At 43.8% G+C, this 144179-nt stretch overlaps 2 protein-coding genes across 2 annotated transcripts; one reads left to right on the top strand and one right to left on the bottom strand.

Annotated features, from left to right (window-relative positions):
- Positions 1-32323: 32323 nt before the first annotated feature.
- Positions 32324-54689, bottom strand: CUNHXorf58 (chromosome unknown CXorf58 homolog). Its single transcript, XM_051178997.1, has 9 exons — positions 54536-54689; positions 51415-51420; positions 50600-50690; positions 48063-48157; positions 47616-47727; positions 41066-41197; positions 36330-36559; positions 33211-33367; positions 32324-32575 (listed from the first exon to the last, which is right to left on the bottom strand). The coding sequence occupies exons 1-9, from the start codon at positions 54649-54651 to the stop codon at positions 32402-32404; spliced, it is 1113 nt and encodes a 370-aa protein (XP_051034954.1). The 5' UTR covers positions 54652-54689; the 3' UTR covers positions 32324-32401.
- Positions 54690-56959: 2270 nt separating this feature from the next.
- Apoo (apolipoprotein O) lies at positions 56960-126029 on the top strand. Its single transcript, XM_051178987.1, has 9 exons — positions 56960-57124; positions 62189-62296; positions 64628-64747; positions 69001-69055; positions 97776-97871; positions 101674-101765; positions 105849-105929; positions 122328-122393; positions 125776-126029. Exons 1-8 carry the CDS (start codon positions 57116-57118, stop codon positions 122361-122363), a joined length of 597 nt encoding a protein of 198 aa, XP_051034944.1. The 5' UTR covers positions 56960-57115; the 3' UTR covers positions 122364-122393; positions 125776-126029.
- The last annotated feature ends 18150 nt before the right edge of the window (positions 126030-144179 follow it).

The raw sequence follows: 144179 nt of genomic DNA, 5'->3' as shown, positions 1-144179 counted from the left end.
CATTTTAAAATGACTACAGGAAAGGAATGGAGTCTGTAAGTATATCATCAAGCATTATCTTCTGGGGACAACTGGATTTAGTCCTCCCTCCCTGGAAACTGGAAGTCAATGTAGAACATACCTTAGCATCATCCCATCAGAGAGAGTAGGAAACTGGTGTGTTTTTCCTCCAACTCTCATGAGTCATCAGCTTAGGGTGCTTCCAAGGGACTATAATTCCCCAGCACTTCAGGCCAGGGCTTTGGGCTGAGGCAATCCTCAAGTGGACAGTTGCAGGTAGGGCCAGGTGGATGGAGGTATTGAAGGGCTCTCTAACAGATCCCTGCATGGCAAACATGGTGCTGACAGTTTTTACCTTTTACCATTTTCTAACTTGCTAAACTGTTAGATTACATTCCTAAAGCTAGTCCTCAAGGTCTGTTCCCTTATTTGGCCAATGACTCATTCCTGAGACAAAACATTAAATTCCAACAATCAAAATTCATTATTTGGCTAACATGCCCAATCAGAATTTACCAAGTCACCATAGCACAGAAACAAACCCCCACTGTTCTTAAAAATCCACTATGCAAAACACGTGTGTGCTGCTGGCTTGCTTGCTTGATTGATTGTATGCATGCAGCAGCAGCTGCTGCTTTCTGTCTCTACCTTTGCATCAGCAACCCATTGCTTGTCCTTGTGGGGTTGAGAATTTGGTGTCTGGGTGTGTGCTGTACCCACTCTGAGTGGGCCACCTCCCTTACAGGGATGGTAGCACCATTACTGTTTGTTCCATTTTCTCAAGAGTCACTCACATCCTGACAAAATTTAGGCTGAAAAGATTTTTTCAAATACAGAAAATTAAAGACAGCAAATTAGCTCAATAATATATAAGAAGTTTAACAATTAGCTAAAAATAAAATAGCCGGGTTGTGGTGGCACAAGCCTTTAATCCCACCACTCAGGAAGCAGAGGCAGGCAGATCTCTGTGAGTTCCAGGACAGCCTGGTCTACAGAGGGAGTTCCAGAACAGCCAGAGCAACATAGAGAGGGAAAGTGAGAGAGAGACAGAGGCAGACACACACACACACACACACACACACACACACACACGAGGGAGGGGGGAGACGGGGAAGGGGTGACCCTCTCTCAAGTAAAATTAAAAAAAAAAAACTAAAGTATTTGGGCTACTTCTTTTGACTTTATTTTTAAGACAGGGTTCCTCTGTGTGGCCCTGGCTGTCCTGGAAATCTGCTTGGCTCTACTGAGATTCAAGGCATACACTACCACCCCCAGCTCAATCTGGGTAAGTTTTCAGACTCATCTGGAACAGGAATTTTACAGTCACAGCAATTTTAGTAAAATTTTCAAATGATACAAAAATACCAGAAACAATTTATTAGCCCTGTATAGACGAAAATTGATAACTGATAATTAAGTAGACTTGAGTTTGTGAGAAGCACATTGTTTTGTTTGTTTTTAATTTTGTTTTTTTGAGACAAGGTCTCACTATGTATGTAGCTGTGGCTGCACTAGAAACTTGCTATGTAGATCAGACTTACCTCCAACTCACAGAGATCTGTCTGCCTCTGCCTCTCAAGTGCTGATATTAAAGGTGTACCCCCAGGCCCTTCAAGAGAAATATATTCTTTATAAAATTCCATACATAGTGGAGCTTAGTATGGTGGTGCATATCTGTAGTACTACCATTTAAGAATTAGAGGCAGGAGGATTGCCACTTTGAGGCTAGCCTGAGATACACAGCAAGACCCTGTGCCAAAAATAAATGTATAATCACATTATTACATTGAGGTTAACTTAGTTGTACTAAAAAATGGAGTCAGGATGGGTGTGATGGAATATACCCTTTAATCCCAGCACTCTGGCAGCAGAGGCAATCAGATCTCTGTGAGTTCAGGGTCAGCATGATCTACATAGAAAATTCTTCCCTAGTCAGGGTAACAGAATAAAACTTTGTCTCAAAAAATGAAGTCAGTGTCCTGGGGCTTGAGTCAAGGCCATGTGGTTGAAACATTGTGTTCTTGAATTGCTAAAGGCCAGATATGAAGAGAATATGTGCCAGAGGGAACTGCATTGGGTAAATGTGAGTGGAGAAGCATGTGGATTGCTCTGGGACTGGTAGATTCCTCACCAGAAGAGCTATGGGATCAGATGACAAACAACAACAACACATTCATGAATATTCTGTGGAGCTACATATGGCTTTGTTAAAAGAGGATATGAAGAAAATTGGCTTTTATACACCCCCCAGTAAAACACTTCATAACTTTCACTAAAATATTCCATGACCTTAGAGGAAAAGATTAAAAACCCATCAAAATAGTGCGATTGACAGAAAACAATGTGAAATCCTGAGCAGCCTTGAAATGAATCTGAAGGCAAATGGATTTAGTGAGGCAGAAAAAAAAAATCCATACTTCACGTTATAGAATAGGTCATAAAAGGAAAGAGTGGAGGGTAGGCTTTGTAAAGTGTATCATTCTTGCTCCAACAACTGTGTTCTGTTTCATACTTGGGCCTTCCCTGGGTAGAGGACTGGACATTTAAACTGAACATTCCAGAAGCCACACTATGAGATGTGTCTCTCGTTGCATCTAGACCGGTTTCTTTCTTTTTCTTAGTTTGGTTGGATTTTATTCATTTTATGTGTCAGTGTTTTCTCTGCACATATGTGTATGCTAGGTGTCTGCAGAGGTCAGAAAGGGGCATTAGTTTCCCTGAAACTGGAGTTACAGATGGTTGTGAACCACCATGTGGATGCTGGGACCTGAACCCAAGGTTCTCTACAAGAGCAGCAGATGCTCTTAACTGATGAGCCATCTGTGCAGCTCTACCCACTATCTTTTGGATCATCCCAATGATGAGCTAGGTGGGAAGTGAAAGTCTAGACTGCAGGATGAAGTAGACTCTCTCATAACTCACTGAGAGGTACTCTCCCACCACTGGACTAGAGAAGAAAATGAAAAGTGCATGTTATCACCAGACCCTGAAGAGTTACAATTAAGGGATAGTGTGTTAGCAACAAAAATGTAGGCTGGAAGTGGTGTCCAACAGTGTGGAACTTGGAACAACTTGGAAGACTCAGAAAAAAATCCTGAAAAGTATTTACTTTTAAAGCTAGAAAAAAGTCAAAACTACTTCATAGTTTTAAAAGATTTCTGGGGATGGACATGGTAATGCACACCTTTCATCTTCACACTAGAAAGAGGCAGGCAGATCTCTGTGAGTTCAAGGTCAGCCTGGTCTACATAGCCAGTTCCAGAGCTACAGAGTGAAATCCTATCTTAAAGATAGCTGGGGCTGAGAGTAGCTCAGCTGGTGGAGTATTTTCCTAGCATGCTCGAGGCCCTGGCCTTGATCTCTAGCACCACGTAAACCATGCCTGTAATCCTAGCACTCAAAGTTGAAGCAGGGGCATCAGAAGCTCAAAGTTATATTCTACTACATAAGTGTTTTAGTTTGTATCTGGAATATTTTCCCAAGGTAAAGTTTGCTCCATATCCTGGTGCCCTTGGGAGCTGATGGACCCTTTTAGAAGTGGGGTCTGGTGAGAGGTTAGGTTATTGGGGGGCTCCCCTCAACGGGACTTGTGGAACTCTGCTCTCTTTTCCCTTGTTTAGCTCCTGGCTCCAATCTGCTTTCCTGGCGTGGTGCACTGTCTACCCATGGGCCCTAAAGCAGCAGAACTTCATGGTCACAGACAGCTGCCTGAAGCAACATATTTTTTTTCCCTAAGTGGATTATCCAAGTGTTTGTGTCAGGAAAAGAAAGGGGAGTAACACAGTAGACAAATAGTGTAACATCTCCCCATTACCCATCATGCTACAAATGATTTTTCTTTTGCTGTAAAAATAGTACTCTCCTAGACCAGTCAGTTGTGATACACGCTTTTAATCCTAGCATTCAGGAGGCAAAGGCAGGTGGATCTAATTGAGTTTGAGGCCAGCCTGGTCTACAGAGTGAGTTCCAAGATAGCCAGGCTACACAAAGAAACCCTGTCTAAAAAAAAAAAAAATGACAACAAAAAATAGTATTCTACTAAAAAGAAAGATCTCATTAGTCCAATCTGAGTTTTGTCATCTGCTAAGTGGAAATCTTGGAACCTGCCTCAGGGAATCATGGTATGTTTAGATGAGATCAGTCAGGCAGATGCTTAGCAGTGACCAGTGTTAGTCGTGAATACTTCTTGTTGGGTGATATTGACCACATACTGAAGAAGAAAAGTAGGCCAGGCTTAGCCAGTAGGAACAAAGTGTCTGTGTCTTAAATCTGGGAAGATATTCAAATTTTTAGTTCTCATGTATAGAACAAACAGAAGCCACTCAGAGCTGTATCAAGTTTGGGAATCCTTATGAATGTGGGGCAAGTCCTGGATGTTACTCAAAAAGAGGCAGAATTCCAATGAAGTCTGAGTTGTGCATACAAGACTCCTAGATGCTTGGCAACTGAGCAGTTCTTGATAGTACCATTATGTTAGGGGGAATTTCTCATGAAAACCGAGAGAGAGAGAGACAGAGAGAGAGAGAGAGAGAGAGAGAGACAGAGAGAGAGAGAGAGAGAGCAGTCCATGATTCCATCTGCCCAGGCACTTGGAGATTTTACTGGGAGATAACTGGCTGGGTAGAAAAACAAGGATTAGGAACAGAAAGTCAGGCGGAGCCAGTGCTCTGGAGCAGAGCATCGTACACTTCGATGCTCACACAGTAGTGGGCCTCTGTGGACACACTTCTCTGAATGCAGAAGGTCCGGGTCTGGGGCTGAGGGTGGGTCTGCCCTCGTAGCCAGCTCCCACAAAGAGCACCCCCTCCCCCGTTTGCTGCTGCTCTGAGCTGCAAGGGGTTCTGGGATCCTTCAGTGTTTGGCTTGGACTTAGCATGGAGTCTTGTCACTGTTGAGTCACACAATGCAATTACCTGCCAGAGGCTGCTGCTACAGGGACAATGGGGGCCAGGAAAAGGCCAGAACCCTTCTGCCTCAGGTAGCCTGGGGCGGCTCGGCTTCCTTCCCCCCCCCCCCACATGCTACAGAGGTCCAGGAATGTTGGGCTCAGCACAAGGAGTCCACCACCCTTGTGATGAATGCTTTTGCACAAGGCCAAGCCCGGAGGAGCTGCAGCCTTCAGAGGTAGAGAAGAGATGATTATGAAAGAGATGAGTGAGCAGGCACCAGCGGAGATGAGGGCACTTGCTGTTGCAGCTCAGAGCAGGAACGATGGCAGTTTACAAAGGAAGAGATGGTATCTCCAGAATGAAAGAATTGACACTCCAGGGCAACCCGACTGCCTACATGCAGCTACGTTTTGCTACCATTAAAAAAAAATTTTTTTTATGGACTAGTGGGGTGGCTCAGTGCTTGCAATCAAGTCTGCCAACCTGAGTTCAATCCCCAGGACATACATGGCAGAAGAAGCGACTCCTATAAGTTTTCCTCTGGCCTACACACCTTTTAAATTTTATTTATGTATATGCGTGTATGGATGCATACACCATGGCACACATGAGGTGGTCAAAGGCCAACCTGGGGAAGTTGGTTCTCACCTTTCACTATGTAGGATCCAGGGATGACAGTCATGATAAGAAAGGACCAACATCTCCTCTAATGGCTAGTGAGTCAGGGAGCTAGCATGCAAACGAAGACAGGTGGGCTCTCTAACACACCAAGTACTCTACTTGCAAGTCACAGAGACAGTCGCTTTCATGTACTTCTGTGCAGCAGAAGTTTCCAGAAGAGAATGGAGTCACATCTTTAGGGAGAAAGATATTGTCTGGTGCTGATTTGTAAGTTCTGTCAAATTAGCTTTCACAATTTCCTAATAGCTAGCCTGTTTTAGACACATGTGTATGACACACACTGATGCCAAGTGTTTGTACATGTACTGAGTCACCTACTCTCAACTCAAACCCTAGTGGACAGGAATTCTTACTATTCACATCCTACTGATGAGAAGCCAAAGGCTGGGGAGGTGACATGACTAACTTAACTCAGAGCTTAGACAGCTGGATTTTCTGAGCCCTTTGCTTGTCCCTGTTGCCAGGGTTAAAAAAAAAAACAACATTGGTTCACTTGTCTTGAAAAGAATCCAGCAAAAATAAGCAAATAAGCTACAATAATGAAGGATCAAAAAAAAAAAAAAGGTCAAAACTTGGGGAAATCATGTGAAAATTACAAAGGCAGTTTTGAGTCCAAATAATTCATCCATATCTAAATCTAAAACTTTATTAACAAAGAGAAAGAGAAGAAAATATGAAGTCAACTTGGCTGAATAGCAAAGAACTATTTCAATTTTTAAATGCTGACAAGCAGGCAATATAGGCTGGGGGATGCTTTTAAAAATTAATTATTGTTGCTCAAGGCTGGGGTATAGTGCTATGGTAGAATTTGTGCTTCAGCATGTGAGACCCTAGGTTCAATTGCCAGCATCAAAAATACTGTTGTTCTGATTAAATATTGTATTTAACAGTGCCATAAACCTCTCTAAAAGAAAATAATGGCATTGGGTTTTAAAAGTAAACAATAAAGGTTCCTTTTTTTGGTAATATTATCAACTCACAGATTCCAACTTGGTTGTGTCTTGGCCCACTCCATTTATGTCCACTAATGTTCCTGTTGCTGCAGCTGTAACTGCTGGCCACTTCTTTATGTTGGCTCCTGAGATCTTTTGCCATGATGTAGTAGGTTTTTATAGCTTTTTTGCTATTGGAGTACTTTAATTGGAGTGGTGCCATATCTCTATAATCACAGCACTGAAGGAGGCTGAGGCAGAAGGATTGCAAGACAAAGGGAAATACACAGCAATGGTGTTTTTAAAAACCAGTCAACTGGAGCTGTAGAGGTGCCTTTGTGAATGGAGCACTTGCTATGAAAGTATAAGGACCTGAATTCAAAATCCCCAGAACACATAAAGCCAGATGCATATGGAGTGACAAACACAAGATTCGGCTTCTGCAGAAGCTGTTTGGCTTGCACTCTTGGCCTTGTTCTACTATCTGTGGACATTGGCCTCTTCTGCATACATGCTACTCTAGACTATCAGTTGGATCAAGAAATATCGGAGCTTGATTCCCATATTTGTATTTGTTAGAGTTGGAGGCACTGGAGCAGCACGATATGGCATTGTTCAATCCAGATGTCAGTTGGGATAAGAATAAGACCCCTGGAACAAACTGTGTCCCCATGAGCAATATAAGTTCTGCTTGGTGAATGTAGACAATAGCAAACTAAAAAAGGTCCCAACTTCCAAATACAGATTTCACCGCAAAACTGATGTAACTAAGGGATTTCAGAAGCCCACTTAACCAAGAAATAATTCTCATCTGAATGCATATCATGTTGATTCTTTGGAGTTTGTTGTATTGAGCAGTAAGTCTTTGAAAATTAAAGAGAGATTGAGAGAGAGACAGAGAAATAGATATGAAAGAGAGAGCAAGCGAGCAAGGATCACTTGTCTCAAATAAGGTAGAAGGTGGGGATGAACACTTGAAATCATCCTTTAGCCTCCACTCAAATCATGGCACATGCACACCTGCCTTTACTCACAAGAACACACACACACAGAGACACACAGAGAGTCCATAAATCTTGTATATGTTCTTCCCAGACTCAATGCTTAATGGCCATATTTGCAAGCTCCAGAAGGAATTATCTATGGCCTCCCAAGTAATGAAGATGATTGATAAAAACAAGAAAAAAAACTAATAAGATAAAAAATCAAATGAAAGGGCAGTGAAATCATTTAAAGTAGTAAAGGGATAAACCATGGTGAACTCAATGTAGTAGTTTTAATGATAAATATAAATGCAATTTATATTAAAAATAAATTTAATGTATTAAAAATAAAACCTTACAGATTACATTAGAAAAGTCAATTCTGTGGTATTTGAAAGAATCATATTGTCACACAAAGGTCAATGTAAGAAAATGGGAAAATATACAAAACAGATGCAAATTATACAAAACCAAAGGTCAAAATATTTAAACTGGTAGAATTCGAGAGCAAAACAACCTGAATAAAATGGCACTGAAATGCACAAAGGCAATGTATGATGGGGATTCAGTTAATAACATGGTTTGTCTGTCTTATTTAATAACGTCCTTGAAAGAAACTTGTGTAGCAGACAATATGCCCTTTTTTTTCTTGGTGGCCAGCCATGCAGCTTTTACAGAACCAGAATCTGGCTGCTCCTGCACTGGTGCTTAAACAGACTTCAGGGCAGGGGTGTAGCTTGCAGACATAGCTTGTACTTAGGATACACAAGGCTTCAATCCTTGCACCAAAAAATCAGAATGATCCCCCCCCCAATCCCACGTTAACAACCCCTCAAATATCTATACAAAAAAAGGGCACATTGTGGTAAGAAAGTCAGGCTAGGAATCACAGCAAACAACTCCCAGCAAGGGGTCTGGAGGGGCCAGATGCTCTCGAGGGTCAGGTGGGTGGGGGATGGAGTGGGGGCCTCTTCCCAGGCTCTCTATCTGTAAAGGCCCTGCCAGATGTCTCTTGGATTTGGACACTCTGATATGTGGAGAGCATCATTTGGAAGTGGAAGATTCAAATGAAGGTTTTACGGAGGTTGTTTCTGTGTGTTGCTGGTCATATAGGCAGATTCCTGCTGTGGAACCAGCAGATTTCCATTTCTGAGGAAGGAGAGGCAAATCGGTGGTGGGGGTCGGAGTAGGGGGACAGTATTTCAAGCCCAGGTGCAACTCTTCAATCTCATTGTTATCAATAAACAATGCTGACAAGCTGGGTCAAACTGCCCTGAAACTCTCTGGGCTCCTGCTTGCACAGAGACACTATTAATCAATAGACTTCGCGCTTTTGACTAGGTGATAGTGTCAAGCAGGAGCTTTAGCTGATTAACTCTTACAGCACAAGACCAGAACACTGTATCTCAATCATTCCCCAAAGGCTGAAATTATTTCCATTTTTGAATCCCAACCAAAAGGAAGAAAAATACCTTGAATAAACATGATAAATAAAAAGTAATAAAAATGCAAATGAAAGCAAGGTCTTTTTTTTCTCCCCACAATATAAGACTGATGAAGAAAAATAGAGAGAGGCAATCCCTAGTGTCAAGAAGCATGTGGGGCAATTATTTACTGCTCTCAGGAATATAACTCTACAGAACCTCTCTCAGGTCCATTGTTGTCATCTCTATCAAAATCCCTTTTGAAAAACACATTTGCCACACCCAAAATGACATATTTAGCATTTCAATGTGCAGAGACATTATACTTAGGATGGTGAACTGATGATGATTTCACTACTGTACAGTATAGGGTATAGCCCGCTGTCCAGGAATATGGGGCTGTTTGAGTGTTATGTCTAGGTGCTGTTATTCAGAACACTTTTGGAAAAGTCGGTGTTGGATCAGAGCACTGCTCATGGCATATTGCACATCTGTCACTATTTTCTGCACTAATTCAGAGATTGTTCAAGGCAACAGTTTTTACTGCCCCAGGCACAAAATGATGACAATCTTCATTCCACTTTCCCAGCTTCCCTTGCGGGCAAAAGTGGCCACGGGGTCCTGTTCTAGTCAAGGAGACATATGAGGTCCCCGGGAGGCTGTCTGAGTTCTTTTTTTAAATAAGTGGGAGCCTTTTGCCTACCATGTTTATTAGATTTATTTTTATTTTTATTTTTTTGCTTTACTGTGTGTGTGTTTGTACACATGCTTCAGCATACATGTGTGTATTGAGATCAGAGGACAAATTACTGGAGTCAGTTTTTTTTTTCCTTTTACCACACTGGGTCTGGGCTTTGTACTCAGGTTGTCAGCCTTGGTGGCAGGCATGTTTACATAGTGAGCCATACCTAGCCAGAAAACTGTCTCTGTCTCTGTCTCTCTCTCTCTCTTTTTCTCCCTCTCTCATTAATGAAACTAGGAAGGATGGCTAAGTGGTTAAGAGCACTGAGAACCCAGGTTTGAGTCCCAGCATCTACATGGCATCTCACAGTCTTTTGGCCTCCTCAGACATCAGGCACACACATGGAGCACAAACATGCATACAGGTAAAACATTCATACATGCAAAATAAAGATAAACCTAAATTTTTTGAAAATTACATTTATTTAAGTATGTGTGTGTGAGAGTGTGTGTGTGTGCATGTGTACATGTGTGGACATATGTGTGCTTGTGTGTAGTTAGAGGAGACCTTGCAGGGCTTGGTTCTCTCTTTCTACTCTGAGGATGCCAGGGATCAGGGTTAGATATTTACCAGGGTTAGTTGGAAGTTCTTTTACTCATTGAGCATTGCCATGGACCCAGGATAGATGCATTGATGCCAGCAATCATCTACTGCAGATCTTATATTAAGTGAGAAAAAACTAACTATATGTTAAATACAACTTGATGTGATTTTGTATTGTTTGGAGCCCAAAATGTCCTGTCCTTCCAGCATAATTGTGTTGTTCTTTCTTTTGTTCATTGCTTCAGATTTTACCCTTGTGATGCTCCCCATCCCCATAAAATTAACAAAGCTTTCCTCTCCTCCCCTTGCTAATCAGCACTTGTATTAATTGGGTTTTGAGGTGCAGCCAAAGAGCTCCATAGTAACTCAAGAGGACAAAAGTAAACCCCATTGAGGACAAAAGTAAACCCCATTCCATCACATATGAAGGCAGGAAGCACAAAACACATCCTTGGAAAGTTCAACTAAAGAAACCCCATCCATGCCTAAGAAAAGCCAAACACCATGTGCCCTCTCCCATAGACAGATGGAAACCTCAGTCTCTGAAGGTCATCATGCCCCACCCCCATGCCAAAACAAGAGTAGTCCTTGGGCATGTCCACAGAAAACTGCCAGATTGGAAATAAACTCTTTGGAGATACATATTCTATCAAGTGTAAAAATTCTGGTGCTTGGAGGTGGAGGTAGAGGATCAGGAGTTCAAGGTCATCCTTGGCCATGTAGTGAATTTGAGGTTAGCTTGGGCTACATGAGAGCATGCCTTGGAAGAAAGCAAACAAGCAAAGGGAGGGAAGGAGGGAGGGAAAGAGAGAGGAAGGAATAAAGAAAGAACAAAAGGACACATATAAACAACAAACAAAGGTCACAAAATTTGGGAAACTATACTGAGTAGATTCTGGGAAAAGAAAGCATTATGGAAATTTTTCATAATAGACAAATAGAATTCAAAACAGCAAACATTTAATAAGACAAAGAATGGTATTTTATCATCATATAATGTATAATTCATGATTTTTATGTACTCTCAACAGTAGCAAAACAAAGACAGAGGATTAGACTGCTACATGGGGATAGGAAAAGTCAGGAAATGTCCTGTCACAGCATTTCCACTCTATCGCTCTTCAGCTACTCTTGCTCATTCATGCTCCAAGACATTCTCTTAAGGCTTTTATAGTGACAGGTAATTTACATTTTCCCAGAAATTTATGCACATCACTATGTCTACTGTTCTACTCTATATGTATTATATATAATTATACTTATATATGTGACTTTTCCTTTGCTGGGGATGGAAACCAGGGTCTCACCCATGCTAAGCAAGTGCTCTACCACTGAGCTACATCCCTTGCTTAAGTTTATATTTGAAGGATTTACAGTATTTTAGTGAAATATAAAGATTTGTTCTCTAACAGTTAAAGAGCTTGTATGCTTTTTCTCTCTCTCACTATGGTGACAAATTCATAGAATTAAAATTTTCTTTCCCTTGGAAGAAATCTTACAGGAAGTGTCAAAAAAAATTGCAAGTCACCCCATGTGCCATAATATAATATAAAATACCAGGAAATTGAAAATTACTGTAAAACAGTTAATTATTGTTAATTGTACTATAGACATTCACTTTTCACTATTGTTTTACTTTGTTTCCTTGAAACAGAATTAGATGTAGCCCTGGCAGGCCTTAAACAAGCCAAGGTTTGCTTTCAATTCCTGTTCTCCCTGCCTCCACCTCCACAATGTAGGAATCATACCCATGTGTCACCATACTTGGCTTAGTTTTCACCATTTTCAACCTGTATTTGTTTGTGTGATTTTGAGGGTACAGTTCATTATATGTGTAGAATTGTGTACTGATCATCACAATCAAGACACAGACATGTTCTGTCATCACTAAGGAATACTATCTCAGAATTTTACATTTGCATGTAGTTCCCTTCTGGCCTCCTGTTCTTGTTGCCTGGCAACCACTAATTTGTTCTTCTCTATGGTTTTGTTATTCTGAGCATATTATATGGATAGAATCATACAGTGTATAACCTTTTGAGGTTAACTTTTTTTACTGTGAATAATGAGCTTGAGGTCCATGCAAGTTGTTGCTAAAATATCAATAATTCATTCCCATTGATTTCAAAATACTATTCCATTCTACAGATGTACCGAAGTTTGTCCAGTCATTCACCCACTGAGATAAATTTAGGACATGGCTAGAATTTTGCTATAACAAGTAAAGCTGCTGTGAGCATTCACACACAGGGTTTTTTTAGGGGGGCAAAGTTTTCTTTGTAATAAATGTTTACCAGTGGGAATATTCAGTCATATTGTTAATGTATGTCTTAGTTTTGACTTTTCCAGAGTGGCTGGGCCAATTTCCATTTCTACTAGCAAGTAATGAAGTGATCCAATCCTCCTCATCCTTACCAATGTTTGGTATTATTTGATTTATTAAAAGTTCTCTTTCTATGTGTGGGGGGGTGGAGAGATGGCTCAGTGATTAAGAGCACTGACTGCTCTTCTAGGGTACCTGGGTTCATTTCCCAGCACCCACATAGCAGCTCACAACTGTCTGTAGCTCCAGTTCCAGAGGATCTGACACCTTCACACAGACATACATGCAGGAAAAACAGCAATGCACATAAAGTCAAAGTAAGTAAATTATTTTTTAAAAGACTTCTCTTTTTAAAAATTTATTTTATTTTTGGTTTGTGTATGCGTATCTATATGTGTGTGTGCCACATGTGTAGGTGCCAGAGGAGGCCAGATGAGGTTGTTGGATGCCCTGAAGCTGGAGTTACAAGCAGCTGTGAGCTACCCCATGTGGAAACAAACCCCAGCCCTCTGAAAAAGTAGCAGATGTTCTTAACCACTGACCTATCTCTTCAGGCCCTGAGAATGTTTTTCATACAATATATTTTGATCATGTTTTTTTCCTTTTTCAACTCCTCTCAGGTCCTCCCCACTTACTTACCCACCCAACTTCAAGTTCTGTCTCTCTCTTTCCCCCCCTAACAAAACAAAACAAAACCAAATAACCCCCCAAACCCAAACCAAAACAAACAAAAAACTAATAACACAATAAAGTAATAAATAAACAAAAAGCAACCCTCCCCACCCCACAGAACAAAAACCAAAACAACAATAAATTAAAAATCAAAACTCCATGGAGTTTTGTGTTGGCCCAATCCTCCTGGGCATGGGATCTGCCCTGGAATGTGCTTGATATACCCACCCAGTGACACTCTACTGGAGAAAACTGACTTCCCCTTTGCCAGTCATTACCAATTGCAAACAGCTTCTTGGTTAAGGGTGGGGGTCACATGTCTCCTTCCTCCTCTCATGCTGGGACCTTGTGTGGCTGAAACCTGTGCAGGTCTTTTGAATGCTACCAAAGTCTCTGTGAGTTCATATGTGTGTCTGTGCATCAGTCTTGCTGTACTGGAAAGACAGTTTCCTTAGAGTCACCCACCATCTCTGGCTCTTACAGTCTTTCAGCCTCCTCTTTCCCAGAGCCTTGAGGGGAGGGGTTTTAGGAAGATATCTGGCTTAGTACTGAGTGCTCCATCTCATCCCCTGCACATTGTCCAGCTGTGAGTCTCTGGGTTAATTCTCATCTGCTGCAAGAAGAAGCCTCTCTGATGAGGGTTGAGTGATGCACTGATGTATGGGTATAACAATATGTCATTAGGAACCATTTGATTGCTGTGTTTAGCAGAATGAAAGTAGTAGGCTGTCCCTTAAGCCCATGTCCTATCTAGTCTCATGCTCTTGGCCACATTAGCTGTGTCAGGTATGAGTTCTAGCTCATAGATTTTGTCTTAAATCCATTTAAAAGTGGCTATTAACGTCCATATTATTAGTGCTACTATTGCACCAGTATATCTTGCAGGAACACAGCTGTTTTAGGTCTCGGGGTTTGTAGTTGGGTGATATTGATGATTACCTTTCTCTTCTGGTAGCATGCAGACTACCTTTCATGAAGAATGGTGCCTTCAGAAATAGAGCTTTATCATCAGGTATTGAAGGGTAGCCAATAGTTGTAGCAATAGCCTGTGATGTTTGGAGGGGAGTGTCAAGAACCCCTTCAGCCAATCACTCAATAGGCTATAACCCATTCCTTGCACTCTAGGTTGTATTTCCTGGCATAAGATGTTTAGTTGGGCTATTGTTTCCCCCATTATATGGTGATTCCATTTAAATTCATTGCATGTATGTACATATTTTAGGAAGCTTCTTGAGCAGTAGGTTTCCATATAGCATCTCAGAAGGCTTTTAGTGTTGTTCCTCCCCACATTCCTTCTTTTACCCTACTCTCCCATCCTTTTACCATTTAATCTTCCTATTCTAGTTTCTCCCTTTATCTTTCTGTAATGCTATATTTTATTTCCCCTTCTTCTATTCTCTGTGGTTATTTGGATTGTAGCACACATAAGCATTTGGTGTTACCATTTTTTACTTTGTAATTCTGTTGGGTGAACAGTGAGCTCTTTTCCTGCCTCCTCCAGGCCCTCTTGTCTCTCCTCCTCTTTCTCACCCTTCCCTTCCCTTTCTCCTTCTTTTACACATTTAGGAAACAAGTCCTTTGTAGTGTTGTGGGGTATTCACAGCTCAGACAAGAGTTTAAGCCAATTGAAAGTCTTTATTAGGCAGCAGGTGACTACACTGGGTGTGCAGGATCCCACTGGAGCCTGAGCCTTTCTCCGGGTGAGCTTTTCAGCACAATACCCAGGTCCTGGGTTGACATACTTCAGTTAATAAGAACAGTTAGCCAGAAGTGGAAATACAGAAGCTAAAAAGCAAGATTAGTATATTTAGAGGCTTTACCAGACCTATGGATGTTGACAGATTAGGCCTTTGTTTTACTTTTGGCAGGTGGTGCTGTTTATGTGCTGAGTTTTATAGCCTGAATGACACTTCCACCGTGGAGTCAGTTGTACTAATGTCTGGGGACCTGTTACAGTAGAGCTTGTTATTTGCAGATATTTTGGTCTAGTATGTAGCTTGTGCTTCCATCCTTCTAGCAGGGTCTTTCATTGTACAAAAGCTAATTTTCTTAAAGTTCAATTTATTAACTTCTATGGATTATCCTTTTGGTGTCTTGTGTAAGAAACCATTGTAGTTCTAGTTCTTGATTTTTTTTTGAAATTTCCTCTAAAAGTTTTAGGTCTTTCATATGTCACATATTAAAATTCATGATCTATTTTTAATTTTTTTAACTATAGAATTTATCAAGTTAACAAAGTTCCCCTGTTTATTATGTATGGGTGTTCAAGTTTTTTTCAAGTAATTTTCCTGAGTCAATTATTTAGCCATATAGTCTAAAGGATTATATTGTTCGTTTCATAATTTTTTTTAGATTTAAAATTTTTTATGTGTATGTTTGGACTGCATGTATGTGTGTGTACCATGTGCCGGCTGTCTGAAGAGGGTGACAGATTGACATGGAACTGGAGTTACAGATGGTAGTGAGCCATGGGGGGTGCTAGGAATCCCAACTACATCTCTTCTGAGAGCACGGAGTACTGTTAAACCGCTGAGCCATCTCTCCAGCCCTAGTTGATTTCTGAATATTAAACACTTTTATTCTGAAATACACCTCCAGTTTGTTGTGGTGCACACAGTTCTTTATATTTCTGAATTTGATTTTTAACCTTTTCAGAGAATCTCCAAGCTTGTCCTGTAAAGTGTTTTTTTTAAAAAATGCCCTTTGTCTGCTTTTGCTATTAGGATGACGTTGTCTTCATAAAATGAATTGGGAAATAGTCCTTCCTCTTCAATTTTATGGGATAGCTTCTGTAGAGTTGGGGATAAAATTCATGGAACTTTAAAGCTAAATAACACCCTTGAAATCACTGACTGGAACCTGTGTTTGATTATAGCAACTCCAGAGACCCAATTTTTTCTCTCCAGGTTGCCAGAAAGCAATTGTACATTTGTTTATCTTGAGGGATTAGCCGAGGAATAAAATGACTGTTTTCTTACACCGAGTACAAAGAAGACAGATCCAGAAGTAGCCAGAAAGCCATTTCCTAACAAAATTGACATTTGCTCTGCTCACTGCACTGTAAGCCCAGGAAATGACAAATTCAAATGCAGGGAGAAGAACAAAGCAAAGCTGCACAGACAAGGAAGGCTTCTGGCCCCCAGAAGGTTCGAAGACACAGCAAAAACAAAATATACCTTCGTAGGAAAATGAGGATATCACCAGGGAAGGAAGTTGAGGCAAGGCAGAAAAGAAAGGGGGTGTGGTTATGTCAGGAACCACTGGGGGGGGGGCTGGAAAATTCTGACAACCAGCATGAAGCTCACATACGCTTCAGTCACGACACAAGATAGAAGGAGCTGGGATGTCTCTATACCAACTTCTCTCAGCCGCCAAGGGAGAGCAACTCAAGAGCCCAATTGACCTAACTTGTTTTTTTGCATGCTTGCATAAGCTCAGGGGCAGAAGACTGGCCTAAACAAAGATGCCTAGAGATTGGCAAGTCTGGTAAGCAGTAAAGGCGAGGAGATCCCGGTAGCCCATTTGCAGCATCTGCTGCAGTAGGGTTGGAAGTTACAATCTGGACACAGTGAGAGAAATTAGCTTTCCGAGACACATTTGCATGATATTAGAAGAAAAACATGAATATCATGATTTAATTTGTTGCAAAATTACTTGAACTATGGAAATGTATTCTACACAAGTGACTTTAAAATTTTTGTGAGAAATAATGTTCCCTCTAGGCGTAGAGACACGTGCCTCAAATCTTGGCTATTCTGGAGACTAGGACAGGAGAAGCCCTGCAGTGTGAGAGTTGGAGGGCAGTCTAGGCTACAGAATGGGACAGATCTCAAAAAATCCCTTTGATGGTGTGCCTTCATAAGTAGTTTGCGAAGACTGGCAAGGTACCATCATTGCACAGAGCATTTTAATTCGACTGAAAGGTATGCAAACTTAAATACTGCCATTTGACCTTATTCATTATTCGCTCTAGCATGCTACAAGAATAACATTTATTTGTACAAAGTGACAAAGCACCCTGAATCAGAAAAAACAACAACATGCTAAGAATAACTTATGGATTAATATTTAAAGTTTTTGAAGAGATGATGCCATAATAAAGTTCTTCAGACAGATAATATAATGACATTAGTCATAGATTTTCGGAAGTGCTGAGCCAACATTTTTTAACACTGAAAGCTTATTTATAGAAATCTGTAATAATTATTGATCCAAATTATGCTCAGATTGTATTTGAGTCTTTAAGAAAATTCCCTGATGGAGTGGTATGTTGTTCTTTTTTATTGTGGCTCATAACCATTATACCTTTTTATTTTCATTTTCAGAAGCTTCTTATATCTGTAAGTGTTGGAGAATTGGGGAGGGTACAATTTGACAGGCTAATTTAAATGCCAAAGATTGTCATAATTTAATATCGCCAGGGAGAAATGAATATTCACTTTTCCCAAAATACACAGGGAAATGATTTACTCTTCGAGAACTTAAAAAAAAAAGACACACTTGAATATTTTAAGCTTAATGTCATTTCTATGACTCATAGCTGAATATAATAATGTAAATTTATAGACTAGGCTCAGACAGTTTTGAATGTTGGGCCTATTCACTTTTTCTGCACCTTTCCTGGCCAAAGATATTGGGCCTGTCATGTTGCTTCTGAGCAAATATTTAGTAGTAGAATTGAAAAAATGTTGTCCTGTTACTAAAACTTGATTAATTTTGTATACCTACTATATTATATTCACCAGTTTGATGTGAAAATAAGCCATAAGATAATTTTAAATTAAGGGACATGTAAAATAACTTAACAACTACAGGTTACAAAATAGAAGCCTTGGAATTTGACTTGATGTGAATTCACATTTCTTCAAGTTGTCACTAATATTCTAGAGATGATTAGCATTATTTCAGGGAACTGTGCTGTTAGATCACCATAGGAATAGGTTATATATTATATGTCACTTACTCCATGTCCGTTTTTTACTGGTGTTGTGATTATTTAGAAATATCCATGATATTCCTTTTTGTCTTAAAAAAAATGCTTGGTTACCTGATTACCAAAAATTGCTCCTTGGGTGGACAGTGGTGGCACACAACTTTAATCCCAGCACTTGGGAGGCAGAGGCAGGAATTTGAGGCCAGCAAGGTCTAGGGAGCGAGTTCCAGGACAGCAATCCCCCACCCCCAAACTGCTCCTTGGAAATTTGCAGTCATTACCAGTGGTGCTTGGTCTATTTTTCAAGGTGGTTTCAATAATGATATACTGAGCAAGCACCACTTAGAATGACATGCAAGCAAAGCGGTCATACACATAAAAAGTACAAATGGTTTTCTAGCCCTGGCCCAGGAGAGGACTCCAGCAACACCTCCATACCAAACAGGAGCCCTCCTGGCACACTACTATGATCTCTTTATGATGAGGAAGTATGGTCCTACTTGGTGCCATGATGAACCGAGTGGGACAAGAAGACCCACATGAGAGCCTGGGCAAACACTCTGGGCTCCAAGGAGTGAACATGGACCCACTCAGCACCTTACAGCACTGGACATGTGGGCACTATTTTGGTGAGCAAATATATAGTGTGGTATGGGAGACAGACATACAGAGAGACAGAGACACAGAGAGAGACAGAATGGTTCATGTCCTGTGGACAGAGGTGTATCTGAAGATCCCAAAGGGTGAGGAGTGGGCTGAGGTGGGTGGTTTGACGGCCACCCAGGACCATGGGCCTGGGCTGCTGCTGGGACCCACGTCTGCGTTCCTGGCTTGACCCAGTCGCGGTCTCTATTGATGTCCCTGCCCCCTTATACCACCCAAAGCCGAGAGGACAGGGCTGTACAGAGTTGGTCCGGACACCACTGGTCCTGTCCCTCTCTGGCTCAAGCATGCAGGAGAGCAGGGCCTACACCAAACCCGGACAGCTCAACAGAGCGGACCCTGTGCACAGGGGCACGGGCGAGCATGGTAATGGGAGAGCCGGCTGGGCCCCTCTCGTATTCCATGTGGTGACATAGGTGAGGGAAAGTTGCCCTGCTCCCCTTGTGCCTCGCCACCAGCAGCAGGTGGTGGACCTGACCGAACCTTCCCCCTTGTCCCTCCCACCTGTGGCGAGTGAGGGAGCTGACCACCTTACCAGCTGTAGTACTTGGGAAAGAGGGCCCTGCCCCTCGCCTGGGCAGCATAGCAGAGCTGAACCTATTGACAGGGGTTCAGGTTAACTGCCCCAGAACATGGGCATGGAGGTTCTCTGCCATGTGATGGTGTGGGCTGAGAAGAGATGCCCTTCCTCTCCCAGCCCCTTGCCACCTGCAGCCCTGTGGCCCTGTGGCCATAAGAGCGAGAGGGCTGTCCTGTCCCTGCCCATCATCAGCTGCAGCATTCTGGAGAGTGGCTCCTGTACTTTTCCTGGGCAACAAAGTAGAGCTGGCTCTGATGGTCCAGGTGTGGAAAAGCTGACCCTAAGGGCATGAAAGCAGAACTGGCCCGCCCCTTTCTCATCACTGCAAGGGGTTAACTAGGCAGGTCAGTGCTGGAGAGCTTACCCTGGTGATGAGGACAGGAAAGTGCTGGCAGGCTGACCAACCCTGCACCAACCCAGGCCCAGAACCAGGGCTATGAATTGGCCCAACCCAACATCTACCCCGTTTATGATCTATGGGAGCATGTTAAGAGGCCGGTCCTGCAGACCAAAAGCTGCAGGATCTCCATGACACCGGACAACAACAGACTATCCAAGAGGAGTCCCAGTGAGGGCCCAGCATCGATAGTGTAGATAAAAACCAGAGGCCTCCTACCAGACCAAGACACTTTGCAACAAACACTTGCAGGTAAAGATGAATGGACTAAAGTGTTTACTGTGTGACTCACTGTGACACACTACAGTTTCCACGACGAGATTTTTTTTTCCTTTTTTATGTTTTTGTTCTTTTCTTTTTTTCTCTCAAAGTTTATTTTGTTTTGGGGGAGTTGCAGGGGTCGGGGGCAGATGTGAGAGGATGGGGAAATGAATGGGGTCAGGGTGCATGATGTAAAAGGCACAAAGAATAAATAAAAAGAGAAGTGAGAGTAAATAAATAAATACATTCTTTAAAAAGTGGCATTGAGACATGGATCAGTGGTTAAGAGCATTTGCTCGTTTTTTCCAGAGGACCCGGGTTTGGGTCCTAGTGCCCGGATGGCAGCATACAACTGTCTGTAACCCCAGGGGAATTGACCTCCTTTTCTGGCCTCCCCAGATGATACAGAGAAGTGCTGCTCATATGTAAATGGAGTCAAAACATTCAGACACATAAAAGAAAACCAAAAACTTGAAGAAAAAGCTGGGTGTGGTGGCATATGAATTCAGTCCCAGCACTTGGATGGTATGGATTCGGAGTTCCAGGTCAGCCTGGTCTACATAGTGACATTCAGACCATCCAGGGCTACACAGAGAAGAGAAACCTTGCCTTAAAAAACTATTAATTAAACAAATAATTAGATAAAGAAGAGGTAGGCAGAGAACCTCTAAAGAAAAAAGAAGTGAAGGCTGAATAAAAAGAAGGCGGGATGAAATGAGCATGTTTGTGGATGTGTGCTTAGGGAAAGACACTGTAAAGCAAGAAGGCAATTACCATAAAGCTAAGGAGCATGCTTACTCTAGTGGAGGTGAGTAGAGGGGTAGGAAGTTGCTGGACTGGTCAGTCAGGGTTCTTCTGACACAGTGGTAATTGTAGAGGTGTCTTCTCCAGTAGCCTGCTCCTGCCTCAAGGGTAGGAGGGAATGGCCCCTGAACACTGAATTCTGCACTTGCCAGATGGAACCCTTTGAGAGAGGTGGCAGGTGGGATGTGAGCCCTGGAAAAGGAGGGGTCAGGAAGAAAATCTAATGTAGCACAGTGTTGCCCAGGCCCTTGGTAGACAGGATTTATGACTAGGAAGCGCAGGTGTGAAGCTGTCCCCGTGGCTGCCATCGCCCATTAAAATAAATAACTTTTTCTCCAAAGAAGGGCTGGAGCTACTATACACAAGGCAGTGAGCTAAAGTCCTGAAAAGCCAACTATCAAAAAATTCATGAAAGAATAAGTTTCACAGCAAAAGTGGTTATAGCATTGAAGGATATCTTTAAACTGTATGTTTGTTTTAGATTGTTTTACACACACACACACACACACACACACACACACACACACAAACACACATTTCAGATAGGATTATCCTATCTTGAACTCACTCTGTAGAGCAGGGTGGTTTCAAATTCACAGAGGCCCACCTACCTCTGCTAGAATTAAAGACATGTGATGCCACGCCCAGCATACATATCTTTAAAATAAAAGTTTCTAACAATTGTTTATTATTCTACTTATGTGTATGAATGTTTTGCCTGCTTGCATGTCTATATCACAGGCACATAGTGCCTTCAGAAGGCAGAAGAGGGCATCAGACCCCTCCCAATTGGAGTTACATCTCTCCAGACCCTAAAATAAGTTTTAAAAAAATATGTATATAGGTCTAGAGAATGGCTCAGTGGTTAAGAATACTGGCTGCTCTTGCAGAGGACCCAAGTTCAATTCCCAGCGCCCATATGGTAGTTCACAACTGTCTGCAACTCCAATCTCAGAGGATTTGATGACCCCTTCCAGCTTCCAAGGGCACCAGGCACACAAATGGTGCATAGACATATGTGCAGGCAAAACACACACATAAAAATATGTGTGTGTGTGTGCACATAATTTCCAAGATGACATCAAACATAGTAAAGATCTGTCTTGTGGTTTGTCAATATACATCCCTACTGTCGCACACTGAAAACAGGTATTAATAGCATTAAGTGCAAAGACCATCATACACCCATGATCATTTTAAAGTTTATTTTTATTTTATGTGTATGGGTGTTTTGCCTGTACGTATGCTTGTGCCCCTTGTGTGTAGTGTTCTCAGAGGCCAGAATAAGGTATCAGATGCTCTGGAACTGGGATTATACATGATTGTTAAGTCAATACGTGGGTGTTAGAATTGAACCCTGGTCCTCTGCATGCATGACAAGCACTCTTAACTGCTGAGCTATCTTTCCAGCCACCGCCTCAAAGGCAACAATTGGAATAATGTGTTTCTCTTAAGGAACATAGACAGTAACTGTGATGGGGACTATGCTTAGTGTGGGCAAGGTTCTGGTTTTAGTTTCCATCACCAAAAACGCGATTTTTGAGCAGTGAAATGATTTTACTTATGTTTATTTTATGTGCATTGGTGTTTTACCTGCAGGTATGTATGTGTGAGGGTGTCAACTCACCTGGAGCTGGATTGCAGACAGTTGTGAGCTCCCACGTGGGTGCTGGGAATTGAATGTGGGTCATCTGCAAGAGCAGCCAGTGCTCTTAACCCCTGAACCATCTCTCCTACCCTGAAATCTGGTTTAGGATAGTTTGCTTGGTTGTGAGTTTTTGCAGTTTAGTCTTTTAATAATTTCTGTAGTTTATAACTAGCTCACAGAATTCCCGAAAATTTAACAACTACCTTGAGCAAACTAGACACTCCTATGTGCATGTTAACAGTACTAGCAATTCTACTTTCTTGTACTGTTTTTTAAAGACAGGTTTTCTCTGTGTAACAGTCCTGGTTGTCCTGGAACTAGCTCTGTAGACCAGCCTGGCCTCGAACTCACAGAGATCCCCCTGCCTCTGCCTCATGAGTGCTGGGATCAAACGCATGTGCCACCACCACCCAGCTTTTCTTATATTTGTTTAAATTTAGTATTTTAATTAAAATGCATACATATGCAGAAGTGGCTGGTGTGTGTGTGTGTGTGTGTGTGTGTGTGTGTGTGTGCAGAAGTGGCTGGAGTGTGTGTGTGTGTGTGTGTGTGTGCAGAAGTGGCTGGTGTGTGTGTGTGTGTGTGTGTGTGTGTGTGTGTGTGTGTAACTTTTGGCAGTTGGTTTTCTCCTTCCATCATGTGAGTCCTGGGGGCCAAACTCAGGCTGTCAGGCTTTTTGCTGCAAGTCTTTTTTTTTTTTTTTCTGTAGATCCACCTTGCTGGTTCAATATATAGAATTTTGAAAACCAAATTCTTCTGGGCCAGTGAGATGTCTCTGTGGTTAAGGGTGCTTGCTGCCAAGACTGGTGACCTAAGTTCAATCTCCAGAGCCCCCATGAGAATTCACTCCCCCAAGTTGTTCTCTGGCTTTCACATGTGCTCCTTGGTAAGAGCACACACACAATAAAATAAAGTAAAACAATCAGATACTTACACGATGATGTCATAAAGCACATAAGAGTGTGTCCTTCTTTCCTCCACTTTCTGATCTCCAGAAGCAATAGCTTCAAATATGGTTTTTACATAGGGCTCTGGCCTCCATTTGTGTACTGTGGCACCCGTGCCCATGTAACACACACACACACACACACACACACACACACACACACACACACACATGCACAGACACAGAGACACACACACAAATACACAATACAACCCCCTCATGCCCCGCCTCCACATGTCAATATTTTTTGTTTTCTTTTCTTTCTTTCTTTCTTTTTTTTTTTTTTTTTTTTTTTTTGAGAAAAGGGACTTCTGAGAGATCACGTGCCCCTTTCTGGTGCGTGAATACCAGAGAAAAGACATTTTTTGACGACAGGACACGGGTCCCCCTCCCAGACACTGAGTCTGTTGGTGCCTTGATCTCTGATTTGCAGTCTCCAGAATTACAAGAAGTAAGTTTCTGCTGCTTGAAAGCCACCTGGTTTCTGGTGTTCTGTTACAGCAGCCCAAACAAACCAAGCTAAAGGTCACTGGAATTTTCCCACTACGGGGGGATAAGGATCAAACACTTTTTCCTTCCCTACCTCCACAACTGTACAAGTTCACACTTGCCATCATCCATCCAGACCTCCCATGAGATCATATTCTAATTTCTGTTAGAGCCCTGTGTGGTTGTTATTTAGTGCAACTTGTTTTCCTAGGTTGGGCCCATAGCTCTGATTTGAGGTTTCTCCCATTATCTCAAGTATTTCTTTCACTCGTCTTGTGTTAGGTACCCAAGTTCATCTTTCTTTCTTTGCATTCTGCTGTTGGTGTTCTCCTTTCATTGTCTCTTAGCTTCCAGACTTTACAGGTAAGAAGCTTAGAGGGGAAGATAGAATAAGGGTGGGTTTTTTTCCAGTTGTGCAAATGAGGGTTCAACTTGCTTTGGAAATCTAGCTGAAACTCTTTTCCTGGGGAAAAGAGTTACAGGCGAGAAACCTGCCCAGATCCTTTGTATGGGATTACCTTCTCCTTTCTGGAGATTGTTCTTTTTAAAATCTATGTGTCACTGGATGGTGGCACCCACTTTTAATCCCAGCACTCAGGAGGCAGAGGCAGGTGGATTTCTGTGAGTTCAAGGCCAGCCTGGTCTACAGAGCTAGTTCCAAGACAGACTCCAAAGCCACAGAGAAACCCTGTCTCAAAAAACAAAACAAAACAAAAACAAGAAAGGAACCAGCTACCAGAAAACCAGACCTGAGGTTCTGTGTAGAGCATAACTCGCTGCTGTGTCCTCCCTGGCTGGGTGAGCCATTAAGTTGTAGGACTGTCTTCCCTATACCAGTGTTTTGAAGTCTTTTTCTTCTAGGCCAGACCCTCCAGAAAAGTCTCTTCGAAATTTCCTAGAGGGTTATTTGAACTACCAGAATTGTGTAGTGTCTGGTCAGAGTAGAGGGTGGGTTTTTAAACGTTCATTGAGTGGACATGTGTTTGATCCTCATCTGCTCATCTACTATGGTCCCCTCACTTTAGTTGTACCTTGTTTTCCAGCTTAGAAAACTTCCCTTCAGCCCTCTACAGGCAAAAAGTCTATCTTCATGCCCACAGGCAGGAGGGCCCATTGTCTGACTCAGGATAAATATATTAGTTTCCTAGAGATGATGTAACTGAGTACTCCAAACTAGATGGTTTGGAAAAGCAAAAATGAATCAAGCATGCTTTTCACTGTCTAAAATCCCAGCACCAGGAATTAACTTGATAGAGTCTAGAAATGGAAGATGGAGGTACCTGTGGGTCTAGTCCTCCCTCTGGTGGTGATGATGTGTGATTACAAGTCAACTTGTAATGGACAAGGGATTTGGTATTCTTAATTCCTCCTCCTCCTGCTGTTGCTTCTCCTCTTCAGCTTTGCTGCTGAGGATGAACCCAAGGGCTTCTAGGTAGTACTCTACTACTGAGATACAATCCCAGTCCTGTAACTCACTCTTTCTTGTTTGTATATTTTTAGATGTATTTATTTATTATGTATATTGTGTTTGGCCTGCATGCATGCCTGCAGGCCAGAAAAGAGCACCAGATTTTTACAGCAGATGGTTGTGAGCTACATGTGGTTGCTGGAAATTGAACTCAGGACCTTTGGAAGAGCAGCCGGTGCTTTCAACTGCGGAGCCATCTCTCCAGCCCCCCCCCCACCTTTTTTTTTTTTTTTTCTTTTTGAGACAGGTTCTCTCTATGTAGACCAGGCTGGCCTCAAACTCACAGAAATCCACCTGCCTTTGCTTCCCAAGTGCTGAGATTAAAGGCATTCACCACCACACCAGGCTCTTTCTTTTTATGTATAAAATTAGAAATTTGCCAGGCGTTAGTGGCACAGGACTTTAATCCAGGCACTTGGGAGGCAGAGGCAGGGGGATCTCTGAGAGTTTGAGGCCAGTCTGATCTACAGAGTGAGTTCCAGGACAGCCTCCAAAATAATACAGAGAAACCCTGTCTTGAAAAACCAAAAAAAAATTATAAATTTTGTTTTAGTTTTTAATGATTTCTTTTCACTCTTTCTTTTGCTCCTCATTTTTCATAACAGTGTTTCTCTGTGTAACAGCCCAAGCTGTCCTGAAACTCATTTTGTAGACAAGCTGGTTGTGAACTCACCTCTGCCTCTGGAGTGGGATTAAAGGCATGTGCCATCATTCCCAGCTTATTTGCTTATTATTTATTTGCTTATTTATTTATTTAGTTATTTTAATTTTTTAAATGTTACATATCGATCCCAGTTCCCTCTCCCTCTTTCCTTTTCTTCCATCTTCTCATGCCCCCTTGACCACTCTCCCCTCCGCCCCACTCCACATGTAGGGTGATGCCCTCCAGGAGGGGTCATCTAAATCTGTCAAGTCATTTGGAGTAGGGACTAGGATTTCTCTCCTTTCTCTAGGTTAAGGGCATATCCCTCCATGGGGATGTGTCCACAAGGTCCTTTTGTGCACCAGGGATACATCCTGGTTCCACTGTCAGAGGTCCCTTAGACTGCCCAGGCCTTCTAGCTGAGATCCATGTTCAGGACTGATTTTTTAAATTTTATTTTATGCATATGGGAATTTGTTTTGCCTCATGCATGTCTGTGCACCACATGCAAGCAGTACTCATGGAAGCCAGAATAGGGCCTCAGATCCCCTGGAACTCACAGACCTTGCTAAGCTGCCTGCTTAGCTGCTTGCTGGGAAGCAAACCAGGGTCCTTTACTTGCTGGACCATCTCTCCAGTTCCCAAATTACAACTTTAAAAGATGATTTATTTTAGTGCTGGGCAGGTGGCAAGCTTACCTCTGTGAGTTCAGACCAGCCTTGTCTACATAGTGAGCTCCAGGACAGCCAAGGTTACACAGAAACACCCTGTCTCAAGAAACCAAATAAAAAGTGATTGGTAAAATAATGTGTGTGGGGGGGGTATGTGTATGTGAGTGCAAGTGTGTGAGGAAGCCAGACAGTGGTGTCAGATCCACCTGGAGCTGGAGTCACAGGTGGTTGTGAGCCTGGCTGTTGACATGAGTGTGAACTCGGGTCGTTTGGAAGAGGGGTATAGGCTCGTAATCACTGAACCACCCCTCTAGCCCCTAAAATACAAGATGTTGAAAAATTAAAATTTACAGTTTGTATACCACGTCATGGGCATCAGTGTGACATTTTCTGGTTGACTTCTGCTTCCTTGTCACACAAATTTCATCACAAAAAATACATTTAAAAAATATGGGGGTGGAGCGATGACTCAGTGAGGGTAAAATTCTTGCTGTGCAAGCATAAGTACCAGAGTTTGGATTCCTAGCACAGTGTGTGTTGGTGGACGGAGGTCAGAAACAGGCAGATGCCTGGAGATTTTGGGCCAGCCAGTGCCACCAACATGATGAGCTCTAGGTTGAGTAGGAGACCCTCTCTCAAAAACTAAGGTGGAGAGTGACTGAGGAAGACTTCTGTCATGGACCTCTGGCCTCCACACACAGGCACTAAAGTGTACTGCCACACTTGGACTCCCACAGGAGCATATTTGCATGCATACTGAAAATCAGCACAGGACCCCCAAGAGCAAGTTCTCAGACCAAAGGAGATGTATTTGCCCTGGGGGGCGGGCAAACGGCAGGGAATGGGAGACAAAGGCAGGAAATAGGAGACTAGGGAGAAGGGGAAGGGAACAAGGGAAATGGGTAAGAGTATTTACCTAAGGGGACAAAGGGCAGGGAACAAGGGACAAAGGGAGGAGATAGAGGATGAGGGAGAAGGGGAAATAGGGTGAGGACTTTTGCCTTAGGAGACAAAGGACGAGAGGAGACAGATGTGGTCCATAGGTGAATGGCAGTTTACTTGTTTATTTTTAAATTTTTGTTATTCATTCATTTATTTATTGGCTTTACATCCTGACTGCATCCCCCCCACACTTTCTCTCTTTTCAGTCCCTCTCCTCTCCCCTGCTCTTTCCCTCCAACCTCATCCACTCCTGTCTTTCTCAACTGGCAGTTTTTAAAGGGAAAAGGAGAAACCGTGGGTTAGGATGAAGTATTTTGATTTGACATGTTAAGTGTAGCAGCGAAAGGGGGCTTTCGATGGCTGGACTTCAACACTTTGATAGCTGGACCTTGGTGGTCAGCCTCAGGAACAGGAAGAGGCCAAATAAGGGAATAGACCTTGGGGGCTAGCTTTAGGGACATAATCTAATGGGTTTCAGCAAGGAGGAGAAGGGCAAAAGACAAAACCAGTTGGTGTCATGTTTGTTGTGCTTAGGCCTGCTAGAGCCCCTTCACATACACCATACACATACAGGAGTTTTATACACAGATATTATGTAATACATAATTATCCAAAGAAACGAGGATGGTGTAAAAGTGTGTACCATAACATTGATTACTTACAGCTGTGAAAAATTAGAGATTGAAATATCCTTGGCCAGTTGTGGATGTTCATGCCTGTCATCTCAGCACTTGGGAGGTTATGACAGTTGACTAAGGGATAATTAAAGGGTTTACCCTTGGGTACATAGTGAGTTTAAGGCCAGACTTCGGTACAAGAGAGTCTGTCACAAACAAATTTAAACTATCCAATGAATGCTTAGCATGGAGACATACGTCTGTGATCCCAGTGCATGAAGGGGCCGAAGCAGAAAGATCATGGCCTACTTCCAGGCCAGCCTGGGCTGCCTACTAGGATCCTGCTCAAAAGAAAAAAAAATACATCATTTGGATATGTTTAAGCCAATTGTATGACCTAATGAGCAGTCAGTCATGTGACCATTAAAATTATTAATTAAATGAACTATAATATTTTTGAGACAAGGTTTGTCTATGCAGCTTTGGCTATCTCGGCTATCACTATTACACCAGGCTGGTGTCTAACTTGCAGAAATCTGCCTGCCTCTTCCTCCTGAGTGCTGGGATTAAAGGTGTTCATCACCACCACTCAGCAAATGAACTATAATATTAAGTGCAAAGTTTAAACCTGTATGTTACCTATGATTACAACCACTTGAAAAATGTAAGAGCAATATCAAGGACATATAAATGAAAACTATATTGATTTCGTACGGCACCATACTCAGAACGGCATATAAAGAAAACAAACAAACAAGGTGGGTGAGATGGTTCAGTGGTTAAAAATACTTGCCCTACATATGGAATTGGGGCAGGGGAATGGGAAGGGAGGGTGGTCAGGGTGCATGTGAGAGGGCAGAGAGGGTAAAAGGGAGGGAGGGAGGGTGAGGGAACTTGGATCAACATGTAAAATAATAAATTAAATAAAAAATTAAATTAAAAAAATACTTGCCATGAAACCTGACAACCTGACTTTGATCCTCAGACCTACAGGGAATAAAAGAACCGAAGTCTAACAGGGTATCCTCTAACCTCCATCATGGTAAGTGTTTTGAGGCTCACAACTACCTGTGACTCCAGCTCCAGGTGGATCTGACACCACTGTCTGGCTTCCTCACACACCTGCACTCACATACACATACCCCCCATACAGACACACATACAAATTATTTTACACCAATCACTTTTTATTTGGTTTCTTGAGACAGGGTGTCTCTGTGTAACCCTGGCTGTCCTGGAGCTCACTATGTAGACAAGGTTTCTCTGTGTAGCTTTGGAGCCTGTCCTGGAACTCAATTTATAGACCAGGCTGGCCTCAAACTTAGAGAGATCCGCCTGCCTCTGCCTCCTGAGTGCTGGGATTAAAGGCATGCGCCACCACCACCTGGCAATAAATCACTTTTTAAAAGTTGTAGTTTGTTTCTATCCATTAACAACAAAAAAGGTTGTAATTTGGAGACTGGAGAGATGGTTCAGCAGGTAAAGGACCCTGGTTTGCTTCCCAGCACCCATAAAGCAGCTTAGCAAGGTCTGTAACTCCAGTCCCAGGGGATCTGATGCCTTCTTCTGGCTTGCATACACAATACACACACACACACACACACACACACACACACATACAGTACCCAATTCTCATAATAAATGGAACACAGAATAAAAACAAAACAAAACAAATGCTGGTGAGGCTATGGAGGGAAAGGAGTCCTTATACACTGTTGGTGAAAATGCAAATTCTGCCACTATGTACATCATTATGGAGGTTTTCCATAAAACTAAATGTAGGACTTGCATATGAGCCAAGTATACCACTTCTGTGTATAACACAAAACACAAAAGTCCATATACAATAGTGACACTGTACAGCCACATATTGTCACAGCTCTATTCACAATAACAATGCTAAAGAACCTGTTAAAGACAGGTAGTTTTGGCACTCAACTTTAATCCCAGCACTCGGGAAGCAGGGGTAGGCAGATCTCTGTGAGTTCGAAACCAGCCTGGTCTATAAGAGCTAGTTCCAGGCCAGAGCTGTTACACAGAGAAACCCTGTCTTGAAAAATAAAAATAAAAACAAAAACAAAAAACACAAACAAAAAGATCCTGTCTAGATGCCCATCCCTGGATAAAGAAATGTAGTATATACACACATTTGAGTTGTATTCCCCTATAAAGAACAAAGAAATTATGTTGTTTGCAGAAAAATGGATTGAACTGAGATCATCATGTTAAATATAATAAACTAGATTTAAAAAGATGTATATCCCTTGTGTTTTCTCTCATATGTAAAATAAAATAAACCAACCAAACATATACATGAAAGTAGAAGGGAGATCATTTGGGAAGAGGACCAGCAGGAGAGAGGATAAGAAGTTAAGAGGGTAAATATGTTCAAATATGCTATATATGTGCATGAAAACGTGCTAATTAAAGCTATACCTTATAAAATTAAACACCAATAAAATTAAAAATATACACAGATAAGAAAGCAGCTGTCACAGAGGCTGGATTAAGTGCAGTTCTGCCTTGTCAAGGATCTTCTATGATGTGGCTGCCATGTTTAGCACGTGCTATGAAATGGCAGAAATTATAGCTAATGAAATAGGAGAAATGAGCTCTTTGAGACATAAAGTGTGGGCTTCCTTTGTTCAGTTTCTTGCCTTTCTATGTGACAGCTTCCTTAGCTTTGCTATTACATGTACTGTGCCTAGATTGAATCTCGTATGTATTTGATCACGTGAGAGATGGCTTCTTAAATTAATGAATGAGACCATGTGTGATTCAGGAGGACAAATATCTGTTTTGTATTCAATCAGTCTTGGGGCAAATTTTAAAGAGAAGAGATTATGTTTCCTTTTATGGATATCAAATGAGGCTATATTAACATTAACAAGTGCATGTTTATGTTAACTATGCTCTAGTGGGAGTCATACACATTTCCTCCAATATTTATAATCTAAGAGAGTATTTTAGTAGAGAATGAGAACCTTGTCGTGCCTAAGTAGCTTTAACAATCAACCTGTGCATTTTAAATCCCAAGCAAAATAAAACATTCCATTTTAAAAGTTCCATAAACAACTTCATTTTGTTTAGCTATTGTAGTCTCTAGTAATATTTGATATGATTCAGTAGCTTGGATCACAGACGAAATCAATAATGTGTCAATTCAAAACAAAATGGAGAAATATTACTGAAAACAGTCTTTCTATTTGAAAAATATCCAAAGCTGATGCTACATTCTGTCCCAGGTGAATTACAGTGCTCAATAATAATTAGATATGGTGTGTCATGCCTACTGTCATAACAGATTTATTATCATTTTATTATAATTTAGAATAGGTCATTCCAAAACCATAAAAACAACATGCTGCTAAAAAATGGTAATGGAGACAGACTCAAGAATAGCCCTTTAGCAGGAGAGAGGGCCTGGACTCTACTCCAAATGACTTGACAGATTTTAATGATCCCCCCTGTGGATCCTACATGTGGAGTGGGGGGGGGAATGGGATGGGATGGGAGGTAGGGAGAGAAGGAGAGAGGGAGGGAGAGAAAGAGGGAGGGACAGAAGGAGGGAGGGAGACAGAACTGGGATCGATATGTAAAATAAGAAAAAATAATAAATACATATAATAATAATAATAAAGAATAGCCCTGTAGCCTGGTGTTGGTGGTGCATGCCTTTAATCCTAGCACTTGGGAGGCAGAGGCAGGCAGATCTCTGTGAGTTCAAGTCTAGCCTGATCTACAGAGAGAGTTCCAGAACAGGCTCCAAAGCTACACAGAGAAACCCTGTCTCAACAAAACAAAACAATATTAAAAAGAATAGCCCTTTATCCTGTTAATTCAATATTTATGCTAAGCATGGCCTTTCAAATATTTTTTAATGAAAAATATCAACATTGAATCAAACGCCTACGGATTAATTTGCTTCTCATTTCTTGAACAAAACTGTAATTTATTAGATCTAGGGCATCTAATGGAATTAATCCATTCAGGGTAAAAACCATTCCCACCTATGGTAATATAGAAGGGCTTACAAATACATCATGCATCTGGTTAAGAAAGCATAGCAAAGACTTATTTGTGCTTGTCTGATTTTTATTTATGGCCAGCAATATTGTTAAACAACTGTTGCTTTTTGTCAATTAGTGTTTCAAAACAATGAAGAATGTTTAACATATAGGTCTTGATACCAGGCAAATAATTCATTTTCTTCTTTTTCCAGTTTGTTGTCTGTTGGGGGTTCTTCAATTGCCAAAATTTCAAAAGATGGAGAGTAGAAGATGACCTTCGTCTCCTTTGTTTGTAATTTGTCTACTTGTGCTTCCTAGGTGGAATTACAAATAAAAACAGAGTATTTTGAGACCCCAGACTGATAGCTGGGTAACCAGCATAGGACGGACCCAGAACCCCTGAATGTGGGTGTTAGGAGGACTGGGCAGTCTATGGGGCCTCTGGTAGTGGGTCAGTATTTATCCCTAGTATACAAATGGACTTTGGGAGCCCATTCCACATAGAGGGATACTCTCTCAGCCTAGACACATGGGGGAGGGCCTGGGCCCTGCTCCAAATGATCTGACAGACTTTGAAGATTCCCCCATGGAAGGCCTCACCCTTCCTGGGGAGAAGAAAGAGGATGGGATGGGGAGATGGTGGGGAGCAGGGGAGGAGGGGAGGTAGAGGGAACTGGGATTGGCATGTAAAAATAAGCAGGTGGATCTCTGTGAAGACATCCTGCTTTTTACAGACTTCCAGATCACCCAGAGCTATATAGTGAAACAATAAATAAATAGAGAAAATGGGTGTTACCAGAAAGTAGCTTCACACTACCTAGTTATTGGTATGCCAATGGTGTTTCAGCCTTGAATGTGCATTTCTTTGTGTAAATAAAATTGCTTATAGGCAGTTTGAAAATTGTCCAAAATCACGAATGCATTTACTGCTAGTTAAACTTGCAGTTACCTTGGGGGAAGCCTTTCCTTCTTTAGCTGCCATATAGGCTTTTTTCATTTGTTCAACCTTCTTTTGTGCTTGCTTGGATCGACGACCCAGATGTTTCATTTTACCTTGCTGTTCCCAAGGCTGGTAATAAGGGCGGACAGTTGTAATGCATGGACACCTAGAAGACATTTGTGTCAGAGGCAGAAAAAAAATAAATAAAAGGACACAAAATAAGATTTAAATGTGAAGTAAATTCTAAACGGCAAGACATTCTCTAGCATACTGAGATACCTGAGTCAGTGGAGCAGCAATGCATGTCAGGTTTTAGGCTAAAGTCATCATTTCTATGACTTTACATAGCATTGTTCTCTTTTCTTTTCTTCCTTTCTTTTCTTTTCTTTTTTCTTTTTGGTTTTTCAAGACAGGGTTTCTCTGTATAGTCCTGGCCATTCTGGAACTTGCTCTGTAAACCAGCTGACTTCAAACTCAAAGATCCACAAGGCTTTGTCTCCAGAGAGCTGAGATTAAAAGCATGCGTCACCACACACAGGCATGGCAGCACACACTTTCCAGTACTGAGGAGGCATGCAGATCTTAAGTTCAAGGCATGCTGGATTAGATTACTGAGCTCGAAGCCAACCTGAGCTGTATAGCAAGACCATTTTTAAAAAGAAAAGAAGGCATAGCATTGTTCTTTACCTGATGCTTGTGGAGGTGCATACATGATGATGGTGTTGACAACTATGATGCCAAAAATGGGCAAAACCTGCTATCAATCCAAAATAGGCCTTCCTAGAAAACACTGTGGTGTAGTGGCCACTTGAATGTTTTTTTCTTTTTTCTTTTTGACAGGATCTCACTGTGTTCCCTGGACTGGCTTTAGTCTTACAGAGGTAAGGCTCCTATCCTGAATGCTGACATTATAGCGCCACCATACCCAGGATGAATTTTTAAAAGACCATAGCTAAAGCCAGAATTTACATTTCATAACAGCTGAAAAAGCAAGCTTCTTTTAAAAATTAATTTTAAGGTTAGCAATACAAGGGAATGGATTTCATTATGAAGCTATTTCTTTGTGTGGTTACATGTATGTGTGCATGTGTTCACATGTATGTGGGCTCACGTGTTTGTGTGTGTGCAAGTACTGTTTGTGTTGTGAAGGCCCACAGTTGATGTCAGGTGTCTTTCTCAATTGCTGTCCAGTTTTATTTATTGAGGATACATAAATCTCATCTGGATGCGGAGCTTACCTTTTCTGGCTATTCTAGCAATGAGCTTGTCTGTGTCCTGAGTGCTGAGATGACAAGTGGCTACCATACCTGCCTGGCTTTTTACATGGTCTCTGGGGAATTTGAACTCTGGTTCTCATGCTTGTGTAACAAGCTCTTTGTCTGCTGAGTCATCTCCAGCCTAGCGAAGGTATTTTATTCAATCAGTGTTGGGATCAGATCACTCACTCCCTTGGCTTTACTATCACAGGGGTATCTACCTGCCAGCACTTGCATCATTCATCTTTAGAACTGTCTTTCAGAACAAGAGTCCATGTGGGGAGAAGATTAAAAGCATCCAAGAATACTGCCCCTGCTGGCCAGCACTTAACCAGTGGCTATGGGGCATTACTGTGCCCAGTGGGATAACTGAGTTGCATGTTGTATATTGGCTCTGTCATTCCCAGGAGGGACGAAGCTCCAGGGAGCCCCAGTGGTAACTGGCTTGCTAACATACAGTTGGGGATGCTTTCCTTTCTATTTTACTGCCCTACCCCCTCGGTAGGTCCTGGGATTGCCTCCCAAATCAACTGCTCTAACCCAATTCCTGGTCTTGGGGTTTGTTTCTGGGAGATCCCAGACTAGGACTTTATCCAAAGATGTTCTTATGAAAATAATTTTCTTCTTCAGTTGATTTAAAATTTGGCTAGCTGTCTGGCTCCTAAATGACTCATTCTTGGATAATCAGTAGCGTGACTCCACATAGCTGGGAGCTCAAGGTTATATATGGCAATGAGGAAAACGACATCATTTATTTGACCTTGGTGGTAATAGGGTTAAGTTCTATATTCAATGCTCATATGTATGAGTTAGAGAAAATCTATTTCATGATGACAGACTGTCTTGGGCCAGGCTATCTGTCTGGGAAGTGCACAGCCTTGACTATAAAATAAGAGAGACAAATTATGTTGTTGGATCAACACCTTTCATCTCCACTCCTGAGAATCCCCAGTATGTTTGCTTGCCAGTGTATTCTTTGTAGTCTAAAGGAACATTTCTCATCAAAAATATATGCGTGAAAACATATATCAACACATTCTCTTCGGCCTTAGCACCACTTTCTTTTCCTTAGGAAAGCCTGATTAATTTATAAATAAGATGGGCTGGGTGATTCTTAGTGGAAATTAAAAGCAATCTAATTGGAATACTAACTCTCTGTGTCTGTTGTTTCAGACCCTAATACATATATTTTGCTACAACACTGTAGTCCAAAATACTAACTGGCTTGCTTGTTATTGGTAAAGAAGGGAATAATGCCACTGTAATTTATATACAAATGATCCCAGGCAACGGGGACCAGAGAGACTGCAATTATGGCTTTCAACAAGAAGGCAAAAGCCTTCAGCTCTGTGCTGCATGGGAGCCCTTTCGACTGTATTTATGAAAATAAAAATATTAACAGTTGCACAGAGGCCCCTCTCCCCAGAGAGGCACACTCGCCACCCTCTGACTCACTCTACCGTGTCCCAACACTTCCTGACCTAGGATGGCTCCCTGGTTGCCTCGTCTCTTATGTTCTCTTGAAAGGAAGCCATGCTGGCCTGAGGCTTCTCTTTCAGCAGCAGCATCTGTGTCTGTCTGCTCCAACGAAAGTCAGCAAAGTTCTTTACTACTTGCCCTGTTTTCACATTTGCCAGGGCAGCCTCTTGGCATCCTGAGGTGGCTGCCAGGGTGGAACAAGCTATAACCTCAGTACTAACTGGCCTTTTTGTTAGTATTCTGCTTACAAAGTTGCATATGTTTGGGACAATCTTCCCCAACTCAAATTTTCCCGTGCACCTCATGGTTATCTTTAGTGGACTATGTATCAGAAAGGGAACATTTTCAGGGATGCTTTTAGTGTTGTAACCCTTGGGGAAAATGGCCTTTTACCTAACTTTAGAAACCATCTCTAGCTGGTGCTGACGCATCGCTTCTGTTTGTGGCTTCTGTAACAAATACTTCATTTCTTTTTGTAAACGGGTTGAGATTACTCCAGACTCTGCATAATCAACTATGTCATACATCATCATTGTTTTGGGAATGCTTCTGAGGCTTAATCTTCGCCAGTGGTTATTCTTGCCACCAGATGATGCAGGGGTCTCATCCATAAGGCTGCAGTACTATATGGGAAAAATGCAGAGAACTCAGTTGCTGGTGCTCATCTCCAAACTCTATTGACATCTCCCTCCTGTGACTTTCATTCCAACTAGATGTTTCTGTTGTCTATATTCATCTTAACTCCCTTACTGAAAGGCATGACCCATGCCATGCAGTTTCAGTTACACAGCGCCACACTCACTAAATGTTTATCTAATGCATAAACACCAGCACACACTATTCTAAAAATGATGAGTTAATCTTTTGTGCTAAGTGGATAATTTCATTATCTTTATTTGCAATATTTGTACGGATCTCACTTGACTTTTTTCCAATTTAAAATGATATCAAGGAAACAATTTAAAAACACAATTCATGCCGGGAGGATTTGGTGGCACATACCTTAATCCCAGCACTCAGGAGGCAGAGGCAGGCAGATCTCTGTGAGTTTGAGTCCAGCCTGGTCTACAGAGCTAGTTCCAGGACTGGCTCCAAAGCAATACAGAGAAACCCGGAAAAAAAAAAAAAACAAACAAAAAACCCAACCCCAAAAACCCCAACCCCCCCAAAAAACAACAAACAAACAAAAAACCCACAATTCTTGTATTCAATTTAACATTTTAAAGGACGAGGAGCTGCAGTGCTAGGAGTAAGGCCTTTAGGGTCTACTACATACTCTTAAACTCTTGCGTGTGCCTACTTTCACATACATGCAAATTCACACATGTACCCATGTGACATGCAGAAGTGTCAGTTGCCACCATTTGTTGAGTAGTACCAGTCTCTCAACAAGAAGCAGCCAATTCCAATTCTCACACTAAAACCGCAAATCTTTGCATAAGGCACGGACTCTGCAGCTAGATCTTCAATTCACAGTCTACTACATCAGGGACGAGTGTGCAGTCATATTTAGTGACAAGTCATGTCCTGTCTCTAAAAATGTCAGTGTTTGGTCACTGTGAACCCATTAATGAGTTCACATACAGACAGCAAATATGTAGTCCTGTGACCTCATTGTTTCACAATGATAAGCCCATGTGACATTTGACAAAAATGGATAATCAAAAGAGGGAATTGGGAACTGGAGACTAGGCTCCGCAGTTAAGAGCATATGCTGCTCTTGGAAAGGACCCGAGTTAGGTTCCCAGCACTCATGTCAGTTGGCTCACAACCACTTGTAACTCCAGCTCTAGGGGATGCATCAACCTCTTCTGGCCTCTTAGCACACCCGAACATATGTGCACACAATCTTGCCTCATACACATGACTGAAAGAAAAGTGAATCATTTTTTTCAAAGACAGACTTGGCCAGCAAAGAAACCAAATGTGGTATCATTGGAAGTGAGACTGGGGTCCAATGTGAAGTGAGCTGTAGAAGAAATGGGTGGCTAGAAAAGGCTGCCACTGTTTAAGAACCTGGAAATGGACAGCTAGCAGGATTTGGTGAAGGTGAACGTGCCAGCATAAGTGGCCTTGACAAGAAGAATGAAGTGACATTGGCAGAAAAAGCTTCACATTTTAAGAAATCTAACATATTTTGCAACATATACAATATGGAGACTAAAATGTCAGCGCCTGATTCAAACTTAGGAGTGTGACAACTAACAGAGGCACAGAAAGACAGGTGGTCCCCATTGTAACTCACCTGAGAACAAGAAGGCTGGCATTCTTCCAAGGGCTATTTTGGTAGGGGATAGAGTGAGGGTGGGACACTTAGGGCCGTGTGCATTCTTGGTCAGTTCTCTATCCCTCAACCTTAATTTTTTTTTAAATTTGATACAATCTTGGTAAGTTACTTAAGTTGGCCTTGCACTTATTCTGTACCCCAGGCAGGCTATGAACTTGTGATCCTCCTGCATTAGTTTCCTAAACATCTAGGATTACAGGCCTGAGCCATAGGTTTCACATTATTCTTGACTATGCTTTTTTTCCCCATGACTTTTCTTTATTTTGCCGGTGGTAGGGAACGAACTCAAGGCACCATACCCTCGAGCCACACCCCCAACCTGTTACACTCATAACTTTATCGAGATTCACATATCATATATTTCACCCATTGGTTTTTAGTGTTTTCACAGATGTTTTTTTTTTTTTTTTCTTTTACAAAGAAATAAAACTCTCACTCTCAATGTACTAAATAATATTGTACTAAATGCTTTGGGTCTTTCATTTCTATTGTAAGAGAGCTTTATTTATTTATTTTGGTTTTTAGAGACAGGGTTTCTCTGTATTATTTTGGAACCTTTCCTAGAACTCGCTCTGTAGACCATGCTGGCCTCGAACTCACGGAGATCCACTTGTCTCTGCCTCCTGAGTGCTGGGGTTCAAAGTGTGTGCCACCTCTGCCTGGCTGTAAGAGAGCTTTTAATGTTTGGTTTTATTTTGGTTTTGAGACTGGATCTTGCTACGTAACTCCGTGCTGCTTTGGAGCTCACTATGCAGCCCAGGCCTGCCTCAAACTTCAAATTCTCTTTGCCTCAACTTTCTGAGTGCGGAGTTTACGGCCAAGCACCAGCATATGCAGCTGTTTTTAATGTGCCAATCAATTTTCTCTATTGATTACTAAGTTTGCTTTGCATGGGGCTGGGTCATAGCTTTGGGGTAGAATGCTTACCTATCTATCATGTGAGGGGCCTGGGTTCAAGCTCTGGTGCTGAAAACAAATCAGATCCACACATTGGAAAGCAAACAGCAAGGAGTGGTGGCACAAGCTTGTAGTCCCTGCACTTGGAATGTGGTGAATGGAAGATTAGGAGTTCAAGGTCATCCTGTGGCTAAATAGCAAATTTGAGGTCAGCCTGGGTTACAGGAGATCTTGTCTCAAAACAAACGAACACACAAAAAACTGTGAAATGTGCTTTGTATAGTTTCAGCTCATATCATCGGTTCTTTTAGTCCCACACTACCTGCATAGTGAGAATGTCTGTTACTTCATTTCCCAGGAGTGCAGTGATACAATCAGTAAATGTCTTGGACCTGTCACCGATCTCCTTACCCACTCATTCACTGTGTGACCTTGGGTGAGTTTTTGGACCTCATTAAAGCTTTCATTTTTCTCATCCATAAAAGAGAGTTGCAGGATTTACAAACTTAAAGATGAAAGGAAAGATATACTGGGAAAGATATTTTAAAATGTCATTTACTCCCACAAATAATCTTATCTCTCTTTCCCAGTGTAAATATTTGGAGCCTTTTCTTTGTGACCCCAATCCTTGACATATTCACAACCTATGATTTTGTGACTCATGTCCTCAGCAAAGATAATTGTCATCCCTAGCTTCATTTACTTTCTGATCTAATTCCCTAGTCTCATAGGTTAAGTCTCCAAAAGAAAGAAAACACATCCAAGAGTCTCTAAGGCTCTTTGTTAACTTCATATGTCAAAGTGAGGCACATACGCTATTATGAAGCAGCTAAGGTCATTATTATTACATTAGGAATCAGAATATTGGTAATTTTCATCAATGTTTGCCTCTTTGAATTGTTAGTAGAAAAATGGGAGGGACTGTTACACAGCATTTATCATTACTTATTATTATTATTATTATTATTATTATTATTATTATTATTCAGGTGTGCTGCTTAAGTGTCCCCATTCAGCAGTGTTCTGTCCAGCTATGCAAACCAGATATCCGGGAGTCATGCCAGACATACTCCTCTCTCCTGCATCTGTAGACGTACATCCTTAAACTGATCAACCACCATTTCCCCAGGAATATCAAGAGCCTTTGAACAGAACTCTTGCTGCTTTCTCCTTCTTTCTATATCCTGCAACTAGAGGCAGCTCTTCACTCATTAGCTTAAAAGAATTACATTTTGTTCTCTCTCTCTCTTTCTCTCTCTCTCTCTGTGTATGTGTGTGTGTGTGTGTGTGTGTGTGTGTGTGTGTGTGTGTGTGTGCTCGAGCATGTGTATGCATGTATATGATGTACCCTCAGAGGCCAGAAGACAGCACTGGATCCTCTGAGGCTGATGTTACAAGTAGTTGTGAACTGTGTGATGTGGGTGCTGGGAACTGAACTCAGGTCCTCTGGAAGCACACAAGCACTCTTAACCTTTGAGCTGTCTCTCTAGCCTGCTATTTTTAACATTTTTATTTTATGTGCATTGTTGTGAGGGTGTCAGATCCCCTGGAACTGGAGTTATAGACAGGTGTAAGAGCTGCCATGTGGGTACTGGGAATTAAACCTGGGTCCTCTAGAAGATCAGCCAGTGCTCTTAACCACTGAGCCATCTCTCCAGCCCCCCAAATAGTTAATTTTAATGTTGTGTGTATTTTACCACAACTAAAAAAAAAAATATGAGCTGGGTGGCACATGCCTTTAATCCAGCACTAGAAAGGCAGAGGCAGGCTGATCTCTGTGACTTTGAAGCTAGCTTTCTCTACAGAATGAGTTCCAGGACATCCAGGGCTACACAGAGAAACCCTACCTCAAAAAATCAAAATAAAAATTATTATCCTTTCTTGTTGGAGGATAGGGTCAGGAAAGCCCTTTTTATTTTTTAACATCTATATCTAAATTCCTTACTTGCATGTAATCTTGCACTGTGACAACATCCATGCGATCAGCTACTTTGAATTTCTGGAAAAAATGCTCATCTTCCATAATTTGTTGACAAAATTTTCTTTCCCCCATTATCTTGTAAGCATCAGCCACTGCCTATAAAGAAAGTAGATTTTCAAAATAATATATTTTTAATCACTGGTACACATTTTATATATATATTCTGATAAATACTGTTCCTGTTTTTCCTGAACTTGCTATTAATAGAAAGGTTACATTGACAAAAAGGAAATTATATAGCTATTTTGGGGAAAGATGGGAAGGAGTTAAATAAGGTATCACTGTGTAGTCCAAGCACTTACTAGTAAGCCTCCTGCCTCAGATCCCTAAATGCTGGTGCTATAGGCATGAGCCACCATGCCCAGCTATGTAGGGATTTGTTTTGAGACTCGGTCTCTTGTAACCCTGGGCTGGCCTTGAAATTGGGAAGTAGTCAAGGATGAGCTTAAACTTCCTCTTGTTTCCACCTCTCAAGTGCTGGGATTATAGGTGTGAATCTGCATGTCTGATAGGGATTTTTAAAACCATTTAAAATTAGTCCCTATAGACACTAATGCACAGTTCAAAAATAAAACTACAGGTATAGTGAGTCTACAGTACTTAAGGGTCCATAGTTTTTTTAATTTTTAAAAAGATTGTGCACCAGATCTCCTGGAGTTGAAGTCAATCAGTTGTAAACTGCCTGGCGTGCATGCTGGGAACTGAACTAGTGTCCTCCACAGGAACAGTTTGTTCTTATCCATTAAGCTTTCTTTCCAGCCTGTAGCGAGTGAGTTTCAGGACAGCTAAAGCTACACAGAGAAACCCTGCCTCAAAAAAAAAAAAAAAAAAAAAAAAAAAAACAACCCAAAAACAAACCAAAAAAAAAAAAAAAAACAACCAACCAACCAAACAAATAAACAAAAACCCACGTTCTTTTCATTTAAATGAAAACAAAAGAAAACCAAAATCTCACTTGTGCTGTTGTGCTGTCCATGAAAAGAAACTCACTTGGTTATTAAACGGGGTGCCTTAGTGACTAGAATAAAATGTGTTGTTGGAACTGACACTCTTTTCTGTTAGTTAACTCATTGCTTCCAAACAGAAATGTGGAGGACAGTCAGGTTGCTTACAGCTCCCTTTCCTTTAGATTTCATTCCCAGTAGCCAAAGAAAAGCAAATTAAGGATTTTTTCTTCTTTCTAAAATGTCAACAGTTTACATTCAAAGAAAATGTCTGAGAGACCAGTGAGAGAGAAATCATTATCCTGCTAACAGCTATACACACGGGGGTGGGGGGGGGGTGGGGGGGGGGGGGAAACTTAAATACTCCCATGCTGCCGTATGTGCTGAATCATCTAACACCATTTATAATACGGATCGGTGCTTCTGGCCACAAAGGGTCTGCTTATGTGACGGGAGGATGGCAGAGAAGCAAATCTAAATCTCTTTCTATTCCAGATCAATTGTTTCCTCTGTGCCCCAGAGTGTACTGGGGGGAGAGTACAGAGAAGGCTCAAAGTGAAAGCCCAGAGCTTTGTTTTTTTCATTTAAAGCACAACACCATAGCTTGCCTTCACATATTTCCCTCTCTGACCCTCCTGTTTTATTATCCAGAATAGTCCTTTTTATTTTGTTTTGAATCCCAAAGCTTTGATGGTGCATATGGAAAATGAAATGGGAAGAAAATAGAGCCAGGAGTTTCTCTGTGTAGCTCTGGCTGTCCTAGAACTCACTCTATATACCAGGCTGGAGATCTGCCTGCTTCTGCCTCCTGAGTGCAGGATTAAAGGCGTGTGCCACCATGTCTGGCTTCAAATTCTAGCTTTTCCCACAGACAAAGTTAGAATAGCATTTCTCACGGTATTGTATGGAAGGAGGGCCATGTGAGAGAACAAGTAGGGCATCATCCCTTACCTCAGGAATGGTTAAGAATATAGACTTTCTTTCACTCTCCAGTTATGAGGTTTTAAGCAAGTTACTTGGTCATTTATTTATTTATTTATTTATTTAATGTGTGATTTTATTGATTCCATTATTTTATACATATTTTATATTTTATACATATATTATATTATTCATAACCACAGCAAAATTGCAGTTATGAAGCAGCAGTGAAAATAATGTTATGGTTGGGGGTCACCACAGCACGAGGAACTGAATTAAAGGCTTGTAGCATTAGCAAGGTTGAGAACCACTGTTCTAGAACCATTTGACCTGCTTTGGCACCTTTGGAGAAAATACTGATTTTTCTACTTTTTCCCTGGTGGATTCTATGCCTGTCTTTATGCCATCATCTACTGTCTTAATTATAGTAGCTTTGTAAGTCTTGAAATTAGGTAGTATAAATTGTCTAACTTCCTTGTTTCCTCCACTTTCACTAGATTTGCTTTTTGTTTTTGGGAATACATGAGAGATACAGCTGGAAAATGACAAGGAAATGCAAAAAGAAATGAGAATATGGAGGGAAATAATGGAGCAAAAATATGTTAAATTCCTCTTCTTTTATAAGTGAATTTAGCAGGGCTGGAGAGATGGCTCAGTAGTTATGAGCACTGGATGCTTCTCCAGGGGACCTGGGTTCAATTCCCATCATCCACCTGGAGGCTCATGATTGTCTGTAACTCAGTTCCAGGGGATCTGATGCTCTTTTCTGGCCTCCTAGGACACCAGGCATGCATGTGGTGTACAGACACGCAGATAAAACATTCATACATGCAAAATAATAAAAATATTTTCAAAGATAAGTGAATTTAGACTAGATATCTTAACAAACTAAAACTGGCCCACTTCTATGAAGAAATTAATGAAGGCTTGGAAAGGTGTCTTAGCAGGTAAGAGCACTAATTTCTCTTACAGAGTATATGGGTTTGATTCCCAGCCCTCACATAGTGGCTCACAACCATTCCTAATTCCATTTCCAAGGGATCTTACATCCTTCTCTGACCTACTCTGGTGCCAGACTTGAATGTGGTACACTGACATACATGCAGGCAAAACACCCATATGCATAATAAAATAAAGGAATAAATGAGCTGGGCAGTGGTGGCGCATACTTTTAATCCCAGCACTTGGGAGGCAGAGGCAAGCCTCTGTGAGTTCAAGGATGTAGCTCATTTGGTACAGTGCTTACCTAGTATACATGAAGCCCAGGGTTCGATCCCCATCACTGCATAAACTAGGTGTGTTGGCATACCTGTAATCCTAGCACTCTGGAGGTAGAGGCATTGCAATCAGAAGTTCAAGATGTAAGAGTCAGGTGTGGTGATGAATGTCTTTGATCCTAGAGCTCTGGAGGGAGAAGCAGGCAGATCCCTGGGAGTTCAAGACCAGCCTGGCATATGTAGTGAGTTTCAGGACAGTCAGGGCTACATAGAGAGACCCTGTCTTAAACAAACAAACAAACAACAAACAAACAAACAAACAAGCAAACAAGCACCAAAAAGAAATAAGTAAGCAGAATAGTTGAATCAATTTGCTAACAAAACTTTTATTCAAAGAGCAAAAATGTAAACTTAGAATGAGAAAAATCCCACCATTGCATGCTTTCTTTCAACTGTGACTTTACATATTAGTCAAGTTTATTTTGAAAAGGAATGAAGGAACAAAGGCAGTCCAAACTGTTCTCTTCAAATTAGGTATGTTCTGTTCATTAAAATACCATTATAGTGTTCACTGAAAACATCAGGCTGAATAGCGCGATAACATCTTAATAATACGAACAAACAGAATTATAAAATCTCATTTCATAGGGAAAATGAAGGCAACATAACAAACTATTTTGGCTGATTACTCTAGGAGAGTGACAGCTGCAGCACATCAGGGACAGACATCACTGTGCATTTTTCTGTTTTCTTTGGCATAGTTTGTAGATCTTTATTAACACTGGAATGTATTTTTAAAACATATTTACAAGACATTAAAGAACATCTGTAAGTGCAAGAAAGCTTTCTTCACTATGACTTTCACTGACCTATTTGTTAGTTAAGAGCTCCCTTCTGAGGTCAGGATGACTATGTAGGCCCTAGAGATCATCCAGACCTCCTACTAGCACAGACATTTGGATGCTAATCTGGCTAAGTCTGGTTTTCTACTTACATGTGAATGAATGCATGTACATACCAACTCAAGTTTTTACAGACTTCATGTGAGACTCCTTAACATTTCACCCCAGTAAACTCCATTTGAAGTACAGTCTATGTAATCTGAATGGTGTCTATGTCTGTTGCTTGGCTGATGGTATTTGAGCAGTTCATATGCTTCAAAGACCCTAATCAATTGGCTCAATCAGCTTCCTGTGCTCTCTCCTCCATCCACAAGTCCTCAACAAAGCCCAATGAGGCTGGAGACAGAGTCATTTTCCATGTGTTCTTCTCATTTCTTCACCTCAAAGGAGGAGGGTGGACGGAACCTTATGATGATGCTCAGTGGGACCCTGGGATATGGTCCCTCAGACTGCTTCAGGGAGGGCGAGACCTTATCAGAAGATACTTTCTTTTCAGGAGGATGGGATGAGGCAGCTTCCACGATCCTGGAGCTCCAGCAATCATTTCTCAATCTAGTGAAGACCATTCGGAGGGGTTGGACTGGAATTTGGCTGGACAATGGGTGACGGGGCTCAGTGAAAGGCTGGGTGAAATTCAGGACAGCTCTGTTGTGTGGAGGATGTTGTTCAACACTGGTCACTTGAGGTATCCCTTTTGATTCAACTGGACTGGTACAAGAATTTGACACAACACGGAAAGCCTCCAACATAGGCTTGTCAGAGATCTTCTGAGGTTTCTGGTAGGAACTTAGGCGCCGTTTCTTTGGAGGATTTTGGATAATCTGGGTGAGGAGCTGGAGACTTCTATCACGGATTATCTTGAGGCTGATTTTTGGACGCTGGCTATCTGCATGTGCTGCAGAGTACAGGTTGGAGTGTTTATCTTCATCAGAATGCTGTGCTGGTGGCTGGGTGTCCAACATGTGGCCCATCTCCTGCACTTTGAAGGCATCCTGGGGAACCGGATGGAAGCAATGCTCTGTGCTTTGGTCTGTTGGATTCCCACTGAAAGTTGGGTGTGCAGCACTGTGCCCAGTGGCTGGTTTTGGCATGTTAGGGACCTCTGAGGTCTGAGGTTTATTTTCCTCAAGAGGTAAGATACTATTAGGCTTTTCTATGGAAGGTGATGTATGTTCCCCATCAGAGTTCTTGAGTGTTAGCAGACTAGTTTGAGTACACTTCAGGGGTAATTTCTTGTTTGTATGGATGAATGATGGTCTACTTGGACGCCTCAGATAGTCACCAGAATGTGTAGTATCCTTCCAACTCTGTGGCTTCCTCTCTGGGGGTTTCTTGGGAAATTTGAGCAGGAGAGCTTTCCTCTGCTGCTCTAATCTTTCTCTCTCTCTCTTCTCTTTCTCTGTCTCATACACTGGCTCAGTGCTCTGAAGATTCTTTGGCTTTCGTGGGTCATGGTTCTCTTTTTCCTTCTTTACGCCCAAGGGCAGTGGTACCTTGGCACCATCCCAGGACTTGATGGGGCATTTCTTGCTTCTTATGGTGTGTCCAAAAGCCCCACAGTTTTTGCATTTCATCCTGGGATTTTCCTCTAGTGGGGGAACTCTTTGCTCCCTTGGTTTTCTCTTATTATTTAAATTCTGAACTATAATGCCTTTGTGAAGTAAAGTTTCCGTGTCAGGGTCTTCCTTTTTACCCATCTTTTTGGAGTCTTGTCGGTATTCCTTGGGTGTTGTTTTGGGATTTCCTAAAACCCAGCTGTCTTACTCCTGTCTGTTAGCAGGTTCTTAGACAGTTGGATGATGGAGACACAGCAAGGAATGTGATGAAGCTTTCAGGATGCTGGAGGAAAGGGAAGTCACATTTTCTTTTTTATATCACTGGGCTATTCTTCCCCCTCAACATTTACTTCATAAATAAAAAATGAAGTTATTATTCAATGTTTCAATGAGTTTTAATGAATAAATATTGTTTTCTCCTGACTTTTTCCTTCTGATATTCCCATTTTCTTAAGCTTAAGAATAGGGACAATGGAACAGACCCAGGAGAATTTAAGTTCCTGGAAAAGTCCAATTGTACTTTTATAGAAACAACCTCAGCTTATTCTGAAGATGAGCATGACATGAATTATCCCTCAACTGTAAGGTGAAAATACTTCTCATGCCAGTGGCACAAGTCTTTAATCCCAGCACTTGGGAGGCAGAGTTCCAGGACAGCCTGGGTTACATAGAGAAACCCTGTCTCAATAAATCAATATATATTATAATGTATTATTTAATATAGTTTTTTAGAACTCGCTCTGTAGACCAGGCTGGCTTCTAAATCAGAGACCATTCCTAGCCCTGCCTCCCCAGAACTTAACATAAAGAAAACATTTTTTCCCCCAGAGCCTCATATAAGTATTTCAGATTTGTTTTAGTGGAGACATTTTGAAATATGGCTTGTATACTTGGAATGCAATTTAGATATCACAGAGATGTTAAGAAGCAATATTAATATAAATGAATATAAAACATCCATCATGAAACATCACCTTACTTGACGGCTTTAGTAAATCTTTCCCACTGAAATACTTGTAACCATGGCCATCATTTTTAAAAAAAATTTTGAACACGATAAAAGGTGGAAAGGTTTCACCACCAAATCTGAAATAAAGATTAAAAAATTAGTGATGTGGCACTGATTGTGGGGCTTGTTCCTCATGTACCTAGCAAAACTCACAGTTTTTCAAATACAGGGCATATAAAGAACATATAAAGATCTAGCAAAGAAATGGATCCAAAGGTGAAAGTCACAACTATTCTCATATTTGTGGACACAATGGGGGTGAGACTCCATGTCAACTTATAGCCAGAGTCATGTCTTAGCCTATGTACAGTCATAACAAATATAAACAGGGAAATACTTTACTTTTAATTTTGTCCTGAGAAATAATTAGTTTTAAAGAAATCCTATGAAATAACTCAGCTAATTACATTACCTGAATCTAACTTTACACTTCATGCTAGGATCTTTAATAAGTGCAGCTTCTATGGGGCTTACTTTCTTCAGTAGTTCATGTGCCACACAATATTCCTGAAATAAATGAAGTCACTGTAAATGGAAAGTGTTGTCCTGCCAGATGTCATTTATTGATTACAAGAACAGAAGCAGCCACCTAACGGTGGTGGCACATACCTTTAAGCCCAGCACTCAGGAGGCAGAGGCAGGTGGATCTCTGTGAATTTGAGGTCATCCTGGTCTACAGAGTGAGCTCTAGGACAGCCAGAACTGTTACACAGAGAAACCCTGTCTCAAAAAACAAAACAAAACAAAACAAAACAAAACAAAACAAAACAAAAGAAAACAACAACAACAAAAAGAATGAAAGCATAGTGAAATGATCAGTACCCTGGACTCAGGGTTCTAAAGAGGTAGATTTATATTCTTGACTCCTCCATTTATCATCTATATAGCCTTTCATCTGTTATTTCAACTCCGGGGTTTCCAAGTTTGAGTATCTATGTCGTTTGAGATCACAGACATTTTGAGATCCCTATGATAATATTTTGCCTTAATTTATTGCATTTATCTACAGATTTATCTGTCTCCAACTAGATTAGAAGCATCATGAAGGTATAGACAGCATCTTTCTTTTTTATTATATTCCTAGCATCTAATACAGTACCTGAAACACACAAGAAACTTAACATGTGTTTAATGTTGAATGAATTATGGTAATATGGGGATGATAACGGTGTTAAGTGAGAGTAATAATATTCTGCTTTTGGGCAAAATATTATTACTGTCATTTTATAAATGAGAAAGTTAAGCCTCAATCGTAGATCTAATATATGAGGCCACTGGCAGTGGGTCCAAGATCTAACTCTAATGAACAAACTGACTTAGTGGAGCCCATTCTATATGGAGAGATACCTTGCTCAGCCTAGATAGAGAAGTGTGGGGTGTGCCTTGGTCCTGCCTCCATGAGATGATGGGATAGATTTAATAGACTTCCTAGGAGAGACCTTACCCTCTCCGAGGAGCAGATGGGAGGTAGGATGGGGGGATGGGGGGCGGGAGAAGAGGAGTGAGGGGGAACTGGGATTGGAATGTAAAAACTAAATTAATAAAGATTCAAAAACCCTGTAGATTTATTTGACTCTAAAATTTCCATTCTTTTCCTTAAATGGCCCTGTTCAATTTTATGCCTGTGATGATTTCATAAAATGTATAATAATAGGTTTTTTTTTTTTTTTTTTTTTTTTTTGAACAGGGTTCCTGGAATTCACTCTGTAGACCAGTCTGGCCTTGAACTCAGAGATATCCCTGCCTCTGCCTCTAGAGGGATGGGATTAAAGGCATGGGCCACCACCAACTGGCTAAAACAAAGCATTATTAATTTGAAGCATTGGAACAAAGATATAAAAAAATAACTGATTAACTTCACTTATTTACTGAGAGCCTAAAATTATGAGGAAAGCAGTAACATGATAATTAAAAATGAGTTTTGTATGGACATCTGTTTGTTATTTTTATTCAAATGGGATTATATTCCTCATACTGTTCTGATTTGTCCTTTTCACTATCCAGCTATCTTGGTTATCTTTCTATTGTAGAATCATGTTAATATTGCAAGCGTTACTTATGAAATATCGCAAGCTTTACCTATGAAGACAGAGATGTTTACTTGTGTCTATGAACCAATGCTGCAATGAAATGATATTGTAGAATGCACTCAGCTGTGAAAGTGCTGGGGATGGTTCAGTGGTTAACAGCATGTACTGTTTAGGTAGAGGACCTCAGTTTGGTTCCTAGCTCATAATTGTTTGTAACTACACTTTCAGGGGATCTTGTGCTCTATTCTGCAGGCTCCTGTACGCACATGGTGCACATAAACTCACCCAGGCTCACATACATACACATGTATAATAAATAAATCCTTTCTAAAAGAAGTGAAACTGCTGGGTAAAAGAAAAGTACATTTTTAAATTCAGGGAGTTTTTCCCCTGTAGTGTTGGGGATCAAACCCAGGGTCTCAAACATGTGGGACATACATTCTACAACTGAACTACACCCCTAGTTCTTTAATTGTCTGAGATTGGGTTTCTCTGTAGCTCTGGCTGTTCTGGAACCTGCTCTATAGACCAGGCTCATTCATATTAAGACTAAAGCCAGAGGGCTGGAGAGATGGCTCAGAAGTTACACGTACTGACTGACCTTCCAGAGGACCCAGATTTGATTCCTAATGCCCACATTACAATTATCCAATATGATCTCTGGTCTTCACAGGCACTGCATGCCACAGTGCACAGATAAACTCGAAGACATCAATACACATAAATAAAATAAAAATAAACAAATCTTAAAAAACAACAGAAATATCCATTAAGATTAATAAAAGAAGCAATTTTAGAACTTGAATAACATTATTATACCTAAGTCAAAGATATAAAGAGGGTTATTTGCTCTATCTTTAATTAACAAGTCTTTCAACTAGTTAAGGAATAACATTTGTCAGAGAAAAAAAATACATACCGCTGCACAAACTGTGTGTTTTAGGAGTTTAAACAATGTTTTGTCCACATAAACGAACCAGGCTTTCTGTATTTTTGTTGCTGAAATCTCTCTAATAATTATAAGAGGAAAAAGATGTTAACAATTTATGAAGTACTTTTCCTTTTCCTGAAATCTTAGACAACTCTCACCTTATGCACCCTCTTATATTTCCCCATTACTAAAACTGGCTTAATATGGAACATCTGGATAGAGTAACTGGAACTAGTCTTCATAGTCTCTAATCAGAATGAGGATATGGAATAATTAATATTTCCCCTGAGATAAAAAAATTCACCTAAAACTTTATCAAGACATATACATAAAGCCAGACATGGTGGCATATTCTTGTAATTCAAGCCAGACATGGTGGCATAGTTTTATAATCCCTACACTTAGCAGCTGGAGGCAGGGGGATCAAGAGTTCAATGCCAGCTTTGACTACACAGTGAATTTGGGTTAAGGATACAGTCCTGGTGTAAATCAGTCTGTCTCTGTTTCTGTCTCCCTCCCTCCCTCCCTCCCTCCCTCCCTCCCTCCCTCCCTCCCTCCCTCCCTCTCTCCTTTCTTCCCTCTCTCTGAGACAGTGTCTTCTGTAACCCAGGCTGGCTTTGAAGAGTTGGATATGAAATGACTTGTGATCCTCCTGCCTCTAACTTTTCAGTGCTGGGATTATACCATGCCTGGTTTTATGTGGTGATGGAAATTGAACCAAGGACTTATGTGGTGATGGAAATTGAACCAAGGACTTGTACACACTAGGAAAGAACTCTACTAAGTACCAGAGATCCAGGGACTTATTCCTACTACTGCTGGGGGTTTGGGGTGGGGGAAGAAAGGAAGAGAGAGGGAAGGGAGGAAGAGGAAGGATAGAAGGGAAAGGGATCGGAAAAGAGAGAATATGAATAAATAGAAGATGTGAGAAGGCAAATTGGCCTTCTAAAATCATTTGTGGGGCTAGTGAAATGGCTTTGTGGGTAAAGAATGAGAACCTGAGTTCGATAGCCCGAAACCATATAAAATGATAGAAGTGTTTGCAAATGCTTGTAATCCCAGCACTGGAGAAGGGGGAGGCAGGTGGATCCCTGAGGCTCCTTGACAAGTCAGCCTAGCCTTGTTAGTGAATTCCAGTCCAGTGAGAGAGGCCCTCTCAAAAAATAAGGTGATGGCGTAGAAGTTAGTTATGCCATCATAGAGCCCTCATCTAGGAGCTGATGGAAACAGAAGCAGACACCAACAGCTAAACACTGAGCCAAACTGGAATCCAGATGCAGAGAGGGAGGACAAGACCAGGTACAGAAACCCACAGAGACAGCTGACCTGAACAAGGGGGAGCTAATGGACCCCCCAGTCTGATAGCTGGGAATCCAGCATGGGACTGACCCAGACCCCCTGAACATGGGTCTCAGCTAGAAGGCCTGGGCAGTCTAAGGGACCTCTGACAGTGGAATCAGGATGTATCCCTGGTGCACAAAAGGACTTTGGAAGCACATTCCCCATGGAGGGATCCTCCCTTAACCTAGAGGCAGGAGGGAGGGCCCAGACCCTACTCCAAATGACTTGACAGATTTTGATGATCCCTACTAGAAGCCTTCCTGTGTAGTTGGGGGGGGGGATGGGATGGGAGGGGTCGTGGCATGGGAGGGAGAGGAAACTGGGATCAATATGTAAAATAAGAAAAATTTATTAAATAAGAAATATATGTATATTTCTATATACATATATATAGAAAAAATAAGGTGAAGGGGCTTAGAAAATGGCTCAATTGGTAAAGATTGCTAGGCAAGCATGAGCACCTATGTAAAAGTTGGGTGCTGTGGTGCATTTTCATAATCACAACACTGGGTGGGGGTGGGTGCAGACAGGAGGAGTCCAGTTGCTTTTTGGCCAGTCTAGCTGAAATTGTACACTCCAGATTCAGTTCCAGACCCTATCTCAAAAACTAAATAAAGTGGAGATTGATCGAGGGAGAGACACTTGGTGTCTACCTCTGATTTCCATCTGTATGTGTATGGGCCAGGTGAATGTTCCTGTGCACACATGCACATCCTCCTACCATACACATAGCTAGAGAACTACTGAGGAAGGTCTCTGGCCTTCACACATATATTCAAGTGTGTGTACACCCGCATAAACTTGCCCACACCCACATGAACATGCACATACATCACAGCACACACAATAATTTGCCAGGTTTAAAAAATTTTTTTAGACAGGGTCTCACTATGTACTGCATACTGGCCTGGAACTTAGTCCAGGCTGGCCTCAGACTCAATTCCTACCTCAGGTTCCTTAGTGCTGGGATTACAAGTACTTAGTAAAGTGCAATGAAAACACAATCTAAAATAGTAGAATTTACACGAGGCCCTGTTTCTTTTCTAGGGGCTTATGATTATGATCTAGAAAAAGAAATTCCCTTTTCTGATCTTTGCTCAAGCTCAGTTCATTCCAGTCAGGCTAGAGAAATGATTTACTTTACATAATGTCTCAGCACCAACCGATTTTGTGGGTCTTTGCATTCTCCCATCCAGTCAGTATCTCTCCTAGGGCTATATCCAAGACCGGGACATCTATACAGTGTCACTACTGGCTGGCAAAATGCACACTACAAGATGTAGAGGAAAAAAAGGTATGGGGAAATAACTCAGTTGGTAAAAGCTTCCTATGCAATCATGAGGACCTGAATTTGATCCTTAGAGCGCATATAAAAATGCCTGGCATGATGACCTGTGTTTGTAATCCCAGTGCTGGGGATGTGGAAGCAAGAGGCCAGTCTAGCCTAATTGGCAAACTCTAGGCCAACGAGAGAGCTTGTTTCAATGGAGTTGAATGGCATTCCTAAAGATGACACCCATGGTTGTCACAAGCACACACACACACATACATAGAAAAGGACATGGTGGCACATGCCTTTAAACCCAGCACCTGAGAATAGAGGTAAGCAAATCTCTGTGAGTTCCAGGCCAGCCATCCTTCTTAAAATAATAATAGTAATAGTAATAATAATAATAGATAAAAAGGCCCAGATTACAGAAATAGACCTTTTGAATTCTAGTTGATATCATTCACTAACTGGTTTAACTTTCTTCCCAGTTGTGTTTTTTCTCACTTCTTTTTTTCTAGACAGGGTTTCTCTGTGAAACAGTCCTGGATGTCCTGGAATTCACTCTGAAGACCAGGCTGGCCTCAAACTCACAGAAATCTGCCTCTGCCTTCTAAATGTTGGGATTAAAGGTGTGTGCCACTACTGTCTGGCTTTTTCTCACTTTTTAAGACTAAAAATATTTTAATTACATTCTATGTTTGTGTCTGTATGTGTATGTGCATATGAGTGCAGGTCCCCACAGAGGCCAGTGGTGTTGGATCCCATGGAGCTGGAATTACAGGTAGTTGTGAGCCACCTAACATGGGTACCAGAAAGAGAACTCGGGTCCTTAGGAAAGGGAGTCCTAATCACTGAGATCTCTCCAGTCCTGTTTTTCTTACTTGTAATGTGTAATAACAAAATTGCTTCAGAAGGCTGTAGGTGTGTAAACATGCTTGGCAAATTATAAAATTCTAAAGCTATAATATTCAACTTAAAGGTACTTTTTAAAAACACCAAAGTTTTAATTTACACATTAAGAAATGTTTAAAGTTATCTGACTAAACTTGGGTAAACTTAACTGGACATGGTGGTGCACACCTTTAGTCCTAGCCTTCATTAAGGTGGATCTCTGAGATTAAGGCCAGTCTGCTTTACAGAGGGAGTTCCAGGACAGCCAGGGCTACACAGAGAAACACTGTCTTGTAACACACACACACACACACACACACACACAAACACACACACACACACACACACAAAACCACTCTGGGTAAGTTTTTAATTTGTCTAGTTGTGGAAAAACGACAAAAGGCAAAAAGATAGCTTCTTACTCTTTTCTTGCCTTTATCTTTGCAGCACGTGCCGATTGTGTCTTGTGGATTTTTTCTGGGAGCTGACTATCTGATTTTGGAGAACCAGTACCTGTTGTATTTGAGGACTTTTTCATTTCCCTACAAAGAAGTAATCTGAACACACATACATTAAGCTTTTAAGGTCATAATTCCCACATTATTACATTTGGACTAGACTCAAATGTCATACGATTGCTGTGTTAATTTTTAGAACCCCTTTAAAAAGAAAACATTGTTCTTTTAGTGTTGTTTACAGTTTACATTCTTTCCATACTAAAAATACCAAGTGGTTTGTTGGAAAGACAGTGAATCTATCCACGACCTCCTAACTGACCTCCCTCTCTCCTATCTTTTCATTCCTATTCACCCTACAGCTGAAGTTAACATTTCTTCTTGTGACAAGTGGTCTCATGTAGCAGAAGCTGGCCTTAATCTCATTATGTAGTAGAGGGTAGCCTTAAACTGATCCTCCTGTCCCAACATCCCATGTGTTGGGATTACAGACATTCACCACCACCACACCTGGCTCGAATTTAACCTTTTGGAACAGCAATTCAAGGATATTCATTCTCCTCACAATTTTCTTAATGGCAGGAGGTACCAGGGTCGGGGTAGGGATTTTACATATTTTCTGTAGAGTTTTATGTCTAGTTTTTATTAAATACTTGTGAGACATTGGGCAAATTACTTAACTTCTTCACGGTTCAGTGCCCTTTTGGTGATGTGAGCAGGCATGGATGACATTACTTGATTCTGCCTGTTAACTTTCTCAGTTTGAAGCATTATATTCCAGTTTGGATAAAGCTCCAAAATTCTTAGTCATATCTTCTAAATACTTTTAAAAATGAAATTGCAGTAATTCGTGTCTTCTTCATGCATAAAACAAAATCTAATAACCATTGTACTTTTGTAGCAATGAGCATAAGTGATATTTTTAGTTAGCTGCAGTGCCTGTAAATGGTATGAAAATATCTCTGCTTTCTATTGGTGACACTCACAGGTACTGCTAATACTGGGAGGCTTGTTGCCTACACTGTACTTGAGAGAAATGCTAAAGTTCAGTTAGAGTTTAGTGAGGGTGAAGTTGTCATTTCCCTCTTTCCCCAGTTCACATACTCCCTGCGTTAAGAGCTTCCGCTGTAATTTATCTCTATGCTTCACACTTTTAAGATATTACCTTACTGATGCAGAGCCTTCAGAGTCTATTTCTCCTTAGGGACTGGAGATGGGGATGGCTTGGAACGTACAGTTCTGTTGAGAAGGAAAAAAACTGCCCTTAACATTTGGGAGTTTGTCTGGCTGAGCCTTAGCCAGACGCTTGCTCACATCTACAAGTTCTACTCAAAAAAAACATTAACCACAAATCATTAAGCCGAACTCAAATACTATGACAAACGTTAACATTTTCTTACTGAAATGCTTCAGTTTGCCCCTGATGGCCGTTTTCGTTGTTGTTTTGTTTTCCTCTCAGCAAATTAATAAAACAAAATATTTTCTTTTTAGGACAGGTGTGTTTCTAGGAGTCGTTGGATAAGAGGACAGTGACCTTCCACCGAACAAATCTCCAAATCTTCAGGATACCTATGTGGCTTCCATCTTTGTTGAATTAGGACAGAAATACAGGACGAAATACGAAATACACCGTTTTTAACGGGACGCGCTAGCGTTTCCTGAGGCTAGCGCAGAGATTTCAAAGACAGACTACCTGGAATTGGATCTTAGCTTTAGATTTTCCGCAGCCTTGGACACTCGGCAATGAGAACCATCCACTTGTGCGGGATCAATAAAATTACGCGTTTAAACCATTGTTAACGCCTGTTTTTTTCTTTCCTGGCGAACAGTTAAATACTGTCATTTTACTTCTACAAGTATTAAATGGGATAAATATTTGATCCTCAGATTTACACTCAGTACTTTTTTTTTATAGGGTCAGTTTTTCGCCATTAAATGACGTGGTGTACATAGTATGACTTAAAATTTAAGGAACATTCAGCATACAGTAAATTCTTTAAGGAAAAAAAACCTTTTGTAAGGTAAATGGAAGCCCCAAAGTCGTCTGCAGCTTCTACCTGAGAGGCTGGTGCAGCCTCCTCAGATCGGTTGGGCGCCACCGCCTGGCTACCTAGGCTCATAGGATTCCCATCCAGTACAGCCGGACGCCGAATGGTGGAGGCGAAAGCCAATATCAGCACCGCAGGGCGCCAAGGAGCCTCCCTCTTCTTACCACAACTTGCCGCCCACACGGAGCTGCTGCCTTTTGCCGCCTAGCAACAGCCGGCGTGGAAGCAGGACCAACGAGAAGGCGGGGCTTGGGTTCATTAGACTCCCGCGCGCGGGCGCCTCTCCGTTGCTAAGCACCGCGACCCGCCTCCTAGCGGTTGATTTGAGCTTTTGGCTTTTGGCGGGTTGAGTTGGGAGGGGGGAGCATCATCATCTCGTGCACCACAGCCTGCTCGCGCTCAAGGGAATCAGGATCTAAGCGGGCCTCCGTAGTCGCTTTTCTACAGTGGGCGGGGCCAAGAGCGGGGTGACCCTGCCGGAGCCCCGGTTGCCAGCGACATGTTCAAGGTGAGAGCGTGGAGCCGTGTCACGGCTGTCATCGCCCCCTCTCAGATGCCGGGAGCCCTTTCCACGTACCCGTAGGGCCTCTTTGGGAATCAGACTCGGTTCCACTCGAGGCTTTGCCCACTTCCGGGCTGGCTAAGTCCTGGCCCAGCGATTCATTCACTGCTGGCACCAGCACCTGTGAGGCTGAGGCTTGGAGCCCTACCTGGGTGGGATTAGCCCTAGAGTACTTTTCTCGAGAATGAAACGCTTTGAAAATGTAAAACGCAGCTATAGTCCCCACTTCCTCGGCCAATTCCCTTTTTGGGGTCGTGGGTAGGATGAGGCCAGGTCCGGGCACTGCAGCGTTCGTGACTGGTTGCTTGGCAGGATCAGGTTTCAGAACCTGGCATGGGTAGGGGGAGGGTTAGCTTTAGAGGATGTGCAGAGGCTGGGGAGGGAGGGAGACGCTACTTTGGGGGAAGCTGGAGCTTACTCCCGAGTGAGCATTATCGTGGAGAAGTCGATTCTTATTCTTATCCCTTACAGATTTTTCTTTGGACCGTCCTCCATAAGACAGACACACAGTGAAGACTTTCAAAAACCTGAGTTTTACTGTAAAGTTATTCTTTCTTAAAAGTCAGTTATATTTTGTCATTTAAAAAAAAAATTACAGGACCCCGGGCAGTAGTGTCACAAAACTTTAATCCCAGCACTGGGGAGGCAGAGGCAGGCGGATCTTAGTGAAATTGAGGCCAGCCTGTTCTACAGAGCACATTCCAGGACAACCAAGCCTACATAAAGAGACCCTTTCTAAAAACAAAAACAAACACACAAGCATCCAGAAATCTTTAAAATCAACTCTCCAAGAAACATAATATTTATAGAATAGTGCTAATAAAATCTCAAAATTTGTGCTACCCATTTAGGAGTTTCCTGCTGCTGCAGTGTTTGGGGTGCATTAGTAAGGGCTACAAAATCATGTCATGATTTCTGCCTTCCAGTGCTGTGGTATTGCCAGTTTCTAGCTATGTGATAATGGACATGCCACTTAACTGTTCTGTGACTTTTTTCTATTGGTGAAGTTGGGGTAATAAAAATCTAATTGTAAAATACTGAAGAGAATTATCTCACTAAACCCAGAGGAAGGACGGACATTGAACTCATTGATTTGTTTGGCTCGTTGTCATTTAAGACCTGGCTCTTCTGGATTTACTATGGTATTGTTGGTTTCCTTACAGTTACAAGATGACTGCCAGTAACATTACTCTGTCATTCACTAGGGGAAGACGGCAGGATAAAACTCCCACACTTGGATTATGTTTTTTCCTTCAGGCCTGATTGGACCAACATGGGTCAGGTGTCTGTCCCTAGCCCAATAGTAGTTATCAGAGTAATATTGGGCTCTGATTAGCTTAAGTTAAATAGATTCACTTTGCTTAACCATATGGAGAAGAAATGGTTTCATGAGCACAGTGGGGTTCTTTAGGAAGGAAGAGGTATAATGGAAACTGGATCTGCGACCAGCAGTGCCCATGTCAGGTATATTCATATGAGTTTGGTCATGCTCCTCATAACATTCTCTTTATCTAAGAAATAATAAATGAAAGAATATATTTTATAACCTTTTCTAAGTTTTCCCCTAGTTTATTGTAGGAAATTAAGCAGTAGCAGTTTTATTTCTTTCTGTTTTTTTTTTCCCCCCTTTGGATTTTCGAGATAGGTTTCTATGTGTAACAGTCAGTCCTGGCTATCTGGGAACTTGCTTTATAGACCCGGCTGGCCTTGAACTCACAGACTGGTAAGTAAGCAAAGAGTGAGACAAGGATTCTGGGCAACTCTCCTACACTGTGCTTTGTTGACTTATGTCACCTGGAAAATACTGCCTCTGAGCTTGTTTTTAGGATCTGTTCAGGAACTCTGTTAAGGTTGCTGCATATAGCCCAAATATTATTTATCTTGTTTTCATTTTTTTTAAACAGTTTTTTTTTTACCATAAATCCAGATTACCATCAACTAGTTGGATCTTAGACATGATTTTTACTTAAAAATTTTCTTTAAAGCACATTCTTTGGCCAGGAGATTTCTTAACTGTTTCTCTTATACAAGTTTGTCACTTTTTCTATGTATATTTGAAAAAATCAGGGATAATTGCAGATGAAATGTATTTTCTTTGCTTTATTGGTATAATTTTTGTAGTGATATTTGTCACCCCCACAAAGAAAGTATAATAGTTTTGTGTGAGGAAAAGATGTTGATTTTTTTTCAAGCCCCAATTTTTTCTTTGCTTATCTTTTAAGATTACAGTCTTTATAGTAGATACAGAAGAACTAGGAAATAGCAGCAACTTTGGCACAAAAATACAGAATTGAAAGCTCATAAATAGTTCTATTTGCAATAGCAGAAAGTAGTTTTTCTTCTTTTTTCTTTTTATTTATTTTTTGTTGGTTTAGACAGTGTCTCAAATAGCCCAGGCTTGTTCCAAATTTGCTGCATAGCCATGACTGTCCTTGAACTGTCATGAAACCATTTCTTCTCCATATGGTTAAGCAAAGTGAATCTATTTAACTTAAGCTAATCAGAGCCCAATATGTTTTAAAAGATTTATTTATATTATTTTATGTGTATGAGTATTTTGCTGGTCTTGAACTCACAGAGATCCATTTGCCTCAGCCTCCAGAGTGCTGGGTTTAAAGGCATGCGCCACCACTGCTGGATTGATGCTACTGTTTTTAATGTTTTGAACATTTTTCATTTCAGTTCATTGTCTTTAAAATGTTCTTAAAAATAAGTGCACTTGATTATTCAGGCCAACTTATTGTGAGTATCTGTTCCCTAAGCATCTTGTAGAATGGTAATTTTTGAAACTTGGCTTGTAGTTAATACATTATTGGGTTCCTTTAGATTTACCAAGTCAGAATCTGTAGGGGAAGGTACTAGAATCTTTTCTTTTAAAACAGTCCTCTGATGATTCTGAAACCCCACATGTCCATAGACACACAAAAGGCCTTTTATTGAAAAAGAAAGGCCTGATAAGAGGAAAGGTATTTACTTCTGGGAGAATAAAAGGGCCTTGTCTTAATGTTACCATTGTGCTAAAAACACCATGACCAAAAAAGCAAGTTGGGGAGGAAAAGGTTTATTTATTGGGCTTACACTTGCATACTGTAGTCCATAACTCAAGGAAGCCGGGGCAGGAGCCTGAAGGCAGGAGCTGATGTAGTGGCCATGGAGAGGTGCTAATTACTAGCTTGCTTTCCTACTCAGCCTCCTTTCTTAGAGAGCCCAGGGGTGGCACCATGGCCTGGGCCCTCCCACAATAATCACTAAGAAAATGTCCCACAGGTTAAACTGCAGCCTGAACTTATGGAGACATTTTCTCAGTTGAGGTTCATATCTCTCAAATGACTGTAGCTTGTGTCAAGTTGACATAAAACCAACCAACACAGGCCTCCTACTTAAAAAAAATGGAAGAGACTATCCACTGGATACTCTTTAGAGTTAGAAGGCAAGTTGTCAGGGTTTTAGGGATTTGGAGGCATCTTAATTGACTCAAGTTTTCCATTTGTTTTTAAAGCAATTTTACAGGGATAGCAAGCTGGTTCCCAAGCTGCAGAATTCTGGGTAGTACTCTTTAACTTGCAAAGCAGCAAAAACACTTTAGCTTTCTGTGTACCATTATGATTTGAATGTGTATGGCATTACCTGATTTATTATCTTGGCTAATTTCCAGGAATCTACTCTCATGGCTGGAGCTGAAGAATTAATCGATGCCTGAGTCTTTTTGGTTTTTGTTTGAGACAGGGCCTGGATATGAGGGTTAGGCTGGCCTTGGTCTCACTCTATAGCCTAGGGTTGATCTTGTACTCAAGAAGTCTACATAAACCCAGGTAGCTGGAAAACAACATGAGAGAAATACAGAAAGTTCACATTTTGTGACCACAGTTCAGAGTAAGGCTAGGTAAAGTGGTTGTGGCTGGTTGTAGCAAATCTTTACTTCACATAAAAGCCCTAGGTAATAAGGTAAAGATAGAAAGAATCTAGTCAGGGATGTAGTTTAGATTGATCATCTATTAAATTGATAGAGGGCTGCTAAAAATGACCTAGGAAAGAAATGAAGGCTCAAGGAAGGACTGTACAGGAGGTGATAAAGAGTAAGTAAAAGTGACATCATTTATTAGGCATAATTACCAGAGCTTAGTGACCAAAAGGATTGATGGTGGAGGGGAAGATGACCTTGGTGTTTATTTTGTTTTTTGAGACAGGATTTCACTGTGTAGCCCTGATTGTTTGGAACTCACTCTGTAAACCAGACTGGCCTCGAATTCACAGAGATCTGCCTGCCTCTGCCTCCTGAGTGTTGAGAATAAAGGTTTGGGCCACCATTGGCTGCTTATTTTTTATTTTGAATGGGCAAAAAAGAATGTATTTAATATATATATATATATATATATATATGATGTATCTATATCTATCAATATGTATGTATCTATTATAGTATGTCTAAATGAAGGTAATTAACTTGTTTATTATTTCCTTAATTTATTCTTATTTAAATATAATCTAAAAATACTGAAGTGATAGAAGCAGACAGGAGAATGGTAGCTACCAGTGACTGGGATTTGGATTGAGGAAGGTTATCAGTCAAAGAATACAAAACTTTGGGAAGATACAGTTAGAAAGTTCTACTGCACAGCACAGTGATTATAGCTAATATTGATCTATTATATTCTATGAATGAATTTCAAAATACTTCAGAGTTTCTGAGACACGATGTAGAGATAGAAAGGCAGGCATGATGGAAAAAATGATGAGTGGTATCAATGTGCCTACCTGTGTCTTTTTTTAATTTTTCAGTTGAAGGCTTTGGAACTTTTATCTTTGGGAAATTAAGATAAAGTCTTGAAATTTGAACTCTTCCAGAACACATGTTTATGTTTTGACATCCTCTGAATTTCAGAAATGCATTTACTTTTCAGAAAGGGCAGTAAGCTTTTCTGGGTGGGAATGGCTGAGGTCATGGGTCTACTTCCGATTGTTGTACTTTGTAGCATGGAGAAAAGATTTAAGATTGCCTTTGCATTTCAGGTAATTCAGAGATGTGTGGGGCCAGCCAGCCTGAGCCTGCTCACCTTCAGGGTCTATGCAGCACCCAAAAAGGACTCACCTCACAAAAGTTACATGAAGGTTGACGAGGTAACATGCTGGTACTGTATGGCACATAGTGAATATCTGATTTTGTTAGGAGAAGTTTTATAAATTATGTGTCAAGATGATAAAAGATTTGTAGTTTGAGGTACTAGATACTAATGTATATCCTTAGCATACTTAGAAAGTATTTGAAAGGAAGACATATACATTTCCTGATAGTTTGTTCTCTGTGGGAAATTGCTGAACTTCAATTTTTCCCACACATGATAGTGGAATATAGCTAGGGACATAAGGAATAGCTCATAGATTTAATTTTTAGTGGAGAGCTTACTCTATCCCAGTGAATTATAAATACAACTTACTTCCTTTTTCTTAATAAGTACTTATTTTTAACAGATAGCTGTTTTCCCTGCCCTAATTCCTCCCAGCTCCTTTCCACCTTCCCACCCACCCAACTTTACACTTCTCATTTTCTTCAGAAAACAAGTAGGCAAACAAAGAATCAAAAACCAAAACCATAATTAAAAAAGACAAATCATTTTTGTTTTATTTCTCCATAAAACAAAATTAGAACCACAATATACAAACAAAAGGCCAGTAAGAAAAACAAAACAAAAAAACAAACAAAACAAAAAACATATGCCCAAATGAAGCAATATGGGACAAAAATCTACAAAAAATACCATTGAATTCATTTTGTGTTGGACATCTACTGCTAGGCATTGGACCTGTTCTTTTTTTTCCAAAATAAATAATTTAACTTTATTTTGTATGCATTGGTGTGACAATGTCAGATACCCTGGCACTGTAGTTAGAGACAGCTGTGAATTGCTGTGTGGGTGCTGGGAATTGAACCCAGGTCCTCTGGAAGAACTGCCAGTGCTCTTAACCACTGAGCCATCTTTCCGGCCCTGGGGACCTGCTCTTAAGTGTATTTAATATCCCCAGTGAGACTCCATTGGAGAGAACTAATTTCTCCTTTGCAAGAAGTAGTCAGTTGGAGATAACTTCTCGGTTAGAGATGGGAGCCTGTATCTGCTTCCTTCTCTTAGCACTGGAACCCTGACTAGCTTGAACCTGTACAGGCCCTGTGCATGCTGAGTTCATATGTGCTTCAGTCCTGTTGTGTCTGAAAGACACTGTTTTCTTGGAGTCCTTCATCCCCTGTGGTTCTTACAGCTCTCCTCTTCCATATACTTCCCAGAGCCCTGGAGTAGGGGTTTGGTTTTTAGGACTGAGTGCTCCAAAAGCTTTTCTGTATATTGTCCAGTTGTGGGCTTTTTACAATTTAGTTTTCTGAGTAGCCTGCCTGATTCTGGACTGTTTATCAAGCTAAGAAAACTATTCCCATTTTTCTTTCAAAGAATTTAAAGGCCTGGATTTTTTCTGGTTCCTGGCAAGATTAGATGATGCTTAAATAATTATTAGTATGTAATAGATCGATTAAATAAAATATCTTCCCTCCAGTGTTATATTCTGAACCTCCTAGTAATTATTTAGATTTTTTTAATTTTATTCCATTTCTGTTGTCTTGAAATAAAATGATGTGCAGTTGTCCCTAGTGGCCAGGCAAGATTACTTGACTAGTGTTACATAAAGCTAGGTAGCTTCTCTTTTCCCTTCCTCTCCTCTCAGGCTTCAGAAGAGTAGCATTGTTTGTGTGTGTGTGTGTGTGTGTGTGTGGGCGGGGAGGTGGCCAGTAGTGGCTACTGAGAAGCCTCTTTCCTAGGTGGGCAATGGATTTGCTCACCTGCTTTGATCAGTAGCATTCTGGTATTTGATCCATGGACCCAGTTGTTCTTCAATTCTGCTCAGTTTTTTTTCTTAAATGCAAAACAAAACTCAAGGGCTGCGAATATGGCTCCATGATAAAAGCCTGATGACTTAGTTCGGTACCTGAGACCCACATGGTAGGAGAAAACTGACTCAGAAAGTTGTCTTCAGATTGCCACACATGCACCATGACTTGTGCCCTCCCCACAAATAAACCTCCTCCATCCACTCTTTAGTAGAATTTTTGCCACTTTCAGTTTGAGGTAAAATACCAGTTACCAATCTGTAAAGTGGATAAAGGGGGCTGGAGGTGCTGGCCTTGCATGCTTGAGGCCCTAGGTTCTGTAGTTACCCCACACTACCAAACCAAAACAATAGAGTAGGTAGGGAGAAGACAGGGCACTTTGTAGTCCTGCTCTCTTGTCCTTGTCCTTAGTGAGGAAACGGAACAAAAAGCATCTGAAATAAAGTCAGTGATTGCATATAACCCTTAAGGTGACTGTTACTTACGAATTGTTTGCAATATTAACCTACAAAATGAATCATATATTACATGATCTCATAGTATATCCCTTTTTTTTGTTGTCATTTTAACATGTGTAGCTTTCACTCTACTCAGTTCCTGAGGGTCAATCTAAATACGTGGAGGAGCCAAGGACTCAACTTGAAGAAAACATCTCCCAACTCCGACATCAGTGTGAGCCATATACAAGTTGGTGTCAGGTACAACTACTGAAGACTTAATAGTGAAATGTCATTGTATGTTTTAATTATTAGTTTCATCATTTATATATTAATGCTTTCTACGTATTTAATTTACTTGGTTTAGTTTCTTAGGACCTCACTTTGTAGGGTTGGCCTAGAATTGACTACATTGCCTCAGACTGACTGGTGATCCTCTGGAGGCAGAGGCAGGCAGATCTCTGTGATGCGTGAGGCCAGCCTGGTCTATATGGTTCTAGCACAGCCAGGGCTACACAGAGATCCTGTCCCAAAAATAAACAAGCAAGGAAAATCCAACCAAACAAAAAGCCCTAGGTATGATTATAGAGTATTTGAGTGCTGTGATAGAAGGTTGGTTCCATAATTAGGTAGAATTACGTGTTTGAGTACTGAACTATTCACTCCAAGTGACCAAAGTATTATAAGTATAGATTGGCTTCTGTCCTTGCTCATGTTTTAGGTTCCACGCTTTTGTTGTAATGGAAGTGAATGTATTCTGATTTTAAAACATCTGAAACCAAAGTTTGAAATCTATAGAATGCTTTTGTAGGCTCTGGTACATATTTGCTGTACTTGATCTTGATTTTGAAAAGAAAGGAAGGAAAATATGTAGATGTGTATAAGATGATCCGGATTTATTTTACTTGAGATCTGAAAATTCAATTTTAGTCTAAGACTTTTTGTAAAAATTTGAATTTCATCAATTATGCTGTTGCTGAACTACCAATTGAGGGAAAAAAAAGCACACAAGCTCTATCAATAATATAAGCACACTACACACACACTTTACCACCTAGCTATTTCTCAGCCCACTTTGTTCTATACTAAAAGTATTTTTCTAAGCTGGTTGTGGTGGTACATGCCTATGACCCCAGTACTAAAGATGCTAAAGGAGGATGGTTGCTGCAAGGTTGCAGCTTGCCTGGGCTACATAAGGAGACCCTGTCTTTGGGAATAAGCGCTTTGTTTACCTTTCATCCTGAGATCTTTTTTTTTTAGCGACTTTTTTCTTTGATATTCATATAACAAAATATCCATCTACATCATATGCTGGTTATCACCATGCTTATTTTGGTACTGATAAATGGCAAAGTTTTCTTGTAATTAGGATGACTTTATTAGACACATTGAATTCTTCATGAAGAAAAATATGTCTAACTCCTGGCCTTTTTTCTTCAGACCAGGAAATTTTTTGTTCTTTCTTGAAGAACTAATTGAAACTTTAAAGTGGCAAAATGATTAAGCCAGCAAAAGAGATAGACTGTCCTTCCAGCCTTCCAGACTTTGATACACAGTTTTTTCTCTTTTTGAAAGGATTGATTGTGTGTGTGTGTATACCTGTGAGAGTGTATGCACACAGAGAGGCCAGAAGAGAGCATCAGGTTGCTCAGAGCTGGAGTTACAGGTGTTCAGGTGTTTTGGGATAGCTGGCTTGTTAAATGGGTGCTGGATCTGAACTCTAGACTTCATGACTGTCCCACAAGCATTGTGTTTTTTTTTTTTTTTTTTTTTTTTTTGCTTTTTCGAGATAGGGTTTCTCTCTGTAGATCTAGCTGTCCTGGAACTCACTCTGTAGATCAGGCTGGTCTCAAACTCACAGAGATCTGCCTGCCTCTGCCTCCCGAGTGATGGCATTAAAAGCGTGAACCACCAACACCTGGCTAATAGTTGATTATTAATGAAATGATAGCAGTTCTTTAATCCTCCTCCACATTCAATATTTGTTTTGCAAGCTCATTTGTATGTGGATAATTTGTTCTGATTTAGACCAAAATTTATAAAATAGTCCTTTTCTCAGTGGCAGCTCATTCTGATACATTTTAATAACCCTGTACTACTACTTTTCCTTTTCACTATGAGTTCTTGAAGATTCTTTTAGCTACGTTCTCATTTCCTTTAGGACCATTTGATATTCATGTACAAGCCACCCTTACATTTTTATTCATTTATTTATGTTACGTGTATGGGTGTTTTGCTTGCATGTATGGCTGCGCTCCATGTGGGTGAGAGTGTCAGATTCCTTGGGACTGCAGTTATAGGTGGCTGTGAGCCACCATGCAGGTGCTGGCAATCAAACCAGGTCTTCTACAAGAATATAACTGCCAGATCATTGCTCCAGCCTCATGTACAATCCATTTGATTGTTTGCACTTTTATTTTCTTTGGGGGTGGGGATTTACACATTTGTTTGCCAGAGCTAGCTAGCATGAAGCTCAGTTCCTTCCTTGTGCTAGATAAGAACTTTGCCATTGAGATACGTCTCTAGCTCCTCAAAACCATTGTATTGCTGAGAGGATGTTGACAACTTCATTTACTTTAGGATTGCGATGTCTTCTTAAAATTGAGTTATCAACTTATTGGTCTCAGTAAAGCTGCCCATTCCTACTTCAAAGGATCGTTTTCCAAATGTAGATTCTAAAATCATGGCAAATCATAAAATAGACTTAATTTTAAAGACAGTGTTAATCTTGTGGGGAAATCGTCACCTCTAATTATCAAGAATATCAATTGTGTCTTTTAGGATTTTTTTGTTATTTTTAAGTGTGTGTGTGTGTGTGTGTGTGTGTGTGTGTGTACACGTACGTGTATGTGCCTGACTTCAGGTGTGTGTGAGGAACAGAGGCATTGTAACTGCCTGGAGCTTGAGTTACATATAATCTTTTTTTTGAAATATTAATGATTTTATCGAGAGAGTGCTGGTACATACTGATTAGTGGTATCTCCAAACATATACATTAAAAATAAAATTATTTGTGTGATACATTTAACTTTCTCCCGTTATCAGACCCTCTAGCCATCATTATTGAGGGATTTTTTTTTTTCATTTGTTTGTTTATTTCAAGGAGATGGAAAAAAGCCAAGGAAAGTAAGGATGTGTTAGATTTCCTTATGAGTTACATAAATGCAACCTCCACGGGTGTGGCCAAAGTCATCACAGTGTGTTACTTTGCCCACAAAAGGAATAATGTCTTTTTAAAATTGGTTTTATTCTGAAAATGTGGAGGATATTCTAGTTGAACATTTTTATGCAAGCTCTCACTGCTGTCTAAAACCATGTTAGGTCCATCAGCTCATTCTAATTGGCAGGTTGAAAAAAAAATGGTGTTCATGTTGACAGACGCTGGTGTTTTTCACAGAACAGACACCCATTTTCGTTTCTTTTGCTTTCCAACATCTCGTGATGATGACAGATGTTTCTGAATGGTTTCAGTGTCCCACCAGAGCCTTAGAACAGTTGCTCAGGAGTTTCTCAATGTCTCTGGCTGCAATTTCCACCAGCTGGCGTGCATTATTTGGCTCCACGGTATACAACTCTTGATATTTTTCATAAATATCGGCAAGCTGAGTCACTCTACTTGCTGTTTTGGCCAGTATGACAAGATCTTCTTGCATCTTATCCACATATGACTTGATAGTGACGGCCGAAGGGAAGGGCTTCTCGTACTAGGGGCCGATCAGCCAAGATTGGAAAAATGTTAGAGCCAAGGCCAGCAGGCAGCCAGCAGCCATCTTCGCGATCGAAGATCAGTGCCCTCCTTGGCACTGGCAGAGGTGGCTGGGATGCACGCGGGGGCGGGGGGACCGAGGCCGGGCGCCCGATGCCTAAGGGAGGGCGCGCGGGAAGAGGCGGGCAGGGCACGGGCGGGGCTGGGCAGACTCTCTAGCGCGTGGTGGCCACAACGTGCCTCGGCTGCCTTGCTTGCACCGCCATCAAGGGCGACTGTGCAAATGGAGCTCGGCCAGCCTGCTGCCGGCGCCGGCGCGTTCAAGGTACATATAATCTTAAGCCACCTGCCGTGGGTGTTGGAAATTGAACTCTTGTCCTCTGCAAAAATGGTGTGTGCTCTTAACCACTGAGCTATTTCTCTAATCTTTCACATTTCTGTCTTATTATTAATTTTAGTCTTAGGAGTGAGAAGAGTAGGTTGTCAAAACCAATCTATTAAAATCTTTGCTTCCTGTGGCAATAGTAAAGCATTCTGATGAACACGCAACTAGTGAAAGGTAAATTACAAAAGAGAGAAAAAAAAAAAGCAATGAAACTGAAAGTAGATCGTCTTGTTTAAAAACTGTTACTAGCTGGAGATATAGCTCAATGGTAGTATATATGTTTAATCTGCTAGAGGCCCAAGATTCATCCCTAACACTGAACAGTGTTAATAATGGTAATTTATGCAGTAAAAACAAATATATTTATTCTGCTACTTTCCAGTCAACAAACCCTACTCATTCCATTTCTTTTTATCTTCTTAGGAAATATACTCCCAAACTAAACCCAGAGTGGAGCGCTTTGTCCAGTGGGGATTAGGTAAGTTCAGTTTTAATTGGGCATAATCAATTACTTCATCCTGTTGGACTATTAAACTGGGTTTTCATGAATTGATGCTGGAGGTCATAGAGCCATTGAAATAGTATGGAAAAATTTAGAGCTATGTAGATGTTTTCTGGAAGATGATCCATATTAGAATCAGGTTTCAGAGTAGTACATCAACATTATTGGGATTGTCGGACTAGCAAGTACTTGTACCCTGAATTAAAAAAAAAAATGTTCAGGGCTGGGGATGTAGTTCAGTACCAGAATGTTTTCTTAGCATCTGTGAGGTCCACTGCTTTAAAAAAATTGCAATGCAATCCAACATGGTTACTCCTATCCATATTTTCTGAATCATAGTAATTCATTAGCTACTATTAATAAATATTGCATATGCCTTTAATCCTAGTACTCAGGAGACAGAGGCAGAGCCAAAGGGGCAGAGGGCCAGAGGGCCAGAGAGGCAGAGAGGCAGAGAGACAGGGGCAGAGAGAGAGGTGCAGAGAGAGAGAGGTGCAGGAGAAGGGCAAATATAAAGGGGCAGAGAGAGAGGGGCAGAGAGAGAGGCCAGAGAGAGGTGGCAGAGAGAGAGAGAAACAGAGAGACGGGCAGACAGGGGGCATACTTTAAAAGGAGAGAGAGGAGCAGAGACAGAGGGTAGAGAGAGCTGTAGAGAATGAGGGGTAGACATAGGGGCAGAGAGAGAGGAGCAGAGATAGAGAAGGACAGAGAATGGAGCAGAGAGAGAGAGAAATAGAGACACAGAGGGACAGAGAGGGAGAGGCAGAGATAGAGAGGGCAGAGAGAAATGGCAGAGAAGGGGCAGAGAGAGGGTGGTCAGAAAAAGAGGGTCAGAGAGATTGTTGGCAGAGAGAGGTGGCAGAGAGAGAGAGAGAGAGAGGGATAGAGAGTGGTGGCAGAGAGAGTGGTGACAGAGAGAGGGAGCAGAGAGAGAGGGGCATGGAGAGAGGGGCATAGAGAGAGGGGGCAGAGAGAGAGGGGCATAGAGAGAGGGGGCATAGAGAGAGGGGCAAGGAGAGAGGGTCAGAGAGAGAGGGGCATAGAGAGAGGGGCATAGAGAGAGGGGGCAGAGAGAGGGGCATAGAGAGTGGGGGCAGAGAGAGAGGGGGCAGAGAGAGAGGGGGCAGAGAGAGAGAGGGGGCATAGAGAGAGGGGCAGAGAGAGAGGGGCATAGAGAGAGGGGGCAGAGAGAGGGGCAGAGAGAGAGGGGCAGAGTGAGAGGGGGCATAGAGAGTGGGGGCATAGAGAGAGGGGCAGAGAGAGAGGGGCAGAGAGAGGGGGGCAGAGAGAGAGGGGCAGAGAGAGAGGGGCAGAGAGAGTGGGGGCAGAGAGAGGGGGCAGAGAGAGAGGGGAATAGAGAGAGGGGCAGAGAGAGAGGGGCATAGAGAGAGGGGCAGAGAGAGAGGGGCATAGAGAGAGGGGGCAGAGATAGAGGGGCATAGAAAAAGGGGGCATAGAGAGAGGGGGCAGAGAGAGAGTGGGGCAGAGAGAGAGGGGGCAGAGAGAGAGGGAGCATAGAGAGAGGGGGCAGAGAGAGGGGGCATAGAGAGGGGCATAGAGAGAGGGGCATAGAGAGTGGGTGTAGAGAGAGAGGGGCATAGAGAGTGGGTGTAGAGAGAGAGGGGCATAGAGAGAGGGGCATAGAGAGAGGGGCATAGAGAGAGGGGCATAGAGAGAGGGGCATAGAGAGAGGGGCATAGAGAGAGGGGGCATAGAGAGAGAGGGCATAGAGAGAGGGGGCATAGAGAGAGGGGGTAGAAGAGAGGGGCAGAGAGAGAGGGGGAAGAGAGGGGGGCAGAGAGAGGGGCATAGAGAGAGGGGGCAGAGACAGAGGGGCATAGAGATAGGGGGCATAGAGAGCGGGGGCAGAGAGAGAGGGGCATAGAGAAAGGGGCATAGAGAGAGGTGGCAGAGAGAGGGGCATAGAGAGAGCGGGCATAGAGAGAGGGGCATAAAGAGAGAGGGCATAGAGAGAGGGGGCAGAGAGAGAGAGGGGAATAGAGAGAGGGGCAGAGAGAGAGGGGTATAGAGAGAGGAGCATAGAGAGAGGGGCATAGAGAGAGCCGGCAGAGAGAGAGGGGCAGAGAGAGAGGGGGCATAGAGAGAGAGGGGCAGAGAGAGAGGGGGCATAGAGAGAGGGGGCAGAGAGAGGGGCATAGAGAGAGAGGGCATAGAGAGAGGGGCATAGAGAGAGGGGGCAGAGAGAGAGGGGCAGAGAGAGAGGGGGCAGAGAGAGAGGGGACATAGAGAGAGGGGCATAGAGAGAGGGGCATAGAGAGGGGGCAGAGAGGGGGGCATAGAGACTGGGGCCATAGAGAGAGGGGACAGACAGAGAGGGGCATAGAGAGAGGGGGCAGAGAGAGAGGGGGCAGAGAGAGAGGGGCAGAGAGAGTGGGGCATAGAGAGAGGGGCAGAGAGAGGGGCAGAGAGAGAGGGGGCATAGAGAGAGGGGGCAGAGAGAGGGGGGATAGAGAGAGAGGGGCATAGAGAGAGGGGGCATAGAGAGGGGGCATAGAGAGAGGGGGGGCATAGAGACTGGGGCCATAGAGAGAGGGGACAGACAGAGAGGGGCATAGAGAGAGGGGGCAGAGAGAGAGGGGTCAGAGAGAGAGGGGCAGAGAGAGAGGGGCATAGAGAGAGGGGCAGAGAGAGAGGGGGCAGAGAGAGAGGGGGCAGAGAGAGAGGGGCAGAGAGAGGGGCATAGAGAGAGGGGGCAGAGATAGAGGGGCAGAGAGAGAGGGGCAGAGAGAGAGGGGACATAGAGAGAGGGGGCAAAGAGAGTGGGGGCAGAGAGAGAGGGGGCATAGATAGAGGGGGCAGAGAGGGGGCAGAGAGAGAGGGGCATAGAGAGAGGGGCAGAGAGAGAGGGGCATAGAGAGAGGGGGCAGAGAGAGGGGGCATAGAGAGAGGGGGCAGAGAGAGAGGGGCATAGAGAGAAGGGAAATAGAGAGAGGGGCATAGAGAGAGGGGCATAGAGAGAGGGCAGAGAGAAAGGGGGCAGAGATAGAGGGGCAGAGAGAGAGGGGCATAGAGAGAGGGGGCATAGAGAGAGGGGGCAGAGAGAGAGGGGCATAGAGAGAGGGGGCAGAGAGATAGGGGCAGAGAGAGAGGGGAATAGAGAGAGAGGGCATAGAGAGAGGGGCAGAGAGAGAGTGGGGGCACAGAGAGAGAGGGGCATAGAGAGAGGGGCAGAGAGAGAGGGGCAGAGAGAGAGGGGCAGAGAGAGAGGGGCATAGAGAGAGGGGGCATAGAGACAGGGGGCAGAGAGAGAGGTGCATAGAGAGAGGGGGCAGAGAGATAGGGGCAGAGAGAGAGGGGAATAGAGAGAGAGGGCATAGAGAGAGGGGCAGAGAGAGAGGGGAATAGAGAGAGGGGTCATAGAGAGAGGGGGCAGAGAGAGGGGCATAGAGAGAGGGGGCAGAGAGAGAGGGGCAGAGAGAGAGGGCATAGAGAGAGGGGCAGAGAGAGAGGGGCATAGAGAGAGGGGGCATAGAGAGAGGGGGCATAGAGAGAGGGGCATAGAGAGAGGGGCATAGAGAGGGGCATAGAGAGAGAGGGACAAAGAGAGAGGGAGCAGAGAGAGAGGTACAGAGAGAGAGGGGCATGGAGAGAGGGGCATAGAGAGAGGGGGCAGAGAGAGAGAGGGCAGAGAGAGTGGGGGTAGAGAGAGGGGTCAGAGAGAGAGGGGCATAGAGAGTGGGGGCATAGAGAGAGGGGGCAGAGAGAGAGAGGGGCATAGAGAGAGGGGGCAGAGAGAGAGAGGGCAGAGAGAGAGGGGCAGAGAGAGAGGGGCAGAGAGAGAGGGGCAGAGAGAGTGGGGGTAGAGAGAGGGGTCAGAGAGAGAGGGGCATAGAGAGTGGGGGCATAGAGAGAGGGGGCAGAGAGAGAGGGGCATAGAGAGAGGGGGCAGAGAGAGAGAGGGCAGAGAGAGAGGGGCAGAGAGAGAGGGGCAGAGAGAGAGGGGCAGAGAGAGGGGGCATAGAGAGAGGGGCATAGAGAGAGGGGCATAGAGAGGGGCATAGAGAGAGAGGGACAGAGAGAGAGGGGGCAGAGAGAGAGGGGCATAGAGAGAGGGGCATAGAGAGAGGGGCATAGAGAGAGAGGGAGCAGAGAGAGAGGTACAGAGAGAGAGGGGGCATAGAGAGAGGGGCACAGAGAGAGGGGGCAGAGAGAGAGAGGGCAGAGAGAGTGGGGGTAGAGAGAGGGGTCAGAGAGAGAGGGGCATAGAGAGTGGGGGCATAGAGAGAGGGGGCAGAGAGAGAGGGGCATAGAGAGAGGGGGCAGAGAGAATGAGGGCAGAGAGAGAGGGGCAGAGAGAGAGGGGCAGAGAGAGTGGGGGTAGAGAGAGGGGTCAGAGAGAGGGGCATAGAGAGTGGGGGCATAGAGAGAGGGGGCAGAGAGAGAGGGGCATAGAGAGAGGGGGCAGAGAGAGAGAGGGCAGAGAGAGAGGGGCAGAGAGAGAGGGGCAGAGAGAGAGGGGCCGAGAGAGAGGGCAGAGAGAGAGGGGCATAGAGAGAGGGGGCAGAGAGAGGGGCATAGAGAGAGGGGGCAGAGAGAGAGGGGCATAGAAAAAGGGGGCATAGAGAGAGGGGGCAGAGAGAGAGTGGGGCAGAGAGAGAGGGGGCAGAGAGAGAGGGAGCATAGAGAGAGGGGGCAGAGAGAGGGGGCATAGAGAGGTGCATAGAGAGAGGGGCATAGAGAGTGGGTGTAGAGAGAGAGGGGCATAGAGAGTGGGTGTAGAGAGAGAGGGGCATAGAGAGAGGGGCATAGAGAGAGGGGCATAGAGAGAGGGGCATAGAGAGAGGGGCATAGAGAGAGGGGGCATAGAGAGAGAGGGCATAGAGAGAGGGGGCATAGAGAGAGGGGGGCAGAAGAGAGGGGCAGAGAGAGAGGGGGAAGAGAGGGGGGCAGAGAGAGGGGCATAGAGAGAGGGGGCAGAGACAGAGGGGCATAGAGAGAGGGGGCATAGAGAGCGGGGGCAGAGAGAGAGGGGCATAAAGAAAGGGGCATAGAGAGAGGGGGCAGAGAGAGAGAGGGGCAGAGAGAGAGGGGGCATAGAGAGTGGGGGCAGAGAGAGTGGGGGCAGAGATAGAGGGGCAGAGAGAGAGGGGCAGAGAGAGGGGACATAGAGAAAGGGGGCAGAGAGAGAGGGACAGAGAGAGAGGGGGCAGAGAGTGGGGCATAGAGAGAGAGGGGCATAGAGAGAGGGGGTAGAGAGAGAGAGGGCAGAGAGAGTGGGGGTAGAGAGAGGGGTCAGAGAGAGAGCGGGCAGAGAGAGAGGGGGCATAGAGAGAGGGGCAGAGAGAGAGGGGGCAGAGAGAGAGGGGCAGAGAGAGGGGCCGAGAGAGAGGGGGCCGAGAGAGAGGGGGCAGAGAGAGAGGGGGCAGAGAGAGAGGGGCATAGAGAGAGGGCATAGAGAGAGGGGGCAGAGACAGAGGGGCATAGAGAGAGGGGGCATAGAGAGAGGGGGCATAGAGAGAGGGACAGGAGAGAGGGGCATAGAGAGTGGGGGCATAGAGAGAGGTGCAGAGAGAGGGGCCGAGAGAGAGGGGGCAGAGAGAGAGGGGCAGAGAGAGAGGGGCATAGAGAGAGGGCAGAGAGAGAGGGGGCAGAGATAGAGGGGCATACAGAGAGGGGCAGAGAGAGAGGGCAGAGAGAGAGGGGGCATAGAGAGAGGGGAGAGAGAGAGGGGGCATAGAGAGAGAGGGGCATAGAGAGAGGGGGCATAGAGAGGGGGCATAGAGAGAGGGGGCATAGAGAGAGGAGGCAGAGAGAGAGGGGCATAGAGAGAGAGGGCATAGAGAGAGGGGGCAGAGAGAGAGAGGGCAGAGAGAGTGGGGGTAGAGAGAGGGGTCAGAGAGAGAGGGGCATAGAGAGTGGGGGCATAGAGAGAGGGGGCAGAGAGAGAGGGGCATAGAGAGAGGGGGCAGAGAGAGAGAGGGCAGAGAGAGAGGGGCAGAGAGAGAGGGGCAGAGAGAGAGGGGCAGAGAGAGAGGGGGCAGAGAGAGAGGGGGCAGAGAGAGGGGGCAGAGAGAGACGGGACATAGAGAGAGGGGGGGATAGAGAGGGGGCATAGAGAGAGGGCAGAGAGAGAGGGGGCAGAGAGAGAGGGGGCATAGAGAGAGAGGGGCATAGAGAGGGGGCATAAGAGAGGGGCAGAGAGAGAGGTGGCATAGGGAGAGGGGCATAGAGAGGGGGCATAGAGAGAGGGGGCATAGAGAGAGGGGGCATAGAGAGAGGGGGCATAGAGAGAGGGGCAGAGAGAGAGGTGGCATAGGGAGAGGGGCATAGAGAGGGGGCATAGAGAGAGGGGGCATAGAGAGAGGGGGCATAGAGAGAGGGGGCATAGAGAGAGGGGCAGAGAGAGAGGGGGCATAGAGAGAGGGGCATAAAGAGAGAGGGCATAGAGAGAGGGGGCAGAGAGAGAGAGGGGAATAGAGAGAGGGGCAGAGAGAGAGGGGTATAGAGAGAGGAGCATAGAGAGAGGGGCATAGAGAGAGCCGGCAGAGAGAGAGGGGCAGAGAGAGAGGGGGCATAGAGAGAGAGGGGCAGAGAGAGAGGGGGCATAGAGAGAGGGGGCAGAGAGAGGGGCATAGAGAGAGAGGGCATAGAGAGAGGGGCATAGAGAGGGGCATAGAGAGAGGGGGCAGAGAGAGAGGGGCAGAGAGAGAGGGGCAGAGAGAGAGGGGACATAGAGAGAGGGGGCATAGAGAGAGGGGCAGAGAGAGAGAGGGGCATAGAGAGAGGGGCATAGAGAGGGGGCAAAGAGGGGGGCATAGAGACTGGGGCCATAGAGAGAGGGGACAGACAGAGAGGGGCATAGAGAGAGGGGGCAGAGAGAGAGGGGGCAGAGAGAGAGGGGCAGAGAGAGAGGGGCATAGAGAGAGGGGCAGAGAGAGAGAGGGCAGAGAGAGAGGGGCAGAGAGAGAGGGGCAGAGAGAGAGGGGCAGAGAGAGGGGCATAGAGAGAGGGGGCAGAGATAGAGGGGCAGAGAGAGAGGGGCATAGAGAGAGGGGGCAGAGAGAGGGGCATAGAGAGTGGGGGCAGAGAGAGAGGGGGCAGAGAGAGAGGGGGCAGAGAGAGAGAGGGGATAGAGAGAGGGGCAGAGAGAGAGGGGCATAGAGAGAGGGGCAGAGAGAGGGGCAGAGAGAGAGGGGGCAGAGTGAGAGGGGGCATAGAGAGTGGGGGCATAGAGAGAGGGGCAGAGAGAGAGGGGCAGAGAGAGAGGGGGCAGAGAGAGAGGGGCAGAGAGAGAGGGGCAGAGAGAGTGGGGGCAGAGAGAGGGGGCAGAGAGAGAGGGGAATAGAGAGAGGGGCAGAGAGAGAGGGGCATAGAGAGAGGGGCAGAGAGAGAGGGGCATAGAGAGAGGGGGCAGAGATAGAGGGGCATAGAAAAAGGGGGCATAGAGAGAGGGGGCAGAGAGAGAGTGGGGCAGAGAGAGAGGGGGCAGAGAGAGAGGGAGCATAGAGAGAGGGGGCAGAGAGAGGGGGCATAGAGAGGGGCATAGAGAGAGGGGCATAGAGAGTGGGTGTAGAGAGAGAGGGGCATAGAGAGTGGGTGTAGAGAGAGAGGGGCATAGAGAGAGGGGCATAGAGAGAGGGGCATAGAGAGAGGGGCATAGAGAGAGGGGCATAGAGAGAGGGGCATAGAGAGAGGGGGCATAGAGAGAGAGGGCATAGAGAGAGGGGGCATAGAGAGAGGGGGTAGAAGAGAGGGGCAGAGAGAGAGGGGGAAGAGAGGGGGCAGAGAGAGGGGCATAGAGAGAGGGGGCAGAGACAGAGGGGCATAGAGATAGGGGGCATAGAGAGCGGGGGCAGAGAGAGAGGGGCATAGAGAAAGGGGCATAGAGAGAGGTGGCAGAGAGAGGGGCATAGAGAGAGCGGGCATAGAGAGAGGGGCATAAAGAGAGAGGGCATAGAGAGAGGGGGCAGAGAGAGAGAGGGGAATAGAGAGAGGGGCAGAGAGAGAGGGGTATAGAGAGAGGAGCATAGAGAGAGGGGCATAGAGAGAGCCGGCAGAGAGAGAGGGGCAGAGAGAGAGGGGGCATAGAGAGAGAGGGGCAGAGAGAGAGGGGGCATAGAGAGAGGGGGCAGAGAGAGGGGCATAGAGAGAGAGGGCATAGAGAGAGGGGCATAGAGAGAGGGGCATAGAGAGAGGGGGCAGAGAGAGAGGGGCAGAGAGAGAGGGGGCAGAGAGAGAGGGGACATAGAGAGAGGGGCATAGAGAGAGGGGCATAGAGAGGGGGCAGAGAGGGGGGCATAGAGACTGGGGCCATAGAGAGAGGGGACAGACAGAGAGGGGCATAGAGAGAGGGGGCAGAGAGAGAGGGGGCAGAGAGAGAGGGGCAGAGAGAGTGGGGCATAGAGAGAGGGGCAGAGAGAGAGGGCAGAGAGAGAGGGGGCATAGAGAGAGGGGGCAGAGAGAGGGGGGATAGAGAGAGAGGGGCATAGAGAGAGGGGGCATAGAGAGGGGGCATAGAGAGAGGGGGGCATAGAGACTGGGGCCATAGAGAGAGGGGACAGACAGAGAGGGGCATAGAGAGAGGGGGCAGAGAGAGAGGGGTCAGAGAGAGAGGGGCAGAGAGAGAGGGGCATAGAGAGAGGGGCAGAGAGAGAGGGGGCAGAGAGAGAGGGGGCAGAGAGAGAGGGGCAGAGAGAGGGGCATAGAGAGAGGGGGCAGAGATAGAGAGGCAGAGAGAGAGGGGCAGAGAGAGAGGGGACATAGAGAGAGGGGGCAAAGAGAGTGGGGGCAGAGAGAGAGGGGGCATAGATAGAGGGGGCAGAGAGGGGGCAGAGAGAGAGGGGCATAGAGAGAGGGGCAGAGAGAGAGGGGGCATAGAGAGAGGGGGCAGAGAGAGGGGGCATAGAGAGAGGGGGCAGAGAGAGAGGGGCATAGAGAGAAGGGAAATAGAGAGAGGGGCATAGAGAGAGGGGCATAGAGAGAGGGCAGAGAGAAAGGGGGCAGAGATAGAGGGGCAGAGAGAGAGGGGCATAGAGAGAGGGGGCATAGAGAGAGGGGGCAGAGAGAGAGGGGCATAGAGAGAGGGGGCAGAGAGATAGGGGCAGAGAGAGAGGGGAATAGAGAGAGAGGGCATAGAGAGAGGGGCAGAGAGAGAGTGGGGGCACAGAGAGAGAGGGGCATAGAGAGAGGGGCAGAGAGAGAGGGGCAGAGAGAGAGGGGCAGAGAGAGAGGGGCATAGAGAGAGGGGGCATAGAGACAGGGGGCAGAGAGAGAGGTGCATAGAGAGAGGGGGCAGAGAGATAGGGGCAGAGAGAGAGGGGAATAGAGAGAGAGGGCATAGAGAGAGGGGCAGAGAGAGAGGGGAATAGAGAGAGGGGCCATAGAGAGAGGGGGCAGAGAGAGGGGCATAGAGAGAGGGGGCAGAGAGAGAGGGGCAGAGAGAGAGGGCATAGAGAGAGGGGCAGAGAGAGAGGGGCATAGAGAGAGGGGGCATAGAGAGAGGGGGTAGAAGAGAGGGGCATAGAGAGAGGGGCATAGAGAGGGGCATAGAGAGAGAGGGACAAAGAGAGAGGGAGCAGAGAGAGAGGTACAGAGAGAGAGGGGGCAGAGAGAGAGGGGCATAGAGAGAGGGGGCAGAGAGAGAGAGGGCAGAGAGAGTGGGGGTAGAGAGAGGGGTCAGAGAGAGAGGGGCATAGAGAGTGGGGGCATAGAGAGAGGGGGCAGAGAGAGAGAGGGGCATAGAGAGAGGGGGCAGAGAGAGAGAGGGCAGAGAGAGAGGGGCAGAGAGAGAGGGGCAGAGAGAGAGGGGCAGAGAGAGTGGGGGTAGAGAGAGGGGTCAGAGAGAGAGGGGCATAGAGAGTGGGGGCATAGAGAGAGGGGGCAGAGAGAGAGGGGCATAGAGAGAGGGGGCAGAGAGAGAGAGGGCAGAGAGAGAGGGGCAGAGAGAGAGGGGCAGAGAGAGAGGGGCAGAGAGAGGGGGCATAGAGAGAGGGGCATAGAGAGAGGGGCATAGAGAGGGGCATAGAGAGAGAGGGACAGAGAGAGAGGGGGCAGAGAGAGAGGGGCATAGAGAGAGGGGCATAGAGAGAGGGGCATAGAGAGAGAGGGAGCAGAGAGAGAGGTACAGAGAGAGAGGGGGCATAGAGAGAGGGGCATAGAGAGAGGGGGCAGAGAGAGAGAGGGCAGAGAGAGTGGGGGTAGAGAGAGGGGTCAGAGAGAGAGGGGCATAGAGAGTGGGGGCATAGAGAGAGGGGGCAGAGAGAGAGGGGCATAGAGAGAGGGGGCAGAGAGAATGAGGGCAGAGAGAGAGGGGCAGAGAGAGAGGGGCAGAGAGAGTGGGGGTAGAGAGAGGGGTCAGAGAGAGGGGCATAGAGAGTGGGGGCATAGAGAGAGGGGGCAGAGAGAGAGGGGCATAGAGAGAGGGGGCAGAGAGAGAGAGGGCAGAGAGAGAGGGGCAGAGAGAGAGGGGCAGAGAGAGAGGGGCCGAGAGAGAGGGCAGAGAGAGAGGGCATAGAGAGAGGGGGCAGAGAGAGGGGCATAGAGAGAGGGGGCAGAGAGAGAGGGGCATAGAAAAAGGGGGCATAGAGAGAGGGGGCAGAGAGAGAGTGGGGCAGAGAGAGAGGGGGCAGAGAGAGAGGGAGCATAGAGAGAGGGGGCAGAGAGAGAGGGGCAGAGAGAGTGGGGGCAGAGAGAGAGGGGCATAGAGAGAGGGGGCATAGAGAGAGAGGGCATAGAGATAGGGGGCATAGAGAGAGGGGCATAGAGAGAGGGGCATAGAGAGGGGGCAAAGAGGGGGGCATAGAGACTGGGGCCATAGAGAGAGGGGACAGACAGAGAGGGGCATAGAGAGAGGGGGCAGAGAGAGAGGGGGCAGAGAGAGAGGGGCAGAGAGAGAGGGGCATAGAGAGAGGGGCAGAGAGAGAGAGGGCAGAGAGAGAGGGGCAGAGAGAGAGGGGCAGAGAGAGAGGGGCAGAGAGAGGGGCATAGAGAGAGGGGGCAGAGATAGAGGGGCAGAGAGAGAGGGGCATAGAGAGAGGGGGCAGAGAGAGGGGCATAGAGAGTGGGGGCAGAGAGAGAGGGGGCAGAGAGAGAGGGGGCAGAGAGAGAGAGGGGCATAGAGAGAGGGGCAGAGAGAGAGGGGCATAGAGAGAGGGGCAGAGAGAGGGGCAGAGAGAGAGGGGGCAGAGTGAGAGGGGGCATAGAGAGTGGGGGCATAGAGAGAGGGGCAGAGAGAGAGGGGCAGAGAGAGAGGGGGCAGAGAGAGAGGGGCAGAGAGAGTGGGGGCAGAGAGAGGGGGCAGAGAGAGAGGGGAATAGAGAGAGGGGCAGAGAGAGAGGGGCATAGAGAGAGGGGCAGAGAGAGAGGGGCATAGAGAGAGGGGGCAGAGATAGAGGGGCATAGAAAAAGGGGGCATAGAGAGAGGGGGCAGAGAGAGAGTGGGGCAGAGAGAGAGGGGGCAGAGAGAGAGGGAGCATAGAGAGAGGGGGCAGAGAGAGGGGGCATAGAGAGGGGCATAGAGAGAGGGGCATAGAGAGTGGGTGTAGAGAGAGAGGGGCATAGAGAGTGGGTGTAGAGAGAGAGGGGCATAGAGAGAGGGGCATAGAGAGAGGGGCATAGAGAGAGGGGCATAGAGAGAGGGGCATAGAGAGAGGGGCATAGAGAGAGGGGGCATAGAGAGAGAGGGCATAGAGAGAGGGGGCATAGAGAGAGGGGGTAGAAGAGAGGGGCAGAGAGAGAGGGGGAAGAGAGGGGGGCAGAGAGAGGGGCATAGAGAGAGGGGGCAGAGACAGAGGGGCATAGAGATAGGGGGCATAGAGAGCGGGGGCAGAGAGAGAGGGGCATAGAGAAAGGGGCATAGAGAGAGGTGGCAGAGAGAGGGGCATAGAGAGAGCGGGCATAGAGAGAGGGGCATAAAGAGAGAGGGCATAGAGAGAGGGGGCAGAGAGAGAGAGGGGAATAGAGAGAGGGGCAGAGAGAGAGGGGTATAGAGAGAGGAGCATAGAGAGAGGGGCATAGAGAGAGCCGGCAGAGAGAGAGGGGCAGAGAGAGAGGGGGCATAGAGAGAGAGGGGCATAGAGAGAGGGGGCATAGAGAGAGGGGGCAGAGAGAGGGGCATAGAGAGAGAGGGCATAGAGAGAGGGGCATAGAGAGAGGGGCATAGAGAGAGGGGGCAGAGAGAGAGGGGCAGAGAGAGAGGGGGCAGAGAGAGAGGGGACATAGAGAGAGGGGCATAGAGAGAGGGGCATAGAGAGGGGGCAGAGAGGGGGGCATAGAGACTGGGGCCATAGAGAGAGGGGACAGACAGAGAGGGGCATAGAGAGAGGGGGCAGAGAGAGAGGGGGCAGAGAGAGAGGGGCAGAGAGAGTGGGGCATAGAGAGAGGGGCAGAGAGAGAGGGCAGAGAGAGAGGGGCATAGAGAGAGGGGGCAGAGAGAGGGGGGATAGAGAGAGAGGGGCATAGAGAGAGGGGGCATAGAGAGGGGGCATAGAGAGGGGGGGGGCATAGAGACTGGGGCCATAGAGAGAGGGGACAGACAGAGAGGGGCATAGAGAGAGGGGGCAGAGAGAGAGGGGTCAGAGAGAGAGGGGCAGAGAGAGAGGGGCATAGAGAGAGGGGCAGAGAGAGAGGGGCAGAGAGAGAGGGGGCAGAGAGAGAGGGGCAGAGAGAGGGCATAGAGAGAGGGGGCAGAGATAGAGGGGCAGAGAGAGAGGGGCAGAGAGAGAGGGGACATAGAGAGAGGGGGCAAAGAGAGTGGGGGCAGAGAGAGAGGGGGCATAGATAGAGGGGGCAGAGAGGGGGCAGAGAGAGAGGGGCATAGAGAGAGGGGCAGAGAGAGAGGGGGCATAGAGAGAGGGGGCAGAGAGAGGGGGCATAGAGAGAGGAGGCAGAGAGAGAGGGGCATAGAGAGAAGGGAAATAGAGAGAGGGGCATAGAGAGAGGGGCATAGAGAGAGGGCAGAGAGAAAGGGGGCAGAGATAGAGGGGCAGAGAGAGAGGGGCATAGAGAGAGGGGGCATAGAGAGAGGGGGCAGAGAGAGAGGGGCATAGAGAGAGGGGGCAGAGAGATAGGGGCAGAGAGAGAGGGGAATAGAGAGAGAGGGCATAGAGAGAGGGGCAGAGAGAGAGTGGGGGCACAGAGAGAGAGGGGCATAGAGAGAGGGGCAGAGAGAGAGGGGCAGAGAGAGAGGGGCAGAGAGAGAGGGGCATAGAGAGAGGGGGCATAGAGACAGGGGGCAGAGAGAGAGGTGCATAGAGAGAGGGGGCAGAGAGATAGGGGCAGAGAGAGAGGGGAATAGAGAGAGAGGGCATAGAGAGAGGGGCAGAGAGAGAGGGGAATAGAGAGAGGGGCCATAGAGAGAGGGGGCAGAGAGAGGGGCATAGAGAGAGGGGGCAGAGAGAGAGGGGCAGAGAGAGAGGGCATAGAGAGAGGGGCAGAGAGAGAGGGGCATAGAGAGAGGGGGCATAGAGAGAGGGGGCATAGAGAGAGGGGCATAGAGAGAGGGGCATAGAGAGGGGCATAGAGAGAGAGGGACAAAGAGAGAGGGAGCAGAGAGAGAGGTACAGAGAGAGAGGGGGCATAGAGAGAGGGGCATAGAGAGAGGGGGCAGAGAGAGAGAGGGCAGAGAGAGTGGGGGTAGAGAGAGGGGTCAGAGAGAGAGGGGCATAGAGAGTGGGGGCATAGAGAGAGGGGGCAGAGAGAGAGAGGGGCATAGAGAGAGGGGGCAGAGAGAGAGAGGGCAGAGAGAGAGGGGCAGAGAGAGAGGGGCAGAGAGAGAGGGGCAGAGAGAGTGGGGGTAGAGAGAGGGGTCAGAGAGAGAGGGGCATAGAGAGTGGGGGCATAGAGAGAGGGGGCAGAGAGAGAGGGGCATAGAGAGAGGGGGCAGAGAGAGAGAGGGCAGAGAGAGAGGGGCAGAGAGAGAGGGGCAGAGAGAGAGGGGCAGAGAGAGGGGGCATAGAGAGAGGGGCATAGAGAGAGGGGCATAGAGAGGGGCATAGAGAGAGAGGGACAGAGAGAGAGGGGGCAGAGAGAGAGGGGCATAGAGAGAGGGGCATAGAGAGAGGGGCATAGAGAGAGAGGGAGCAGAGAGAGAGGTACAGAGAGAGAGGGGGCATAGAGAGAGGGGCATAGAGAGAGGGGCAGAGAGAGAGAGGGCAGAGAGAGTGGGGGTAGAGAGAGGGGTCAGAGAGAGAGGGGCATAGAGAGTGGGGGCATAGAGAGAGGGGGCAGAGAGAGAGGGGCATAGAGAGAGGGGGCAGAGAGAATGAGGGCAGAGAGAGAGGGGCAGAGAGAGAGGGGCAGAGAGAGTGGGGGTAGAGAGAGGGGTCAGAGAGAGGGGCATAGAGAGTGGGGGCATAGAGAGAGGGGGCAGAGAGAGAGGGGCATAGAGAGAGGGGGCAGAGAGAGAGAGGGCAGAGAGAGAGGGGCAGAGAGAGAGGGGCAGAGAGAGAGGGGGCCGAGAGAGAGGGCAGAGAGAGAGGGGCATAGAGAGAGGGGGCAGAGAGAGGGGCATAGAGAGAGGGGGCAGAGAGAGAGGGGCATAGAAAAAGGGGGCATAGAGAGAGGGGGCAGAGAGAGAGTGGGGCAGAGAGAGAGGGGGCAGAGAGAGAGGGAGCATAGAGAGAGGGGGCAGAGAGAGGGGGCATAGAGAGGTGCATAGAGAGAGGGGCATAGAGAGTGGGTGTAGAGAGAGAGGGGCATAGAGAGTGGGTGTAGAGAGAGAGGGGCATAGAGAGAGGGGCATAGAGAGAGGGGCATAGAGAGAGGGGCATAGAGAGAGGGGCATAGAGAGAGGGGGCATAGAGAGAGAGGGCATAGAGAGAGGGGGCATAGAGAGAGGGGGCAGAAGAGAGGGGCAGAGAGAGAGGGGGAAGAGAGGGGGGGCAGAGAGAGGGGCATAGAGAGAGGGGGCAGAGACAGAGGGGCATAGAGAGAGGGGGCATAGAGAGCGGGGGCAGAGAGAGAGGGGCATAAAGAAAGGGGCATAGAGAGAGGGGGCAGAGAGAGAGAGGGGCAGAGAGAGAGGGGGCATAGAGAGTGGGGGCAGAGAGAGTGGGGGCAGAGATAGAGGGGCAGAGAGAGAGGGGCAGAGAGAGGGGACATAGAGAAAGGGGGCAGAGAGAGAGGGACAGAGAGAGAGGGGGGCAGAGAGTGGGGCATAGAGAGAGAGGGGCATAGAGAGAGGGGGCAGAGAGAGAGAGGGCAGAGAGAGTGGGGGTAGAGAGAGGGGTCAGAGAGAGAGCGGGCAGAGAGAGAGGGGGCATAGAGAGAGGGGCAGAGAGAGAGGGGGCAGAGAGAGAGGGGCAGAGAGAGGGGCCGAGAGAGAGGGGGCCGAGAGAGAGGGGGCAGAGAGAGAGGGGGCAGAGAGAGAGGGGCATAGAGAGAGGGCATAGAGAGAGGGGGCAGAGACAGAGGGGCATAGAGAGAGGGGGCATAGAGAGAGGGGGCATAGAGAGAGGGACAGGAGAGAGGGGCATAGAGAGTGGGGGCATAGAGAGAGGTGCAGAGAGAGGGGCCGAGAGAGAGGGGGCAGAGAGAGAGGGGGCAGAGCGAGAGGGGCATAGAGAGAGGGCAGAGAGAGAGGGGGCAGAGATAGAGGGGCATACAGAGAGGGGCAGAGAGAGAGGGCAGAGAGAGAGGGGGCATAGAGAGAGGGGAGAGAGAGGGGGCATAGAGAGAGGGGCATAGAGAGAGGGGGCATAGAGAGGGGGCATAGAGAGAGGGGGCATAGAGAGAGGAGGCAGAGAGAGAGGGGCATAGAGAGAGAGGGCATAGAGAGAGGGGGCAGAGAGAGAGAGGGCAGAGAGAGTGGGGGTAGAGAGAGGGGTCAGAGAGAGAGGGGCATAGAGAGTGGGGGCATAGAGAGAGGGGGCAGAGAGAGAGGGGCATAGAGAGAGGGGGCAGAGAGAGAGGGGCAGAGAGAGAGGGGCAGAGAGAGAGGGGCAGAGAGAGAGGGGCAGAGAGAGAGGGGGCAGAGAGAGAGGGGGCAGAGAGAGGGGGCAGAGAGAGACGGGACATAGAGAGAGGGGGGATAGAGAGGGGGCATAGAGAGAGGGCAGAGAGAGAGGGGGCAGAGAGAGAGGGGGCATAGAGAGAGAGGGGCATAGAGAGGGGGCATAAGAGAGGGGCAGAGAGAGAGGTGGCATAGGGAGAGGGGCATAGAGAGGGGGCATAGAGAGAGGGGGCATAGAGAGAGGGGGCATAGAGAGAGGGGGCATAGAGAGAGGGGCAGAGAGAGAGGGGGCATAGAGAGAGGGGCATAAAGAGAGAGGGCATAGAGAGAGGGGGCAGAGAGAGAGAGGGGAATAGAGAGAGGGGCAGAGAGAGAGGGGTATAGAGAGAGGAGCATAGAGAGAGGGGCATAGAGAGAGCCGGCAGAGAGAGAGGGGCAGAGAGAGAGGGGGCATAGAGAGAGAGGGGCAGAGAGAGAGGGGGCATAGAGAGAGGGGGCAGAGAGAGGGGCATAGAGAGAGAGGGCATAGAGAGAGGGGCATAGAGAGGGGCATAGAGAGAGGGGGCAGAGAGAGAGGGGCAGAGAGAGAGGGGCAGAGAGAGAGGGGACATAGAGAGAGGGGGCATAGAGAGAGGGGCAGAGAGAGAGAGGGGCATAGAGAGAGGGGCATAGAGAGGGGGCAAAGAGGGGGGCATAGAGACTGGGGCCATAGAGAGAGGGGACAGACAGAGAGGGGCATAGAGAGAGGGGGCAGAGAGAGAGGGGGCAGAGAGAGAGGGGCAGAGAGAGAGGGGCATAGAGAGAGGGGCAGAGAGAGAGAGGGCAGAGAGAGAGGGGCAGAGAGAGAGGGGCAGAGAGAGAGGGGCAGAGAGAGGGGCATAGAGAGAGGGGGCAGAGATAGAGGGGCAGAGAGAGAGGGGCAGAGAGAGAGGGGACATAGAGAGAGGGGGCATAGAGAGAGAGGGGCAGAGAGAGAGGGGCAGAGAGAGAGGGGCAGAGAGAGAGGGGCAGAGAGAGTGGGGGCAGAGAGAGAGGGGGCATAGATAGAGGGGGGCAGAGAGAGGGGGCAGAGAGAGAGGGGACATAGAGAGAGGGGCAGAAAGAGAGGGGGCATAGAGAGAGGGCCAGAGAGAGAGGGGGCATAGAGAGAGAGGGGCATAGAGAGAGGGGGCATAGAGAGAGGGGCAGAGAGAGTGGGGGCAGAGAGAGAGGGGGCATAGATAGAGGGGGCAGAGAGAGGGGGCATAGAGAGAGGGGCATAGATAGAGGGGCAGAGAGAGAGGGGGCAGAGAGAGAGGGGCAGAGAGAGGGGCATAGAAAGAGGGGGCCGAGATAGAGGGGCAGAGAGAGAGGGGCAGAGAGAGAGGGGACATAGAGAGAGGGGGCAGAGAGAGTGGGGGCAGAGAGAGAGGGGGGCATAGATAGAGGGGGCAGAGAGAGAGGGGACATAGAGAGAGGGGCAGAGAGAGAGGGGGCAGAGAGAGAGGGGGCATAGAGAGAGAGGGGCATAGAGAGAGGGGGCATAGAGAGAGAGGGGCAGAGAGAGAGGGGCAGAGAGAGAGGGGCAGAGAGAGAGGGGCAGAGAGAGTGGGGCAGAGAGAGAGGGGGCATAGATAGAGGGGGCAGAGAGAGGGGGCAGAGAGAGAGGGGACATAGAGAGAGGGGCAGAGAGAGAGGGGCATAGAGAGAGGGCCAGAGAGAGAGGGGGCATAGAGAGAGAGGGGCATAGAGAGAGGGGGCATAGAGAGTGGGGCAGAGAGAGTGGGGGCAGAGAGAGAGGGGGCATAGATAGAGGGGGCAGAGAGAGGGGGCATAGAGAGAGGGGCATAGATAGAGGGGCAGAGAGAGAGGGGGCAGAGAGAGGGGGCAGAGAGAGGGGCATAGAAAGAGGGGGCCGAGATAGAGGGGCAGAGAGAGAGGGGCAGAGAGGGGACATAGAGAGAGGGGGCAGAGAGAGTGGGGGCAGAGAGAGAGGGGGCATAGATAGAGGGGGCAGAGAGAGGGGGCAGAGAGAGAGGGGACATAGAGAGAGGGGCAGAGAGAGAGGGGGCAGAGAGAGTGGGGGCATAGAGAGAGAGGGGCATAGAGAGAGGGGGCATAGAGAGAGGGGCAGAGAGAGAGGGGGCATAGAGAGAGGGGGCATAGAGAGAGGGGCAGAGAGAGTGGGGGCAGAGAGAGGGGCATAGAGAGAGGGGGCATAGAGAGAGAGGGCATAGAGATAGGGGGCATAGAGAGAGGGGGCATAGAGAGAGGGGCATAGAGAGAGGGGGCAGAGAGAGAGGGGCATAGAGAGAGGGGACATAGAGAGAGGGGCATAGAGAGAGAGGGCATAGAGAGAGGGGCAGAGAAAGAGGAACAGGGCGAGAGGGGGCATAGAGAGGGGCATAGAGAGAGGGGGCATAGAGAGAGGGGGCAGAGAGAGAGGGGGCAGAGAGAGAGGGCATAGAGAGAGGGGCAGAGAGAGAGGGGGCATAGAGAGAGGGGGCATAGAGTGAGGGGCAGGAGAGAGGGGCATAGAGAGTGGGGGCATAGAGAGGGGCAGAGAGAGAGGGGGCAGAGATAGAGGGCAGAGAGAGAGGGGGCAGAGATAGAGGGGCATACAGAGAGGGGCAGAGAGAGAGGGCAGAGAGAGAGGGGGCATAGAGAGAGGGGAGAGAGTGAGGGGGCATAGAGAGAGAGGGGCATAGAGAGAGGGGGCATAGAGAGGGGGCATAGAGAGAGGGGGCAGAGAGAGGGGGCATAGAGAGAGGAGGCAGAGAGAGAGGGGCATAGAGAGAGAGGGCATAGAGAGAGGGGGCAGAGAGAGGGGGCATAGATAGAGTGGGCAGAGAGAGAGGGGCATAGAGAGAAGGGAAATAGAGAGAGGGGCATAGAGAGAGGGGCATAGAGAGAGGGCAGAGAGAAAGGGGGCAGAGATAGAGGGGCAGAGAGAGAGGGGCATAGAGAGAGGGGGCATAGAGAGAGGGGGCAGAGAGAGAGGGGCATAGAGAGAGGGGGCAGAGAGATAGGGGCAGAGAGAGAGGGAATAGAGAGAGAGGGCATAGAGAGAGGGGCAGAGAGAGAGTGGGGGCACAGAGAGAGAGGGGCATAGAGAGAGGGGCAGAGAGAGAGGGGCAGAGAGAGTGGGGGCAGAGAGAGAGGGGGCATAGATAGAGGGGGCAGAGAGAGGGGGCAGAGAGAGAGGGGACATAGAGAGAGGGGCAGAGAGAGAGGGGGCAGAGAGAGAGGGGGCATAGAGAGAGAGGGGCATAGAGAGAGGGGGCATAGAGAGAGAGGGGCAGAGAGAGAGGGGCAGAGAGAGAGGGGCAGAGAGAGAGGGGCAGAGAGAGTGGGGGCAGAGAGAGAGGGGGCATAGATAGAGGGGGCAGAGAGAGGGGGCAGAGAGAGTGGGGGCAGAGAGAGGGGACATAGAGAAAGGGGGCAGAGAGAGAGGGACAGAGAGAGAGGGGGCAGAGAGTGGGGCATAGAGAGAGAGGGGCATAGAGAGAGGGGGCAGAGAGAGAGAGGGCAGAGAGAGTGGGGGTAGAGAGAGGGGTCAGAGAGAGAGCGGGCAGAGAGAGAGGGGGCATAGAGAGAGGGGCAGAGAGAGAGGGGGCAGAGAGAGAGGGGCAGAGAGAGGGGCCGAGGAAGAGGGGGCCGAGAGAGAGGGGGCAGAGAGAGAGGGGGCAGAGAGAGAGGGGCATAGAGAGAGGGCATAGAGAGAGGGGGCAGAGACAGAGGGGCATAGAGAGAGGGGGCATAGAGAGAGGGGGCATAGAGAGAGGGACAGGAGAGAGGGGCATAGAGAGTGGGGGCATAGAGAGAGGTGCAGAGAGAGGGGCCGAGAGAGAGGGGCAGAGAGAGAGGGGGCAGAGAGAGAGGGGGCATAGAGAGAGGGCAGAGAGAGAGGGGGCAGAGATAGAGGGGCATACAGAGAGGGGCAGAGAGAGAGGGTAGAGAGAGAGGGGGCATAGAGAGAGGGGAGAGAGAGAGGGGGCATAGAGAGAGAGGGGCATAGAGAGAGGGGGCATAGAGAGGGGGCATAGAGAGAGGGGGCATAGAGAGAGGAGGCAGAGAGAGAGGGGCATAGAGAGAGAGGGCATAGAGAGAGGGGGCAGAGAGAGAGAGGGCAGAGAGAGTGGGGGTAGAGAGAGGGGTCAGAGAGAGAGAGGGGCATAGAGAGTGGGGGCATAGAGAGAGGGGGCAGAGAGAGAGGGGCATAGAGAGAGGGGGCAGAGAGAGAGAGGGCAGAGAGAGAGGGGCAGAGAGAGAGGGGCAGAGAGAGAGGGGCAGAGAGAGAGGGGGCAGAGAGAGAGGGGGCAGAGAGAGGGGGCAGAGAGAGAGGGGACATAGAGAGAGGGGGGGATAGAGAGGGGGCATAGAGAGAGGGCAGAGAGAGAGGGGGCAGAGAGAGAGGGGGCATAGAGAGAGAGGGGCATAGAGAGGGGGCATAAGAGAGGGGCAGAGAGAGAGGTGGCATAGGGAGAGGGGCATAGAGAGGGGGCATAGAGAGAGGGGGCATAGAGAGAGGGGGGGCATAGAGAGAGGGGGCATAGAGAGAGGGGCAGAGAGAGAGGGGGCATAGAGAGAGGGGCATAAAGAGAGAGGGCATAGAGAGAGGGGGCAGAGAGAGAGAGGGGAATAGAGAGAGGGGCAGAGAGAGAGGGGTATAGAGAGAGGAGCATAGAGAGAGGGGCATAGAGAGAGCCGGCAGAGAGAGAGGGGCAGAGAGAGAGGGGGCATAGAGAGAGGGGGTAGAGAGAGAGGGGGCATAGAGAGAGGGGGCAGAGAGAGGGGCATAGAGAGAGAGGGCATAGAGAGAGGGGCATAGAGAGGGGCATAGAGAGAGGGGGCAGAGAGAGAGGGGCAGAGAGAGAGGGGCAGAGAGAGAGGGGACATAGAGAGAGGGGGCATAGAGAGAGGGGCAGAGAGAGAGAGGGGCATAGAGAGAGGGGCATAGAGAGGGGGCAAAGAGGGGGGCATAGAGACTGGCGCCATAGAGAGAGGGGACAGACAGAGAGGGGCATAGAGAGAGGGGGCAGAGAGAGAGGGGGCAGAGAGAGAGGGGCAGAGAGAGAGGGGCATAGAGAGAGGGGCAGAGAGAGAGGGCAGAGAGAGAGGGGGCATAGAGAGAGGGGGCAGAGAGAGGGGGGCATAGAGAGAGGGGCAGAGAGAGAGAGGGCAGAGAGAGAGGGGCAGAGAGAGAGGGGCAGAGAGAGAGGGGCAGAGAGAGAGGGGCAGAGAGAGGGGCATAGAGAGAGGGGGCAGAGATAGAGGGGCAGAGAGAGAGGGGCAGAGAGAGAGGGGACATAGAGAGAGGGGGCATAGAGAGAGAGGGGCAGAGAGAGAGGGGCAGAGAGAGAGGGGCAGAGAGAGAGGGGCAGAGAGAGTGGGGGCAGAGAGAGAGGGGGCATAGATAGAGGGGGCAGAGAGAGGGGGCAGAGAGAGAGGGGACATAGAGAGAGGGGCAGAGAGAGAGGGGGCATAGAGAGAGGGCCAGAGAGAGAGGGGGCATAGAGAGAGAGGGGCATAGAGAGAGGGGGCATAGAGAGAGGGGCAGAGAGAGTGGGGGCAGAGAGAGAGGGGGCATAGATAGAGGGGGCAGAGAGAGGGGGCATAGAGAGAGGGGCATACATAGAGGGGCAGAGAGAGAGGGGGCAGAGAGAGAGGGGCAGAGAGAGGGGCATAGAAAGAGGGGGCCGAGATAGAGGGGCAGAGAGAGAGGGGCAGAGAGAGGGGACATAGAGAGAGGGGGCAGAGAGAGTGGGGGCAGAGAGAGAGGGGGCATAGATAGAGGGGGCAGAGAGAGGGGGCAGAGAGAGAGGGGACATAGAGAGAGGGGCAGAGAGAGAGGGGGCAGAGAGAGAGGGGGCATAGAGAGAGGGGCATAGAGAGAGGGGGCATAGAGAGAGAGGGGCAGAGAGAGAGGGCAGAGAGAGAGGGGCAGAGAGAGAGGGGCAGAGAGAGTGGGGGCAGAGAGAGAGGGGGCATAGATAGAGGGGGCAGAGAGAGGGGGCAGAGAGAGAGGGGACATAGAGAGAGGGGCAGAGAGAGAGGGGGCATAGAGAGAGGGCCAGAGAGAGAGGGGGCATAGAGAGAGAGGGGCATAGAGAGAGGGGGCATAGAGAGTGGGGCAGAGAGAGTGGGGGCAGAGAGAGAGGGGGCATAGATAGAGGGGGCAGAGAGAGGGGGCAGAGAGAGAGGGGCAGAGAGAGAGGGGCAGAGAGAGTGGGGGCAGAGAGAGAGGGGCAGAGAGAGGGGCATAGAAAGAGGGGGCCGAGATAGAGGGGCAGAGAGAGAGGGGCAGAGAGGGGACATAGAGAGAGGGGGCAGAGAGAGTGGGGGCAGAGAGAGAGGGGGCATAGATAGAGGGGGCAGAGAGAGGGGGCAGAGAGAGAGGGGACATAGAGAGAGGGGCAGAGAGAGAGGGGGCAGAGAGAGTGGGGGCATAGAGAGAGAGGGGCATAGAGAGAGGGGGCATAGAGAGAGGGGCAGAGAGAGAGGGGGCATAGAGAGAGGGGGCATAGAGAGAGGGGCAGAGAGAGTGGGGGCAGAGAGAGAGGGGCATAGAGAGAGGGGGCATAGAGAGAGAGGGCATAGAGATAGGGGGCATAGAGAGAGGGGGCATAGAGAGAGGGGCATAGAGAGAGGGGGCAGAGAGAGAGGGGCATAGAGAGAGGGACATAGAGAGAGGGGCATAGAGAGAGAGGGCATAGAGAGAGGGGCAGAGAAAGAGGAACAGGGCGAGAGGGGGCATAGAGAGGGGCATAGAGAGAGGGGGCATAGAGAGAGGGGGGCAGAGAGAGAGGGGGCAGAGAGAGAGGGGGCAGAGAGAGAGGGCATAGAGAGAGGGGCAGAGAGAGAGGGGGCATAGAGAGAGGGGGCATAGAGTGAGGGGCAGGAGAGGGGCATAGAGAGTGGGGGCATAGAGAGGGGCAGAGAGAGAGGGGGCAGAGATAGAGGGGCAGAGAGAGAGGGGGCAGAGATAGAGGGGCATACAGAGAGGGGCAGAGAGAGAGGGCAGAGAGAGAGGGGGCATAGAGAGAGGGGAGAGAGTGAGGGGGCATAGAGAGAGAGGGGCATAGAGAGAGGGGGCATAGAGAGGGGGCATAGAGAGAGGGGGCAGAGAGAGAGGGGCATAGAGGAGGCAGAGAGAGAGGGGCATAGAGAGAGAGGGCATAGAGAGAGGGGGCAGAGAGAGGGGGCATAGATAGAGGGGGCAGAGAGAGAGGGGCATAGAGAGAAGGGAAATAGAGAGAGGGGCATAGAGAGAGGGGCATAGAGAGAGGGCAGAGAGAAAGGGGGCAGAGATAGAGGGGCAGAGAGAGAGGGGCATAGAGAGAGGGGGCATAGAGAGAGGGGGCAGAGAGAGAGGGTCATAGAGAGAGGGGGCAGAGAGATAGGGGCAGAGAGAGAGGGGAATAGAGAGAGAGGGCATAGAGAGAGGGGCATAGAGAGAGAGGGGCATAGAGAGAGGGGGCAGAGAGAGAGGGCAGAGAGAGTGGGGGTAGAGAGAGGGGTCAGAGAGAGAGGGGCAGAGAGAGGGGGGCAGAGAGAGAGGGGCATAGAGAGAGGGGCATAGAGAGAGGGGGGAGAGAGAGGGGCATAGAGAGAGGGGGCATAGAGAGCGGGGGGCAGAGAGAGAGGGGGCAGAGATAGAGGGGCAGAGAGAGAGGGGCAGAGAGAGAGGGGACATAGAGAGAGGGGGCAGAGAGAGAGGGACAGAGAGAGAGGGGGCAGAGAGTGGGGGCAGAGAGAGAGGGGGCACAGAGAGAGGGGGCAGAGAGAGAGGGGGCATAGAGAGAGAGGGGGCAGAGAGAGGGGCAGAGAGAGAGGGACAGAGAGAGAAGGGGCAGAGAGAGAGGGGCATAGAGAGAGGGGCATAGAGAGAGGGGGCAGAGAGAGAGGGGCAGAGAGAGAGGGGGCATAGAGAGAGGGGGCAGAGAGAGAGGGGCATAGAGAGGGGCATAGAGAGAGGGGCATAGAGAGAGAGGTACAGAGAGAGAGGGGGCATAGAGAGAGGGGCATAGAGAGAGGGGGCAGAGAGAGAGAGGGCAGAGAGAGTGGGGGTAGAGAGAGGGGTCAGAGAGAGGGGCATAGAGAGTGGGGGCATAGAGAGAGGGGGCAGAGAGAGAGGGGCATAGAGAGAGGGGGCAGAGAGAGAGAGGGCAGAGAGAGAGGGGCAGAGAGAGAGGGGCAGAGAGAGAGGGGCAGAGAGAGAGGGGCAGAGAGAGTGGGGGTAGAGAGAGGGGTCAGAGAGAGAGGGGCATAGAGAGTGGGGGGCATAGAGAGAGGGGGCAGAGAGAGAGAGGGGCATAGAGAGAGGGGGCAGAGAGAGAGAGGGCAGAGAGAGAGGGGCAGAGAGAGAGGGGCAGAGAGAGAGGGGCCGAGAGAGGGGGACAGAAAGCAGGTGCAGAGAGAAGAGTCAGAGAGAGAGCAGAGAGAGGCACAGAGAGAAAGGGTAGAGAAAGAGGTAGAGAGAGAGGGAGTGGAACAGCGACAGATCGTGAGATGCAGAGGGAGATGGGCAGAGTAAGTGGGGCCGAGAGAGGAGGCAGAAACAGAAGGGTAGAGAGAGGGAGGCAGGGAAGATGGGGTAGGGAGAGGGAGGCACAGAAAAGGAGGGGCAGAGAGAGGGGGCAGAGAGAGAGAACAGAGAGAGGGGCGAGATATAGGGGGCAGAGAGTGCAGGTAGAAAAAGAGGGTCAGAGAGACAGGGTCAGAGTGATTGTTGGCAGAGAGTGGCGCAGAGGAGAGAGGCAGAGAAAGAGGCGCACAAAGAGAGGGTACAGTGAGATGGGGGGTAGAGGGAGGGGAGCAGAGGGAGAAGGGGCAGAGAGAGAGGGGCCGAGTGAGGGGTTAGAGAGAGTGGGGGCAGAGGGTGCAGAGAAAGAGGTGAAGGGAGACACAGGTGCAGAGAGAGAGGGCAGGGTGCGAGGGGCGGATTCAGAGGGGCCAGAGACAGGCTCAGAGACAGGGGCAGAGAGAGAGAAGGGCTCAGAGGGTGCAGTCAGAGAGAGGGGCGACAGGGAGAGAGGTGCCGACAGAGAGGGCCAGAGACAACGAGGGCTAAGAAGGGGCAGATAGGGTCAGAGGGAGGGATAGCGGGGGCAGAGAGAGGGGGCAGAGAGAGAGGGGTAGAAAGAGGTGGCTTAGACAGATAGGAGCAGAGAGAGGGGCAGAGTTTGAGGTGCAGAGAGGGAGAGAGGGGGCAGAGGGAGAGAGCCAGAGTGAGACAGGCACAGACAGAGAGTGCAGAGAGAGAGAGAGAGCAGCAGAGAGAGAGAGTGGCAGAGGGAGAGAGGGACAGAGAGATGGGGGGAGAGAGAGGGCACAGAGACAGAGGGGCAGAGAGAGGGGCAGAGAGGGGGAAGTGCAGAGAGAAAAGGTAGAGAGACAGGCAATGGGATTGGCAGGTACAGTTAGAGAGACGGGCAGAGAGAGGGACAGAGAGAGAGTGGAGTGAGGGACAGAGACAAGGGGCAGAGAGAGTGGGGGCAGGGACAGAGGGGCAGATAGGGTCAGAGAGAGGAAAAGAGGGTTAGGGAGAGGAACAGAGGGGCAGAGAGAGAAGGGCAGTAAGAGCTGGGGCAGAGAGAGTGGGGGCAGAGAGAGAGGGGCAAGAGTGGGAGAGGGCAGAGAGAGGGGCAGAGACAGGGGCAGAGAGAGAGGGGGCAGAGAGCGAGAAGGGCAGATATGGTCAGAGAGTGAGACAGGGGCAAAGACAGAGAGAGGCAGAAAGCAGGGCACAGAAGAGGGGGCAGAGAGAGAGAGGTGCAGAGGAGGAGGTACAGAGAAATTGGGGAAGAGAGAGATGAGCAGAGAGGGGGGCAGAGAGAGGGACAGAGAGAGTGAAGAGAGAGAGGAGGTAGAGGGGGCAGAGAGAAAGGGCTCAGAAAGGGACGGAGAGAGAGGCCAGAGACAGAGAGGGGCAGAGGAGAGGCAGAGGCAGATGGATCTCTAAATTTCAAGGGAGCTCCAGGATAACCTGAGATCCTGTCTGAAAACCAAAAAACCAAAAACTAAAAAAGGTGTACTAATATAGATGCAGGAAGGAACTGAGCTTCCACACTTGGGCAAGTTTTTTTTTTTCTTTTGAATAAATTGTAGTGTTCTTATGTTTTCAAATTTTATTGTCCTTGATTATGGCTCACTTATGGGCCACTTATCACATGTACTTTTAAACTGAGTTCACCATCTATGTTTTGTTTATTTTCAGCCTGGAAATTGTTAAATAGTAGAGATATTGGCAAGTTTTTCATTCTCTTCAGGACATCTCAGCACATTAAAGACGTTTTCCCAGAGGTTTGCTCTCGGGGTGGAATAAGACGTTTAAGTGAGGAGCTACCCTCACTGTTCACCTGCCATTTCCCACTGATTAATGGTAGCAGGCATTATTTGAGATATTTGTCTTTTGTCTTGAGCACAAAGTTACTACAGAGACTCGTAAGAAACATTCCATTATGCCAAGACAGTGAGTCCATTTTCCAGTAGTCACAGATGAAGCATGTAGCCAGAAGAAGCTAGGCTTTGGTTTTAGATGCAGTCTTTTTTTTCCTGCCATGCTCCCTGACTCCTCCTCCCATCCCAATCACCCTCCCCCCCCACTCCACAGGGAGAGTGATGTCTTCCAGGAGGGATCATCAAAGTCTGTCAAGTCATTTGGAGTAGGGTCCAGGCCTTCCCTTCTGCTTCTAGGCCAAGAGGGTATCACTCCATAGGGAATGTGCAGTCTTTTTTATTTTATTTTGGTTTCAGGATGAAATTTCTCTGTGAAACAGTCCTGGCTGTCCTGGAACTAGCTTTGTAAATCAGGGTGGCCTTGAACTCACATAGACCCACCAGCCTCTGCCTCCTGAGTGCTAGGATTAAAGGAGTGACTGCTCTCCTCCCAACCCCTGCCAGGTGCAGTTTTAAAACAAGTCTAAGCAATCCACTGGGAGGAAACATATATTCTGTGTGGGATTAATATATATTCATGAATGATGAAATACAAGGTGGCCTAGGATGAAATAGCAAACGTGGTACAGAGAATAGCATCTGATGGTACTTCCGAGAAGGAGGCAGAGTCTACGCTGATGCACTTAGGATGAGCTTTCCAGAGGAGACAGTGCCTAAGCAGGCTCTAGTTCTATGTGAGACTGGCTTCATTGAGAGGAGAGGAAAGGAAACATCATGGAAATCCAAGTCCTAAGATGTAGTTAGGCATGGCAAATAAGGTCATGTGTTGTATTATTTATATCATGAGTAGGTTCACTGTTGTATTTATTTTTAGTTATCAAATTCTATCACCACCAAGAATGGCTATTTCAGCATTAACTTTGTTATAATTTGCTTTTTATTGCTGTGGCAAAACACCATGACCAAAGTAACTTGGAGGAAAGGGTTTATTCCAGATTATAGCTGGTCATGGAGCGAAGTCAGGGCAGGAAGTGAATCAGAAACCATGGAGGGAAGCTGCTTAGTGACTGCTCCCCATGGCTTGCTTAGCCTGCTTTCTTTTTCTTTTGCACACTAATGCAATTTTATTTTATTTTTCTTTTGTTGAAAATAGATTTATTTTCACATACTAAATATATCCTGATTACAGTTTTTCTATCCTCTTCTTCCAGTTCCTCCCTACATCCTTTTCCGTCTGGATCTACTCCCTTTCTGTTACTAATTAGAAAGCAGACAGGATTCTAAGAGACAATATGAAAATATAACAAGATAAAACAAAAACTAAAACATTGGAATTTGACAAGACAAACCAATAGAAGGAAAAGAGCCCAGGAGAAGGCACAAGAATCAGAGACACACTTGTTTGTGCACTTAGCAATCCTATAAAAACACTCAACTGGAAGCCATGATACATATGCAGAGGGCCTGGTGCAGACTGGTCCTGTGAGTTCATGTGAACTTTGCTCATGATGATTTAGAGGGCTTCATTTCCTTTGTGTGCTCCATTTCCTCTGGCTCTTACACTTTTTCTCCTCCTCTTCTGAAGGATGTGCTGATCCTTGAGGGGGAGAGATTTGATAGAAATTTCCCACTTAGGGCTGAGTGTTTCAAGTTTTCTTATTCAGTTTGGTTTCTTATAGCTCTCAGGACCAATTTTCCATGGGTGGTTCCACCCCCAGTGAGATGGATCTTCCTACATCATAAGCCATTAATTAAGACAATGCCCTACAGACTTGCCTACTAGCCATTCTTATAGTCATTTTCTCAATTGACGTTCCTCTTGCCAGATGACCTTTTGCTTGTGGCAAGTTGACAAGGACCTAGAACCTAGCCAGCACAAATTTTTCTTCATTATCCAAATATATTGTTCTTGATTCAAATAATGAGTTCAGATGGTAAAGGATGCTTGGTTTTCTGAGTTGAATATAGTTGGTTCCTGAAATAATGTGTTGAAAAGAAGCATATTGGCATAGTTGGCCCTGGTGGTGTGTATCAGTAATCCTGTCACTCAGAAGGTGAAGCAGGATTGTCAGTTCCAGGCTTGTTTGGGATGCAAAGCAAGTTTAAATTCAGTGTAGGCTACCTAGCAAGACTGCTGTCTTTAACAAAGTGTGAGCTGGGCTTGCTGACACACACCTCTAGTCTCAACACTTGGGAGGTAAGGCATGATGATCATGAGTTCAAGACCACAACATACTGAATGAAAGCAGAATTAAGAAACCAAAAAACAAATGTCTGGTAACAGAAAGCAAAGAATGTGTGGTTGGGAAACATTTGGTGCTGTGTGTTCTAGTTATGTATGAGACTTTTGCTTTTGGTTTTAATGAGTAATTTATGGAGTTATTTCCCAATCTGGTTCTATTGTAGACAACTATGACTATTTCCAAAATGCACCTCCTGGATTTTTCCCAAGACTTGGTGTTATTGGTTTTGCTGGTTTTATTGGACTCATTTTTGCTAGAGGTGGGTACAATTTTGTATGTTTATTCCCCAGTCAATTTCTATGGGAGAAATGGAATATATGTTAGATTCTTTATCTATATTTAATAGTTTTCTGATTAGTTGGTTCCTAAATGTGGACTTCTTAACATATACTTCATTTCCTTGTTTACCCCATAACATTTGATTTTAAATATACATAGAAATTATATACTCTTGTAAGAAAAAGAAAGTACGTATACTTAATAAGCAGATCTACTTGTTCATGTATCTATTGTTCTTTGGTACAGAAAGTGCACAAAGTCTTTGACACCTGACAAACTTTGTAAATGTTTCACCTGTTATATCAGGCTGTTAATCACAGAAAGGAGAACAGTGATTTACAGTTTATTAGCTTCTTCAGGTGTCACACCTTTAGTTAGTGATGCTATAAAAACTTTAAAAATGCTTCAAGTGAAGGAACCTAGTAAGTATCACCAAATATTGCTATAGTGGATGGGGCATATAGCTCTGGCAGAACGCTTGCCTAGTGTGCTTGAGGCCATAGGCACTATCCCATACACAAGAAAATATTACTCTATCATAAAATGGTAATAAAAGGCTTCTCTATGAAGAGATTATTTTTATGATCTATTTGGAATTTTACTAGTTGTAAAATATATATATATATTTCCAATTAGAAGCTTAGTATGCTAGTTCACACCTAGGATTCTAGCATTTAGGAGGCTGAGGCAAGAAGATTGCCTTATGACCAGTCTGGGCTACATTATAAGTGAGTTATAGGCCAGCCTGGCCTGCGGAGTGAGATTTTCTCTCAATAAAACACAACAAACAAAAATTCAAAATAGAACTATCCCAACAAAGAACTATGTAATATGACCACCATAAAAGAGATCCTAGTTTTGAAGCAGTTGTTCTAATTCTAGAACGCTTTGCTCTTTGTGTATAAAGTATTTTTTGGCGTCAGGAGGGTGAACACTGCACTGGCCCTTTGTGGTTCACCTGAGGAATAAAGTCCTGCACATTTATCCTGTGCCAGTTTGTTTTCACTTTGTTGTTATGTTTCCCAAAATTGGCATCCTGCTGTGTGTTGTATGCAGTACACTTTCCTCCTGCTGTTGTATGTAGCATGCTTTCCTCCTAGTTCTATATCATCCTGTAACCTGGCCTGAGACTCTCACAAAACTGTTGTCATGGACTTTTCCTCTCCATATTGATCCCCATTTTCTGGGCTTCTATGTCACCTTTTCCTTGTTGAACTACATGCTTAAGTTGTGAGAGGCAAACTTTCCAACACCTTATATGTCTGTTCCTCATACTGACAGTTTGGATAATTCTTTTTCATCCAAACTAGCATCTGGCATTGCAGATGGCAGAGTGGATAGCCCGTCTGGATACTTACTTGTTGTTTCTCCTTTCCTTTTCTTTCTTGCTTTTCCTTTTTTTTTTTTTTTAATTTTTGGAAAGTTTGAGGACCTTCAGTGTTCTGAATTTCTATGGCATGATGACTACATGCAGATACTTTTAGCCTTTGGTGGTGTGCCTTCCTTAGCTCAAGAGTGATATGCATCTGCTTTTTCTCTGAGGATTTGCTTCCTTTTTCCTTCCTGAGTGCTTTTAATTAATAATTGAGTTCTTTTTTTATATGGCCATAGTGTGTCTTATATTTTCTTGCTTATATTTTCCAGTTTTTGAATGTTTTCCTTTGGTCATTTCCATGAGGTCTTGTTGTCTGGATGGTTGTAGCTGCTTCTGTTGATTTGATGACACGTAACAGATTTAGCTTTGGTTTTAAAGTTCTGTTTCCTGTTGAGTCATTTTTATTTTCTTCTTGCTTGTCTTGGTCTTTCTCTTTTATGTTGTAGGCTCTCATCCAATGTCTGCTGATCCCTGGTTGTCCAGTCATGTTTCTGATTGATACAATTGAAATGCTAGTAAGAACTCTGTGTATAGCTATAGATTGCTGGTAGGCAGGTTCTATGTTAGGGTAAGCTGGATGGGAGCTGACTTTATATGGAGGAGGTCTTTATTCTTATGCGCTAATATTGGTGTGTGTGCAGTGTCTCAGTATAAAATTAATGATTTTTTTTTAACTGAGACTTTGCCCTGCTTTTAAAATTGGCCTGTCATAACTTCCAGGAGCAGGTTTACACTGGGATGATGTGGAGGGAACAAAGGAGTCACCCACTCCATGGACAGGACTTTTATTTGTCTTCCTGTCTTGCTCTTTCTTTTGCCCATAGTCATTACTATACCTAGGAAAGATCTGTTCTCTTCTTTGCCACACATCCCTTCTTCAAGATAATATTAACTGGTCTTTCATTTCTATTCATACTTTTTAAAAAAGTGTGTACGTGCACATGTGTGCATACATGCCTGAGTGTGTAGTGCTTGGGAACAACCCAGGGCTTCATATGTGCCAGGCAAGTGCTCTGCCAAATGTGATGTATTCCTAGCAATTGACACTTTTGTGGTGCTTGGAATGAAACCCAGGACTTTATTTAAGCTAAGAAAGTAATCTACCACTGACCTACATCCTCAACCTTGATGATTTATCTGCCAGTGCCCCTCTATGCATTTTCTCTTCCTTATGGGGTTTCTGATCTGTATTTTATTTTCTTATTGCTGTTTTAATGAAATTTCAGGGAGGAGAGGAAAGGCACAATTGTATTTTGCATTTAAATAGGAAGGTGGTCAATTTGCTTTGAAAAATCAAACCCCAGAAACAAAAATAGAGTTGTTTTTAAAAAACAAATATTTAGTTTTGTTTCCTAGAAACAGTGATCTCAAGTGCCAATAGTCCTAACACTGTAATCCCACACCTCTAATCCTACTGGTAATATAGGAGACAGAGGCAGAAAAATACAAGTTCAAGACTAGTCTGGGCTACATAATGAGACCATCTCGCAGAGCAAAATGAAGCCAGAAAAGCGAAGCAATACAAACAGACAAATAAACAAAACCTGGAAAAAAGGTAGAGGAGTACCTACCTGTAGGTCAGCTTAGGCTACATTGCCTTAATAATTATTTTTTGATTATTTTGAGACAGGGTTTCTCAGTGGCTGTCCACTCTGTAGATCAGGCTGGCCTTAAACTCACAGCTATCCACCTGCCTCTGCCTCTTGAGTGTTGGGGTTAAAGGCATGCATCACCACTTCCTGATAGTTTAATAATTAATAAATGGTAACTCTTAAGATATTTGTTGAGCGAAGGAAGTCACTCACAAAGGATCACACTTTATATGATTCCATGTATATGAAATTGCCAGAGTAGGCAAATCCATAGAGATTGAAAATTGAAAATGGGTTTCTCTTAGCCTTATGTGGTTGTTGGTGGGGATGGAGGATATTGCTGACTGCCTGCCTCCTCCCCTCCCCTCCCCTCTCCTTTCCTCCCTTCCTTTCACTTCCTTCTGCTCCCTTCTCTACCTTCACACCTTTTCTTCCTTTCCTCCCTTCCTTCCCTACCTTCTCTCCCTTCCTTTTTTCTTTTCTTGGTGCTGGGGATTTCAGGACCTAGTGCATGCTAAGCATGTGTTTTACCATCAAAGGTGAGGGTTTCTTTTGAGAATACCAGATTTGATTATGTTGATGGTTGCAGAGCTCTGTGAATCTACTAAGTCATTATATTTTGTACTTTAAATGGGTGAAATGTATAATTATATTATGAAGCTATAAAGAAGTAGTGATTCATTTTGTTGTATGTCCTATTAAGTAATATTTCAATTTAGGGTCAAATATATCTTGTTTGTCATCAACAGTAGAAAGCAAATTGGGAGAGTAAGGATATCAAATCATCTGATAGTGTACTACTTTTTATTGATCAGGTTCAAAACTAAAGAAGCTGGTGTATCCTCCTTTTTTCATGGGATTAGGTGCCTCTATCTATTACCCACAACAAGCCATTGCCTTTGCCCAGGTGAGTCAGACCCAGGAAGCAAGGATGTTCTTCATTCCAGCTCCACTGGTTTATTTTTTATTTTGCAGTTCTTGTTATACCAAATTAAACACTATTTCATAGCCAACTTAAAAGTTTATCCTCACAACAAGGGATAGTGGCATATGCCTTTAATTTCAGCATTCGGGAGGCAGAGGCAGGTGGATCTCTGTGGGTTTGAGGCCAGCCTAGTCTACAGAGCAAGTTCCAGGACAGGCTCCAAAGCTACACAGAGAAACCCTGTCTAGACAAACCAAAAATAAATAAAATTTCTCTTCACTATTTACCTCAGTACCAATCTTCCTTCCAATAATGTCAATGTTCAGAGAATGCACGGTAATTTGAAAATTAATCTAAGAAAATTTAAGATACCATTTATATACTTATGCAGAAGTCTAAGGAATCAATGTCCAAAGCTGATAATTACAGGCCATTTTCAGCCTGCCCTTACTGGCATTGTCTGCAAAGACTACTCTGGCCTTCATGCTTTTTCCCTAGTATTGGTGCCATACTCACTTTCCTTATTGCAACATGAGGTGCATGTTCTCTTCTGGTGTGAAGGTCCTATTTGGAGTTTTCATTTTGTTAACTGTCCTTTTCTTACCCTTCAGATCTCAGTTTGATGATATCATGTCAAGTAGATAGATCATAGTTGACTGATGAGTTGGGTAAAGATAGACCACCGGTTCTCAAAGCATATCCTTAAGATCTATAGCATCAGCATTTCTTGGGAAAGTGTCAGAGGTGCAAATCCACAGGCCCCACTCCAGGCTAATTGAATCAGGCAGTGTAAGGGTGTGGATTAGCTATCTCTGTTTTAGCAGGGCTTCCCGGATATTTGAGAAGCACTGTTTTATACAAATAAGCTTTAGATGCTGCTTTGGAGTCAGTGGTACTATAAACATATAATCCCTGGGAAAACTGGAAAAGTTTTGAGATCTTCAACAGCTTAGGGACATAGGGACCCACTGGGCAAAGCTTCCATATCACATGAAGATACTGTCCTAGGAAAAGACAGCAGTACATTCCTTAGAATCATGTCAACTCGACACTGGGCCTCTTGGATTCCTCATGACCGGGCTGCAGTTGTAGTGGAAATCTAGTGGCCACAGTATTGGGAAATTGATAGTTTTGGTTATGAGATTGTAACAGTCCTGGAAGCGGAAAGTTAATGTTCCTGTTCTGGCTCTTGCTCCAGCTTAGGAAGAATGAATAATGTCTGCCTTGCCTAGATAAAAGAAGAATGCTAAACATCTTTCTAGTCTTACAGTAAATGGTAGGCAGGGGCTGGCTGCTGGTTGTGAAGCAGTTGTGGTTGTCCTCAGAGAGAGGAACTTTTTTTTTTGCTTTCTGTGCCTCAGCATTTGTTGCAAAACATTTTCTGTATTCACCAACAAGATAGTATGACATAATGAAAAATATTTGTAAGTGGATAGTGGTAATGGTTGAGCGGTAAGGATATCCTTACCGCCACTGGAGTATATACCTCTAAAAACACTTACGATGGTAAATTTTGTGTTACATATATATAATCTTCTCTTTTTAAAAAAGTCACATCATGCATATTTTACTATAAGAAAACCAAGCCACAAGAGCACCAACTTAGAAAAAGACTTTCCTGTCTTATATCATGTTGTTTAGATCCTTTTTTTTTTTTTTTTACAGTTTTACTTTTCTTTTTTAGAAACCTCAAAATTGGACAGACCACTTAGCCTCTTAAATTCTGTTCTGTTCTGTGGTATATAGCTAAAAATAATATGAAAATCCCACAGATTGAGGCAGCAGAAGTGGTGGCTCAGTTGTAGAGTACTTGCTCAGCATAAAAGGGTCTATGCCTAAACCCCAAGCGCGCGCGCGCGCACACACACACACACACACACACACACACACACACACCCGTCATATTGATGGAAAATGGTTTCCTTTCAGAAATGTGAAACACTAAGAACAGCAGTATCATATGTGGTAAATGCTCAACATATCTAAGAAGGATCCTAAGAGTTTTTAAAAGTTTGGGTTACTTTTTATTTTTTTCTTTTAAAGATTTATTTATTTATTATGTATACAGTGTTCAGCCTGCATGTATGCCTGTGTGCTGGAAGAGGGAACTGGATCTCATTATGGATGGTTGTGAGCCACCACATGGTTCCTGGGAATTGAACTCAGGACTTCTGGAAGAGCAGCCAGGGCTTTTAACTGCTGAGCCATCTCTCCAGCGCCCTAAGAATCCTTGTGTGTCATGTATTTTAAAAGTAGAAGGTACAACTGAGGAATATGACATGTGGAGATCAGCATGTTACAGAGACCACTCTTTCTACAAGCATTGGGCCTTTAGACAAGTCACTTGGCCTTTGAGTGTATCCTTACAGTCTCCCTGTCCTTGCTATTCTATAGGATAGTGATAACTCATGTGAAAGTGTTTTGTAAAACAACACTATTTAAAGATTAATTATAAAAATTAAGAAGAGAATTCGAAGTGGTGGCATGTGCCTTTAATCCCAGCACTCTGGAGGCAGAGGCAAGCAGATCTCTGTGAATTTGAGACCAACCTGGTCTGCAAAGCGAGTTCTAGAACGGGGCTGTTACACAGAGAAATTCTGTCTCCTTAAACAAACAAAAAAATAAGTAAATAAAAATGAAATAAAAAAAATTCTCAGTGTTTGTTAGGGCTGGAGAGATGGCCCCATGGTTAAGAGCAGTTACTGCTCATCTAGAAGGATTTGATCCCCAGCACCCACATCAGGCAACTCACACTCTCCATGGTCTCCATGTGTAGCTGTGTACACATGACAGACATACACTTACCTGTACTCAAGCACAATACGCCAAATAAAAACAATTTTGAAGTATTATCATGGAGTAGATCAATCAGCATTCTTTGTTAAAAGTAGACCCAACAGATGCAGATTACTGGGAGCACTTTTTTTTTTGAAGACCCAATACCCAATACTTGGGGAAAATTTTTCCATGCGAGTTGGCTCAGTGATTAAGAGCATTTGTTGTTTTTGTAGAGGACCTAGGTTTGATTCCTAGCACTCATATGGCAGCTCACAACTGTTTGTAATTCCAGTCCCAGGTGATCTGATACACTCTTCTAAACTTTTCTGACCTCCACAGGCAGCAGACATGTATGTGGTATGCTACATGCATGCGGGCAAAACACTGAAACACACACACACACACACACTCTCTCTCTCTCTCTCTCTCTCTCTCTCTCTCTCTCTCTCTCTCTCTCGTAATTCAAGCCAGCTAGCCAAAGACAGGGTAAACACATTTAAAGGTCATGACCTCTCTTAAGGCCAGGGCCTCATGGAATGATTATGAATCATGCTACCTACAAAATCCTTATAGTAATTAAGACTTCATCATGGCTGTGCCTGGGAAAATTGGAGATATATTCATATATTTTACATCTAAGTCTTTAAAAATGATTGAATGACTTTTTTCACCTTGGCGACTTGGTTGGTTGTAATGTACTAGGCTGAGTACTAGATGGGTTAGGTAGATGTTTCCTCCTCTGTATGAGTTTAGGATTTCCCCATATAATCAGTAGTCTCCTACATTTCGTTTAGAAGACATTTCTTTTGGGAGCTGGGAAGTGGATAGGTATCAGTAATGTGTATAATTTTTTGCGTTTGAGACAGGATTTCACTCTGTTGTTCAGGCTGACCTTGAATTTACAGCAATCTACCTGCCTCAGCCTCCTGGGTGCTGAGATTATAGATGTGAGCCACCATATTGAGGTAGGATTGTCTTTTCTTTTTCTTTTGTGGTGATAGAGATTGATGCCAGGATGTTTCCTAGGCAAGTGTTCTACCATTGAACCCAGCAGGTTTAGTTAATGTGTCTCAAGACTCCTGTAGTCATCTCTCTCTCTCTCTCTCTCTCTCTCTCTCTCACACACACACACACACACACACACACACACACACACAGAGAGAGAGAGAGAGAGAGAGAGAGAGAGAGAGAAGTCAAATGCAGTGCTGTTGGAAACAGGAGAAAACAAATTCTTTTGTTTATCTTACAAATCGAATATTCATCAATCTTTTCTATTTGTGTTTCAAGGTCAGCGGGGAGAAGTTATATGACTGGGGATTACAAGGGTACATAATTGTGGAAGATTTGTGGAAGGAACATTTTCAGAAGGTAAGAAATATTTTTGCTATCTTCCTTTTAGTTTAAATATGTGGTTCTTCTAAGGTTTTTTAAAATACTTAAATAAAACTTATTACCTTAAGTGTCCTTTTTGGAACAGTAGTAGAGTATTTGATTATTATTAATAGGTCAAAATGGTGAAAAAATGTATCCCAATGTAGCCTTATACTGTAATTTTTATTCTGTTCTATATATAGTTTCCTTAGAGTGTAGCATATTGTCTGAAAGTTTTACCATGAATGGACTCAGGCCAGTGAGATGGCTCAGTGGGTAGAGGTACTTCCTGCCAAGCCAGATGTCTTGAGTTTGATCCTGGGAACCCACAGGGTGAAAAGAGAAAAAATTACACGCACATGCACACACACACACACACACACACAGGTAACTAAATGTGATTAAAAATACTTGGGACTAAAGAGATGGCTCAGCAGTTAAGAGTACTGGCTGTTCTTCTGGCAGACCTGGGTTAGATTCTTAGCACCCACATGGTGACTTTATAACTGTCTGTAATTCCATTCCTGGGGAATCTTCCTCTTCTGGCCTCCAAAGGTGCCAGGTACATACATGATGTAATGTATATGTTCAAACACAACATCTATACACATAAAGTAATTAAGTAGTGTATAAAAGCTCTGGGTTTGCCTGACACTGGTGGCACCTTTAGTCTGAGCACTCAGGAGGTAGAGGCAGGTGGATCTCTGTGAGCTCAAGGTCAGCCTGGTCTACAGAGTGAGTTCTAGGATAGCCAAGGCTACACAGAGAAACCCTGTATTGAAAAATAGCTCTTGATTAAGATGGAATATATTGTGCTCTCAAGAAAAAATGCATAATTGAGACATATGCCCTCCCTTGATTTTATACTTTATTATAAACTCTGTTCTGGTCTTTAGTATTATTTGTTTATCTTTTATCTGAGGCTCCAATTTGTTGGAGAGTAGTCATAGGCCACACATTCTCCATGCCATCTGTTGACTGAGTAGCAGAGAGAGAAGATTGTCACTTTTCAAGTCTCCTAGTGGCCACGTAGCTGATTGCATTTGGTCTGGTCTCTTTTTTTGTGATAAAGAAGACTCAGTACAGTACAAGGCATTGTGCCTCTTTTGTGTTCAGACATCCGGCTAAAGGCAAACTGGGGTTCTTACGTTAATAAACTTTCTGCAGCATAGATCAAAGAAAGTTCATTTTGACTAATATTATTTCAAAAGAAAACACTTATAAAATATATGAGTAGAAGGTAACAGGCAATTATGATCAAAGTAAATTAAGTACATGCATAAAAATATCATAATGAAGCCTGTTAATTTGTACTATAATATACATTCTTCAAAATGTCTTTAAATAAATTCGCTAGAGTTGTGACTTAGTGGCAAATTAGGAAACGAAAATGTGAGCTTAGCATTCACAAGGCCCCAGCACCACAAACATACATATATACATATATGTAACTATCAGAATTTAGGAATAACAGGGTATAAGCCTTCCTTGTTGTATCCATAAATAAACTTTCAGTGAAATCTTAAGACTGATTTTATTTTCTGTGTATGAATGTTTTGCTTGCATATATGTTTATGTTCCACGTGCATGCCTGTTGCCTATGAAGTCAGAAGAGTTTGTTGCCCTAGTACTGAAGTTTCAGATGGTTGTGAGTCGCTATGTGGGTGCTAGGAATTAAATATGGGTTCTCTTCAAGAACAAGCTCTAATCACTGAGCAATTTCTCCAGCCCCAAGACTGATTTTTATATTGGTGGTTTAAAAGGAGTTAGTCCCCTTTGAGCCCATTTAAACTAGCTTTCATTAAGGTCTGGGGATAGAGATCATTGGTAGAGTGCTTACCTAGCATGTGCAAGACCACAGGTTAAGTTCCTGGTACCACTCAGTTCAACAACAAAAAGAAACAAAAAAAACCCAACCTAGTCCTTAGTCTCCAACTCATAGCAGTCCTTGGCACCACATCCCAAGTGCTCTGATAGCAAGTGTAAATCACTTTGGCTGGCTGAACTAGTTCTTAAGAGGGAAATTATGGATTGATAGCACATGTTACCTGGCACTCCCTTTTAAAGAATAAACCCAGTTTACTTTCTTCTGGTATTTTCTTTGGAAGCCTTCTTACCTGTTTAAAAAACTTCTTAACATGTTCCTCTTTTTGTGACTGGGTTACCTCATTCAGGATGGTTTCTTCAAGTGCCATCCACTTGCCTGTGAATGTCAAGATTCCATTATTTTTTTCTGCATAGTAGTATTCCATTGTGTAGATGTGCCACATCTTCATTATCCACTCTTCAGTTGAGGGGCATCTAGGTTGCTTCCATGTTCTTGCTATTACAAATAGTGCTGCTATGAACATAGTTGAGCAGATGTCTTTGTTGCATGGATGTGGATCATTTGGGTATATGCTTAAGAGGGGGATTGCCAGGTCCTATGGTAAACTAATTCCCATTTTCTTGAGGAACCGCTGTACTGATCTCCAAAATGGCTGTACGAGTTTGCACTCCCACCAGCAGTGGAGGAGTGTTCCCCTTTCTCCACATCCTCTCCAACATGAGTCATCATTGGTGTTTATAATTTTAGCCATTCTGGCAGGGGTAAGATGGTATCTCAAAGTTGTTTTGATTTGCATTTCCCTGATAGCTAAGGATGTGGAGCATTTTCTTAAGTGTCTTTCAGCCTTTTTGATTTCCTCTATTGATAATTTTTTCTTCAGTTCTGTACCCCATTTTTAATAGGGTTATTTGGTGTTTTGTTGACTAGTTTCTTGAGTTCTTTTTATATTTAGGAGATCAGCCTCTGTCAGATGTAGGATTGGTGAAAATCTTTTCCCAGTCTGTGCTGTGCTGTTTGGTCTTGTCCACTGTGTCCTTTGCCTTACAGAAGCTTCTGAGTTTGAATAGGTCCCATTTATTAATTGTTGATCTCAGTATCTGTGCTCCTGGAGTTATGTTCAGGAAGTGGTCTCTTATACCATTTTGTTCAAAGGTACCTCCTACTTTCTCTTCTAAGAGGTTCAGTGTGGCTGGATTGATGTTGAGGTCTTTGGTCCATTTGGACTTGAGTTTTGTGCATGGCAACAGACATGGATCTATCTGCAGTCTTCTACACACCATCATCCAATTGTGCCAGCACCATTTGTTGAAGATGCTTTCCTCACCCCATTGTATTCTTTTAGCTGTTTTGTTGAAAATCAGGTGTTTATAGGTGTGTGGGTTACTATCAGGATTCGCTCATATATGGATTGTAGACCTAGAGCAAAGGATCACCAGCCTATAATTCACACCACCAGAGAAACTAGGATACAAGGTGTATTCTAGGAGATTCATATAAGTCCCTCACAGATGGGGGAAGGGACAAGTCCCCCCAGAGCACATGGGAAGTGGGGGGCAGTGAATGGAGAGAGAACTAGGAGAAAGAGAAGGGGAGGAAAGGAAAACATGTGCAACTAGGAAGATTGAGTCAGGGTAGGAATAGAAGACAGAAGAGAGAGAGAGAGAGAGAGAGAGAGAGAGAGAGAGAGAGCATAAAGAGGGAGCCATTATTGGTTTGAAGAGAAAACTGACTGTGGAAAGGCTACCATAAATGCCCTTCCTGGATAGTGAGATAAACAACTAACTTATCCACCATCATGAAGCCCTAAACTTGTACCTTTTGGAAACAGAAGCAAACACCCATACCTAAACACTGAGTCGAACTAGGATCCAGATGCAGAGGGAGAGGACAAGACCAGGTTGCAGAAACACATAGAGACAGCTGACCTGAACAAGGAGGAGCTAATGGGCCCCTAGACTGATAGCTGGGAATCCAGCATGGAACTGACTCAGGCCCCCTTGAATATGGGTCTCAGTCAGAAGGACTGAGCAGTCTAAGGGACCTCAGACAGTGGAACCAGGATGAATTCCTAGTGCACAAATGGACCTTGCGGACATATCCCCCATGGAGGGATAACTACCTTAACCTAGAGACAGGAAAGAAGTCCTAGTCCCTACTTCAAATGACTTGACAGATTTACATGCCCCACCTGGATGGCATCACCCTACATGTGGAATTGGGGTGGGGGGATGGTCTGGGAGGGTGGTCAGGGGGCATGTGAGGGGGGAGAGAGGGTAAGAGGGAGGGAGGGAGAAGGATCTTGGATTGATATGTGAAATAAAAAATAAAATAAAAAATTCTTAACAAGTATGCACCTAAATTTTTATGGGAAATGAATTAAAATGGAAGAAAAAAAAACTGTATATTTAGCTGGAAAGAATCATGAAAGAGAGACCAAATCAGTATCTGCTACTCATTGGGCTGTGGTGCAACCACAGACTAGGCCATACTGACTTTAGAGGGAGATCTAATAGGAACCTCTGTGAGTTGCTCTGATATCTCTAGACATGCATGCACAACAAAGCAAAGATTGATGTCACTGGAAAACACGTTTCTCTGGTCAGAGAATTCAACCCAGTTCAGGACTGTAGTTGGAACAAATTAAACAGGCCAGCATTTTGTGGTAATATGAAGACCCCAGGAATAAGAAGACAAAAAAAAAAAAAAAAAAAAAAAAAAAAAAATAAAACCCAAAGCATTTAAAGCTATTCATAGAATTTTATGCAAGTCTTCTTGGAGTTGAATGGTAAAGATTTCTGAGTAGCTCATCACTGGGGGCTAGAGAGATGGCTCAGTGGTCAAGAGCACTGGCTACTCTTCTAGAGCACATGGATTCAATTTCTTCTTGACAGTTCATAACTGCCATTCCAATCCTAGATGCTCCTGATATCCAGGTGCTACTCTGTGAGTGCCAGCCATGCAAGTGGTACACAGACATACATGTAGGCAAATACCCATAGACATAAAATAAAAATCAAATAAGTCATCATTATGGGTCCACAGTTCTGTTTTTTGTTACACCTCTGCCTTTTTCAAAGTTAATGGGAACTTTAATTATTTCATTATTTACCCAACAAAGCATACTCCTCCTGGTGGCTGTCCTTAACAAGAGAAAATAAGATTGATGTTTACTACAAGTTTTCAGTGAAAAATGGGAAGTCATATTAGCTCAAGGTTTGATAGACTTAGATTTCAGAAATCATTTGATAATGAAGTATCCCTTTTCTTAAAAAAAAACAATATTTACCTATTATGCATATAGTGTTCTGCCTACGAGTATGCCTGCATGACAGAAGAGGACACCAGATCTCATGATAGATAGATGGTTGTGAGCTACCATGTGGTTGCTGGGAATTGAACTCAGGGCCTCTGGAAGAGCAGCCTCTGAGCCATCTCTCTAGCCCAAAGTACCCTTTTCTCTGATGACATATTGTGATCCTTATAGCACTTTGTTGGATTTCATGGTATTCAGAGGTCTTTGGATTTTTTTTAACCACAGGTACATTTTAATTAACTATTTAATCAAATGCTAATTATAACCCAATAGAAGGACAGCATGGTTCAAGGCTATTTGCAGTTGAGAATAAATGGAAAGCAGAAAAAATGATTTAACCATAAGTTGATTACCTCCTTGTAGGGGGCCTTTCTTTCTTACTTTTCTTTTTTTTAAACGTAAAAAAATTCTTATTTTATGTGCATTGGTGTTTTGCCTGCACTGATGTCTATGTGACGGTGTCGGTTCTGCTGGAACTGGAGTTATAGACAGTTGTGAGCTGCCATGTGGGTGCTGGGAATATAATTGAGCTCAGGTCTTCTGGAAGAACAGTCAGTACTCTCAATCACTGAGCCATCCTTCCAGCCCCCTTATTTTTATTTCCATGTGTTTCTTTTTTTTCATTTTTTATTTTACATGTCTATCCCAGTTCCCTCTCCCTCCCTCCCTCTTACCCTCTCTGCCCCATCACATACACCCTGACCACCCTCCCTCCCATGTGTTTCTTTTCATTGTACATATTAATCATATGGTGATGGGCTTCTTTTCATTAATTTTCTACTATCATTATTATTTTACATGATTATGAGTGTTTTGCGTGCATGTATATCTGCACCATGTGCATGCCTGGTGCCCATAGAAGCAAGATAGGGTATTAGATCCCTTGGAACTGGAGTTACAATCAGTTGTATGCTACCATGTGGGTGCTGGGAACCAAATTTGGTTTCTTTGCAGGAACAGCTCTTAACCTCTGAGTTAATATCCATTAATTTCTTTTTAATTGAGAGCAATGAGTAAACTATGTTGGAACAGGAATCTTTGGGGGCTTGAAGCTGACAAATATATATCAATTCACAATATATTTAAGGGGATAAAGTATACAACTGAAATACAAAACAGCAGTGCCAGAATAAAGACATAAAGGCTTTTAGTAGGGAACTGGGTGTGGGGTGGGGACACTTCATATTCATAAAGGGAGACCTGTTTGGAAGTTGGTTTTCCTAATTTTTTTTTTTTTTTTGGAGACAGTGTTTCTCTGTGTAACCTTGGCTGTCCTGAAACATGCTCTGTAGATCAGGCTGGCCTCAGAGATCTGACTGCCTTTGCAACCCAAGTGCTGGGATTGAAGGCAAGGAGCACCACTGCCCTCAGGTCAAGTGTAATTATCACTCTCAATTAAGTGTCTTCTAATTTGGATTTTTTTTGGCACTGTAGTGATGTAGTACATAGTTTTTGTTGTATAAGTCAAAGAAATTAATGGCTACTATGTTTAAAGCAGGAACCTAAAGTCTTAAATGCAGGCCGGGGAGATAACTTAGTAAAGTGCCTTGCAAGCATGAGGACCTGAGTTTGAACCCTAGAACCCACATAAAAAGAGATAGGCATGCTGACATGCTCTTATAATCCCAACCCTGTGGAGATGAGGTAAGTGGATCTCAGGGTCTCTAGACAATCAGCCTAGCCTAATAGGAGAGTTCCAGTCCAGTGAGAGACCCCTTCTTCAAAACGAGCAAATGGCACCTGATGACAAAGTAGTGTTTTTTCTCTGGCCTACACACATACACACACACACACACACACACACACACACACACACACACATTGGTGTGAATGATGGCCAGGACTTTTGTTTGTTTGTTTGACACTGCCTTCCCATGTAAGAGGAGTGGCACCTCAAATACTGTTCTCCTGCTTTAGTCTAGTCTCAGTAGCTTTGATTATAGGTGTGTGCTACCTTGTCCATCAGTGGCTTAGTTCTTAGTTGTATTCTTTTCCATGGAACTACAGTAGTCTCAAGTACCTAAAAGAAATCTGTGGCATTTTGCTGCTCTGCCATATCCCATCTCCCTTTTTGGAATTGATTCTAACATTTGCATTTGTCTTCTAGTAATTATCAGGATAAAGGCATATTTTCATTTTGTCATTGTTCACTTAAAGAAAAGTCATTTGCTTCAACTAAAATGAACTGCCTAAAATGTAGAAAGCGTATCCAGAAATACTGTCATCATAACATAGTTTGTGTTTCTTTTCTCTATAAACGAATATATGACATAAGTACAGTTTTTGATCCAACAATGTAGCCATACATGTATGAGCCAAACACCTACCTTCAGAACTAGGAAGTTACCAAGGTCCCTCCTGTCTCCCAAAGGGAATAATTATCTGAAATGTGTGTGTTTGTTTTTTAATTTCATTGTTTTTCTTTAAAGTTTTATTTTTATTTAACTATGTATCTGTTTGTTGTAAAACATCATGGTTGATCTTCCATATTCTTTTTCGTTTGTTTGTTTTAGCTATGGTCTCATGTTGTCCTGACTGGCCTTGAATTCACTGTATAGCTGATGTGATGACTTTGAACTTCTGAACCTCTTCCCTTAGTCTTTTGAGTGCTAGGATTATAAGTGTGGGCCCTCACACCTGGTTCAGCTTGCATAATTTTCCTTTATCTTAGCTTATAAATATACAACATGTAAACATATAAACCATCTGTCTTATTATTTATATTGTTTTTCCTTTAATATTATAAGGCAGAGCTTATTTATTTTAACTTCTATAGACTATTTTTGTGTGGAAAAATATATCCATTAATGGCTAATTGGGTAGTTTTCAGCATACTGTTGTAGTACATAGAACTATGAGCAGTTTTTTGTTTGCTTTTTTGTTTTTCAACTTGTTTTATAGACCAGGCTGGCCTCAAATTCAATAGATTTGCTTGCCTCTGTGTCCTGAATGCTGGGTCTAAAGGAAAGTACCACTATGTCTAGCTCTGAGGGTGGGAGAGAGGGAGGGAGGGAGTGTGTGTGTGTGTGTGTGTGTGTGTGAGAGAGAGAGAGAGAGGGGGGGGGGAGGGAGGGAGGAAGGGAGGGAGAGAGAGAGAAATTATATTGTATTTTAGAACAGATTTTTTTTTTTGAGACAGGGTTTCTCTATGTAACTCTGTCTATATAGACCAGGCTGACCTCAAACTTACAAAGAATCCACCTGTCTGTTTCTCCCAAATGCTGGAACTAAAGGCATGAGCCTCCATACCCAGCTGGAAGAGTACTTACCCTGCCACTTTAGGGTTTCTTTCCCCCCCCCCCGTGTGTGTGTGTGTGTGTGTGTGTGTGTGTGTGTGTGTGTGTGTGTTTCTGTCTGTCTGTCTGTCTGTATCTGTGTTCCTTTCCTCAGGATGTTGCTGTGTAACTCTGGCAGGCTAGAACTGACTATGTTGGCCAGACTGGCTTTGAACTCAAAAGATCTGCCTGCCTTTACCTTCTGAGTGCTGGGATTAAGGTATGCACTTCCTCTCCAAGTTTTTATCACATCTAGTTATCTTTTTCTTTGTAAGATTCTTAATTTACAAGTCCTTTTTTGTCTTTTTACTTTTCTGTAATTTTTATTTGTTGAAAGAATCTGGCATAATTGGCCCGTGGTATTTCTAACATGGGTTTTTCTGATTCAACACATACAGTTCTCTGTAATGCCTGCAAAAGGGAAAGCTAACACAGAGGCTGCTTAAGTGACTTCCTATTTGATCCTTTCTCTGTGTAGGCACAGAAGTCTGGCTTGTTTTGTTTTTGTGAGGAGAGTCTCCCTGCATAGTCCAGGCTGGCTTTGAAATTAGCATCTCCTGCTTCATTCTGAGGAGTTCTGGGATTCCATGTGTGCACCAACAAGCATGGCTGCTGTCTTTTATGTAGTTGGATTATTGATCTTTGCTATAATTTTTTTATTCTAGAAACTTAACAAGAACATGGGTATTTGATTATTCATTGTTAATCTGAAACCTTTCTTGAATAATCCCAGCCTCAGATTTGAGGAACAGAAGTAGAGCCTATTTCATGTATCACTCTTTAGAGTCACAGATAGCTCTTTTTTTAAATTAATTAATTTATTTTTTATTTTACATGGCGATCCCAGTTCCCTCTCCCCCTCTCCCTCCCTCCCTCCCTCCTTCCCTCCCTCTTATCCTCTCTGCCCCTGCCCCCTCACATGCCCCCTAACCACCCTCCCCTCCCATCCCCCCCAATTCCACATGTAGGACAATGCCATCCAGGTGGGGTCATGTAGATCTGTCAAGTCATTTGAAGTAGGGACTAGGACTTCTCTCCTGTCGCTAGGTTAAGGCAGTATCCCTCCATGGGGGATGTGTCTGCAATGTCCATTTGTGCACCAGGGATACATCCTGGTTCCACTGTCTGAGGTCCCTTAGACTGCCTAGACCCTCTTTTTTTATTTATTTTATATAACCAAGTCCATTTAAATGAAAACAAACATTTATAGACAATATTTGGGAATTTGGGCGTCGTTCTTTCCAAACTACTTCCTGCTGGTAAGGGGCGCTGTCATGGGGGATTCGAAGATGATTCAGAAATCCTGGCTGTAGTCTGTAAGGCTGCTTTGTCCAGCTGTTTTGAATGTGGGATCACCTGGTACTTTGTCTCAGGTGGTTTGGCTTGATCAAACCACATTAGTCTGGAAGGAATCCACATCTTTTCATTTTCTGTGGAAACAAAAATAGAAATCCTTTTCCCCAGTAACTTGTCCTTGAACTTAAGTTTTGGAGTCAAAGCATTTTTTTTAATTTAATTTTTTACATGTCGATCCCAATTCCCTCTCCCTCCATCCCTCCCTCCCTCCCTTCCTCCCTCCCTCCTTCCCTCCCTTTTACCCTCTCTGCCCTCTCACATGCACTCTAAACACCCTCCCCTCCCATCTCCCCACCCCAATTCCACATGTAGGGCCATGGCATCCAGTTGGGGTCATGTAGATCTGACAGGTCATGTGAAGTAGGGACTAGGGCTTCTCTCCTGTCTCTAGATTAAGGAAGTTATCCCTCCATGGGGGATATGTTCGCAAAGTCCTTTTGTGCACCAGGGATACATCCTGGCTCCACTGTCTGAGGTCTCTTAGACTGCTCAGTCCTTCTGGCTGAGACCCATATTCAGGGGGGCCTGAGTCAGTTCCATGCTGGCTTCCCAGCTATCAGTCTGGTGGCCCGTTAGCTCCTCCTTGTTCAGGTAAGCTGTCTCTATGTGTTTCTGCCACCTGGTCTTGTCCTCTCCATCTGCATCTGGGTTCTACTTCGACTCAGTGTTTATGTATGGGTGTTTGCTCCTGTTTCTAACACTGCCTAGACTTTCTAACTGAGACCCATATTCAGGGGGGCCTGAGTCAGTCCCATGCTGGATTCCCAGCTCAGATAGCTCTTTTTTAAAGACAGGTTCTTACTCTGTAATCTAGGCTAGCCTGGAAAATGTGGCTGTCTTTGTGTTTTAGCCTCCTACTTGTTGGGAGGATTATATGGGTGAGTACCATAGGTGGCTCCACAGAGCTCAAGTTCTCTAATAATTAGCTAAACCAACCATCTTCCAGTAAATATCAGATGTTTGCTTTTCCCTAGGTTTTTAAAATCTTCAACAAGTTACTTTCAAATGAGTGTTAAAGGCCAAAAACAATTATTTAAAGGCGAGAAAAACACAGAACTAAAAGTTTTCTCAACATGAAAACTAAGTTGAACTTCTCAAGTACAATTCATACAGGCTTTTAATAGTTTTACTCCAGCCTTTGCTGGCTCAGCAGGAAAATGCAAGAGAAACAGCAGCTGCCATCCCAAGTATCCGTTGTACATTCTCTTTCTGCAGTCTAGATTTCTTAGCTCTTTAAACACAAGTTTAATTTAGAGTAACTTAACGTGATCATAAAAGATTTGCCTTTGAATGATCAAGATGAGTTTCAATGAGGGTGCAGTGATGATGATGGTGTGTCAGAGGCTAGAAGCCTTGAAGCAGACCAATGACTCATTGCAATGAACATTTTGTGAGTGGGGCTGATTGGACAAAAGGGTATACTGTGTGACAGACTGCAGCACCCAATGCCACTAGGATGAATGAAGAGGTGTTGGAGAGGCAGGAAGATGGAAGAGCAAAGTTTTGTTTGTTTGTTTTGTTTTTTAATTTTTTTTGTGTGGTTTCTTTGGGGGGGATGATGCAGGGTCAAGGGGTGGATATGGAAGGACTGGGAGGTGAGTGGGATTTTGGTACATGATAAGAAATTCCCGGAGAGTCAATAAAAATTTACATTATATATTTTAAAAATTGCCTTTGAAGGGTCTATACAATGTGATTCCACATATGTGTGGTATATGGAGTTACTAGGCCATAGAAGCAAAGATTGACTGATGGTAGTAGCTAGGGGCTGGAGGAGGGAGAAGAGAGGTGTTAATTGATGGGTAGACAGTTTCAAAGAAGATGAATAAGTTCTGAAGGTCTGCTCTTCAACTTTATTTTAAAAAGAAAGAAAAACCAGTATCTAGTTCCTTTATTTCTAATAGTCTTATATAAGAGAAATGGCATTCATTCAGAACTTTAGCTTTCTGGAAAATCTACCACATTGTCCTTACTTTCTTTTTAATTTTATAAAGTAGGAACAATAGATGACCTATGCTGTAAACAGTAAGTACTGTTTTTGCCATGCTGGCTGCATACAGGCTAGCTAACTCTCTGCTCTTAATAGATTTTGAAGTTTGCAGCTCCTGTTGTCTCTGAAACAAGAAATATACTCAAGCTGAATACAGTACGGATATATTATCTTTGCACAACAGGTCAGAAGTCTAGTACTGAATCAAGGTGTTAACAGGGCTGCATTCCTCTCCTGTAGCCCTAGAACAGAATTCCTGTTTACTTAGGTTGTTGACAGAATGTAGTTTTTGCTAGGTCTGTTTTGCTGCCTGGTGACTGAGGCTGACCCAGTTTCTGGGAACTTTCCTTGGCAGTCCTCTTCCTTTCTTTTCAAAACCAGCAGCACAGGTCTTCTTTTTCAAGACTTCTCTCTCTGACCCCCTTGTTTTGCCTCCTTCTTAGTTTCTATTAACTCTTTAAATTCATCTGGGTCTATTCACGTAGCCCAAAGTCATTCTGCTGTATGCTTCATCTGAAGGTGGCACAGTAACAGGTTCTCAGACACTCAACTATGAAGCCACCATTCTGCCTATCACATTCCAGAGAACTGGAATTTTGGTGGGACCAATACAGGTCGTCTGTCTTCACCTATTTATTTTATACTTTTGCATTTTTTTTACATTTGCATATAAAATAATGAATTCTCTTCTGGCCTTTTCATACATACTTTGATTGTGGTGATCCTCCTTACTCATACCTCTTATCCCCCTGGTCCCCTCTTCACCTTCTTTGTCTATACTGTAAGCCATGTATTTAATATCAGATATGTTTTATTCCCCCTTCTCTAAAGACCCCCTCTAAACCTCTCATGGTTCACTTTTTAGTGAATAGTCATGTGTATATCCATATATAAATTAAAATCTAGGAGCCATATATGAAGGAAGACATACAATATTTGTCTTTTCAAGTCTGGCTTATTTTGCTTAACATAATAATCTTCAGTTTTACCCATTTTTTTCAAATACTTTTTTTTGCAAATATGACAATTCCATTATTTATAATCCATCTATCTCCTAAGGGATACATACCACATTTTCTTTGTCTATTCATCTACTGGTAGACATTTAGGCTGGTTCCATTTATTAGCTACTTTTTATTTAAAAGAAGTGACCTATCATGTACAGTAGATGACATTCATGCAGGCTAGCTCAGATTGCTCTTTACTCAGGAGCCTGTCAGTCACCTTTTTATTACCTCCATTTTACAAGTAAGCAAATTGCATTTTGATTGCATTTTGGAGGAGTTAAGCAATTGATGAAAATAATCCAGGACTGTGTGTGTGTGTGTGTGTGTGTGTGTGTGTGAGAGAGAGAGAGAGAGAGAGAGAGAGAGAGAGAGGCAATATGTGAGAGAGTGTGTGTGCATGCGTGTGTGCTGTGCACTCACATGTAGGATTGGTATTGTGATTTAAGAAAAGTGGCTTGAGAGGAAAGATGCCATTCAACAGAGTTCAATCAGAGAAGTTTCTTTCTTTCTTTTTTAATTAGGGTAAAGGGATTGTAAAAAGGGGAAAGGAGAGTCAAAGAGACTGGCCTCTGGGAACAGGAACAGTGGGAGGGAGGAGAGAGAGGAAAGAGGCAGAGAGGGAGGGAGGAAGAGAGAAGGAAAGAAAGAGACAAAGAAGGATGGGAGGTGGGTAGGGCCCCTTTAAAAGAGAACTTAGTGAATGTGCACAGGTGGTGCTTTTAGTGTCTGCAGCTGAGGATGCGTCCTGTCAGAACCCAAGGACAGGCCAGTACAGATGCCTGAATACTAACAAGTGGAGTCCAGAGGACATTGTCATCCTCAAATACTGTTCACCTGGGTTCTTTTGTTTTGTTTTGAGACTTGGTTTCTTACATGCCTGGGACTTTCCAAGTAGACTAGCCTGGATGGCCTCTGAGCCCAAGGGAAGTAGGGTTGTCACCTCCCTACTTCTGAGATGTCACCATACCTGGATTTTTTTTTTAAACGTGGATTTTGGGAATCAAACTCACAAATGCCTGTCTAGTTCTAGGACTCAGACATTTTAGGAGGATGCAATGCTTTGGATGTTTGACTCACATATTAGTTACTTATTGCTGAGATGGATAACTGATAAGGGCACCTTAAGAGACAAGAGGGCTTATTTTGGGTCTTGGTTTGAAGGTGCAGTACATTATGGCTGGAAAGGCATGGTGATGGGAATGGCTCCCAGCTGTGACTCACACCTTAACAGAACAGGAAGCATAGAGCAGGCAATATTGTTGCTCTGCTCACTCTCTCCTTATGTTCAGTCTGGGACCTGACACCATGACCATGGATGGGGCCACCTACACTCTTACAGACACACTTTTCTGTCTTCTAGGTGATTCCAAATCTAGTTAAATTGACAAGAAGGTTAACCACCACACTGACAATCCCCTTTACATAACAATGCATAGTAATTATGAACCAGTGTTTTGATCTTTTTAGAAACAGTTTCAGTTGTGCTAATATAAATTGTTATTTGTGCTCATAGACATTGTAATAATACATTGAAAAACAAAAACAAATATGCATTAAATCACATTATGAGGATGATGATGATGATGATGATGATTATTATTATTATTATTATTATTATTATTGTTTTTTCGTGACAGGGTTTCTCTGTATTTCTTTGGAGCCTGTCCTGGAACTAGCTCTGTAGACTAGGCTGGCCTTGATTGAACTCACAGAGATCCATTTGCCTCTGCTTCCTGAGTGCTGAGATTAAACATGTGTACCACCACACCTAACTCATCCAAGCTCCCCCCTTTTTTGAGACTCTATATGTAAACCAGACTGGCCATAAGATCACCGTCTTCCTTTTTCTACCTTCCAAGTGCTTAGATTATAGGTTTGTAACACCATGCTTGGTCCTAGACTTTACAAAAAAGATCCTCACTATCCCCAATTTCTCTCCCATTCCATTTGTTTATTCAACAAACATTTGAATGCTGATTGATAGTAGGTTCCAGGGCTCATGAGGAATATAGGTTAATGAAAGACTCAAACATGAAGGAAATAGTACAAATCAGGAAGAAGATGGGAATAGTGAAAGTGATAAAGGTTCTAATATAACCTAAATTGTTGAAAGGCACGTTACAAAGAAAATTTTGAGAAACGGGTGAATAATTACTTTGCCAGGCAAAAATTGGGGTTGATCATTCTAGGGCAAGGAGTACATTTTGCAAAATCCATGTCCTAGAAAGCTTGACAAGCTTGAGTAACAGCAGAAAGGCCCAAGGGGCTGTGTTGAGGTGTGTGTTCACATGTGTGTACATTTGGGACAGGGATGGGGAGAATCCTGTATAGTTCCATCAGGCAAATGTCTGTATTTTACGTTGAGTCACCAAGCAATGCATATGTTCCTGTATGTCTCTGTAAAATAATGTGGTATGTAGATGGGTGACCATATTATCATCCAAACTAGGAAACTCTTGTGAATGAGAGAGGACAGTGTTAATTATGCTGGTATGATGGGCATAAAGCAGTTCATAGAGAACTGTTCTAAACCATTCCAGTAGGTGTTAAAGTTGCTTAGAAGCTATGCTGTACAATGACAGTCAGTCACATAGTCTTTCTTGCTCATCTGCTCTTCACCCATGAGTGCTGATGAGAGAGGGCCACCAGGGCCACCTGCACCAAGTATAGCCTACAGAAGAACAACCTCATGGCCTGTCCAGCTGTAACCCAGAGTTGTTCAGATTGCCAGTTCATGATATTCAACCAGGTTTTATTAATAGGATTTCAGAATCCGAGTCTTAAAAACATACAGGAAAGGAAAGCCTGAACTTTAGCACATGAATTTTCCTCACTAGATATTTTTCTATACTTCTTCTCATGAATGATATGATCAAATTAATTTTAAGGGTAGTCAGGCAGAATGGTTGTAGTTCAGTTTAAACTCTGAGAATGAATTGGCCCTTGTGGATAATGCACAAAGCTTTCTTACATCTGTCAAGCCCTCTACAGCAGTGATAGTGACATGCAGTAACAAATCTAACTTAGGAAATAAGAAGTCTTCATTATTGATTTGACTTTGCTTTTATGGAATCAACTGTTTGGCTGAGTCTATAGAATAAGGATTCCTGTAGCCTTTATTCTATTCCTTGTGCCAGAGTTGCTTGCCATAACGAGGCACTTGAAGGAAACTAGTTACTAGTCAATTTACTGAGAAATGGGTCATCCAGTATTATTACCACCTTTAGCATTTCTAACTGCAGCCCCAGTTGAGAATTTGGCATCTCTTAAGCCTTTCTTTGACATCCCACCCCAGACCTTCAACAAAATGGCTTAACCACCTTTCAAGAAAATAATATTTCATATTTTTTAAAACATTTCTAAGATTTATTATGTGTACAGCGTCTGTCTGTATGCTGCCAGCCAGAGGAGGTGCCAGATCTCATTACATATGGTTGTGAGCCACCATGCGGTTGCTGGGAATGGAACTCAGGTCCTCTGGAAGAACAGCCAATGCTCTTAACCACTGAGCCATTTCTCCAGCCTCAATATTTCATGTTTATATTCAGCCAAATACTGAATACACTTTGCTATATTTCACTATTTTATTTCAAGTTGCATTAAAGCTTTCAATTCTCTTTTACAAGCCAGGAAATGTGAAGAATTCACCTGGAAATAAGTAGAAAACTCCATGCTCTGCCCATTGTAATCAGGTAAAAAATAAAACAAGCGAATAAATGAAAAACCTCTGGTTATTTGCAGCATTGTTAGTGTTAGCTAAAGTGATTTATTTTTAATTAATTAGCACTTTCACCTTGATATGGAAACATAAGGGTTATATTTTATTCTGTCTTTGATTTCTGGCTTTAAGTGTCATGGCTTATTTAATTATATTTGTATTTCTTTCTGAGAAGTACCAGGGTCTTTTAGATAAGCTAGAATTAGACAGAGGTTAGAAACTCAATGCAATTTCTTTTGTTGTTATGTTCAGCTCACTATTACTCTTTGTTTGTTTGTTTAATAGTTACTTACCAGGCACCTGCTAAGTACAAAAACCTTAATTATATTAGCATTTTGTGTATATGTTAAAAGTATATAATAGAGCTTGTGATTTCCTGATAATTAGCACATTATAAGGACTTAAAAATTAACCTAGATATTCAGCTGCATAAAACTAGCTTAGTTATGATAGCTCTATAAAGAGGATTATTGTTTATATAATAATTACATGAGAGCATGTATAAATGTTTTTGTGTTGATAGGATTGAACACAAGACTTCACACATGCTAGACAAGTACTCTCTCCACCCCTGTCTGAGCTATAGCCCTTACTTTCCTTTTTATTTTCTAGATAATTTTTCATAAAGTTGCCTGGACTGGCCTTGAATTTGCCATCTTCAAGTCTCAGCTTCCTGAGTAGCAAGAATGACAGGCCTAGAGCCTCAATTATTAGAGAAGAAAGGCTGTATATTTTGTTAGATCAGGAGATATCTAGAAAATTTAAATGTACATTTTTATTTCTAAATATATTTTTTTCACATTTCCTGCAGTGAATATGAGTTTTATGATCAGGTCTCTCTCTCTCTCTCTCTCTCTCTCTCTCTCTCTCTCTGTGTGTGTGTGTGTTCCCCTTTGACATTTATACTTATACAAAGTTAGTAGTACTCTGCCGTTATATAAATAATTTAATAACTGACACCAAGCTCTTGTTAAAAGGCAGAGGCCTAAGCTCCACCCCAGAATTAGCAGTTCTGTGGATGTGGCAGCAGAAGGGAGACTAGAGAGTGAGCTTCCAGAGAGCCCTACAAGTCCTTTAGATACTTGACTTAGAATGTGTTAGTGTTTCTGTATAGGGATGCGATCTAACAAAGCAAAAGTAGGTAATAAGCCATTTCAGTGTTCAGAGGTATTTTAGATCAGGGTCTCAACTTACTGCATATACAACCTTGATTTTTAGTCCTGGATTTTTAGAATTTTATTGGTGGTTTGTTTTCTAATTATAAAAGCAGTAGGTGGCTAGGTAGATGGCTTAGTCAGCAAAGCGCTTGCCATGTAATCATGACGACCTAAGTTTGAATTTCCAGCACCAATGTAAAAAGCTAGATGTGGTGGCATGTTCCTGTAATCCTAGAACTGGAAAAGTGGAGATGATGGATTCCTGGAGCAAGATGGCTGGTTAACCTAGCCCATTCAGTGAGCTCCAGGTTCATTGAGAGACCCTGCCTCAAAACTAAGGTAGAGAGTGTTAAGAAAGATACCCAACATCAACCTGTGATCCACAGGTACATGTTCACTTGTGTGATCACATGAATGAACACATGTATGCATACATACTGCACACGTAAAATATAGTGTATGTTGGGTATAACTAGTTTCTTCTAAGGTAGAGATGGAAGCTGAGGCTTTATACACAGTAGACAAGCACTCTATCTCTGAGTATACCCTAGCCCCAGATAAACATTTTAAAGGCTTGCCTGGCCATTCATCATTTTCTTTATATTGTTCTGCAAGTGCGCAGAAAATTCCATGAAGAATATGTAAAATGTTATCATCATACGAAAAGAAACTAAACAGTAATAACTTAATATTCTCTATTGTCTAGTTAGTGTATGGATTTTCCTGTTTGTGTCAGCAGTAACTTTATTGTTGTTCTTTTGAGGCACATCCTCACTATGTAGTCCAGGTAGGTCTTGGATTTGTGATCCTTCTGCCTCAGTGTCCTGAGTGCTGGGGGATACAGCCTGTACAGCCATATTGCCCTTTCACTAATAACTTTGTTTTTGGTTTTTCGAGACAGGGTTTCTCTGTGTAGCTTTGGAGATTGTCCTGGAACTAGCTCTTGTAGACCAGGCTGGCCTTGAACTCACGGAGATCCGCTTGCCTCTGCCTCCCAAGTGCTGGGATTAAAGGTGTGCACCACCAATGCCTGGCCAGTAATAAGTTTTGTAGTTGGTTTATTTGAACCAGGGCTCAAATATCATCTGCCCTTCACATTTTAGTGAATAAGTCTCTTAATTGTCTTTTAAATGTAATAGTTTCTTGTTCCTCATTTATTCATTGAAAAACTTGTTGTTTTGTTTTGTTTGGTTTGGTTTGGTTTTAAATTTGCCATGTTCAGATGGTGACTAAATTATCCATTTAGTGTCAGCTCCACTTTTCTCTTCATTCCTTTCTTCTCTTTACTTTTCATAAAGCAACAGTTGGATCTGAAAACTTAATCAGATTTAGGCTGGGTTTTTTTTTTGTTGTTGTTTGTTAATATATCTAATAGTACTATGTTTAGTTGTGTTGAATAATGACTTTGATTCTTCAGCTTAATGTATTGTGTATATTCTGCATCAGTATTTGTAGATCCACTTGGCCACTTCCTTATTTACATAGCTAGTTCCTAGTCTATACTTTTACTGTGGCTTAATTAATCCTTGCTAATATAGGTTGTTTCCAGTATTTAACAAAACAGTAAATCTATTAAATTCTTAGAAGTCAAAAAAAGTTAATAAACTGAGAGAGAACAATTAGCTAGTTGTTTGCATGTTTAAGAGTTTTTGATTTTATAGTGAAAGATCAGTGAATAGTCATTCACTGGTTTCTCAGATGTTGGGCTATGTGCTTAGTGCTAGAGTGCTTGCTTAACATGTGTGAGGTTCTGGGTTAAACCTTAGCACATAAAAATATTTATAGACTTGTGAGCATGTTCATCACATATGAAGGAAAAGACAATCTGGCTTTGGTGTGTTTGTATGTGTTTCATTCCTGGAAGGAAGGAAGGTATGAGGTTGGTGAAGGCATGAGGAAAGACATCCAGCTGTTTGAGCATGATGGAATTGTAGTCTGCCCCAGCTAATACACAGAAGTATCTCTTGGTCTTCAGAGGGCAAGAGGTGCATGGCATTTACTGTGCCATGTAGTTTGCATCATCCACATATCTCAGTATGCTTGGGCACTCAGCTGGTTGAAAGTCTTTATGGTAATGAAATAGTAATGTAAATGTTATATTGCTTATTAATTTAAACCTAAACAAATTTTAAAATGTATAATCTTAGAGTCATTTTTGTTTTCCCAGATACAGTTAACTTAAATTTTTCTTTCTTTTAGTTATAGGTAAACATTGGAAACTCCAGACGGTAAATCAGTATTTCTACAGACAAATGGCAGAGAGTCAGTATTGGATATAGTAAACTGGCTTTCTTCAGGAAAAACAACACTAAGCCTCTTTGCTATCTTGGGTGATGCCATATTCTAGACCAACTAATCTACAATCATTCATTTGGAAATAATGTACAAGCCTTAGAACTCCTCATTCTTATATCACTATTTATGTATGTAATTAAAATCCAGATTCAAACAGAGCTGGCTTGCTTTCTTTACTGATATATGAGTAACAGATTAAGTGAGCAACTCTAGTGCTTCCCTGTATGGTTTATGTGTACACATGATTACTGTGAGAGGCTCGTTTCTTAGTGTCTGTTTGTCTGCATGCATATGTGCAGTGGATGGAGGAAAAATGTGTGCATGAGCGTGTGTGCTAAAGGCAATGTATTTACTTTTTTAAGGGCTGGCTTTTATTTGCCTCATTTTGAGACCTTTTGTTTGCTTGCTTATTTTTGAAACTTATTTTAATTACATCATTTCCTGCTTCCCTTTGTTCCCTTCAAACATTCACATACCCCTCCTTGCTCTCTTTCAGATCTATGGCCTCTTTTGCCATCAATTGTCATTGCATGCATGCGTGTGTGTGTGTGTGTGTGTGTGTGTGTGTGTGTGTACACACACCTCTTCAGTTTATATAATGTTATGTGTATGTATGCTTTCAGGCCGACTGTTTGGCACTGGATACCCAATTAGTGTGCGCTTCCCTGGCAATATTTACTCTTTAGGGTAGTACCAGCTGGCATTCAGCAGAGTGGGCTCTACAACCCAGAAGTGAGGAGAAGAGCTTAGAGATGATGCTTCAGAAACCAACAGAAGGAACCAGATTCTCAATTGAGGTGGTTTGAATGAGAGTGGCCCCATAGGCTCATATGTTTGAATACTTGGTCCACAGTTAATGGAGCTGTTTGGGAATGATTAGGAGGTATGGCCTTTCATCAGAGGAGTCGTGCCACTCGGGGTGGGCTTTGAGGTTTCAAAAGCCTATGCCAGGCCCAGTCTTGTTCACTCTCTCTGCCTATGGATCAGGATGTAAAGCTCTCAACCACTGCTTCGGAGCCATGCCTGTTGTGTTGTGATGATCATGGACTAACCTCTGAAACTGTAAGCAAGCCTCCAGTTAAATGCTTTCTTTTATAGGGGTTGCCTTGGTCATGGTGTCTATTCACAGCAGTAGAACAGTAATTAAGATACTGACACATTCAGAAAACAGTAATAATGACCTTGATTGTCTTGGTTGCCTCCTAGTTTGAATAGGTCTTTCAGTTCTTGAATGACAGGGAGAAATGCATACTGAAGTAGTGTGTTCGTGGCCAGTGGGGCAATGAGGATACTGGTATGTGTACTAGCTCCCTGTCTGTGGCTTCCCTTTTTGTGGTTCCTTAATGCACAGCTTGTGGGACTCTACATTTCCAGGGTGAATGGGACCATCAGGAGCCTCTTTTGACTTGTCAGTCAGCCCAGAAGGTTGGCAAGTGTACAGCATGTGAAAATGGGTGTAGAATTTCCAAATTTCAGTAAGATTTGGAAAGTAATCCTTTGCAATCTTGTATTCTCAGTTTAGTCCCTAATTGTTGGTCTTCCCAGATTTGATAGCAACTGGAAAGACAGTAAACATACAAATTAGGTGTATACTTATTAAATTAATATCAAATACATGTAATAGAACCGAAGTGACAGGAACAGTGCTGGTATGTGTTACCTGATTAATGAGCTGAAACAAATTTGACTCTATAAGAATTCTCCTAGCCACCCAGAAGCGTTTTGCTTTCTTTATGCAGAAGTATTTTTGTATTACAGGACTAATACCCTGCATGTATTTAACTGTGTCAAAATTACAACTATGTTATTGTTATTTTAGGCTTTCTTCATTTGCCTCATCTTTGTCATCACTCCTACAGAGCAGAGATTCCAAGATTTACACCTCAGCACACTTTGAAGATTATTATTCAATAATTCCCTGAGTGTCTCCTAAGGTATTGCTTTCCACCACTCTCATTTTAGCCATTACTTTTAAGACTTACCTTTTCTGTGGGGAGATAGGATGGAGTATTATAGAGCTGTCTCCTGATAGTATTATATGTTCCATGTTTGATGCTACAGAGAAGTCTGCATGTGTATACTTTACTAGCACAGTAACATGTTTGTGATATATGTATGTTCACCTATTGTGCAGGTTCATATGTGGTATATGTCAGTATGTATATATGCACATGTATGTAGTTCCCAAGCTTGGTTATGTATTGGTGTATATGTGCATGTTCATTTTGTACAGTTCTGGTTTTTTTGTTTTGTTTTTTATTTTATTTTGTTTGTTTTGTTTGAGACAGAGTTTGTCTGTGTAGCCCTGTCTGTCCTGGAGCAAGCTCTGTAGCCCATGCTGGCCTCAAACTCAGATCTATCTGCTTATTTCTGCCTCCTGAGTGCCGGGAATAAAAGTGTGTGCCATCCTGCCCAGCCTGTTGTGTGCAGTTCTAGATGGTGGGAATACGTTGGAGCATATGTGCGTGTTTACATGCAGGCAGTCTTAGGTATGATTATGTGTTAGCACATTTGTGGTATTTGCACATGTACAGTTCCTGAGCATAGTAACATGCCAGTGTGTATGATTATTTACATGTGTGCAGTTCCAAAGGATGGCCACATGGTGGTGTATGTGTGTGGTCACACACAGGCAGTTCCTGAGCAAGATCATATGTTGGCTCATATGTGTGTGTTCACATGCATGAAAATCTGAGTTCTGACTTCATGTTGGTACATATGCATGATCACTCATATAGTTCTGAGCATGAATAGTCATATGTTAGTGCATATGTGTGTTCACATGTGTACTATTCTCGATCATGGGAATATCTTGGTGCATACATAAATGTTGATACATGTAGAGATCCAAGTGTGGTCACATTTGGGCTCATATGTAGTGTTCACATGTGTAGAATTACCAAGTGCAGGCACATATTGGTACATATGTTCCTGTTCACCTACATGCAGTTCTATACAAAGGTCATGTCAGTGAAAGTATATAGTGTTCACATATGTGTATTTCCTAACCATGTTTATATATTGGCACATATGCATGTGTTCAGATGTGTGCAGTTCTTGGGTTTGCTGGCTAGTTTTTGTCAACTTGACACATTTGAGAGGAGGAAACCTCAATTAAGAAAATGTTTCCATAAGATTGGAATGTAGTCAAACCTGTAATGCATTTTCTAAATTAGTGATTAATGGATGAGAGCCCGGCCAGTTGTAAGTGGTGTCACCCCTGGGCTGGTGGTCCTGGATTCTATAAGAAAGCAGGCCGAGCAAGCTATAAGGAGCAAGCCAGCAAGTAGCACTTCTTCATGGCCTCTGCATCAGCTCCTGCCTCCAACTTTCATCCAGTTTGAGTTCCTGCCGTGGCTTTCCTCAAAGGACTGTGACTTGGAATATGTAAGTAAGCCAAATCAACCCTTTCCTACCCAAGTTGCTTTTGGTCATGGTGTTTTATCACAGCATTAGAAAAAGTAAGACACTAGACAAAGTTATATACTGTCATATATATGCATGTACTTTCCCAGTATCATTACACATCAGTTCACCTATGCATGTTCACATGTATGCAGTCCCATACATGGTTATATGTCAGTGTATATGTATGTTTTCATGTGTATGTAGTTCCTGACCATGGAACTCTTAAGATGTCTTTGTAAGCCTGAAAGCAGGTTTTTAAAATGACAATAAAAAACATATTTAATGTTTTCTCTTACATAGGCTTGGCTAAGATAGGGCTCTTGGAAAACTTGTTTGTTTTTAAAAAAGGCAGTAGTTTTAAAATTATCCTTAAAGCCTGTAAGTGTTTGATTTAGATGTATATTTACATACACACATATCTAAAGACACAGAGGTAAGTTGTCCTCTCAATCTTGGGAATAAGGAGTTTAGTATTTCAAAGGAGGACACTTAGGGAAGAAAACATGTCCTAGAGCATAAAAAATCTTTTCTTAAAGTTAATTTATACCACTAATCACTAGGGACCATGATGTAGAACCAGAATTGAGATAAGGATCAAGGAGATAACATCTTTATCAGAACTGCATGCTTATGTGTATCTTGTTTTTTTTGTAAATAAATATTTTTAAATTTAAAAACTTATTCTAATTGTCCCAAAGAAAGGTTTAAGGCCATTGGTTCTCTATTTGTTTTACTTACATGGTCACATTGATTAAATATATTTCCTTGTATTTTGACATTTTTTTGTTCCTGAAATTTTAATTTTACTATAAGCCAAAAGGAAGTTAGGTCAAGTTAATAATAGCTTTAGTTTATATGAGTACTTACTTTTACTTTTATTCGTCTTTCATACACTATATCTTTATGGAAGCTTCCCCTCCCTCCGCTCCTCCCAGTCCTTCCCCCCATCTCCCCTCTCCACCAGACCTATTCTCCCATCTCCCCTCAGAATAGAGTAGGCCTCCCAGGGACATCAAGCAACCATGGCACAACAAGATACAATAAAACAAGGCACAAACCCTCACATCAAGGCTGGATAAGGCAACTCAGTAGGAGAGAAAGGGTCCCAGGAGCAGGCAGAAGAGGCAGAGATATACCTGTTCCCATTGTTGAAATTCTCACAAAAACACCAAGGCAACAACCATAGCATATACACAGAGTACCTAGCATAGTCTTATGTAGGCTCCACAATTGCTGCTTCAGTTTCAGAGCCCCCATGACCTCTGCTTTGTTGATTCTGCAGGTGTCCTTGACCCCTCTGGCTCCCTCTCCATACTCTCCATCCTCTGTGTGGTTTCCTGAGCTCCAAGGGAAAAACCTATTGGAGATTCCTAATTTGAGCTCTCTCCACCTAATGTTTGACTGTGGGTCTTCACAGTTGCTCCCATCAGCTGCTGCACGAAGCCTCTCTGATGACAATGGGGCTAGGCACTAATCTGATCTATAGCAGAATATCACTCAGAATCATTTCATTGAATTATTTTTTGGCCAGTCACATTTGGGAGCACTTACTTATAAACCAATTTGGTACGGAGTAAATTATGTTTAAAAAAACCACATGTAGACAGTATATATATTCATAACCATACATAATATATTTTATACCAAGATTTTAAACATTATTGTTTGTTGGAATTACATTTTTTTCTTTTTTTGTCTCTGATCCAATCATTCCTTCATCTCTTCCCTCACCATAATGTCCAAAACTTTATATAATTTCTGCTACTATTGATGGTATGTGGTCAACAAGTTCCTCTATTTCTTTGGGCTCTTTTTTCCCACCGTGGTCCTTTGTTGGCTGATGATTATAAGACATCACTTTAGAAACCAAATGCTTTTATCTTTATGTTCCTTAGCATTGAGAGATGGAATTAAAATCCTTGTTCCTCACTATCTCCTTCAAACATCCTGCATGCATGCACACAGGATTATATAAATTGGATATTCCTTTTTCCTATATTTTTGACCATGATATTCAGGTGTAGTCATTTAGTGCTTTCATTTAATGCTTCTGCCTGGCTCTGACTCTTGTGTCTACGCAAAAGATAGATCATAGTTTCATTTTTTTTTTTTTTGTCCTGACAAAAACTGAGGCAGAGAAAGGGGCGACTCAGCTCACACTTCTAGGTTATAGTCCAGCATAGCAGGCAAGTCACAGGGGCAGGATCCAATTTGCTTGGTTGCTCTGCCCAATTTGACTTTTCCACACTATACAGTTCAGAACTATCTGAGGTATATTGTAATGCATGTAAATTTTATACCCTAGTGAGCTAGGCAATACATTCACCCATGTATCTTGGTTGTTGGGATAGTGCTACAATGACACTAGACATTTATCTAAAACATTGACTGCATTTCTTTTCAGTACATGCCCAGAAGTGGTATTGAGGGATCACAGGTTAGTTCTATTGTTCATTTTGTAAAGAAACTTTATAGTACTTTATATAATAACCATACTGCTACCTACAAAGCATAACAGGGTGCATTGGTATTGCATGCAGATAAGCAGTGATACTCACAGGGTAAAGCCTTTTTATAAAATCATAAGGAAAAAATGACTGCTGTCTAAATATCAGCATGGATGTGAAATGGCATTTAGCTTGGCAGGGTCAGGCAATGTGGACTATAGTTTACCTTTTACTTCTATTCCTCAAATCTTCTATTTATTTATGGGAGAGTGCATGCTACAGTACATGTGTGGAGGTCAGAGGACAGCTTGCAGTAGTCATCTACTTCTATCGAGTGTGCCATGGGGATTAAACTTGCGACATCAGGCTTGTCCATAAGACTTTTACCTGCTAAGCCATCTCAGAGCTCCTCAGTCATTTTGTAAGTCCCATAATGATGTATGGATCACCATTTTCTTTTTTGTCTCTTGTTAATTCACCTGTGCTGATAACAAAGGAAGACTTTATAAAGTCAAAGCTAATATCTCTTATTAATAGTTAATAGAGGAGAAAGGGATTCCTGCATCCTCAAGACACTGGCATAATTTAATTTAGTTTGAACCCAAGAAATTCCATTGGTAAGGATCAGAGAAGATCAATCATACAAGTGGTGCATTCCTCCAAGATGAATCTAGATTTGGGTAAAAACAACTTTCTAGGAAATATAGAAAGCTTGGAGGTTTAGAAGGGTTAAATAACAGGACATTTTTATTCTAAACAGGAAAACAATCAGACAAACGGCTGTTACAATGTATGTCCCCAGTTCTCTTTTGTCTACAAGCTATTTAGTTGCCTGCATCTGAGAACACTGATGGTTGCCAGGTTTGTTTCTGGCTTTAAGGAAGATGAAGGCTACTTGGAACATGAGCCTCCCACCTCATCCCAGCATCTGGTGCTTTTAATTCTTACTAAAGACATGAATAGATCTTCCTGTTTTATTGTAGTTTTCCCTTTTAGTGAAAATAGTTTTTTTTTTTTTTCTCACATAATATATCCCAATGACAGTTTTCCCGTCCCTCTACTCCTCCAGGTTCTTTCTGACTTCTAACCCATCTGGATCTTATTAGAAAGAACAGGCTTGCAAGAGATAATATTAAAATATAACATAAAATATATTAAGATAAAGCAGAAAGTATCTCATTAAAATTTGACAAGACAACCAGAAGGAAAAGAGCCCAAGAGAAGGCAGAAGAATCAGATCTACTTGTTTGCACACTTAAGAATCCTGTAAAAATACTAAACTGGAAGCCATACTATATATGCAGAGGAGGGCTGGAGAGATGGCTCAGCCATTAAAGGCTAGGCTCAACCAAATATATATATATATGCAGTGGCTGTGGTGCAGACCTGTGCAGGTCACAGCTGTGCTTGCTGCTTCAGTCTCTGAGAGTTCATGTGAGCTTTGCCAAGTTGATTCTGAGGCCTTGTTATCTTTGTGTCCCTCCAACCCCTCTGACTCTTACACTCCTTCTGCCTCCTCAGGCTTGTCTGCAGGCACCTTTACCTGCTGAGCCATCTCATAGCTCCTTAATTGTTTTCTGAACCCCATAATGCATAAACGATCATTTTCTGAGACCTGAGGGAGGGATTTGATGGAGACATCACGTTAGGGCTGAGTATTCCAAGGCCTCTCACTCCCTGAATTATGCCTGGCTTTGGGTCTCTCTGTACTTGTTCTCATCTACTGAGGAGGAAGCTTCTCTGATGATGGCTGAATGAGGCAATGAGTTATGAGTATAGCAGAATGACATTAGGAGTCATCACTATCTCCTCCTCTCTTCTTTAGGTAAGTAGTATTTGGTTTTACCTTAGTCCCTGGGCTATGTAGTCTCTGGTTCTTGGTCACCCTAGTAGTATCAGTAGAAAGGGTTCTGTCTCATGGAATGGGCCTTAAGTCAAGTCAGATACTGGTTGGTTACTCCCATAAGCTTCCTGCCACCATTGTTATAGGCAGGACACTATTGTAGATCAAAGTGTTTGTGGCTGGGTTGGTGTCCATATTTCTCTTTTGATAGCTTGCAGAGTACCTTCCTATACCAAAGACACTAGAACGTAGGAGTGAAGGTTGTATGTAAGCACCAGCTCTAACTCTTTATGCTGTGTAGGTGTTGTCTTCAGCAATAGGCCCTTGCCATCAGTTTGTGGAGGACAATCTATTGTCTTAACAATAGCCTGAGTTGTTTGGGGATTTTCATAGGACCCCTTTGTTCAAAAACACAACTAGGTGTAATCTGTTCCTGGTACTGGAAGCTTCATTTTTGTGACAAGAGATGGGCAGTTGGAACTCTGCATTCCCCATTATTTAGTAGTTTTATTTAGATCACCATCCATCCATATATATATATATATATATTCCATATATATATATATATATATATGGAAGATACATATATACATACATATATGTATATATACATATATATATATATATATATGGAAGTTTCTACTGTATTAGGTTTCCTTACTACCCCTCAGATAACACTTCATTTTAGCTGTCTCTCCATATGTCCTTTCAACCCCTCCTTTCCTCCTGCCCCACTTTATTCTCCAGTTCCAGCCCATCCCTCATCCATCCATAATTATCTATTCTATTTCCCTTTCCTGCCTGTTCCTCTAGTCTCTTACTCTCTCTGTGCTTAACCTTCTGTGGTTGTACAGATTGTGGTTTGGTTATCATTGACTTAATAGCCAATATCCAGATATAAGTGAATACATACCATATTTGTTCCTCTGGGTCTGGGATACCTCATTCAGGAGTTTTTTTTTTTTTTTTTTTTTTTTTTTTTTGTGGTTGAGTAATACTCCATTGTGTACATGCACCACATTTTCTTTATCCATTCTTCTGTTCAGGGACATCTAGGTTGTTTCCAATTTCTGGCTATTATGAATAAAGCCACTATGAACATAGTTGAGCAAGTATCCTTGTTGTAGGATGGAGCATTCTTTGGTTATATGCCAAAGAGTGGTATAGCTGGGTCTTGAGGTAGATAAATTGCAAATTTTATGAGGAACTGCCATATTGATTTCCGTAGTCGCTGTACAAGTTTGCACTCCTACCAGCATTGGAGGTATGTTACCCCACATTCTTGCCAGCAGGATCTGTTACTTGTGTTGATCTTAGCCATTCTGACCTGTGGCATTACATTTCTTATAATCCCCATTGTGAAAAGGCAACTTAACAGATCTTTAGTAAATAAATAAATATGTACATATTAATTTATATAATCTAAACTTAATAAAAAAAACTTACATTTAACATTTTGGAAAGGAAAAATAATTATTATGTTACCCTTGAAAAAAATTTTAAAAATATGTGTCTGTAATCTGTTTTAGAAGGAAATTTTATCAAAATATATGTATATAATTTAATGAGCTTAATTAAATCTTTATGTCTCTCTTAATGAATAATGTTTTATATAAATATTAGGTTTTACTGAATATTGTTTTATATAAATATTAGGTTTTACTATACCCAAAGGTATCATTTTAATAGCTTTTAGGCTACCAAAATTTGTAAGGTAGTAGGTATTTATCAAGCCTTTTAATATGTGACCACAATATTAAATTTGTAAAATTGCAAATGCACTTTAATTGAGCATGCCAAAAATAGTTTTAGCACACAATAAAAAAAAATTGAAAGAGAACTGAAGTGGCCATGGTTTGTTAAAGTTTTGTTTGACACAAAAACATATGAAAACAACAAAACAGTTATTGTAGACACACATGACACATAAGACATGAAAAGTTTATCTCTCTTTAAAATGTGAGAAAAGCTTATTAACACAAAAAAAATCAAGTTTGGTAATAGGTTTTCTCTGCCCTTTGTCCTCTTTTTCTCTCTAATTAGCTGAGATTGAAGGGTTTTTTTTTTTTTTTTTTTTTTTTTATTGTGCACCATGATACTTTCTAGGAGGTAAGAAATTGGCTTAGGATGTGTAGGAGTTATGGAACTCAGAGGTCAGTTTGTACCAAGTCAGGTCTGGTCACCCTTCCTCAATAAGACAATTAAAAGAGCCAAACTAATAGTGGAAAGTAAAACAGGGAGATTTATTCAATGTAATCACATTGGGAAGAGTTACAAAGAAATACAGAGACCCCTTCAAGTCCATTTTAGGGTCCCTAAGTAAGATCAAGGCTTAAATAGAAGACCAAGCATAAACAAATCCAAGCAGTCAAGCCTACTTATCTGGGCTTCACTCTCACCCTGTAAGGTGGTCTGACAAGTTGTTAGAACTGTTTGAAAATAATCTCTTTTCTAAGACAAGTTCCCTCCCTCTCCGGCTGGTGCCCTTTTCTTTTCCCAGCATGAAATTTCTGGGTGAAATTTTCATTTTTTTTAGGGTCTATGTTTCAACAGTCTGATAGCCAGATTGTGTCTCTTTAGAATATCTTTATTTTTGTCAGGTACATAGGGAGATTTGTTTCTAGTTACATAGGGAATCAGGTTTTACGATGTTACCCAAACAAAACAAAACAAAACAACAGCAATAACACCCCCCCCCCCAACTTGTGCTATTACATAAGACCTAGGAGCAGAGTTCTAGCAAATGTCTGTTTCTGGTGTCAGTAGCATTCAGATATTTAGTGGATTTCTGGGTAGGAAAACAGAAATCAGGGAACAACGAAACCATGTTTACCAGGATCATCAGACAAATGACAGAGAACCCCTCCAACAATTAAGATGCATCTCAGCATAACTTCCCAGGAATGCTGTGTTGGGACACAGACCTAGTTTCACTTGATTATCTTATACAATCTGAGGAGTTCGCCCAAGTTTTAGGGACCTCCACTCAGGCCAAACAGGGACTTTTGGCTTTAAGACTGGAAGGAATCTTAGGACTGAGTTGTATAAAGAGACTTTAATGTAAGCATGACTTAAAAGGAGAAGAACACTGCTCAAGGAAAACTGTAAGATATGTAAGGCATAAAGAAACAAGTGCAGAGAAAGAGATGAGTAGAGAGCTATTTTAGAATTTATTTCTAGTTTTGATATAAGCTCAAATCTTAATTTATTTTGGCATCTAATTTAACTCATGTAGTTTTTTTGAAAAGCTCTATTGTGAATTAGCAGTTTTACCAGTATTTTTACATATCATTTTTACATTTTAATTAAAGCAGGCTGTCTATTTGTGTTTTTTTTTTTTTTTTTTTTTGAAAATTTTATTACCCATGACTTTGTTAAGTGTACAAGATAAAACCAGTTTGGAGGTAGTAAATGTTTAGGTTATCTTTAGTTCAATCCCTCTATTTTTCCAAATACTTGATGTTAGTAATTATCATACATTAGCTGACTAGAGTACCAGATGACTTGGTTTATCTTCAGACATTCAAACGCTGCCTCTTTATTGAAGAGAGAAAAAGAGATAGGTGGAGGGAGGGAGAAAGGAGGAGGGAGGGAGAGAGGGGGAATGTGGCAAAATATCTCTTGTATTTGAAAGACTGGAACTTTTGCTAGACCTCACAGCTAGAGTTAATAATATACTTTGAGGTTGCTTAAGTCTTGAGACTTTTCTCCTGCTGTGTACTCAGCCTGTTTATTTAACCTTTAAGAGAACAATTGGAACCACAAACCTTGCTTGCCTTGGCTTTCCCATGCAATCAACTTTTATAGCCTAAGCTAATGTATAGCCACAATCTTAAAATACTCAGTTTTCCATGCCCTGACTTAGAGTAATGCAGGTGTATCATTTGCTGAAAACAGCAAAAGTAGAGGTTGAAAGCACATTATAAAATGAATATCTAAAATGAACAACATTTGAATATTGATTGATAAATAATGGTGCTTGTAATACTGTTAGTTATCTGGGTTGTTTGGACTCTGTGAGTTAATCCTTTGTAAAACACTTCTAAGGATTTCTGTAAAGTGCCCCCTCGTTCCTTCCTCATGAGATATTTCTGTGTCAGAACTTCGACCAGTCCCAAAGCTAAGAATGTCAGCTGACAGTGGCTGAGATATGTGGTGAACATTGCCCCTGTTTTGCCAGAATGTGCTGTTTCTGCCAAAGTATTAAAAAAAAAAAAAAAAAGTGGTCCAATTTACGACTTTGTTTTGTTCCCTAACTAAAAACAGTATTGGATTAACAGTGCCCTGCGTACTATTTTCCTGGGCCATGGTTACTTACATTTTGCTTATATTTGTCTCATATTTGTTTTGAGGTGAGCACTGTTTGTGCGGACACTTTATAGATCCAAAAAGCCCATGGGGCAATCATTCCTAAACACAAAATATAATAATAACAAGGAAAGAAAAAGAGGTCACAAACTTGAGAGTGGACAGTGGGCATGGGAGAGGTTGGAAGGAAGAAAGGGAAGGAGGAAATTATATAATTATATTTTAATTAAAAATACAGAACATAAATGAGTGATGGCAGTATAGCATTTTTTAAATACTAGATATAGAACTCAAGTAATTGCTCATGCTCCCGTGTGTGTGTGTGTGTGTGTGTGTGTGCGCGCGCGCGCGTGTGCGTGCATTTGTGTGGTATATATAGCTTCTACCTACTAGTTGAAAGGATGTTAGGTCAGGTGCAGGAAGGAGGCTATTTAAGGGGATTGAGATGATTTGGGCTATGGATTTATAACATAACTCTCCACAACCATGGAGTTCAACCCTTTCAGCCTTGCAGAAGTGATTTTTCCCTAGGAACTTTAGTTTACAGGTATTTCAAGATCAGCTGGGCCACATAGCTGAGGATAAGTTGAACTCATGATCCTCTTGCTATTTGTCACCTCCCAAGTGCTGGTATTACAGGTGTGTTACTATGTTCAGCTTAAATACGTAAGATTTCATATAAGAGTATCTTGGACTGGGGATATAGTTTCAAGGTATTACATATGCATAGTATGGGGAGGTTTTGGGATCAGTCGCCTGGGAATGTAATGGAAGAAAGACATTCTAATGGCCATCCTGGCAGCCAGAAACTTCCAGATCTTCAACCATAGCTTCAAAACCTGGGAATCACCTCAGCCACATGCCATACGCCTTCCCTAAGTAAATTCTAACCCTGCTTCAGCTCTGGTGTCCTTGGTGTGCATCAGTTGAAAGACCTTTAAATTTTGACTCACTTTATTTTTCTTTTTGATATGATACCTTGCCTTGGATGACCTGGACAATCTCTCCACACTAAAATTTTAGACAAAGACAGACCATTCTGGAACACTACTGTCAGGTCACAATGTTCTGGTGGCTCCTTGCATCCCAAAGCATGTAAGCTTTGGTTCTATGAAGTACTTATTCAAGCCGGGCGTTGGTGGCACACACCTTTAATCCCAGCACTCAGGAGGCAGAGGCGGGCGGATCTCTGTGAGTTCGAGGCCAGCCTGGTCTACAGAGCTACACAGAGAACCCTGTCTCAACCCCAAACCCCCCAAAAAGTTGTGTTTCCTTAGAAATCATTTATTAAGTCAAAGGGTGGTGCAGTAGCTTGTCAGTGCTGCAAATTGGAGTTTCGAGGTTACTTCGGGGATGACTGATACGCCCAAGGAATACTACTAAATTTATTCGTTTTCATTAATTTCTTTTGCCTTCCAGCTTCCTTTGCTTTCCAGAGCACTGAACAAAGAGAAAATCTTAGAGATCATGTAGGCCAGGGGATTGCAACCTCTTTTGTTTATGTAAGCAAAGCTTTCTAAGGGGCAGGAGTCCTGTCCTGTTCAGATACATGCTGGTGACTGGCCTCTCCTAGACACCACAGAAAGGGACGGTCTTCTGTGCTGCCCATGGCCCGGTTGCAGGCAGAGAGACTTTGGAATGGATAACCAGAAAGCCCCTGAACAGAAGAGACTGCAAGGACAGCCTGCCCTCCAGTGGGCTCAGAAGCAGGTTGTTAGGATCCAGGACTGCAACCTAGCTTCCAATCATTGCACAGGCCTAGAGCCTGCCAATCCAGTGACTTTGCTGGCTTGTGCATTTCCTGTATATCTAGGACTTCCTGCTGCTGTTGCTATGGTTCTGGAGGGCGGAACTAAAGTCTGCCTTTTCGGAGTGTTCTCCAGGCAGGCACACTTAGTACATGTAATGTAATTCAGTAGCCTGTGACTCCCACATTTAGTGTCGTTTGGCTCCCACAGCATGTCTCTCTTAGGCAGTGGGTGGAATTGCCTAAGAAAAGCTAGATTTTCGTTTGCTGTGGTTGAACCTAGACTTTTCCAACCAGTAGATGGTAGTGCTGCTTTTTGCTGCCTTCTACTGCTTGGTTTCAACATCCCACCCTTCGTGCTTTAAAAAAATGCGACGGAGCTGCTCTTTTTTCTTATTTCTTTTCTTTTTCCTTGCTCCCTCACCTTTTCATTTTTCCCCTCTTCTTTTTCTTCTCCCTTAAATTCAATAGATTCCATGGGATTTTCAGTGGGGGTGTTCTGAGCATTCTTTTACTAAAACAAAATGTATGTTTTCTGGTTAACTCTAACTACTTATTCTCTCTTTATTGAGTGTTCTGTTACTTGAGTTGTCTTGACATGTAAGGATATAGTTTTGTATTGAAGGTACATACTGTGTTTGATTCATAGACACCAACCAGTTAACATCATTGTAGAAAATTTGGAATCCAGGTTATGTGTCCAGTCACCATGGCCACAGTATCTTAAACTTTTCCATTCATTCCTAATGGTACATTTTTTTCTTGAATTGTATTTTTTCATATTTGAAAGCAAATTTTGTTCACTCACTCATTGTGTAATACTCAGTGAAATATCTATCCATTGTCACCACAAAAACATAAGTTACCTCAAAGGAAAGAAGAAAGGTTTTCTGGAGATGGCCCTGGAACACAGATTTAGGTTACCCTAAGTACCATGTTTAGGTGTGGTAACAATTTTATGAAATTTTACAGTAACAGACAAAATCACAATTAAGGACCCTTTTTAAATACATTTAGGTAGCCAGATTTGAGTGAGAATTCTTTGAAAGAAATCTAGTCTGCAAAGGCTTATTGACTTTAAAACTTTGTGGGGCATGCTGGTGCCTGCCTTTATTCCAGAAGTGGTAGGCAGATCTCTGTGATTGAGGCCAGCCTGGTCTACATAGTGAATTCTAGGACAGCCAGCGCTACATAGAGAAACCCTATCTTAAACAAACAAAACAATCCACTTCAGTGATGTGGAGAGGCTGGCATGTTTCAGTTCCAGGGCCTAATTGCAGTTTATCTTGGCTGATCTTTAGCTTACTGAATAGCCTTTTCTTTACCCTCTCTGTGAGACCTAACATCCTAAGAACAATAAAACATTTAGAAAGGAGTTTAAAAAATCCAAGTTTTTACAACCAAAGGGTGAAAAGTATTGTCAGGTGGCATTAAGGCTTACAGCAGGGTTCTCCCCCATCTTGCTATAACCTGCCTGCCTGATGTGATCACTGATGTATTTGGAAAAGTGGCTTGATTTATGTTCTATCACTATAAAAAGTGTATGAAATTGCTACCTCATTGGAACATGGTATTTTTGGGAGATCTCCATCTATCTTCCTGGATCATTGCAACTCATATTTGACTCTAGAATCAGCTAAATTTCTTATTACTTTGAGGTGAGAACTGTTTCTTCCTTGGCAGTGGTTACAGTGAGGGAGTAGGGGAGCTCTAATGTAGGCATCAGATACTATTCTCAGCTTTTGAGACTTAACTGCTAGTCACAAGAATTGTTGAATCACATCTATTGAGTGGAACTCTGTTTAGGAATTATGGTAGTCCAAGACAATTTGGCTTTGATCCTGCAACTGTCTATAGCTTTATAGAGTGTTTAAAGTAGATGTGGCTTTTCCCCTGAGAACTTTAGTTCACACCATTTATTATTTCTTTAGTGCAGAAAGGTTGAAAATACTTTAAAAACAAAAGTACTTGTTAAAGACAATGAATTTCATATTGCATAGTGGTTTCAACTTTTTTAAAAATGAGATTGTTAACATGAGGTAGTCTTCCTATTATTTTTATAATAATATGGTTGCACTATGTAGCCCTGGCTGGCCTGAAACTAATTATACAGACTAGGCTGGCATTGAATTACTGAGTTTCGGGAATAAAGCCATACACCACCATGGCCTTCTTATGTTTTTTGAAAGACAATTCTTCACATCTATTTATTTATTTACCTTAGTTAATGCTTAGTCTATTATAGAAGAGTGGATGAACAACAGTGGAACATGGGTCAGTCAACACTGAGAAACTGGCAAGTGCCCTTCTGAAGGGGCAGGAGGTGGTCTCCTTCTCCTTTGGCAGGTTGAAATGGAGACCAATTCAGATCCCTACAGCTGGAGTTGTGGAGATAGGGGCTAGGAGGCATCCAGTGTGGTAGTACAAATGATGGAGAATCATGTGGGGACTTTGAATTGGGTACACTCAGACAGACAGAAGCCATGCCTTGGAAACCATTGTGGTTCTGGCAACATCCACTGTGTAAAGGGAGAGGTTATACATTCTGTGACAGGCCAGGCCTATATGTACAGCAGTTGTCTGAAATGAACAGCCTCTGGTATGTTTGAAAATGAAAGAAAACAAAAACAGTAGATATTTCTAATGATTTTTAAAATTACTCTGAACATACACACTTACACTTGAATATGTATCTCTAGAAAAGTGATATCTTTGTGTCTTAAGTTATTTGATTGTTATTGTGTTTCTTTATATAATTATGAAGTACCTTTCAGTCATTTTGGTACTAGTCATTTTGCACCAATACTGAGTTTTCTTTAAAAAATGAAAAAAAAAAAAACCTGAAAGGGAAATGTTTTTTTTTCTCTCACAAAGATAATATATATGCTGTTAAACTTCCTTTTATTTTTAGCATTGTTTGTACTTGTCACCAGGAATTTAATTCCTTAGTGTCTTACATTAAGTTACCAGTGTACCTATGGGCATACTTTGACAGGATGGCCATTATTATAGCTTGTAGGTTCACAGATGGGTAGGATTATTACTGGCTTTTCTTTCCCAGCAGCCTGCACAGTATCTTTCATTATTATGAAAGCTAGCCAGTAGGGAGGAAGCTCCCTACTCAGTACCAGTTTGATTCCTTGAAGGCCCCTGACCAAATAGTATCTTCATCAATAGGATTTTACAATCAAGTTCTAGTGGGCAACCAAAAGCAATAGCAACAGACTGTGTTGTTTGGGAGATGTCTGGGACAACCAAGACAAACAACTTGAGTTGCTCAGCCTTAATACAAGGAAAGGAGCTTAGTCTTACCTCAACTTGATAAACCATGCTGTGTTGGCTCCAGTGAAAGGCCTGACCTTTTCTGAATAGAGGATGAGTGGATTGGGGATGGGGGTTAGAGGAGATGTGGGGGGAGGGAATCAGAGGAGGGGAAAGGGGAAGCAGCAGTTGGGATGTAAAATAATTGAAAAATTTAATTAAAAAATTGAAAAGCGTCAGGTGGCTGTAGGTACATGTATTTATATCTGTGTCTTCAGTTCTCTTTCTAATGATAAATTGCCTGTTTATGTGTTAAGTACAATACTGTTTTCATTGCTGTGATTCTGTAATCTTTGAAATCGGGCATGGTGATACTTCCAGCAGTATGAGTATTGCTCAAGATTATTTGTGCTACTCAAGGTCATTTGTACTTCCATATGAGTTCAAGATTGTATTTTCAACATCCATGAACAATTGCTCTGAAATTTTGGTGGCGATTACATTGAATCTGTAGATTGCTTTTCATAGGATAGCCAATATTTTTTTTATAATATTAATTCTACTAATGTACATGCATGGAAGTCTCTCCATCTTTTGGTGTCTTCTTTAAATTTTTCCATTGTTTTAAATTTTCATTTTATAGGTCTTTCATTTCCTTGGTGTATTAGTTATTTTTCAGTTGCTATGATGAAGTACTATTCCCAAAAGTGACTTATGGAAGAAAGAATTTATTTTGGCAGGGAGGCATAGCAGCATCAGGCATGGCAGCTGGAGCAGGAAGTGGAGAGCTCACAAACCAATATGCATGAAGCAGAGAGAACAATTTGGAAGTAGTGACATACTTCCTCCAGGAAGACCATACTTCTTCACCCTCCCTAAATAGTGTTACCAACTGGGGACCAAGTATTCAAATATCAGGGCCTATGGAGTACATTTCTCTCTTTTTTAGTTTATGGTGCCATGTCTGCATGTACACCTGCAGGCCAGATCCCATTATAGATAGGTGTGAGCCACCTTATATCCCATTATAGATAGGTGTGAGCTCTTAACCACTGAGCCATCTCTCTAGCTTGACATTTCTTACTAAAACAAGCACAGTTGGTTAGGTTTATTCCATGATATTTTATTTTTAAGGATATTGTGAAGTTATGTTTGCCGTTGGCACGTAACAAGGGTATTGATTTGTGTATGTTGATTTTGCAATCCGCTACCTTGCTGAAAGTGTTTATCAGATTTAGGGGAGTCTTTAGGGTCTTCAGTTACAGAAAAATTGTATTCAAATAGGGATACTTTG

Source organism: Phodopus roborovskii, unplaced genomic scaffold (genome assembly GCF_943737965.1).
Source record: "Phodopus roborovskii unplaced genomic scaffold, PHOROB, whole genome shotgun sequence".
Lineage (NCBI taxonomy): Eukaryota > Metazoa > Chordata > Mammalia > Rodentia > Cricetidae > Phodopus > Phodopus roborovskii.
The sequence above is the reverse complement of the archived record's forward strand: the minus strand, read 5'-3'. Positions and strand labels throughout refer to the sequence as shown.

What these genes read in the sequence shown, in the direction of transcription:
- CUNHXorf58 (XM_051178997.1), bottom strand. Translation starts at nt 54,651, where the DNA reads ATGAAAAAGTCCTCAAATACAACAGGTACTGGTTCTCCAAAATCAGAT. An exon ending in AACACACAGTTTGTGCAGCG is followed by an intron (nt 48,158 to 50,599) that starts GTATGTATTTTT and finishes CATTTATTTCAG; the next exon opens with GAATATTGTGTGGCACATGA. An exon ending in CAGTGCAAGATTACATGCAA is followed by an intron (nt 36,560 to 41,065) that starts GTAAGGAATTTA and finishes TTTCCCATATAG; the next exon opens with TACTGCAGCCTTATGGATGA.
- Apoo (XM_051178987.1), top strand. An exon ending in GTTACATGAAGGTTGACGAG is followed by an intron (nt 62,297 to 64,627) that starts GTAACATGCTGG and finishes TAACATGTGTAG; the next exon opens with CTTTCACTCTACTCAGTTCC. An exon ending in TGGACTCATTTTTGCTAGAG is followed by an intron (nt 97,872 to 101,673) that starts GTGGGTACAATT and finishes TTTATTGATCAG; the next exon opens with GTTCAAAACTAAAGAAGCTG.